The sequence below is a fragment of the Pteronotus mesoamericanus genome, unplaced genomic scaffold (genome assembly GCF_021234165.1).
Source record: "Pteronotus mesoamericanus isolate MK-2021 breed Mesoamerican mustached bat unplaced genomic scaffold, CSHL_Meso_final contig_55, whole genome shotgun sequence".
Taxonomy (NCBI): Eukaryota; Metazoa; Chordata; class Mammalia; order Chiroptera; family Mormoopidae; genus Pteronotus; species Pteronotus mesoamericanus.
Window position 1 is genome coordinate 8024221 of NW_026555198.1, and position 117680 is coordinate 8141900.

At 37.0% G+C, this 117680-nt stretch overlaps 1 protein-coding gene and 2 pseudogenes across 1 annotated transcript; 2 read left to right on the top strand and 1 right to left on the bottom strand.

The window, feature by feature from the left end:
* Nucleotides 1-2805: 2805 nt before the first annotated feature.
* ABCB7 (ATP binding cassette subfamily B member 7) lies at nucleotides 2806-100336 on the top strand. The gene is made up of 15 exons (XM_054579572.1): nucleotides 2806-2995; nucleotides 21742-21828; nucleotides 39541-39660; nucleotides 66194-66326; nucleotides 67206-67474; nucleotides 68111-68199; nucleotides 68292-68379; nucleotides 69482-69656; nucleotides 72778-72935; nucleotides 73492-73655; nucleotides 73808-73937; nucleotides 76910-77081; nucleotides 82913-83016; nucleotides 85085-85192; nucleotides 97062-100336. Exons 1-15 carry the CDS (start codon nucleotides 2828-2830, stop codon nucleotides 97275-97277), a joined length of 2181 nt encoding a protein of 726 aa, XP_054435547.1. The 5' UTR covers nucleotides 2806-2827; the 3' UTR covers nucleotides 97278-100336.
* Nucleotides 23449-29773, top strand: LOC129075509 (nascent polypeptide-associated complex subunit alpha-like; annotated as a pseudogene).
* Nucleotides 53484-55619, bottom strand: LOC129075510 (ligand-dependent nuclear receptor-interacting factor 1-like; annotated as a pseudogene).
* Nucleotides 100337-117680: the final 17344 nt, after the last annotated feature.

Consider the following 117680-nt stretch of genomic DNA (forward strand, 5'->3'; position numbering starts at 1 on the left):
ATATATGGGAATATTAATAAATAATATCTACTCTCCAAGATTGATGAGAATATTAAATAAGGCATGAAAAAGCACTTTGTAAATTATAAAATACTATATCCATACATAGTATAATAATTACGTGAATATAGTGCATGTGATCTGTATCTGCAACAGCTATTTGTAAAGGCGTTGATTGCATGCTCCTGTCTCTTTATTTGGGACACTTACGTGTCAAGTCGCTGGAGGCCAAGTTGGCCTGTCTGTTGCTGATGTTCTCCAGCAGTGCACAACTCTCACTATGCTTCATGTTCTATTTCTGGGTGCACTGGAAACTTTCTTTGGCTTATTTAGCTCATGTTTGCCCACTTTAGTTCATCATAGAGTAACTACTTGTGTGTTCCAATGTTATTCACATTTCTTAATCAGAGGACTTGGTTTACAATGAGCACTACTTCAGTAAAAATATTTTCACTCCATTAAAAGACCTCACAACTGTTGTCCCATGCCAATAATGCCTATAGGCGATTGCAATGAAACCTCTCAAAAATCCTGAGAAATCATTTGAAGGGTCATATGTTTCAGAATTCCGAGGTCTTGCCTGACTAAAAACCTTATGATTCTATATGGCTTTTGGAGACTTTCAATTAAATCTTATGTTTAAATGTAGGCAACATCTTTAGTGTAAAGAACAGTGGAAGGGCAGACAGAATACCAAGCAGGGTTCTAGTTCTGATTCTGTTGCCATGTGGCCCTGGTTTTCTTTATCTACTAGAAATGAGAAATGCCCCTCCAAACCTGTTATTAAGATCCAGCAAGAAAGCATGTATGAGAGTTTCTGAATATATAAAAGTTAGAGATTTCATTTTGTCACATTATATCTATTTCTCACAAAATACATGGTCTAGGACAAGTAACACCTGTTTCAGTGTGGTTGGTAGGATAATAATACGGATGTAATGATTTATAGTTTTAATTTGAACATTTCACCTAAAATGTCATATGGTATGCTTGAGCATGATGTTGTTATGTTATAGAATTACATGCTTATGATTTTGTAATAAAAGATTTTGTAATAAAAAAGTGTCGTTATTTGTGCTGGACTCTGTATATGTTGTATAGGTTTCTGCATTTTTACAAAGTTAGAGCAGTACTGGACAATGTCTTACCAGAATAGAAAGATTCAGTGGCAGTATTCAGCCCTAATAGAAATCATGGGAAGAATCTAGGATTTCTCCAGTGTAGAGTGTTGCTCTCTAACAGAACAGATGCTGAATACACTGATGATATAGGCATTAATAAAAGAGGCTACTACTGATCTATTAACAAGACAATAATAAGACAGAAACATCCAATTAGTCACTAAGTCCTTTCAATTCCAGATCCATAATATCTTAGGAATTGATCTACTGGCATTGTTAAGAAGCCTTTATTTTATGACTTAATTTAACGTCATGACTTCGATCTGAACTCCCTCCAGTTCCACCTTCCCACTTAAACAATAGTGGTTTAATGTACATAAAATTTGACCATGTTACTCTCCTGCTTAAAACCCTCCACTGGCTATAGAATCAATTAGTAACTCCTTAGAAGCCTTTTCACCATCAGGACTCTGTTCACCCAGGCTAATCTCCTACTACTCTGCCATACACTCCTTAAACTCCTGAACCTGGAAAAGTTTTCCTATGCCTTATCATTGTTTGGCATGTCATTTCATTTATATGGAATTCCCTTCCATTGGAAAATTTGTGTTTATAAATAACTCCACTCAAATATCCTCTTACCTGAAAACCTGGAGTATAATATGAACCTTGAAACAAAGTAAAGCTAACTGCCTGGGCCAGGCATATTGTTTGTCTTCATCAGACTTATCATTAGTCCAGGGTGCTTCTACATAAGGAGTTCATAATTATTTGCCTGTTTTGTGTGGCAGGTTTGAGAACGCAGCACTGAATATAAAATTGCAATTGCATTACTGTCTCCAGATTTTAATGTAAGTAACATTTATCCTTAGAAATGCAGTTTTCCAGATAACGTAAACATATTTCGACATTATTTTGTTCAATGACAGCATTGACAAAAGAATATAAACATGTCTTTAAACCTGGATTTCGCTTTACTATCCCTCAGTCAATCTAGCTATTTTTGAAATAATTAAGGACGCTGCAGTGAAGAAAGGGAAGAGCTAGAGAGGCAGTGCTAATTTGGAAAGCCGTGTGGGTGTAACACTGTCCCGAAAGCAACAGACGAAACGAAAACTGCCCCAAGTTTTGCCCAATCAGCCAAATAAAATTGCTTACTATACGGAGAGGCAGTGAATCCCTCGGATGAAGCCTCCTCTCTGGGGAAATTAATATTTGTAGTTTGATCTATCCTAAGCGTTTGTGCATAGGAGAGTGAAGACAAAAATATGCAAAGGGAAACTACAGAGTGAAGTGTGGCACTGAGTTGGAGGAGGTAAGAGAAGAGCGAATTGACGGACCAGACAAGGTTGCCAGATTTTGCAAATTCAATATTTGAGACATACCTGTACTAAAAAAAAAATACACTGTTTGCCTGAAATACAAATTTAACTGAGCGTCCTGTATTTTAGGTGGCAAATGTAGCAAAAGAGGAAAAGGCAGTATTACTCTGACGTTTCCTGTTGTGTAAGAAAAACACTCAAAGGCCCGCCCTAGAGGGAAAAAAAAAGCGGTTGCGTTTAAAGAACCTGAATCTTAAGAGAAACTATTTCCGGTCTTGGGCCCCGGGAAAAAGAGAGGGGAGTGGAGAATCGATTAAGGTAGACGAGTAAAGTCCTCCCGCATCCCACAATTCTTTGCTCTCGGTTCCTCTTTCCTCGCTCAAGATGGCGCTGCTCGCGATACGTTCCTGGCGCTGGGCTGCAGCGGCGGCTGCTTTCGAAAAGCGTCTGCGCCTCTCGATTCTGATCCGGCCTCTAGTGTCTGTGAGCGGATCAAGTTCGCAATGGGGGTCACGTCAGCCCGGCGTCCCAGGAACCGCTCGAACCTCCCAGGTGAGATGCCATTCACATGGAAGAGTAGGGTGAAGGACGGGGGGACCTATGGGGAAAAGATAGCATTCACAACCTCGGGTCAGAGAAAGAGCCAAGAAAGGTTGTCAGGGCTAACTCAGAGCAGCAGTAAGTGAAGAACATTAGGATTAGTAATTTGAGAAAGGGGTGAAGAAAACCTTTGGGAGTACATAAGCAAATGGGAATGGGACAGGAGGTTCCAAACAGAGGTCACCTGGAACGCCGATGACTCGCAGGATTTACGCTGTATTATATTAATTTAAGATACACGGTAGACACCATTCTCATACTTCTTACCTTTGTAAATGCATGGTAAACTGGGCTACTTTCCAAAGTTAGTGATGGAATTTGGGACCAATTTGCCAGAGGTTCAGGTTTTACTCAGTCGGAAGTAGCATTTGGAGAGCACTTTAAATATAAGACAGCAAGTTAGGTCTAAACAAGCGGCAAACTGAGTTGGCACCAGTTATCCCCCTTGCTGACCGGGCTTCTTGATAAGCCGAAACTGTAATTATCTTTCTCTCCAAAACATAGACTGTCCTAAATATATATGTAACCACGATTGTCCTTTGATCTGAAAATACTGTTCTGTGTACGCCGGTCGCGTTGGAAGCCGTAAGGCTACTTATCTTTAATAAATGTAGTTACGGTTATAGTGCGTCTTAATATGTGTCCATTATTATCTTTCAAGAACAGGTTTTTATTATTTATATTTGCTCCACTTCAGTGTATCTTTTTAATTTTTATATATTGACAAAAACATTTAATTGTCACGACTTGTTCATCAGTATTACTAATATTGTTTGAGAAACAGCCTGTTAAAATTTTGATCCTTCATCAACAAATATTTAATGTATGTACATAGCACTATGCTAGATAATGGTACCAAGAGACACAGATACCTTAATGCCTTAAAGATTGGTCAATTTAGTTAAGGCGATTGGATCTATGCATTACAAGAGTAACAAGGTAGTTACTCTTTTTTAAAAAATATTTACTTATTTTTAGACAGCGGAAGGGAGGGTGAAAGGGGGAGAGAAACGCGCCTCTTACTGGGGACCTGGCCTGCAACCCAGGCATGTGCCCTGACTGTGAATCCAACCTGTGACCCTTTGGGTCACAGTCTGGAGCTCAGTCCACTTAGTCACACCAGCCAGGGCAGGGTAGTTACTCTTTTAATGCATAAAAAATAAGGTAGTAGGTTAAATAGCAAATGAACAGTATAATCAATAAGGGCTGTAGACATCCAGAGGACATAGTGATGATTATGGACCAGATTAGAGAGCTGGTGATAGGACTGGGGAGAACATTCGGAGCACAGAGAATAGGGGACGCTAGGCAAGTGCAATGAATTTGTTCATTCAATAATTAATGAACACCTTTATAGCAGTGAACACAACAAAATATAGGCTCTGAATTTAAAGAGTTTATAATCTGGTAGGGGAGGTGCGCTCCCCCTCTTGGGAGCATGCCCATGCCGTTTCCTTCTTCATCCTTCTCAGGCGTGCAACTCCTAAATTCTGAGGGTCCCCATTAGACTTGCAACCAAGGGAACAGAGGGCAGTGGCAGCTCCTCCTGAGCTAACGCCTAGACCCTGTCCCCAAGGCCTCGTTTTCTCTGACTTTTCAGTGAGCCAAAGTAGACCAGCCTAGGCCTATTTCTTCCCTATAATGTTTCTAGAGAACCAAAGCAGCCCCGCCTAGGCTCTGTCTTGTTGCTTCTTCTTTTCCAATCCCACATTTCAGTGTCCCCGGCTTTAATAAACATTCTCTCAAAACAAAAAAAAAATCTAGTAGGGGAAATAGATGAAGTAAATAGGCAATTACAATAGTGCAATGATGAGGGAGGTACAAAGTACTAGAGGATATACATGGGAACCATTAAGTCTAATCTTAAGGTGGGGAAAATTGCCTTCAGTGATTGATAGTAAGCAAAGACCTGAAACATTACAAGTTAGTGAAAGAGGGAATAGCATGTGCAAAGGCCCAGCAGTAAGAGAGAGCATGGACCTTTTGTAGAACTGCATATGGTTTAGACTAGTGAGGAGTTCTAGATAGAAGTGGCAGATTAGGCTAGAGAAGCGAGCCAGGTCATTTTATTAAGGTTTTAAAAACACTTCATCATTGAAAGTTTGTACCATGTGATGTTCTGGGAACCATTCTTGTTCTGTATTCCTCTAATAAACCAAATGGAGTTAAAACAAAATTTGTAGGACTTTTTAGGCTGGAAGAATGAGGGGGAAAAGAAGTCATTAGGCATTTCAGAGAAGGTGATGACAGTGAAAAGTTAGCTTTCTCTCTTTTCGTGAACACTATCTCTGCCACTTGACCTAGTCTCTTCTCTATACCGTATCATTTCCTTTGGTTACCATTGCTATAATGTGAAAAAAAAGGGAAAGATGTTTCCTTTGTTTTCTACTTCTTAGAGGTATGCAACTCTTACCATGTTTTAAAAAATGTGAATTTAACATGGAGATAAAGGGAATGATTATAAAATTTTAAAGTAGAGCCTGAGCCCTGGCTGGTATGGTTCTGTGGATTGAGTGCCGATCTGCGAACCAAAGGGTCTCTGGTTTGATTCCCAGTCAGGGCACATGCCTGGGTTGTAGGTCAGGCCCCCCAGTAGGCGGTGTGTGACAGGCAGCCACACATTGATATTTCTCTCCCTCTTTCTCTCCCTCCTTTCCTTCTTTCTAAAAAGAAATAAAATCTTAAAAAAAATAAAGTAGAACCCCATATAACGTGAGGCACATTCAAATTAATTAGTGACTTGTGATTAAGATTACAAGGTAAATATTGAATGCATACTTGTAGGACAATCATTAATATATAGCAGAATATTTTAGAGTTGAAAGAAGCCTTAGTACAGTGTTCATAAATCATGTTAGTGGGTTGGATCAGCACTTTTTTAAGGATGAAATTCAGTAGAATAAGAAGTATCAGTGCATTATACATATTAGAGGAAATAGTGTTTTATGTACTTTTGTATATTTATATATACACACATACGTAATTACCAGGATGCATTATAATTGTGTTTTTCACAGAGGATTATGTCCTGGAGCATGTGTGCAATATGGAAGTAACTAGCTTTATGTGGCTGGTTGGCTCAGTGGATTGAGTGCTGGTTTGCAAACCAAAGGGTTACTAGTTCGATTCCCAGTCAGGGCACATGTCTGGGCTGGATTCCCAGTGGGGGGCATGTGAGAGGCAACCACACATTGATGTTTCTCTCCCTCTCTTCCTCCCTTCCCCTTTGTCTAAAAATAAATAAGTAAAATTTTTAAAGAAAAATAAATTAAAAGCCTGATTCCACAATTGCATTAGCTGCATTCCAAGGGCAGAATTGTCACATAGATATGGAACATTTCCATCCTTGCAGAAAGTTCTATTGAGCAACGCTGCCATAAGAGACAATGTTATATTCAGCCCTTCTAATTTCATAGAAAAGGAAACTAAGTCCTAGATAATTTACAACCTTTAAGGCCATTCATTCATTTTTTGCCTTTTGTATGTCAGGTATTTAAAGAAGGGTAAATAAGATTCTGGCAGACACTAGGCACACAGTAAATATTTGTTGAATTGTAAAGGTCTAATAATACTAGTGCACTAGTAATAAAGGGAAACACTTTAAACATAAAAGTTTTTCTTAAAATTGAAAGATTTTGTGTGATAATAGTTAAATTGTACTGATTTATTATACAGTTGCCTCTCTACTATTTTAGTTAAAAGTACTTATGAATTTTGAATGATGGAATTTTAGGTTCATTTCATTAATATTTAAATGGTAGAAACTAAGGCATTATATAGTTAATCTCCAGCAGTTTTTATTTAAGTTTAAAGCATCCTTGACTCTTGATCCTGGTATTGATCATATACTTTATTTTTTTAAGTTAAATTTATTAGGGTGACATTGGTTAATCAAATTATATAGGTTTCAAGTGTACAATTCTGTAATTCATCATCTATATACGAGGTCTGTCCAAAAGGTATCCAGACATGTAATCTGGAAAATACATGCATTTATTGAAGAAGATAAAAGATGCAATGAACTTTGTACTTAGGGCAACGACGCCCCAGTCCCCTTCAAAGTAGGCACCCTGGGATCTCACCGTTCTCATAATTGCCATCAGCTACCCCATCGTATTTTCCTGAATCTCATTGATGGTCTGAAATCTCTTCCCTTTCAGAAGTGATTTTAGTTTTGGGAAAAGCCAGAAGTTGCAGGATGTCAAACCTGGGCTATAGGGGAGGTATGTCACCTGGGTGATTTGATGTTTCACAAAAAAACTCTGCACAAGATACGATGCATGAGCTGGCACGTTGTCATGACGAAGCTGCCAATCACCAGCTGCCCATAGCTGCAGCCTTCTGAATCTGAATAGTTTCCACAGAGGAATGTTTAAGCTTAATACAAAATCTGATGCAGATTTGTTCTACTCGCTCAGTCATTTTGAACGCAATGGCCACACAGTACACACGCTCATTCAATGGCCTTTACCGCCTCCACTGACTAGTACAGAGAAGTCATTGTTCCTGCATGAGCATTCCAGTCCACTCACCTTGGCTGCCAGGGTACATTGATTTCATACACGCTGTTATATTAACAATGGCGGGACTTTTTCATACAGATCTCATATAGCATTTGTGTTTACCACCCGAAGTCAAATCTCCTGTCACCATATATTTGATCCCCTTTACTACTTCTCCTTACCCCCCTTCCTCTCTGGTAACCACCATACTTTTATCTGGTCTATGACTTTTTATTGTTTGTTCATTTGTTGCTTTCAGTTTTATATACCATGTGAGGGTAATCATATGGTTCTTGACTTTTTCTGTCTGACTTATTTTGCTTAGTATGATATTTTCAAGATCCATTCATGTTGTCACAAATGGCAGTATTTCATCTTATGACTGAGTAGTACTCCCATTATATATATATACCACATTTGCTTTATAAAACATTTATTGAGATTAATTCACATATCATACAGTTCACCCATTTCAAATGTGCAATTCAATGGATTTTAGTATATTCAGTGATATGTGCCACTGTCACCATAGTCAATTTACATTTTTATTACCTCAAAAAGAAACCTGTTACCATTTTGGCTCTCACATCCCATTCCTCTCCCCCACCTACCCTAAGCAAATACTAATCTGTGTTCAATCTCTATAGATTTGTCCATTCTGGACATTTCACATACATGAAGTTGAGACTGGCTTCTTTCACTTGGCATTATGTTTTCAAGGATCATTCATGTTGGGCATGTATGAAATATTTTATAGTTTTTCATTGTATAATATTCCATGATATGGATATACAAGATTTTATGCATTCCTCAGCTGACGGACATTTGGGTTGTTTCCATCTATTGCCTGTTATGAATAATACAACAATAAACATTCAAGTACAAGTCTTGTATGGACAGACACATAAATTTTCGTTTCTTTTGGGTGTATACTTAGGAATAGAATTGCTAGGTCATATGGTAACTTTATGTTTAATTATTTAAGGAACTGCTGGATTCATTTTCAAAGTTACTACATCATTTTGCGTTACCATTAGAAGTGTATGAGGGTTCCAATTTCTCTACATCCTTGCCAGTAGTTATTATCTGACTCAGTCAAGCCATCCTAGTGGATGGGAAGTGTTATCTCATTGTGGTTTTGATTTTTATTTCCGTGATGGCTAAAGATGTTTATCATCTATCCATGTGCTTATGGGCCATATCTATATCTATTCAGGTTGTTTGCCCATTTTTAAATTGGATGATTGGTCTTTTATTATTGAGATGTGAGAGTTTGTTATGTAATCCAGATTCAAGTCCCTTATCAGATATATGATTTACAAATATTTTCTCATTCTGTGGGTTATGTTTTTACTCTACAGATAGTGTCCTTTGAAGCACAAAAGTTTTTTATTTTGAAGAAGTCAAATTTCTTTCTTTTGTTGGTCAAGCTTTTGATGTTACAGCTAAGAACCCATTGGCAAATACGAGGTTGTGAATATTTACCCATTTGTTTTCTTCTAAGGATTTTATAACTTAATTCTACTGAGATATAGGAACATTACTCTTGTATAGCTGTAGTTCATTTCTCTGCTTTGTTTTATTTATGTTACAATTAGAAACATTACAATCCTAATAATACATTGTCATAAATATTACTTTATATAATTTTATGACTTTTAAAGAAGCTGATATAAGGACAAGTAAATATTTATGGCTTTTGTTATATTAATTTTCATTTATCATTTGTAGTTCTTTACATTTGTTCTCTTGTGTTTGAGTTACCATCTGGAGTCGTTTCTTTATCTCAAAATAGCTGTGTTCCCACTCATCTTCTTTGTGATGTTATTGGCCAATATATTGCATTTCTATATGTTATAAGCTCAACAATATATTATGTACATGTCATTTTGTTGATGTAAGAACATCCAGACCTGTAGAGAGCTTTAATAAGAATTTATTTAAGCAAAAGTGGTGACAGTTGCTGGGAAGCAAGATCTCAAATGCTCCTGAGAATGAGTTTTGCATTTTCTTTTATACTTTTGGAATTAAGGAGGGAACATAAGGAAGATTACATTAAAGTGGAAGAAAGCAAGGGGCGGGGATTGGATTACAGAATAGTTAGCAAGATTATATACTCTCAGGGTGATAACCTTCCTGAGTCTCCTAAAAAGACATTGTTACTCTGGCATTTCAAAGGTGTGTTAATCTAGATGCACAGAAGTAAAGGACAGGGTTTGCTTAAGGCAAAGATAGACCATTTAGCAAAGAAATTTTTTGTCTGGTGCATGACTACCCACCATGACCTGCCCAGTTAGGAATTTACGATCAAATTACCCTGTGAGGTTAGTTTGTATAGAACCTCTTTTTTGGTCCACAGTTGTTAGTTAATGTTGACATAATCAATGTCCAAAGTTGTAGATAATTTTTATAAATTTACTTGAGCTAAATGATAATTGCTAGGAAGCAAAATCTCAACAGATTGAGAAAATGCTTCAGAGGATGGCAGTTTTTCAGTTTATTTTATACATTAGAATGAAAGGAGGAAACGTAAGAGGGATTCCATGAAATTCATTGGTAGAAGATTAGGGAAGTAGGAGAAAGAAAAGTGAGTAAATCTCTGTGATTGGATAAAGAGTAAAATGGAGAGACAGCGGTGGGTACAGGATAGTTAATAATTAACATTTACAGCACAAAGATATGGTATTCGGTGGGGGGGGGGAACAGATTAACAATGTGGAGGGGTTCTGGTGTGGTGGGTGTACCCTGAGGGGTCTGGAAAAGGAGAGAGTACTCTGTCATTCCAAAAGTATGTTATCTTAGATGCAAAAATACAATAAAAAGAAGCAAAAGGCCCAGGACATGACTACCCGCCATGACTCCCTTTTAGTTAGGAAGTTTTATGTTTAGATCATCCTCTGTGGTTACTTTTGGTCTTTGAGTTTGTAAGGCCTTCCACGCAGGTCTCCTCTGGGCTTCTCCGATATAGTATGTGGCCACTTTTTCATTCACAGTGATTTCCTCATTGGGTGAACATCATGAAGCGTGCTCACAGAAGTCTAGGTGATATAGCCTACTACATACCTAGGTTATATGGTGTAGCCTGTTGCTTGGTAGAGGAGGAAGAATAATCTCTCCTCCTTTTGGGTTCTTGGTTGAGACATCCCTGTACTAAAGGACAGATTAACAGGAGAAAAACAAAAGTTTAATAACATATTTACCTTCTCTTGAAATTTTTGGAATAGTTTGAGAAGGATAGGTATTAGATCTTCTTTGAGTGAGTGAAGCCATCTGGTCCAGGAGTTTTGTTTGCTAGGAGTTTTTTGATTACTGCTTAAATTTAATTTGTTGTTATTGGTCTATATAGGTTTTCTAATTCTTCCTGATTCAGTTTTGGAAGACTGTATGTTTCTAGAAATTTATCCATTTTGCCCAGGTTATCCAATTTCTTGGCATATAGTTCATAGTATTTTCTTTCCTTTTTTTAAAGATTTTATTTATTTATTTTTAGAGAGGAAGAGAGGGAGAAAGAGAAGGAGAGAAACATCAGTGTGTAGTTGCCTTTGGTACGCCCCCCGCCATGGGGGACCTGGCCTGCAACCCAGGCATGGGTCCTGACTGGGAATCGAACTGGTGACCCTTTGCTTCGCAGTCCTGTGCTCAGTCCACTGAGCCACACCAGCCAGCGCTGTTCATAATATTTTTCTTACAATCCCTTTTATTTCTGTGATATCAGCTGTTACTTCTCTTTCATTTTTCATTTTATTTGGATCATCTCTTATTTTCTTGATGAGTCTGGTCAAAGGCTTGTCAATCTTGTTTATCTTTTCAAAGAACCAGCTCCTGGTTTTATTGATCTTTTGTATTGCTTTTTTTAGCCGCTGTGTCATTTATTTCTGCCCTGCTCTTTATTATTTCTTCTACTTACTCTGGGCTTTGTTTGTTTTTGTTTTTTGTAGTTCTTTTAGGTGTAGGGTTAGATTGCTTATTTGAGATTTTTCTTGCTTCTAGAGATAGGCCTGTAGTGCTATGAACTTACCCCTCAGTATTATTCTGGACTAAAGGGGACAGGTCAAAAGAGTCTTCTGTGGTGTGGTCTGAAGCCCACCACTCAGGTAATGTGATGCTGGCTCAGCCCACAGGAAGAGGCTAAAGCTCTCTGTCCCCATCCCAGGCAGTAGCCTTCAAGGGTCTCATACTTTGAAAGTCTCCATTCTGAGCTGCTCTTTTTTCCCTATGGATGTGTACCTAGCAGGGATATCTGGGGCTTGGCACAGCTGATCTAAACAGTTTTCCATTGGAGGTGGTTCCTGCAAACCTGTAGAAGGGGGATGGGCACTTCTTTTCCCTCCAGGGGTAATAGGAACTGAGACTGGGTTTGCCTCTCTGTGAAGTATCCAAGCAGTTCAGCACTCACTCACCTGGCTCTCAGATAGGAACTTCCCGAGGGGACACAGTCTGAAACTCTCAGCACAGTGCTGCACCCAGCTCACCACCAAATGAAACAGGGCGGGGTCCAAATTCCCAGTCTTGCTCAGCACTCCGACCTCTCTGCCTGGCTGGTCTCAGCAGGGCAGGACCTAAAGTCCCAGCTTTGCATGGCACGATTCTGAAGACTGCAGAGTGGGCCGAAATTCCCAGCCCTGTCTTGCTCCTCTGCGCCTCTGAACTCTGCCGCAAGAGCAGCCCCACGTGTTGGGGGTGGGGCGTGGGGCGCCTGCCTGTGTACTGAGATGGAGTAAACCAGTCCTCCTTCCCAAGCCATTTAGTTAAGTCACTGGCCAGCTGGGTCTCCACCCAAAGACTCCCCAGAAGATCAAAGACCCCTTAAAGTCCTTGCTGGCCAAATCCAGCAGACCTCTCCACAGGACCTGAGTATGGCGGCGTGGCCTTTCCAGCAGTCAGTGCCTGTATCGTGAACTCTCCAGGCTGGTGCTGTAACAACAGGAGTGCGCTACACTGGGAGGGTGCACTCTGAGTCTCCCAGTGGGTGAATCCCCAGTGATTCCCACCACCAGACACTACTGTCTCCTCCTCCTGTCTCTGTTGCTTTGGGTTGGGGATCCTGCATGGGGTCAAGACCCCTGCCTCCTAGGGGGAGGGAGCTCCGCAGCCACGATATCTATGTTGTGTTGCAGCTAATGCCTCACCTGTGTGCAGGACTTTCCACCTCCATATCTCAACCCCTCTTACAGTAGCATCTACTGTAATCCTTAGTTATAATATTTCATATGAGCTAGGTTTCAGTTGAGTGTTCAGATTGATTGCTCGGCAGATCAGCTGTAAATCCAGTTTGGGTGCAGGAGCAAGTGGACACACAATTCCCATCTATTCTGAAGCCAGCTTTGGAGTCCTAAAACTAACATGGACCGATGCAGTAATTTGGAGAGCACAGAAATAACACCTAGGCATATATGCTCAACTACTCTTCAACAAAAGTACCAAAAATACACAATAGGGAAAGGATGATTTCTTTAATAAGTGGTGCTGGGAAAGCTGAATATCTATGTACAAAAAAACAAACAAACAAACAAAAGAAAAGAAATGGGACCCTTATTTTATACCATATACAGAAGTCACCTCAAAATGGATTAAATATTTAGCCCTGGCTGGCGTGGCTCAGTGGATTAAATGCCAGCCTGTGAACCAAAGGGTTGCTGCTTAGATTCTCAGTACAGGGCACATGCCTGGGTTGCAGGCCAGGTCCCCAGCAGGGGGTGCGCAAAATGCAACCACACATTGATGTTTCTCTCCGTCTTTCTCCCTTCCTTCCCCTCTCTGAAAATAAATAAATAAATAAAATCTTTTAAAAAACAGATTAAAGATTTAAACATAAGACCTGACTCCATAAAATTCCTGGATGAAAATGTACGAGAAAGCTTCTTGACATTGATTTTGGGAAAGATTTTTTTGGATGTGACACCTAAAGTGTCACTGGCTGGCTGGGTCTCCATCCAAAGACTCCCCAGAAGATCAAAGGCCCCTTAAAGTCCTTGCTGGCCTTTAATAGTGTACTGAACACTTGCAACAAAATCAAAAATTAAAATTCTCCTATGTATGCATGCTAAGAGTTTTATAATTTATATTTCTTATAACTTGGTTATCAGTCTATTTTGGTGAGTTTTTTTTTGTGTGTATATACCTAAGAGGTTCAATTCATATTTTGCACATGACTATCCAGTTGCTCCAAGACCATTTGTTGAAAAGAATATTCTATTTTTTGATACACTTGTAAAAATTCACATTGACAATACATGTATCGGTTTATTTCTGAATTCTTAATTTTGTTCCATTGATCTATGTTTTGTCTTTTTGCCAGTTCCACATTATCTTAATTACTGTAGTTTTGTAGTAAGTTTTGAAATTGAGAGCTGTCCTTTTAATTTTCTTCTTCAGGTACATTATTATTCATATGCTGTATCTTATTTTCCTATCTTTAATTAGGCCATTTTCTCTTGAATCCATTTTTGTCTAATTTATTTTTAATTAATGCCATTTTCTTCCTTTTTGCCTTCAGCTTCTCTTAAGACATTGTATGTTGAGTTTATTTGCTCTTGTTTATTTCCTTGTGTTCTTTCCAATTTGGGCTTTATTTCTAATATGTGGCGTTTTAAAATTTATAATTGTTTTTGAGTTCTCTGATCTAATTTCTGAGTTTATTCAGTTTTGATTTATGTTCTTTCATATATTGTTTCTTTTTAACAAATTTTAGCTTATTTTGATTGTTTTAAGTATGCTTTTCTGTTGTCCTTTCCTTGTCTATTGTGCTGTGATTTTGTTTATTTTGTGTTTTTATACTAAGTTTGTATGGGGTTTGATCGTGATCATTTTCTGTTTCTCATTTTTATTTGAAATGACTTTGCCTAAACTTTTACAAGGAGGCTTGGTTCAGCTGGCTTTTCTAACTTCACATAGCTCCCTTTTGTGTTGTATTCTGTGATATCCTTTCCCTCTTTCCCTTCCTTTCTTTTGTCTGGGCTTTCTTTTCCTTTGCTCCCATTGTCCTTGTCCTGCCTAATTTTAATTCAGCTTTTAGCAGTCTCTCCTCATTGTGTCCTGAAAGGAAGATTTTTTGGTCAATTTTAAAAGTTCATAGGATTAGACTTTCCCACTTCTTCAGAACATACTATGGCAGGCCTTTGCATTCATTCACTATTCGGATGTAAAAAAGCTCCTCCAGTTTCACCTGTTCCTAATTTGGCCACTAGTTTTACAGTGAATGCTATGTGGTTATTCTGGCCTCAGGTCTGCATGTGGCCTCTGCTTATCACAGAATTGCCGATACCATTCAGATCATGTGGCTGTTGGTGGTTTCTCTTGTGCTTGCATTTTGAGGGTCAGGGGCATTTCTTATATCCCAGTTTTGTTGTAAATGTTCAGAAGTTCTGTTCTTGGTTTTATACAGTTATTCTGTTTGTAATGTGGTAATTCAAGGAGATGAAAATGCTATGCTTCCACTGCCTGCCATATCCTCTATCATGTTTTCTAACTTTTTTTGTGGTAAAAATCACATTAATGTTAGATCTACGCTCTTAAAATTTTTTCAAGTGTTCAGTACACTATTAATTTTGAGCACTATGTTGTACAGGAAATCTATAAGACATATTCATCTTGTATAACCTTTGTACCTATTGTACAGCAACTTCCCATGTCCTTCTCTCCTAGTCCCTTTCAACCACCATTCTACTTCCTGCTTCTCTGAGTCTGACTACACTAGATACCTCATATAAATGGAATCATGGAGTATTTGTCCTTGTATGACTAGCTTATTTCAACTAGCATGATACTCTCCAGATTCATCCATGTTGCCATATGTGACAGGATTTCATTTTTATGGCTAAAAAAATATTCCATTGTATGTGTATACATTTTCTTTATTCATACATTAATGGACATTTATGTTGCTTTCACATTTTGGCTATTATGAATAATGCTGTAATGAATATGGGGGTGCAAGAATCTTTCCAAGATACTGATTTCAATTCTTTTGGATAAATACCCAGATCTGAGATTGGTGGATCATATGTTAGTTATATTTTTTAACATTGTGAGGTACCTTCACACCATTTTCATAGCAGCTGCACCAAATTTTTACCAACAGTGCACGCGGTTCCAATTTTTTCACATCTTCACCAACACTTGTTATATTTTATTTTTTCATAATTGCTATCCTAACAGGTGTGAAGTGATAACTCACTGTGGTATTGATTTTTATTTTCCTTCTACTAACTTCGTTTTATTCTATTGGGCAGAAAAGATACTTTATATAATGTCAGCCTTAAATTTTTTTAAAATTTGTATTGTGACCTAATAAGTGATTTATCATGGACAATGTTCTGTGTGCACTGAACGTTCACCATTCGTTCTAGCTAGAGATTTTGGGGGCCCATGGGTGTATCTTCTCTGGACTTGCATTTATAGATTTGTAGTTAGAGAGATTTGTTGGTTCCCTTTTTTCAGGGCCTTATAATCTCTCAATTTCTCTTGTGACTGTCTATGTACTGCTGGTTCTCTAAAACAGTAGCTAATCACTAAGGTACTTCTTGTTCTCAGCTGCCCCAGACATCTATACTGTGCCAGCTCTAATTAGTGCTTTGAGTTGGGCAAGACAGAAACCAGTCCATTGGATAGCCTCCTGAAAAACTAGAATGTTAGATGCATGCTTCACTTATTTTCCCTCCTATAGTATAAGCCTCAAGATGTGTACCTTCTTTAAAAAAAAGATTTTATTTATTTTTAGAGAGAGGGGGAGGGAAGGAAAGAGTGAAACATCACTGTGTTGTTGCTTCTCGAGCACCCCCTCCTAGGGAACCTGACCTGCAACCCAGTCATGTGCCCTGACTGGGAATCCAACCAACAACCCTTTGGTTTGCAGGCCCGCACTCAGTCCACTGAACCATACCAGCTTGGACGAATTGTGTACCTTCTGATCATGCTGAATATGCAAGCCACTCACTGCTTTCCATTGTTCCCAGTATCCTCTAGGCATCCAAACTATGCTTGTTTTGTCAGAGCAGCAAGTGAGGCAAGACAGAAATCAACCCATCAGGCAGCACTCAGGGAGGCTGGGATGTTGGACTCATGTTCCACTTTTTGTTCTTCACTATCAGGAGGGGAGCCTTAAGTTGTGTGTCTCCTCCCAATTGTGGAAAGCCACATTAACTGTAGCAACAAACCAACTGCTTTCCTTTGTTCTTAGCTGCCCCCAGGCATCCAAATTTTTCTGGTTCCATCAGACCTAATTAGTGAGCTAAGACAGAAATCAATACCTTGGGTAGCTCTCTGCAGTCTGGAATGTTGCATACATGTTTCACTCTCTTTTTACTTGGTGGAGAAGTTGCGGAATGGGATGATCTGTCTTGGTGCTGAGTTCTTCCAGCTTAGGGGAGGAGTTCATGTAGAATAGTGAAATTGATCTTTTTACCTGTTTCAGTGCAGTTGTTCTTGATTTTGCCATTAGGTCACTGAAGCATGTTAACTGGAAAGTGGAAATCTCATAAAGATATTTTGGTTCATATATCGTTAAGTTGGTGTTTACTTGGAAGAAAAAGTACTGGGATTTCCTTTTCTGACATCTTGCGATGTGACTCCTTTAACTGTTTAAGTATGATATATATGCAGAAAAATGCAAATATCATAGGTATACAGCTTGATGACTTTTTACAGACTGACCAGACTCATATAAATTTGTACCCATAATGCTATAATATTCAAAAGACAATTTGGTTGCATATAAAACTCTAGGTCAGACATCTTTTCCTTCAGGGCTTTGAAAATCTTACTCCATTGTCTTTTTACATCCAGTCTAACTTGTCGAAAGGTCTGATGTCAATCTGATTCTTTTTACTTTATGTTATTTGTTCTTTCTAGCCTCTTGTAGAATATATTCTTTCACTTTGCTATTTCAAAGGGAATATATCTAGATGATCGTTGTTTTGCTGTTATTTCTCTTGGCATTATATGTGTTCTTTCAGTATGGTATCTTTCATCTTTAATTTTGGTATATTTAATCTCATTTTTATAAATGTTGCTTTTTCTACATTTTAATTTTTCTTGGCATCATATTAAATGGTGTTAATACTTACACTTTTGTGTTCCTTTATTAAACTTTTATTACATTTAAAATCTAATATTGCTATTTTCTTTTCAAAGCCTTGTTCTCCCATTTATATCCTTTCCAAACTGTTCATTCCTAGGCTTTTTATTCTGTCTCCTGATTGCCCCCTGTTATCCCTTGCCCCAGATGCCTTAATATATTTAAAAGCTAGTATATGCCTTTATTTTTTATTTTTATCTTACTTATTGTAATCATCACCTGAGAATATATTCATTGATTTGAGAGAAACGCATTGATTGGTTGCTTTCTGTACATGCACTGACCAGGAATTAGACTGACAACCTTTTTGGTGTATGGGACGATGCTGCAACCAACTGAGCCACCCAGCCAGGCTGGTATATGCCTTTATATTCTTCCAAAAAATAATACCGAAGGCTGTTCCAACCCCATGGTAGTTCTGATGGGTACAAAACAAGGTAAGCCAGGTGTTCAGGGAGGTGCCAAGCAATTCAAAACACACAACCGCAGGTCTTTGAGAATGAGCCCTGTGTTTCCCACTCTGGTACCAGCAAGCCATACCAGGAATGAGAGATGTGCTCCATCCCAATTGCTGCCTCTGGAACTGGGTAATGGCGTATGGCAGCTGAGTATGCACAAATATCCTAACACTCTCTACTGAAATTTAGCAACTTCTTTGTTCATGTGTACTCCTTGGTTATAAGTTTAATTAGATTCCATAGTTCTAAAAAAGTTTTTTTCTGTCAGTTTTTGACAACTTAATCATTACTTTAGTGGAGGTATATGTTTCTGAAGTTCCTTACTCTGCCACTTTTGATGTCACTCTTTTTTTTTAAAGATTTTTAAAACTTACTTATTTTTAGACATAGGGGAAGGGAGGGAGAAGGAGAGGGAGAGAAACATCAATGTATGGTTGCCTCTCACATGCCCCCTACTGGGGACCTGGCCCACAACCCAGGCTGTGCCCTGACTGGGAATCCAACCCGTGACCCTTGGGTTCACAGGCCGGTGCTCAATCCACTGAGCCACACCAGCCAGGGCTGATGTCACTCTTTATTTTTAACATCACAATTGCATTGATGATTTTACCAAAAATTAAACTACATCATGTGTACCATGTTAACAACAGGAAAATTAACCAGATGTTCAAGGTTATCAAGCAGGAAGATGACACTCGGCTCATTGGCTTCAGTAATGTTACTGATATTGTTAACATTGACTATGTTAGGAATGTACATCTCCATTCCACCACTTCCTAGCTTTGTGAACTTGAGCAAGGCAACCTTTCTGAGCCTCAGTATCTACTCTGTAAAATGGGAATAATAATAATAATAACAACAACAATACTAAATGCCTTGTAGGGTTGTAGTGAGAACGAAGTGAGATCGTTTAAACCAATCAATCAATCAATCACTCAATTAATTTTTAGAGACAAGAAAAGGAAGGACAAAAGAGAAGGAGAAAAACATCGATGTGCGAGAGATACATCAATCAGTTGCCTCTTGCTCACCCTCAGTTGGGGACCTGGCCTGAAACCCAGGCCCATGCCCTGACTGGGAATGGAACTGATGACCCTTCGGTTCACAGGCTGGCACTCAATGCACTGAACCACACCAGCCATGGCAAGAAGTGTGATAATTTAATGTTGAGTAGAAGGCAAGCCAAATGTGAGTGCTTAGTAAATGGTTCTTACTAAAAATGATTGTAGCATAGCTCTTTCTAATCCACGTTGCCTTATAATGCAAGAAAATACCTTAACCAAACAAGGCTACAATGAAAATATGAAAAGTGGATAAAATAGTAAGTATCCTGACCTTCAGTGAATTGCTATTTTGTTCTGGGCTAAGCATCTCTAGGGATGAAGTAAAATTGAAATTTATATTTTAGGTGGATGAGAGTGGAAAGACAGTCAAGATATATCTTACCATTACATTTGTCTTACTGTGATATTTATGCCTGCATCGGTCCGTTTTAGATTATAAACTCCTAAGGCATAAAGGACCATGTATTTAAATGTTGTGTATAGTGTGTAAGATAAAAACCTTTTTGTATTGCAAAAGTGAATCTAATTTAAGAAGGTTGACATGGCAATTTACAGCAAGGTTTGTTTACTCTTGAAACATTCTGGAGTGACTTTAAGGCTCTAGGTGCTTCTCTTAAAGGTGTTTAGAAAAAAAATACAGCTTTTAAAATGCTTCTGAGAGAGCTGCCGGTTGTCTTCCTGGCATTATGTGAAAATAAATACACTAGCCATTGTATGAGTTATGGTCACCTTATAGAATTTTCATAGTACTGTTGAAAAGAAGATGGAAGCACTTTATCTGTCCTTCCATTCTAAATGATAGCTTTGCTGGATAGAGTAATCTAGGTTGTAGGTTCTTGCTTTTCATCACTTTGAATACTTCTTGCCAGTCCCTTCTTGCCTGTCAAGTCTGGTTTTTTTGTTTTTTTTTTTTTTTTGAGAAATCTTCTGATAGTCTAATGGGTACTCCTTTGTAGGTAACTCTCTGCTTTTCTCTTGCTGCTTGTAAGATTCTCTTTTTATGTTTAACCTTTAGCATTTTAATAATGATGTATCTTGGTGTTGCCCCCTTTGGGTCTGACTTGTTTGGGATTCTCTGTGCTTCCCGGACTTGTATATATCTATTTCCTTTTCCAAATTAGGGAAGTTTTCTTTCATTATTTTTTCAAATAAGTTTTCAGTTTCTTGCTCTTCCTCTTCTTCTGGTATCCCTATATAAATCTGGTTTCCCAGATAAGGTAAAGCTAAAGGAGTTCATCATCACCAAGCAATCATTACATGAAATGTTAAAGGGACCTAATTAAGAAAAAGAATATCAAAAGTATGAACATTAAAAAGGCAACAAATTTACAACTTTCAACAACTGAATCTAAAACAAACACAAACTAAGCAAACAACCAGAACAGAAACAGAATCATAGCTATGGAGAGCACATGGAAGGATGGGGGAGAGGGAGAATGGGGGAAAAGGTGCCGGGATTAAGAAGCATAATAGGTAGGTACAAAATAGATTGGTGGGGGTTAAGAATAGTATAGGAAATGGAGACACCAAAGAACTTATATGCATGACCCATGGACAAGAACTAAGAGGTGGATTGCTGGAGGGAATGAGGGTACTGGCCAGAGGGGGGCAAAGGGAGAAAAATTGGGACACCTGTAATAAATAATCGGTAAGATATACTTAAAAAAAGATGGATATTTTTAGAAAAAACTGGCAGTTTTTCAGGGCTCAAATACATAAATGATGTAAGTGAAAGGCAGCAAAATTAAGACATTTTTGTCTGTCTTTGAGGGGGTGTAATGTCTTTTGAAAGGTTGCTTTTTTCATTTGAAAAGCTAATGCAATTATTTTGGACAATAATTGTGTTACCAGAAATACAGTTGCATTCTATATCATGTCTCTGTTTAGTTCTACCATGAGGAGATAATGGAATAGAGATTAACAACCTTCTCAGGTATGAGTGCTGTTAATAGTACTAAACTGACAATTAAAAAATAGGCATCTACAGGAGAAAAAGAAATCTACCAACATATTAAAAGAGAACTTTTATTTCTTTAACCTGAGCAGTAATATTAAGGCCTTTTAAAAAATGGTAATAGGCAAGATGCTTGTGTATGTTCAGGGCTAGTTAGAAGATGTGTGGATAGCTCTATTTTATAAGTTAATCCAACGAGCATTGAAATCTACCCTACTCATGTGCAAGATGCTGTGGTATGTGCCATTGGAGATATAAAGATTAAAGAGACTGTCCCCAATCTTAAGAAATTTACCATGTAATAGGAGAGAGAAAATGTGCAAGTTACTTTAGCATAAGATAGACTATGAAGTATTAAAAAATACTTTATTTCTAAATGCGTATATGTGAGCCAAAGTAGTAAGAAAAAAATCAATTGTGTAAAATTAAGTATATTAAATTGTAAAGAACTGTACATACGGAAAGCAAATGGGATATCATTAATTAACCATATAATATACTTTCCTTGACGATGAGAGAGTAACAGATTACCCAGTACTGTAGTAGCAAATGATAGTAAGAAAGCTGATATCGTACTAACTCACATTTTTAAAGCTCTGATATTGTGTAATGGCTAATGGATGGCTTGGTGTCATTTTCGACTAGGCTCTCCAGGTGTGGCCACTGATAGAAAAGAGGACATGCTGGCATGGTCATGCAGGAGGAGGACTCCATACAGACCCAAAAGAAGGGGTAAGAGCCAATAACAAGTAACTGGAAATTATTATAGAAGACTGTGTTTTTATAGAAGGTATATCAAAGGTCAACATATTCCAAAGAGGTGGAGCTTGGACTCTGGATCTGAGGGTCCTCGTTTGGGCACTAGCTGAGGCAGAGGTCGGGGTCTGTCCCCCAGAGTACACTCTGGGTCGGCATGGGTGGGGGAAATAAAATAAGTTGTCCCAGACATTTCTCTGTCTGCCAGGGAAAGGAGTGGCACTTCCCTCTAGTGGAGAAGGCCCTGAGCTCTTCTCTTGAAGTGGCTTTTATTGAGAACCATATGCACAGGGATATGGATGCAAAGCTCATCAATCAATGTCAAAAGGCTCTGTTTATAGAAAACAAATAGAGATCAGAGATAACAATTGAAGGAACACAAGAGATTTGTCTCAGATCCCGTTTGCAGAGGATGTGAATTTCCTTCCCAGCAGGAGCCGGTTATCATAGCTTTTGAGGGAGGGAAGAACAAAGCATGCTTCAAGGAACTTACCTCTGGGCCTGATTTTCCCCCAGGAAACGCCCTATCCAGTTTAGGGCTGTACCTGCCTTTAGTATTGTTTCAAGCCTGAGCCAGGTGGGTAGGGCAGAGCCACCAAGAGATAAGGAGACTTCTTTCAGATAGAATGAAGACTCTGGCCAAATGAAAGCCGAGGGGTGAGGGTCTTTTTCCCTTTCTCCTTGTTCCCCAAGTCCTTCCCTGATGGCCCCTGTGCAACTGTGCCTGTCTTAGGTTGCCCCTGCCATCGAGGAGTCTTACCTGTCATTGACTAACCGGCCATCCTCCAGGGCCAAGCAGGGTGATGTGACTGCCAGGGGGACAGGTTTTGTCTCCTCAGTGGCCTATTTTCCTAAGGCCTCCTTGCTCATCTCCAGCCTTGGGGCCCTCTCTCTTGCTGGTGAGGCTATAATCCCTGAAACCAGGCGTGACAGTTCCCAACATTCTAGAATATATTGATTGACTCTGTATTGTAATTGCAGATTTTCTAATATAAAACCATATGAATTAACCATTTTTATATAGAAGAGATTTTCTAATACAAAACCATATGAATTGACCATTGTTATATAGGCTCAAAACAAACAAAACAATCATGATTGATTAAAAAGACAAAAAATTATCAACCTAAACATTTTAGTGCTTTATTAAATTAGCATTGGTTGATGTCATTATATGATTTAGCCTTATAAACAAATAGGTAAATTAGATTTAGCATTTATAAGTAATCTGTGTGCATGTGTGTGTGTGTATGTATGTATATATTAAGGTTAACATTTTTTAACATTTTCCCTTCTGTCTAGTTATTTTAGAAAGGTCCTAGCTAGAATATCCCCTAGCTTCAAGGTAAATCTTCCATCTACCTGATCCATTTATTTAGTTATCCATATTCTTTATTATTATTATTATCATCAAACAGACAAGTTAAATAGTAGGGCCACTGAAATCAAAAGATTTAATCATATTATACTTTTTTAAGTAAGTGAGGGTGTCATTTGAATACTCATATAATTCTCTATGTGCTCCTTTTACTCGGAGCCCTTGTTTTTTCCTCTGACTTGACCAAATCAGGATATATATGATCTGTCTAAGTAGAAATGACATTTTTGCAGTTATTGGCAGTTGACAACTTGATGTAAAGATGCTCTTTAAATTGTAGAGAGATAAATATTAGTTACTTTATTTGTGGGAAGTGATTGGTAAGAAAACCTTTCCACTGCTTTTCTCCCTGTTTATGTGATCTCCAAAATAGCTCCTTTCACAGAATTCAAAACACATCGCTTTCATATTTCTATCCCTTTTCTTTAATATACTACTCTTCATGGCTGTCTTTAAAAGCAGTAAAATAATATAAAATAAAATTTTAAAAAATGATACAAAAACTGAGGTTTGTTTATTCATGTATCTTTCTTGGCATAATATTTGCCAGCTTTCAGGATTATCAAGGCCTCTTAAGGACAGTTGCAAATAATGCCCTAAAGATACCAAAAACATGTTGACTAATAAAGGAGAAGCAATCACTTCTCTTAGGCTCATGCTTTATAAACTTCAAGAAAGTTTCTTTATTCTTCAGTAAAAGTAACCAAAACTAAAATCATTGTAATTCTTTATACTTAGTCTCTTTATCTTCTTTCCCCTGCCAACTTTGTTACTTTAGCTGAAAGGGATCATAGAACAACAGAGCTTGAAGAAAAGAGGCAGTATGGAGTTCTAGTTAAGAGCCTGAACTCTGGAGCCAGACTGCCTAGATTTGAATCTTGGCTCCACCACTTTGTAGTGGAATGATGCCGAGCAAGGTACTTAATTTTTCTGTGTGTTAGCTTCTTCTTCTGTAAATTGGGGATGATAATCATACCAAATGGGATTTAAATGAGTTAAATCCTCGCACCATGTAAAGCTCTTAAACAGTGCCTGGTAACATAGTAAGTGTTCAATGAACAGCCACTAGTACTATGATGTGATATTGTAAATCTTATCCACTACCATTATCCATTCATTTAAAACAGTGGTCCCCAACCCCTGGGCCGCAGACCAGTACTGGTCTGCGGCCTGTTAGGAACCAGGCTTTGAGCCTGAGCTCTGCCTCCTGTCTTTTTACCACCGCCTCCATCCGGGGAAAAATTGCCTTCTATGAAACTGGTCCCTGGTGCCAAAAAGGTTGGGGACCGATGATTTAAAAAGTATGTATTGAATACATGCATTGTACATAACTCTATGGTAAACACTGTAGATACAATAAGGAAGAAGACACAGTCTCTACTGTTCAAAAACTTAACAGTTTAGATGGCAGACTATCTAAACTACCTTAGAGAAATTCTGTGACTCCAGCAAATTATAAATTTTACCTTATAACCAACTGAAATCTCCACTGCTTTATTTTTTCATGCATTTCTACCTGTGTGTTCTGAAAAACCATTAATCAGCATTAATAATACTGCTCAGAAGGTCTTTAAATCATATGTTTATCCATGTGGCTATAGCAAAGGGATTGTGAAAAGAGTTGCAGTTTCAATATTTGGAAACTCCTGTTTTTAAATAGAAGAATTAAGGAATTATTTGTTTTATAATACAATCTTCAGAGTTTTAAAAGGACTTTGGAGCTTTTCTTCTACATTTAAACTGCTTTTTAAAGTATAGTTTATTGATTATAGTATTACAGTTTTTCCATTTTTTCCCCTTTGTCCCCTCTGCCCAGTACCCTCATTCCCTCCAGCGGTCCCCGCCTTAGTTCATGTCCATGGGTCGAGCTTGTAAGTTCTTTGACTTCTCCATTTCCTATGCTATTCTTGACCTCCTCCTGCCTATTTTGTACCTACCAATTATGCTTCTTAATCCCTGCACCTTTTCCCTTATTCTCCCACTTCGCCCTCCCAGCTGATAACCCTCCAAATGTATCTGCATATCTATGATTCTGTTCCTCTTCAAAGTTGTTTGCTTAGTTTGTTTTGGTTTTTCTATGATTATTTGTTGATAATTGTATGTGTGTTGTCATTTTGTTGTTCATAGTTTTGATCTTTGTTTTGGAGTTCCTCCTTTTTTAAAAAAGTGCATATTGATTTTATTTATTTTTTTAAATGTCAAAATGCATTATAAAATATTAAAAATTTTAAATCCATTATAAAGTCTCAGCAGTTAAACCAACATGACTCCAGCACAGAAATAATCTTGAAGATCAATGAAATAAAATGAGCATTCTAGAAACAAATGTGTATATCTGTCTAACAAGGTAATATATGATTAAATTGATATTTCAAATCATTGGGGAAAATAAGGCTTATTCAACAAATAAGGTGCATGGACCACTCTTGAAATAAAACAAATACAGAGCTCTATTTCACACATTATACAAAAAATATTCAGTTGAGTTAAAAATCAATATGTAAAATCTAAGGAGTTTTAGGAGAAAATACGAAATAATATTTTTCTTACCCTGAAGTAACATTCAAACCCAGAAACTATAAAGTAAAATATTGACAATGTAACTATATTAAACATTTAAGACTATATAGTAATACACATATTAAAAAAGTTAAAGGACAAGTAATAGAATAGGAAAGTATTTGCCACACATCTAAAAAAGGGTTAATAGTTTTGTGTTTTAGGGAAAAAATTCTACATTTAATGAAAAAATGGATAAAGAATACCAAAAAGTCATTTAAAGCTTTTTAAAAATAAGAGAAATAGGCAAGAAAAATACAAAAACAGGTTTAGTTTCAACAGATAATAAAGGAACAATGAAAATAACATCATTGTCACAATCAGATTAACAAGCATTAAAAATATTGGTAATATCAAGTATTAGTGACTGTGAAAGGAAATGGGTATTCATAGACTCTTGTTCTTCGTCTTCTTAAAGCAGTCCCTTTAGCATATCTTGCAATGCTGGTTTGGTGGAGGTGTATTCTTTTAGCCTTCTTTTTCTGGGAAACTCCTTATTTCACCTTCCATTTTAACTGAGAGCCTTGCTGGGTAGAGAGAGCAGTCTTGGTTGCAGGCCTTTGCTCTTCATGACTTGGAATATTTCTTGCCAGTCCCCTCTGGCTTGCAGTGTTTCTGTGGAGAAGTCAGCTGTTGCCCCTATCGGGGCTCCCTTATATGTTACTACCTCTTTCTCCCCTGCTTGCTTTAGGATTCTCTCTTTGTCTTTGATATGTGCCATTTTAATGATGATGTGCCTTGGAGTGGGCCTCATTGGGTTCCTCTTGACTGGGACCCTTTGTGCTTCCTGGACTTGTGTGACTTTTTCTCTCCTCCAATTGGGGAAGTTTTCCACCATTACTTTTTCACACAGGTTCTCTATCCCTTGCTGCTCTTCTCCTGCTGGTCCTCCTGCTGGGGACCTGTCCCACAACCCAGGCATGTGCCCTGACTGGGAATCAGACTGGCAGCCCTTTGGTTCACAGGCTGGCACTCAATCCACTGAGCCACACCAGCCAGGGCCCATATGCTAAAATTCTTTAGGGAGAAAATATTCAGCCTATAGACCACATTGGTATAAAACATAGCATCTGTAAATTTTTGATACATATTTTTTTCCTCATCACTATTTTCCCCCCAGGTAGTTTCTTTCTAAGCCAATCCCTTGTTTCTGTGATTTAGAACTTTCTATGCTATTAGAATTAAGAATGTCTCTGAAACTAGGGTTGTTAGTTAAATTTCTCATCAGCAAAAGAAAAGGTAATTCTTCCATTTTTAACAAAAGGTCATTTTCTGTTTACCTTTTCATTTCTCTGTCAAAGCCCAATTTTCTCTAATCCCTTGAAAGGAGTGGACTCCTGGTAGGAAAAATTACTCTTATTTCAGTGCTTGACAACCTTTTCTCTTTTTTTAAGAAATTTTATTTTCAATATAGCTTAAATTCAGTATGATTTTATATTAATTTTTAGCTATACAGCATAGTTGTTAGTCATGTACTTTATGAAGTGTTCCCCTCAATATTTCAAGTACCTACCTGGCCACATTCACAATTATTACAATTTTTGCTGTAGTTTACATCCTGGTGACTATTTCTTGACTATCAGTCTGGACTTCTTTATTATCCCTTCACCTATTTCACTTATTTTACCCAGTCTCCTAATCATCAGTCTGTTCTCTGTATCAGTCTGGCTGTTTTTTATTTTGTTTATTTGTTTATTTTGTTATTTAGATTCCACATATAAATGAAATCATATGGTATTTCTCTTTCCCTGATTTACTTATTTCACTTAGCATAATATCATCTAGGCACATTTATGCTGGTGCAAATAGTAAGATCTCATTCCTTTTTTGGTGGAGAAATACTCCATTGTATATATGTACCACCACTTTTTAATCACTTGTCTGTTGATGGTCTGTTGGGTTGCTTCCATATCTTGGCTATTGTAAATAATGCATTGTATGAACATAGGGGTGCATATATTCTTTGAATTAGTGTTTTGAGTTTCTTTGGATATATACCAGAGATAGAATTGTTGGGTCATACAGTAGTTCCATTTTTAATTTTTTCAGGAAACTCCATACTGTTTTCCACAATGGCTGCACCAATCTCACCAACAGTGCACGAGAGTTCCCTTTTCTCCACATCCTTGTCAGCACTTGTTGTTTGTTGATTTATTGGTGGTAGTCATTCTGACAGGTGTGAGGTGATATCTCATTGTGGTTTTAATTTGAATTTGTCTGATAAGTACTGCCATAGAGCATCTTTTGTTATGCCCATTGGCCATCTGTATGTCCTCTTTGGAGAAGTGTATATTCAGGCCCTCTGCCCATTTTTGAATTGCTTTTTTGGTGTTGAATTGTATGAGTTTTTTTTTAAACAAATATTGGTTATTAATTCCTTATCTGATTTATCATTGGCAAATATCTTGTTCCATTCAGTAGGTTGTCTTTTTGTTTTGTTGATGGTTTCACTTAGCTTTGCAAAAAGTTTTTAATTTGATATAGTCACATTTGTTTATTTTTTTCTTTTGTTCCCCTTGCCCAAGGAGGTATATTAGAAAAAAATATTGCTAAAAGAAGTTTCAAATTTTACTGCCTGTGTTTTGTTCTTGGAGTTTTATGGTTTCGAGTCTTACATTTCAGTCTTAAATCCATTTTGAGTTTATTCTTGTGTGTGGTTTAAGGAGGTGGTCTGCTTTCATTTTTTACATGTTATCTGTCCAATGTTCTCAGCACTGTTTATTGAATAGACTGTCTTTACCCCATTGTATGTTCTTACTTCCTTTGTCAGATACTAATGATCATGTAGGTATATGCTTATTTCTGGGCTTTCTATTCTCTCCCATTGAGCTATGTGTCTATTTTATGCCAGTACCATATTGTTTTGATTACTACCACCTTTTACGGTGATACGTATCACCTTTTACACCTGATTACATATCAGGTAGCGTGATGCTCCAGCTTTCTTCTTATTTGTCAAGATTGCTCTGGCAATTTAGGGTCTTCTGTGGTTTCATATAAATTTTGGAATTATTGGTTCTAGTTTAGTGAAATATGCCATTTGTATTTTGATAGAAATTGCATTGAATCTGTAGATTGCTTTGGGTAATATGGACATTTTAATGATGTTAATTCTTCCTGTCCATGAACACAGTATATTTTTCCACTTATTTCTATCTTTTTCGGTTTCATTCTTCAGTGTCTCATACTTTTCTGAGTACAGGTCTTTTACATCCTTGGTTAAATTCATGCCAAGCTATTTTTTTTTAGATGCAATTTAAATTGCTTTCTTAGTTTCCCTTTCTGATAGTTCTTTATTGGTGTATAAAAGTGCCCCTGAGCCATGTTCCTTGCACAAATTGTTCGGTGAAGCCACAGAAACCGTCCCTGTTACAGAGCAGGTGTTGCCAGGGGCCCAGGCTGAGGCACGGTCTAGAACAGAATCTGCCAGTGATAAAACAGTACTAGAGCTCAAGGAACAAGATTCCACACAGGCAGCCACACAACAAGCCCAGCTGGCAGCAGTAGCTGAAATCAATGAAGAACTAGTCAGTAAAGCAAAACAGAGCCAGAGTAAAAAGAAGGCATGGAAGGCTATGTTCAGACCGGGCCTTTGACAGGTTATAGGGGTTAATAGGGTTACTATCCAGAAATCTAAGATATACTTTTTGTCACCCCAAAACTGATGTCTACAAGAGCTCAGCTTCAGATACCTACATAATTTTTGGGAAAACTAAGATTGAGGATTTATCTCAGCAAGCAGAGCTAGCAGCTGCTGAGAAATTCAAAGTGCATGGTGTAGCTGTCTCAGACATTCAAGAAAACACACAGGCTCCAGCTGTACAAGAGGAGAGTGAAGAAGAAGAGGTTGATGAAACAGGTATGGGAGTTATGAACATAGAATTAGCCATGTCACAAGCAAATGTGTCACGAGCAAAGGCAGTCTGAGCCCTGAAGAATGACAGTAACAACATTGTAAATGATATGATGGAATTAATGATGTAATAACCATCTAAAAATGAGGGCCCTTTTTTTGGTGTTTCAAAAGAGTTACTGCAGCTTGGTTTGAAATTTGTGCTTTTCTACTGGTAATGAAGTTATGACGTCTTGTGGGAAAAAAATGCCACTGATTTCTGAATGTCGATTTTGTATCCTGCTACTTAACTAAATTCATGTATCAGTTCTAGTAGTTTTTTGGTGGAATCTTGAGGGTTCTCTGTATACAGTATCATGTCATCTGCAAATAATGACAATTTAACTTTTTTCCAATTTGGATGCCTTATAGTTCTTAATCTTTTCTGATTGCTGTGGCTAGGGCTTCCAGTACTATGTTGAATAAAAGTGGTGAAAGTGGATATCTCTGTCTTGTTATTTTGTTAGATGCTTTTTCTGCATCTACTCATATGATCGTATGATTTTTACCCTTCATTTTATTTACATGGCGTATCATGTTAATTGGTTTGTGGGTATTGTATCAACCTTGTATCCCAGGAATAAACCTGGGTGTATGATCTTTTCAATGTATTGGTGAATTTTGTTTGCTAATATTTTCTTGAGAATTTTTGTATGTATGTTTGTCAGGGATGTTGGCCTGTCTTGTCTTTACTTTGTAGTGTCTTTATCTGGTTTTGGAATCAGGACAAAGCTGGCCCCCTAAAATGAGCTTGGGAGTCTTCTCTTGAAGTTTTTGGAATAGTTTGAGGTTAGGTGTTAATTCTCTGAATGTTTGGCAGAATTCACCTGTGGAGCTATCTAGTCCAGGACTTTTGTTTATTGGGAGTCTTTGATTATTGCTCTGATTTTGTTGATCTCAGTGTGATCAATTTATTGTTTAGTACCATTTTATTTAGCCTCTATGTTTTTGTGTGTTTTTCAGTTTTTTCTTGTAATTGATTTCTAGCTTTATACCATTGTGGATGGAGAAGGTGCTTGATATGATTTCAGCTTTCTTAAATTTAATGAGACATGTTTATGTCCTAACATGTGGTCTATACTGGAATATATTCCATGTGCACTTGAAAAGAATGTATATTCTCCTGCTTTGTGGCGGCACTCTCTGAAAATATAAAATCCACCTGATCTATTTGTGTCATTTAAGGCCACTGCTTCCTTGTTGATTTTCTCTGTGGAAGATCTATCCATTGATGCAGTGAGGTGTTAAATCCTCTACTGTGACTGTATTACCGTCCATCTCTCCTTTTATTTCCATCAGTATTTTCTTTAGGTATTCATATGCTCCTGTGTTGGGTGCATCATTTACAAGGGTTATATTCCCTTGTTGGATTCCCTTTATCATTATGCAGTGTCCCTCTTTGTCTCTTGTTCTGGCCTTTGTTTTAATGTCTTATTTTCTCTGATAGAAGTATTGCTACCTCAGCTTTTTTGTTACCATTTGCAAGAAATATCTTTTTTTTTATTCCTTTACTTTCAGGCAGTGTATGTTTTCATTCTGAGGCGGGTCTCTTGAAAATAGCACATATATGGGTCTTTTTTTCTTATCTGTTCAACTACCCTATGTTTTTTGATGGGAGCACTTAATTTATTTACATTTTAAATGATTATTGATAGCTACATATTTAATTGCTATTTTATTATTTATAATTGTGGTTTTTTGACATTTGTTATAATATTAGCTTGGCAGTAATGAACTTCTTTAGCTTTTTCTTGTCTGGGAAGCTTCTTATTTCTCCTATTTTAAACTATACTTTTGCTAGGTAAAGTAGTCTTGACAGTAAGTACTTGGTTTTCATCACTTTGAATATTTCATGCCATTTCCTTCTGCCCTGAATTGTTACTGTTGCGATATCAGCTGACAGTCTATGGGAATCCCCTTGTAGATAATTGTATTTCTTTTGTCTTTAACCTTTGGCATTTTAATTATGATGTGTCTTGGTGTGGGCCTCTTTGGGTTTATCTTGTTTGGGACTCTCCATGCTTCCTGGACTTGTGTGTCATTTTCCTTCACCAGATAAGGGAAGTTTTCAGTCATTATTTCTGCAAATAGCTTCTCAATCCTTTGCTCTCTTTTCTTCTTATGATACCCCTGTGATGTGAATGGCATTCCTCTTGATGTTGTCCCAGAGGTCATTTAAACTATCCTTATGTTTTTAAATTGCTTTTTTTCTTTTTGCTGCTCTGATTGTGTTTTCTACTACCTTGTCTTCCAAATTGCTTTGATTCTCTGCTCCATCTAGACTGCTGTAGATTTCTTCTAGTATATTCTTTAAAAAATCCTCACTTGAGAACTTGTTTATTGATTTTAGAGAAAGAGGAAGGGATAGGGGAAGAGAGAGAGAAACCTCAGTGTAAGAGAGAAACATCAATCTGTTGCCTCCCATATGCGCCCCAATGGGATTGAACTCACGACCGAGGTATGTGCCTTGACTGGGTATTGAACCGTACCCTTTTGATGCATGGGACAACATTGAGAACAAATGAGCCACCTGGCCATTGCTTCTTCTAGTACATTCTTCATTTCAAATATTCTCTTCTTCATTTCTGACTTGTTCTGTTTTATGGTTCCTGTGTCCTTATTATTACTATCTCTCTTTTTTTTACTTTTCTCTGAGTTCATTTTTTTCGTAAGTTCTTCGAGCACCTTTCTTTACAGCTGTTGTTTTGAACTCTGTATTTGGTTGTTTGCCAGCTTCTATTTTATTTAATTCTTTTTCTGGGAATTTCTCCTGTTTTTGTTTTTGTTTTTGTTTTTAATTTGGGGCATGTTTCTTTGTCTCCCTATTTTGGCTGCCTCTGTATATTTATTTTTGTGTATCAGATATTCGTCGTCGTCTCCCATCTTGTAGCGTGGTCTTATGTAGTAGTTGTCCTGTGAAGCTCAGTGGTGCAGTCTTCCTGATCACCTGAGCACAAAGCCCAGGTGACCCTTGTGTGGATATATGAGCCTTCCTTTTGTAGTTGAGTCTTGAATGTGGTTTGTCCATGTTTGAGTGGGGTTGACCAACAAGCTGGCTGATTATGAGGATTAACCCTAACCGTAATATATGAGTTGTTGTGTGGAGACTGATCCCATGAAGTGGTAATCACCCCAGTGGGGTCTTGTTCCTGAAGAGATACAGCCTTGGGTGTCCCACCTTTGGAGCTAATTCGTTAGTTCTCTGATGTGTCCTGAAGAACACTAATGGGTGTTTTGATCCTGGGGCCTTCTGTGAGGGACTCTGATGCAGATGCTTGTCAGCGTCTGCCTGTGACTGGCCCTGGGCTTACTGATAGGATCCACAAATCAACCCACAGTTTGCTTGTGGTGGGCCTGGGTGTGAGCCCAGGGGCAGGTCAGCAAAAGGCCCAAGGCTCTGAGATCTGACTCTACCTGCCAGCTGCCTTTAGCATCAGTCAGGGAAGGAATCTCTGGGAGTGTAAGAGTTGCCTGAAGTAGGTTCTCAGCGAGTCACTGCAAAGGGGCAAGTGATGTTCACCGGATTGATAGAGAAATTCAAATTTAGTGCCAGTGCTGGGTCTGAGGCTGCTCAGCAAAAGTCTCAATTACACCAAGGCCAACTGCCACCTGCCAGGTGCCTTGGACCTTTGTGTTGGGATGAGGTCTCAGGGAGCCGCCATCAGCCTGGGGCCATGAGAGTTTATCTGGCCCAAATAGTCCAAGATTTTGTCATGAGAAGGAATAGTTCTTCACAGGAGTAGTGGAACCTTTTGTGCGTGTAAGGGAAAAAACGGCCCCTACCTTAGAGCCACGCAGCTTAATCTTTCCCCAAGCCTGCCTGGACCTCATTGAGAGCCTTCCAGGAAAGTCTTTGCCTAGGGCCCAGGCTAGGGGCAGCCAGCTGAGTCCACTGTATACTGCTTGCTTAGCAGGGTAGGGCTTCCAGGAATCATGAGGTTGGGCCTTGTGGATCTTTTGTGAGGTGGTGGTGCCAGTTAGGTGGGTGTGGGGGAGAAGAGGCCCTGAAGAAAGTTTACACCATGGAATCAGGCAACTGAGTCCACCTTTAGTGGATGAGCTCAGCAGGACATGCACAGGGTGTTCAGAGGGAGGGGAATGTACATTCCTTAAGACCAATATGACGTTGAGGGGAGTGTTTGACTCAGGAAAGATGATGTCTGTGGGCAGTGTGGTAGAGGGACTCAACACAGGAACCCTGGTGGCTGTCCTTTTAGCTCTCTCCCTGGAAATTCACAACCTAGTCTCTCCTTGTAGGATCCAGTTTACTACCAGCTGTTCTCCCTCTGCGGGAGCCCAGAGTGAGTGGTTTCAAATGAGATTTTGTGTACTGCCCCTTTAAGAGAGCACCTGGGTTTCTGGCAGATTTCTTTCTCTCTCTGGTGGACAGAATCCCCACTGCTTTTCACAACCAGGCACCTCTTGCTGGCTCTGGTGCTCTGGGCTGGGGAGCTCAGTGTGAGGTCGACACCCCATGCTCCTCAGGGGGCACCTTTGCAGCTGAGATATCCCTCCAGGTTTTCAGACATTGCCTGTGGGAGTGGGGCCAGAACTTTTTGCATCTCCACCCTTCCTACCAGTCTCAATGTGGCTTCTTATGGAAAGCCTTAAGTATAAGACTTCCCTTCAGTTAGTCTTTAGTTGGTTATTTAGGATGATTTGTCTATAATTTGGTTTGGTCTTGGGAGGAAGTGAGTGTAGCTTCTACCTACTCTGTCATTATCTTGGATCTGCCAACAACCTTTTCTGGCAAGATATAGGAAGTTACAGCCTTAGAAGCAAAATATGTATTCAATTTATCAGTATACACTTACATTTAGTATTTGAAAATTCTACTAAGTAAGCTGCTCCAGATGTGTTTTGAGTTTTTAGAATTGTCTCCCGATTGTGTCCTGGCCGCATGGTTATTAGCTATGGGTGTTCACTTTTCAGCACTTATGACCTGCATCTATCAAGGTCATGCTGTTTAATTGAACCCCGCTATATATAAGCAGAACAGTTTATGGCTTTCCACTCTTATCCTGTTGGGTCAAGTGCTTCTAGTTTTATTTATGTGTTTGTTTTTGGCTCACCATGCTATGATTGTGCTGTTTCAGCTTCTTGTGTACAAGTAGATAATCTTTTCATTGTTTTTTTATCTGTCCAGCCTCATAAGACTTATGAAGCTATATATTAATACCAAATCAATAAATATTTAAAAGTCTGTCAAAAATTGTGATGACTTAATAAATCAAGTATTAGATGTGTTTCCTGGATATTAATAATAATTTGTTCTCATGTGTTTAGGAATAGATACATTATTTAATTTAATAAATATTTATTGATCATTGTCTCTGGTATCAATCAAGTTTCTCTGGTACCTGCTTATTTCTCTCAGTTCACCTAGTTTTCAGTTACTTCCATCTCCTCTTTGGCAGCTCTCTGTTGTTTCCAAACCTTTTCTCCCAAACTAATTTCTAGGGGAAAAAAATACAATACAATTTTGTTATTCAAAATTGTTAGTGAGCTTATTTGAATTCCTTTTATTGTTACCCTTGTGTTTTCTTTCTCAATCTAATTTCTTTCCCTTTTTTTTTATGGCTAATTCCAGTATAGGGGTGGCCAAATGTAGGTTTACAGTTCTTATGACAAACAATACAATTATTAATAAATAATACAAGAATAAACTCTGTTTTATGTATTCACAACTGTAACCCTACTTTTGCCTAACCCCATATATAGTTAAAACCTTTTTAGAAATGCTTATTCCCCATACTAATACTGTACTAGTTTTATATTGTGTTGGGCTTAAAATGTCAGTTCATGTTTTAAATTTGAGTCTATTAGCTACAGCAAAAAGGCTATATTGTATATATTGTCAGTAGAAAAGGAAAGTAGATTCACTTTTACTTTTACAAGCCTTTTAATGATATTTCTGTAGTGTTCAATTTTAAAGAGCTTTTGTTATGATGTTAACGATCACTGTTATGTTTTTAAAATAACTTAAATTCTACTTACTGTAAAGGTGATAAGCAGAAATGTTAAAGAATTCTATGTTTTCCTTTTATTTGTAAGCAAGATTTAAAGAAAAACTATTATGATATTAACTATTGGTTACTCATGAATTTCGACCCTTGAGAAAGACTCATTTTCTTAAATTATTGACTTTTTCTATATTGAAATATAATTAGTGTTTTACACAGCGAGTTTTCAGATAACCCAGTTTCTTGTCATCCTACTTGACATTCCCTACATTTTCCACTCTTATCTTTAAGAATTTGATCTTAAAGATGTATTGTGCTATTTGTGTTGCTTAGTCTGAAATGAAAAGATTACTTGATGTGAAGGTTATGTCTATTTCAGTCTCAAACATGTTCCTGGTCTCTTTCAGCTTTAGATAACTCTTTTGTCTTTTAGGATTACAATTGGGTGTCCAGTATGAATTAACTGTCATGATTTTGAAATAGGGTAGACGACTGTCTTTCAGGATATGAATCGAGGCCTTCAGTTTTACTTTACTCTTATGCAGCAGGAATAAGTTGGTTTGAAATTCTTCAAAAATGTGCCTCAGCCTGTGAATGCCTCTTTGATTTGTCCTGTATTTTTAAAAAAAGACATTATTTTTCAGACTTTATAATTTATCTAGACTATAACTGAAGGCATGTACTTTACAGCTTAATGGAATCATAATGCATGATTACACAACTTCAGAACCCATTTTGTTACATAAAGTAATGACATTTTATGCCCTATTAAGCCATCTAGAATAATTTTCTTGCTCTCAGCTGTAATTTCTCTGTGTCCTTATTGAAAAAATTTTGAGTTGTCTTGTAGAAGGTATTGACATAAGGGAGTTTTTCCAGTGATGTGTGGAAACAGGGCCTTTTGCCATTATTGCATCAAGAAAAATAAAACACAAAACTTGTGAAATGGGGAAGTGGTTGAAATGCCCCTGTTTATGTTATAATGTATTAAACTATATTTATTTAGTAATAGTTTGATCAGAAAAGTGAATTTTAAAATTACAGCCTCATTCCCTTTTGAAAACACCTTACCAGTTAGGAGTGCATGTGCGTCTATGTGTGTATACAATCATTAAGAACTATCAGTATTTCATGTTTTTTGCCGTCTTATGTATTTTGAGCAGCTTAGGATGTCAGTCCTGTTTTCAGTACAGTATGAACACTTTTATTTCTCTTATATTTTACTCGATAAACTGACTAAAAGATGTTGGAAAAACAGGTTGCTGAGTCTTAGGGGGAATAACCATAATATAAAACTACCCTGTGTTGTCCTCGGTTTCTTATATGTCAACAATTTCCCCCCATTCCTTGCTGTGCAAATCCACATGAAATTTTATAACTTAACCCCCCTCAAATTATTTTTGGTTATATGTGAGCTACAGAGAATACAAGCAAGCAAAAAGAATATAAAAAATCATCAGTGATTCTTATTTACTGTCAACTACTGATGTTAATGCTCTTTGGGTATATTGCTTTATATATACATTTGTATACATGTGTAAACTCTTACACACATCACATTTTTTTCCACAAAAGAATAACTTTTGAACTCTGCTTTTTTTACTTAACATGTATCTATGTCACTACATATATTTTTGAATGTCTGTATTTTGTTGTATACATTCACTGTAATTTCTTTACAGGGTTCTGCATCGTTGATTATTGAGGCTGTTTCCATTTTTTCTCCCTATTAGTACAAGATGGGAATGAGTATCCTTATAGCTAGATGTCTTATTCCTTTATTCGATAAATATAATATTTGTTGAGTACCTAATGTATGTCAGCTACTATATTGGTATTGTGTTACAACAGTGATCACAAAACACAAAATTACTAATCATATGGAATTTAAATTCTAGCAGGAGAGCAGATATTAAGCAAATAACCGCATTGCTATATATGTAGTTATAACTGAAATGAATACTCTGAAACAAAGGAATACTCTTCTGTGAGAAAATAACAGCCAACGATCCTGACTAGAGTTAGGGAAGACCTGATTGTGAAAGTGCTGCTTGATCTGGCAATTAACTAGTTGTAAGAGCTTGTGGGTGGTGTGGGTTGGCATTGTGTAGAGAGAAAGATTGGAACTGACAGAGTGAATGGTATTGTGCAAAGGCCCTGGGGCAGAGGGGTTAGAGCATATTTGAGAAACTTAAAGAAAGCCTGTGTGGTATGAACACAGAAAGTAGTGACATAAGATATGGCTAGAGAGGTAGTTGAGGGTCTGGCCAAGGAGAGTCACATAAACCATGTTATGGACTTTATTCTAAGAGTGATAAGGTATCTTCAGAGGGTTTTAAGCTGGTAGGAATATCTGATTGCAGATGAACTAATTGTACAGAGAACAGAATGGATACAGGAAGATCAGATAGGAGGTTGATGCGGTGGTTTAGGTAAGAAATGATAGGTTGGTGGAGGAAATAAAAAGAAATAGACAGATTCAAGAGATTTTTTAGGAAATAAAATCGATTCAACTTGGAATATTTCTAAAGTATTTTTTTAAAGCATAAGTTTCCAGAAATGGAATTCTTAAAACAAAGGGTAGGATTATTTTAATAGCTTATAGTGGGTATCAGATTGCTTTTCAGAAAGATTGTTTCAGTGTATTCTCCCATTAACAATGTATTAGAATGCTTGTTTCCATACATCTTCACCAACAATGAGCATTAACATTTTTATTTTTTTCTTTTTAATACCTTTTCCAGAAATTGAGCAATTACTTAAATTTTTAAAATAGGGTTTATTTTACCAACTACAATAATATAGTAGTTTTGGAATACAGCGGTCTCCCCTTATCTACAGTTTTTCTTTATGTGGTCTCAGTTACCCGAGGTCAGCTACATTCCGAACATATTAAATGTAAAATTCCAGAAATAAATAACTCATGAGTTTTAAATTGTTCACCATTCTGAGTAACGTGATGAAGTCTCACACACTCCTGCCCACAATGTGAATCATCCCTTTGTCCAGCATATCCATGCTGTATATGCTACCTGCCCGTTAGTCATTTAGTCCATCTTGGTTATCAGATCAGCTGTGTGGTATCACACTGCTTCTATTCAGGTAACCTTTATTTTACTTAATGATGGCCTGAAAGTCATTCACATAACTTTTAGTATGGTATATTGTTATAACTATTCTATTTTATTATTATTAATCCCTTACTGTGCCTTATTAATACAGTGAACTTTATCATAGATACGTGTGTATAGGAAATAACATAGTATATCTAAGGTTTGATACTATCTGCAGTTTCAGGCATTCCCCTAGAGGTCTTGGAACATATCCTCTGTGAATAAGGAGGGAATTACTGGTTACATGTATTGATTAGTTTTTCAAAAAAAGATTGTATTTATTTATTTATTTATTTGTAGAGAGAGGGGAAGGGACGCGGAAAGAGAGGGAAACATCAGTGTACAGAGAAACATTGCTTGGTTGCTTCTCATACGCCCCCTACTGGGGACCTGGCCTGCATCCCAGGCATGTGCCCTGACTGGGGACTTCACAAAGATGGAAATACGGAATGTATAAATTTTATGTAATGTTTTAAAAGTTTAATAGGTAAGAAATAAATACACAGTACGTGTTCCCTCACCCTAACTTAATAACATTTTGGCAATATAAGGATAGTTATAACTGAAAGTAAGAAATTAAAAAAATGAATAACTTTTTGAAAGCAATTGAAAGTTTGTCATTCTACAAAATAGTTTGAGTTTGAAAGATATTGACCTTAGACTCAGAATACAAGTTATGTTTGAAATGCTTTTATATTTTTGTGACATAGGTACTTAATTCTACATTATTGAAATATAGTTATATTTGAAATAACATGCTACTGCTTTGTTTTCTCTCAACAGTTAAAAGATGTTGATACTCAGAAAATCATAAAAGCAATGCTTTCTTACGTGTGGCCCAAAGACAGACCAGATCTACGAGCTAGGGTTGCCATTTCCCTGGGATTTTTGGGTTGCGCAAAGGTAAGAATAAGAGAAATTATGTGATGTTTTATATAATAAGAAATGCTATGATATTTTCTAGTAATGAAACTTGGGCTGATGTAAGCCACTTTGCGGGGAATGTTGTTAACTTTTAGGACCCTTATTTATTAACTCTTTTATGCAGTCAGCAGAAATTATATGGTAATGCGGTAATGCCTGATTTATCTGTGGCTCAGACTGAAAACAGCTTCAACTTAATGGAACTCATTGCTGAAATCAGTGTAAGATACAACATTGTTTACTGGAGCAAGAAACTCCTCAGAGCCGTGTTGGCTTTTATTTAATACAAATTTATGGTAAGCCTTGTTCTCAGTTCCCAGTAAGTTGAAAAGGATGAAGGCATGTTAGGCACACTATCATCATAGGTGGTGAATACCAGTGTGACATCAAGGGAAAAAAGAGGAAAAAGCTGGGCATTTTGGGACCATTCAGTATAGGAGCTCTCTACATCTTAGCAGCCTCCTCAGTTTGTTATTATACTGTAACACATTTTAGTAAAGCAGAGTTGCAAACTTATAATAATAATTGAGCTTTCAGAAAAATCCCTTGTTTTCAATTTATTCACATTTTGAAGCCAGTGATGTATAAATCTTTAGGTTCAATAGAGTAATGGTACATATACAGGCTCTGGAGTCAGAATTCCTGGGGTCTGGCTTGTAACCTTGGGCAAGTTGCTTAGTCTCTATGCCTGTTTCACAATTTGTAAAATAAAATAAGGTTGTTATAAGAATTAAATAAATTAATGTACAAAGGGCTTACAACAGTGCCTGGCACATAGTGAAACATAATGTACATATGAAAATAAAAATAAATTCAAATTTCTGTCAGAAATTTGGTAAAATAAAAATCTGCTCAAAAGTATAAATGAGATTTGGTTATAATTTGGTCACCACTTTTATATGTGTGTTAATATATTGTTTTAGAACAGGTCTCATCACTTATTTCTCTTACATATCATGTGTGTTCCCATTTAGTTACTTATTCTTTCCCTACCCTCAAAATATTTCTTGAGAACTTGTCATACAAAGTACTGTTGTTAGCCCTGCAGGGTATTCAAATATAAATAAAGCACATTGATTCTCTCATCATGCAGGATAAGACAAGTTTTATTTTATTGCCATAATACAAAGTAGGTCATAAATGATTTAAAAGAAGTGTTAGGAGTGTTTCAAAGGAAAGAACCACTATGATAGGGAGTCAGGAAAGGTTTCAGAGAGGAGGTGATGTCTGAGATAGGCCTGGATTAATGAATAGGATTGTTACAGGTACAGGAATAAGAAGAGGAAGATGAGAGTGAACATAGAGTATGCGTGGAGAAGTGAGTAGTGCAGGTTTGTTCTGGGGAGGGGATAATGTTTCAGAAGAATTTGAAGTAACCTTGGAAAGATAAATAGAGCTCCTAATGTGAAATACCTGAATTGTAAAACAAAAATTTATTTAACTATGTGGGAAGTAGGAAACTCTATTTTGAGTAGAAGAGTAATGAAGTTAGAACTTCAGTTTAGGAAATTAATCTGACCATGTTGTATAAGATGGATTAGGGTGGTGAGAGACCTAAATTAGGGATACCATTCATTTCAATTCATAACTTCATTCAGCAAATATTTACCAACCAGTTAGGATACTAATTTAATAGTCTAGATGAGAAGTAATGGTTTGTACTAGAGTAGTGGTAGAAATGGTAATATGGAGGGAAAAGATACCAGAGGTATTGTGAGGTAGGGGAGAAAGAGTCAATAGGACTTAGCAACAGATCAAAAAAGGAATAGGATTCAAAGATGTTGCCAAGGAATAGAGAATGATAATGCCTTTGTAACAGAAATAGGTAGTATGTTGGGAGATCTTTTTTGGGAGAATGAAAATTTTGGTTTTGGGCATGTTAAGTTTGAGATGCTAATGGTAGAGGTATTCATCTGGTATTACAAAGTGCAAGACAAGCTGAGGAAGAAGCCCAAGGCTTAGAGAGATTAAGAGATAATAGATGAAACAATGCAAATTAATGACTTCACTAAGGAGAACAGAAATAGAAATAGAGGACGACTACAGGCAGAACCTGCGATAAATGTGTTCCTGTAGGAAAGTAAAGTAAATAGTAGTGGAAACATGGACAGGATGACTGAAGAGGTAAGAGTAAAACCAAAATAATGTAGTCAAACTCTGTTCATTTTTCTAGTCTCCTTTCTCATCTATGGACTCTGCTGAGTGATGTCTTAGTGAACCAGACCCTTCTCCGGGAGAGGACTTAAATCAAGATGCTGAGCAAAAGACCAAGAACCCATACTTTATTCTGTTTGTTTAAGCTGAAGAGAGAGAATAATATTACAAATCGAATGTTGAAATTTTAAAAACTTATATTCATTTTTAGCACAGTGTTGGTTGCTGAACTATCTTCTACCCACAGATTACTTAGGGGTAAAGCTTATTTTGATCTCTTGTGCAAGGCAGAATTAGGAAATCGGTCTTTATTCCTTTATTAGCTGAATGTAAGTACCTTGCTGACAAGTTAACGGCAGCAACTTGTCTTACTTTTGAGTTGAAGAGGACAGGTTAGAACATCAGTAATTAATGTAGTCAAAGGGAGAAGTCTTAAATAGTGGTGTTTGTATAGACTTTATTTTTAGAGTGAATTCCAGTATTTCAAAACACAGATTTTTGATTTCTTTTGGATCAGGAACAGGAAGAGCTTGCCAGGTATTATTGTGTGTGCTTGCTCTTACTTTCAGAAAATATGGAAAAACCTTTTTCTTTTTTCTAGACAGGAAGTAGACCATAGAATAACTTTAGGAATGTAATGCCTAGTAGCATTTAATCATTTCTAACACCATTTTTCCATCTTCTCTACTGTCCTCACTTTAAAAGTGATCGTTCTCCCAAATCTTTAAAGCCTGATCGTTGTTTATTTTTGAGTAGTATAGCAGTTGTTATTTATACTTGATGTGCATAGATGGACTAATACCCTTCTCCATCCTTGGCTTCCTGTTTTTTCTTGAACTTTATTACATGCTTTGGCATATGAGCACTTCGACCAATTTATACTCCTTTATTCTCTGGTCTTCTCTATCTTATCTTTATGTGGACGCTGCCTCGCCATGTGAACAGTGTGTGGTGATTTCATAATGAGCCCTGAGGCATCCATGAGAAAGGTGGAAGACAAAAAGTGAGAAATGTCAAGTGAGAAGTAGAAGGGAAGAGGATTTCGTGCTTAACATATGGGGCTACAGCATACCATCGGCTTATTTGCCTTTTAATGCTCTTTTTATTCTGAGGGTCTTAATTCTACCATTGTCTCCAGCAAAGATTTTTAAGATAAAGTGTACTATGTAGAGAGTTCTGTATGACGTATGTTTTAAGGGTTCTGCTGCCTAGAGAGGCAGAGAGAACACTGCCTTCGTTTCTTAAATTCCTACAAATAACATGCATTGCCTTTTCTTACCATCCACACATGTGTTATAGGAGCATCACATCATCTTTAATCTGGGGGTTTTGATATCTTCTAAGGATTTTTAAAATTCAGTCTATTAGTATATTACATACAGCTGTGTCAAGATTTAAAGAAAATATAAAACATTTACTGATATTTGATTTCATGAAATACATATTTAATATTATAAAAAGTTTACTCATATTCTCTAACCACTACTATCTTGTGAGGCACTTAGTTGCCAGAGAAATTGGAGGCACATTAAATTAACGTATCAAATACAAAAAGATATTTTCAATTAATAATCTGTTGAGAACAAAAATAAGTCATATTTAAAATTATAAAGTAATTTTAGAAAAGGGTATGATTTATAAAAACACAGTCAATACCCATTTCCTCCAAGAACTCATTATATAAAGTAAGGGATGATATATGTGTCTTAGTCCATTTCGGCTGCTCTAAGAAAGTACCATAAACTGGGTCATTTATCCCCTGTTTATTTCATTTTAACTTCATATGATGTAATGGGCAAAGAGGGTCTCTGGGGACTCTTGGACTCTTTTATAAGGGCATTAATCCCATCTTTTGAGGGCTGTGCCTCTATGATTTAATCACCACCGAATGTCCCCACCTCCTAATGCTATCACCCTGGGGGTTAGAATTCAATCTATGAATTGAGAGCGGGGTAGAGTGTAGGGGCAGGGCACACACATTCAGACCATAGCAATATGTATTGAGCAAACATTTGTTAAGTGAGTGTTCAATACAAGGTACTGTGCTTTGCATCTAGGAAGATAAATGAATAAAATGCGGTCCTTGTTCTTCTTGAGTTGGAATGTATCGAAGGAGAAAAATATAGAAATAATGATTATATATATATATTTATATCACATTATGTATGTCACATTATATATATATATAACATTAAAAACACCCAAAGTAAGTCACAGGTAAAGCCACATGGGAGTTTTACCAATTAGGCATTTAGGAAAGGCTTCATGCAGGAGCTAGTTTATCAGTAACTGCAAACTTGACATTTGTAACTTCAAAAGATTCATGCACTTCTTGCTTAATTTTGATTCTTTAAAATTTTATGAAAAATAGTTTTTAACATGAAACAATGCTACCTGATTCCTTTAGGTTGAGAAAAATAATTAATACCCTGGAGTACTTTTTAAAATTAAAATAATAATGTTTGAGGTTTACAGAAAAATTAAGCAGTAAGTACAGAAAGTTCTTATATCCTATGTCCTAAAAACACTCAGTTTCTTTTGTTACTAACATCTTGCCTTAGTGTACTACATTTGTCACGATTGATATAACAATTATGAAAAATACATTATTCATGATAACTAAGTTCATATTTTACATTAAGATTCACTGTGTTGTAGTTTACATGAGTTCAGGGAAATACATAATGTCACGTATTCACCATTAAAGTACTGTACAGAATAGTTTTCACTACCCTAAAAATTCCATGTGTTCCACCTATTCATCTTTCTTCACCCTCCCATACCCTGACAACCAGTGACTATTTTATTGTCTCTGAAGTTTTGCCTTTTTCAGATTGTCATATAATTAGAATCATATAACATGTAGTCCTTTCAGACTAGCTGTTTTAACTTTGCAATGTGCATTTCAGAGTCATTCATGTCTTTTTGTGACTTGCGAGTTTATTTCTTTTTATTCTGAAAACAATCCATTGTATGGATGTACCATGGTGTGTTTATCCATTCACCTGTTGAAAGATATCTTGGTTGCTTCCAGATACGGGCAATTTTAAGTAAACTGCAATAAACATGTTCAGGATTTTGTGTGACAAATTTTCAGCTCATTTGGGTAATTACTAAGGAGTGCAATTGCTAAATTATATGGTAAGACTATGGTTAGTGTTGTAAGAAACTGCCAAACTGTCTTCCAAAGTGGCTGTACCATTCTGCATTCCTACCAGGAATAAATGAGAATTTCTGTTACTCCGTGTCCTTGTCAGCATTTGGTGTTGCCGGTGTTCTGGATTTTAGCCATTCTAGTAGATAAGTAGTATTATCTCATTTTGGTTCTAATTCAAAATTGCCTAATATGACCTAAAACTTCTCATGTGTTTTTTGACCATCTGTATATATTCTTTAGTGAGATGTGTGTCAGGTCATTTGTCCATTTTTTTGATTGGGTTGTTCATTTTCTGTTGTTGAATTTCAGGAGTTCTTCATATTACATTTTGGATACCAGTCCTTTATCAGATATTTTAAAAATATTTTTACTCAGTTTGTGGTTGTATTTTCCTGCTCTTAGCAGTATCTTTCACAGAACAGAAGTTTTAAATTTGATGAAGTCCAGCTTACTACTGTTTCATGGATTGTGCCTTCAGTGTCGCATCTAAAGTTATTGCCAAACCAAAGGTCACCTATATTTTCTTTTATGCTATCTTCTGGAATTTTTATACATTTGTGCTTTACATTTAGTCCTGTAATCCACTTGGAGTTAATTTTTGGAAAAGATATAAGATTTGTGTCTAGAGTCTTTTTTATTTATTTTTTCCAGAACCATTTTTTGAAATTTTCCTAAGGGGCTGTCTTTGCTCTGTTGCCAAAGATCAGTGAACTATATTTACATATATTTGTCTATTTCTAGACTCTTTGTTCTGTTCCATTGATGTATTTTTCTATTCTTTTGCCCTTACTGCACAGTCTTGATTGGTGTAGTTTCTTGGTAAGTCTTGGAGTTAAGTAGTGACAGCCCTCCGACATTATTTTCTTCTTCAATATTGTGTTGGCTATTTTAGGTCTTTTTCTTTTCTATATAAAATTTATAATCAGTTTATTCATATCTACCAAATTACTTGCTGGGATTTTGATTGGTATTGCATTGTCAATATAGATCAAGTTTGGGAAGAACTGACAGCTTGACAATATTGAGTCATCTTATCCACAAACATGGAATACTTTTCCATTTATTTAGTTGTTCTGTGATTTTTCTCATCAGTTTTCTAGTTTTCTTCATAGATCTTGCACATGTTTGGTTATATCTGTAGCTCATTATTTCAATTCTTGGTACTCATTTAAATGGTGATATATTTTTAATTTGAAATTGTATAATGTTTGTTGGAGGAATATAGAAAAGCAGTTGACTTTTGTGTAGTACTTTTTTTATCCTTAAGTCTTGCTAGAGTTGCGTATTAATTTCAGTTTTTGATTCTTGAATTTTTCTACATAGGTAACCATTTGCAAAAATTGTTTACTTATTCCTAATATGTATCCTTTTTATTTCTTTTTTTCTCTATTGTATTAGCTAGGACTTCCAGTACCATGTTAAGCAATAGCAGCAAGACAGGGCACCCTTGTTCCTAATCTTAGGGGAAAACCTTCTAGTTTCCCCTTAATGAATATATTGTAAGCTACAGGGTTTTACATAGAAGTTCTTAAACCAGTTGAAGACATTCCCCTCTGTTTCCAGCTTGCTGGAAGTTTTTATGAATAGGTGTTGGATTTTGTCCTATGCTTTTTTTTGCATCTATTGATACCATTTGATATATTTTCTTTAGCCTATTAATGTGATAAATTACATTATGGCCATGTGTCACTTAATGACAGGGATGTGTTTTAAGAAATGCATCGTTAGGTGATTTCATTGTGCAAACATTATAGAGTGCACTTACACAAACCTAAATGTATAGCTTACTAAATACCTAAGCTATGTGACATAGCTTATTGCTCCTAGGCTACAAACTTGTACATGTTACTGTACTGAATACTGTAGGCAATTGTAAGACAATGATGAGAATTTGAATATCTAAACATAGGAAAGGTACAGTAAAAATACAGTATAAATGTAAAAAATGGTGCACTTCTATAGGGCATTGGCCACGAGTGGAGCTTGCAGGACTGGAAGTTGCTCTGGGTGAGGCAGTGAGTGAGTCTTGAGTGAGTGTGAAGTCCTCAGACATTACTGTGCATTACTGTGGACTTTATAAATATTCATAGGCTACCCTGAATTTTTTAAATGTGTGTTCAAAAATAAATTAACCTTAGCTTACTATAACTATTTTTACTTTTTTAAAAATTAGATTTTTTTGGTAATATCATTTAGTTTAAAACAGGCACTTTAAGGATGGCATAAGCATCATGGCAGAGTGAGAAGATTCCTTTGTTTCTCCTCTGAAAATTACAACAAGTCGGACACTTATAACCCAACAAAGGATCCCTTGCTTACCACACAGACACAGCTGAAAAATCCATGCATGGGAGCATCTAAAGGTGGGTAGATTGGAACGAGCAGGGGAGGTTGTATGGAGAAAGGACAGGGACAGTGCCCACCATAGCTCCAAAGAGGCTTGATAGTGATGTAGAAATTGGACTATACTACTCACACTGTAGGCTGGAGCTTACTAGGGGCAGAAGTAGTGGTCATCCAAGAAAAGGCATCTCCCTTCCCCACTCCCCATTGTTTTAGACCACAGAATGGGTGGTTTGGAAGCTTAAAATAATACATCATCCTGACAGCCGTTACTGAAAGGGGAGCAGAGCTGCAGATCACAAACTTGTCTCCCCAGTTTGACCCTTCCAGTGCCTGGAAAAGAAAACTAAGAAAGTTCCCAATAGCCTGGTAATGCCCAAGGTCATTGCTGGTTGGATTGGGGAGAGATAGCAGACCTGCAGAAAGCAAATTTGCCTACCTAGTCCCAGACAACACAGTTGGTACCTGGTTCCCTTGGTGGCAGGTTGGTGGAGCCTAGGCAGCGCTAACTTGCTACCCTAGCCCCGCCCATTGTGTCAGAGCCTAGTAGAGACACCTCCAGACACATAGTGGGTCAAAAAACCATTAGGAAAAAGGAAGTAGCACTGGGAACTTGCAATATCAGTTCTTCACCACCCACACATTTTCCCACCACAGTGGTGGTGACCCATAATAACCAAGACAAGTGAGTCGCAGAGTGGACATCTACAATCCCAGTGTACATGGTATATTCCTTAACCTAAGTGAAGCTGCTCCACCTCAATCCCAGAGGCAAAAATAGTGCCAGTAAGAGAAAACAAAAACTTTCACTATAACACCATTCACTGAAAAACAAAAGAAAGTACCCGACCTATCAACCTGCTGAACTGTTAATAGAAAATCATATCTAAACAAGAAAAGAGCTCCCTAACTCAAATGTGCAGGCAAAGAAACAGTCTGTCAAATACTCTGAACAGCCAAATTAACATGTGAGCACAGAAAGAAAATCAAAAGTCTCCAGAAACCAAACTCAAGAGTCATGGAAGACTGTGACTTAAATGACAGAGAATTTAAGATTGCAGGTAGGAAGCTTAATGACATACAAGAGAACTAAGAAAGGTAGTTCAGTGAGTTCAGAAAGAAAATTAGTGACATTTTCATCTTTTACTGAAGGGATGGAAACTAAAAAACCCCACCCAAATAGAAATTCTAGAGTTGAATGAATCAATACATCTGATGAAGAATCTATTAACTTTAGAAAGAGAGCAGAGCACATGGAAGATAGAATTAGCAAGCTCAAAGATAGAAACTGGAAATGACCCAGGAGGGAGAAGAGAACTAAGAGTTAAAAAATGAATGAACTCTACGAGAACTATCTGACTCCAATAGAAAGAGCAACATAAAGATAATGAGTGTACTAGAAGAAGAGAGAGAAAAGGGAACAGAAAGCCTATTCAAACAAATAATTGATGAGAACTTCTTAAACCTACGGAAAGAACTAGATCCCCTGAATTCAAGAAGCTAACAGGACACCTAATTATCAATGCAAAAAGACCTTTTCCAAGACACATTATGTTAAAACTGTCAAGAATTACTGACAAGTAAAGTTTTCTAAAGACAGGGACTTAAAAAACTAATCTAGACAGGAAACCCAATTAGTAGATTATCATCAGGTCTTTCATCAGAAAATTTACAAGCCAGGAGACAGTGAAATGAAATGTTCAAAATATTGAAAGAGAGAAACAATCAGCCAAGAATAATATAGGGTGGGGCAAACGTAGGTTTACAGTTGTGAGTATGTGAAACACTGATATTATTCTATTATTAATTATTGTATTATTTTCCATATGAACAACTGTAAACCTGCATTTGCCCCACCCACTGTATGAAGGAGAAACAGGCTTTTCCAGTCAAAAAAACAAAGCTAGGAGAATTTACCACCACAAGAACTGCATTACAAGAAATGTTGAAAGGAGCTCCTGTACCTGAAACAAAAATAAAGAAAGTATGCAAAATTTTGAGTAGGATGACAGATAGACAGAAGGTAGAAAGTGGAACTGTTTTTCAGAATAGGCTATTAAACACTTAACTGTAATATAAAGGTTAAAGGGGAAAAAAGTGTTTTTAGAAAGACTAAAACTTCATCCTGAATGGTGTGGCTCAGTGGATTGAGTGCCTGCCTGTAAACTGAAAGGTCACTGGTTTGATTCCCGGTCAGGGTACATGCTGAGGTTGCAGGCCAGGTCTCTGGTTGGGGTTGGGCGAGAGGCCACCGATTGATGTTCTGCTGTTTCTCTCCCTCTCTTCCCCTCTCTCTAAAAATAAATAAATAAGAAGACTAAAAATTCTGCAGTTTGGAAATGAATGCACAGCATACAAAGGGATAATTTGTTAGAACAAAAATATAAGAGGGTGGTGGAAAAGGATGGGATTTGCATAGGGGAATGAAGATAAGATGCAATCAGAAGAAAAAGGATTACTGTGTATATGAAGTATTTATTTTTTACATAAACCTAATGGTAAACACAATATCAAAGTCTAGAGTTGAGACCATAACATACAAAAGAGGAAATGGAGAAAAAATAATAGAAGACCACCAAATTAAAATAGTAGACAGAAGCACACAAGGGAAAAGAAACAATGAAGATAAAGAGCAACCAGAAACAAAAGATAAAATGGCTGTAAAGTAAGTCCCCATGTATCTGTATTTATCCTAAATGTATATGGATTGAACTCACTGGTAAAAAGATGTATAATAATGGGATGATTAAGACCCAACTATATGTTTCCTTTAGAGACCTATCTGAGCTCCAAGACAAACACAGGCTCAGAGAAAATGTGGAATACTCCAAGCAAATGGCATCCAGAGGAAAGGGAGTGAAGACGTACTTATATCAGACAAAATAGATTTCAAGATAAAAAGGTAACAAGAGAGAAAAATGGATATTTTATAATGATAAATTGGATACTTCAGCAAGAAGACGTAACACTTAATATATTTGCATCCAACCTGAGATCACCAAAATGTATAAAGCAACTAGTAACAAACCTAAAGGGAGAAACTGACAAAAATACAATTATAGTAGGGGACCTTAATACCCCATTGACAGCAATGAATAGATCATCCAAACAGAAATTCAGTAAGGAAATAATGGCCTTAAATGATACATTAGGTGACTGCATGGACATAATATTTATAGAACTTTCCACCCCAAGATGGCAGAATAGGCACTCTTCTCAAGTGCACAGTGGAAATTCTGAAGGGGATACACCAGATGTTGAGCACAAAACTAGTCTTAACAAATTTTAAAAGACTGAAATCATGCCATGCATTTTTATTGACCACAGTGGTATGAAACTGGAAATTACATGAAGAAAGCTGGAAAAAATACAAGTATGTGGAGATTAAACAATATGCTACTGAACAACTATTGGATCAAAGAGGAAATAAGAGATAAAGAGATACATAGATACAATGAAAATGAAAGTACTACAACATACCAAATTTTTGAGATGCAGGAAAAGTAGTATTAAGAGGGATGTTACTAATTTTTATATTAATACAAGCCTACCTGAAGAAACAAGAAATATCTCAAATAAAATATTTACATTACTCTGTAGAAAGCTAGGGTAAGAACAAATAAAGCCCAAAGTCATTAGAAGGAATAAAATAATAAAAATCAGAGTGGAAATAAATGAAATAGAGAACAATAAGACAATAGAAAAATGAAGGAAACAAAGCTGGTTCTTTCAAAGGATGAAACTGAGAAACCTCTGGCCATACTCACTAAGGAGAAAAGAAAAGTCTAAAATAAAATGAGAAATGAAAGAGGAGAAGTTGTAGTGGACACCATAGAAATACAAAGATTAATGCAAGAATAATATGAAAGGCTGTCTTTAAATATTAAGAACCATTTTTTCCCATTTTAGGATTTTAGTGGATTTGAGCTGTCCAACTTCTGTTGCCATGTTCCAGGATTTCTCAGAATTATTGGTGCAGATTTTTGTCATCACATCTAAGCATGATAGAAATGTGTTTTTTCATTAAAGCAGCACACACAGGTTACGTTTAAAGGAAATAAATGTTGTCCAGAGTTTAAAATCCCCAATACAGATTCAGGGATCTTCAGATCCTCTGGGAAGAATTTTAAATGTCTGCTATTTTAACCATCCATATTTATGTTTAAACAGCTTCAGTGGAGAGAAAATTGTGTATAATTTAATAATAACTACATTACAGATAAGGTTTCAGGGATCCTTGGCTTTTTATTCAGTAATCAAATTAAAGTATCAGATTTATGATTGGATTCAGAAACATTAAAGCCACAAGGTTTCTTCCAGACTAATGAATTCTTTAGACTATTGTACATCCAAATGCTTTGTTAATGCACAACAGTGAATTAAATTCCTTAATGTGACTTCAGTGAGAAAAAAGTGGTACTTTTTGCATAGGTGGTTTTTACTCAAAGGTGATTAGAGTAGTCCCCCACCTTGTTTTCAGAGGACACCTTCCAAGACCCCCAGTAGATGCCTGAAACCACAGATAGCACTGAATCTTATATATATTACGAATTTTTTCCTACATGTACATACATATGACAAAGTTTAATTTATAAATTAGGCACAGTAAGAGATTAACAACAATAATTAATAATAAAATAGAACAATTAAAATAATATACTGTAACAAAAATCATGTGAATGTAGTCCCTCGAAATATTTTTTGTATTGTACTCAGTGTCCTTGTGAAAATGCAAGATGATGACAGTGCCTACATGATAAGATGAAGTAAGTTACTCAGGCACAATTTAAACTTTATGAATTGTTATTACCAATTTGTACTTCTCAATCCCGTCACCTTATTTTTTTTTACACTTTAAAAAAGTGATTTTAGGGTATATGAATTATCTCAATAAAGCTGTTGCAAAAAAGAAAAGCCAGGAGAATCTAGTTGATGATCAGTTTATATTTGTTCTACTTCTTGGTATTTGCTGTTTTCTATTTTGTTGTCAATGTACAGGTTTTATTTGACCTTCCTTCCAGAGATTTGCTGATCATCTTTTTAAATAATCTTTTCTTCCTTCCCCTTCATCATTATCTCTCCACCACTTCCAAACTCTCTAAATCAAAGAAAGACAGACAGAAAACTGTTTGTCTCTTTTAAGAAAAACATTTTATAGTTTTAAAAGGTATTAAATGTGGTCATTGTTCACATTTATTTTTCACACAGTCTAAGTCACATATGTCCATAGTCATAAAAAAAGCATTTACCTAGGAGCAGTAACATAACACATTAAGTAAACAATACATTATATAGCCTGAATTCTAAAACTCATTTTGGATTATACAAAACCATCATGTGAAAGTTACAAAACAATTGTCCCTCAATCTTGAGAAATGTTTAAATTTTTAAATAATGCTGCTTAATACTTTTTTCATGAAATTTTTAAAAAATTACAATGGTGAGCAGAAGGTATCACTTCATGGGTAAAGAGACTGAGTATATATACAAGTCCAGCAACAAAGCTAAGTTTAGAGCTGATTTCCTCTCAGATAATTTCAATGGTATATAATAATGGTCTATTGTTAGAATAATACCTGAGAAATTTAGCTAAAGATACAAACAACAGCTCTGGTTGGTTGACTTAGGTAGTTGGGGCATTGTCCCATACACCAATGGGTTGCAGGTTCAATCCCCGGTCAGGGCATATACCTAGGTTGTGTGCTCTATCCCTGGACCAGGCATGCACTGGCAGCAACTGATCAATCTCTCTCTCTCTCTTCCCCTTCCTCTCTAAAATAATACAAAAAATATCCTCAGGTGAGGATAAAAATTAAAAAAATAATTTAAAAAAGAGATACAAACAATAACAAAAATCCTGCCTAAATATTCAAACTTGGGGAATTCTAGTTAAAGATAACAAAAATTAGGCTATTTTTCTTTCCAAAAAAAAGGTTAAACAAAGATTTAGATATCCCATGTAGATTATACCAAAGATTTATATGCGAATCAACCTTTTTCTGCATTCCTTAAATAACATTTTATAATAAACTGATGAAAAAACAAATTTCATATTCAAAGACACTTTCAGAATGCATCTACAGTTAACTTAATTCAAACATATGGTAAACAGAGCTAATTCATTGAAGTCTTTAAGTACAGCAACATTTTATTTTTGGTGCATCTTCTTGTGCATTTCTTCAAGGGCTGCTTCTTTTTCAGCATCTGCTTAACTCTTATTTTTTCATCTCGAATGGTTTCTTCTAACTCTGGTGGTGTCGTGGGGAAAGTATCTTCAGTATAATTTTTATTAAAGGAACGGCTTTGTTCAAAATCTGCATTTGAACTCAATGCATGTTTCTCCTGGTTCTCATGTGTACAGAGTTCTACCTCAGTTCTCTTTTCTTCCCTGGTTTTATTGCAGCTTGTGATGATGTTACGGTGTGATACATCTGAAGTTGGTAAAATACAACTAACAAGCTGGGAACTAGTGACATTAGTTCCTACATTTACAGCTGTATAAGCAGTCTTGGTTTTTCTCTTCTTTGTGTGATCCATCTTCTTAACAGTTTTTTCTTTTCTTATCAAAACCCTGTTTCCTCTCTCCCTCTTTCCCTGTAAACTTTGTCTCTTTGTCACTCTTCACCAAACTCCTAAAGGAATCAACACCTTCTCCAGTACGCAAATGGTCAGTAATTCGAGTAAGGCATACTCTCAAATCTTTAGTGAGACCGAATAGCTTTTTCAGTTCAGCATCAGTGTTCAGATACGCCTTATTGCTTCTTCCTTGGGAATTTTTCTTATCATTTTTTCTTGAGTAACTTTTTCTAATGTTGATGCCATCTCATTCTGGATCTTTGGTTCTTGGTCTCTGATAACACATTGTTGTGAAGTAATACTTGTTGCATCAACAGAGGAACTTATTTTCTCTATGCTCTGGACGATATTTTCTTTTTGGGGGGCATTTTGTCCTGTACTAAATCCATGTGGAAAGTCTGCCTTTATGAATAAAGCCTTACTCTGTTTTAAGTGGTTAATGGATGGGTTCAGATTATGTGGGTTTAGGATAGAAAGAGATGTTGTTGCCACTTTTTTATTCTTCTCTGCCCTTAGATTGGCCATGGAAGCAAGCTGGGTATTTGAAAGTGATTTTGTCTCCATCTGGGAAGTCAATCCCTTCACCTTTTTCACCCAGTCCCCCAATCTCCCTCCCCTCTGGCAACCATTCGTCTGTTTTCTGTATATAGGAGTCTGCTTCAGTTTTGTTTGTTCATTTATTTTGTTCTTTAGATTCCATAGTCATGGGGACCTAGAGTACACCATAGGGAATATAGTCAATAATGTTGTAATAACAGTGTATGATGCCAGGTGGGGACTGGAAATGTCAAGGAGACAGCTTTGTAAGTATATGATTATCTAACCACTATTTTGTATACCTGAAAATAATACAAAATAATATTGATGTAAATGATAATTGAAAAATAAAATTTAAAAATATTAAAGCATAGAAAAGAATAATATGAAAGGCTATACACCACCAAATTTGAAAAGCTAGGAGAAATATACAAATTCTTAGACATATATAACCTTCCTACTGAACCATATAGAATTGTAAAACCTAAATGGTCTAATCACTAGTAAGAAAATTAAAACAGTAATGAAAAATCTCTTCAAAAAACAGAAGCCCATGACCAGATGGCTTAACCGGTCAATTCTAACAAACATTAAGAGAAGATTTAATATCAGTACTTCTCAAAATCTTCCAAGAAAAATTAAACAGGAGGGAATGCTTCCTAATTCATTTTATGAAGCCAACATTACCCTGATACCAAAACCAAGCAAGGACAACACAAGAAAAGATTACATGCCAGTATCTCTGATTAATACAGATGCAAAAATCCTAAACAAAATACTAGCAAATCAAATACAACAATACATTAAAAAGGATCATATATCGCTATCGAGTGGGGTTTATTCCAGGAGCTCATCGTTAGTTCAACATTCACAAAACAGTGTGATGCACCACATTAACAAAATAAGAGATAAAAAGCATATGATCATATCAATAGATGTAGAAAAGTATTTGGTAAGAAACAATATAAATTTGATTAAAACACTCAATACAATGGGCATAGAAGGAAAGTACTTCAACATATGACAGATACTCAGCCAGTGTCATAGTCCATGGTGATAAACTAAAATCTTTTCCTTTAAGATCAGGAACAAGACATGCATGCTCACTCTCACCACTCTCCTTGCACATCTTAAGGTCTTGAGGGGCAGTAACAATGCATGCACCTGTCATCTCTATGGTAGCAATTCCTTGTTTTGAAACACTTCTGGAAAGGACCTCCCTGAGGCCGTTTTTGAGGAGGTGTCACTCCTCAGAAGTATGTCCATGGTGGTTTGCCTTTTTTTTTTTCCCCATAAATTTGCTTGTAAGCAGAAAATGCACCTGAACATGCCTTTCTCTCTCAATGAAAACCGTTCAAAGTTGAGGTCCATGTCTTCAAACTTTTCAAGGAGCTTGTTGAAGTTCTCAAAAGCTTCTGCTAAACTTTTCACTGTGAATTTTCCTGGGCATTCTTTTCCTTCTCCTGCAGTTTCCTTTTCTCTTGCTTCTTCACCTGTGTTTTTCTGTTCCAGTTCCAACAACTCCTTATTAGTTGAATTCCTCAGAAACCACCACTAGGAGCTTGCCATGCTATCCATAGAGAGGCTTCAAGTTGTTTGCCATCTCAACCACACCCTTGTCGATTTTTGTAACCTTTGCTGTACAATGTTTATGATGGCTACGACATCACTAGGCGGTAGTAATTTTTCAGCTTGCTTATAATCTAACAGGACCACTGTCCTGTATATTGCCCATCTTTGACCTAAATGTTATGTAGCACATGACTAATGGATTTTCAAACGTTAAACTGACCATGCTTGCCTAAAATAAAAGCCACTTGGTCATGCTGTGTAATTGTTTTTATACATTATTGGATCTGACTTTTAACATTTTGGTGAGAATTTAAAAAATCTATTTCATAAGAGATATTGGTCTGTAGTTTTCCTGTCTTGTGAAGTCTTTGGTTTTGGTATTAGTGTAATACTGGCCTCATAGAATGAGTTAGGAAATATTCCCACTATTTCTGTTTTTCTGGAAGAGGTAGATGGTTTTAAATATCGTCTAAGTACTTGTCCAATTTTCTTTTGTCCTTGTTGTGCATTGCTGATAAAATTTCCCTTTAGTGCTTTTGTTCTTTATTTTTTCTCTCCTTCTGATTCTTTTGAAACTTACTATACAGATAGTCAGAGAAACTAAATTTTTTTCCCATTTACGTATATTGGGCCCTTTTTGGGAGCAGTAGTTACAGATCCCTTAATTATCAGAGGCTACTCTAAAAGATAAATTATTGATGAATTTAGGTATTAGAAGATCTGGAAGAATTCGATTTCTCAGATGACATAGACAGCACTTTCATGACTAGGAAAAGTCATTTTAAAATCTGGAATGTGGGAGAATCAAGATGGCGAAGGAGTGAGTGGAAGTCTCACTGACCTCCTCCCAGGACCCACCTGGAATTACAACTAAATTGTGGAGAAATCACCTGGAACAAACAACGGAACAAGAGTGAGAGAGGAGCGTCGTGACCCTCAGAGACAGAAGAATCGGCTTTACTGCAATCTAACTGGTAAGGAGTGCGGTACAGACCTGAGAAGGTGGGGCGCCCAAGGGCGGCAGCACCAGAAGGATATTGAAACGGCCAGTGGAATTCCCGTGAGAAGAGCGGGGTCTCAACCGTACGTAGGGATCTCTAGCCCACAGCACCAGGGCCCAAAAAGTACACAGAAAACAGCCAGCTGCGAAAAGCGGCAGGGTTGCTCTCTGCCAGAGACAGGTGGCTGGAGATGCAAAGAGCCTTCTATAGGGCCAACGAAAAATTTTTATTTGCAGCCTCTTACCCGTGTCTCTGGCAAGGCGGGGACAGGATGGGCTGGAGATGCCTGAGGAGAGACTGGGGAAGGAGGCTTTGACGAGAGAACTGAGAGAGTGGCTGGCGGGATCTTGGTGCTGATTCATCCCCCATGCGGCGGCAGCCATTTTGCTCAGGAAGAGGTCACTTTCCCTGAGTGACACCAGCATCAAAGGACCCAATAGCCCCACCCCCAGGTGGGATTCCACCCCGCCCTGTGCTGTCTAAGCTGCCTGCTAAGTGCAGAGTGGAAGCCACAGAGAATAGATCCCTGGCTAAAGCGGGCACAGACGTGTCTGGCGACACTTGAGGAGGGGCTGGGGACAGAGGCTCTGGGGAGAAGAGAGAGAGTAGCCTGCAGGATCCCAGTGCGGACTCCTTCCCCATACGGCAGCAGTGTGAAAGGACCCAATAACCCAGCTCCCAGGAGGGACTCCGCCCTGCCATAAGGTGTCTAATGTGCCCTGCTGAGTGCAGAGTGACTAGATGAACAGCTGAAGGAGACAGCCACAGAGAGTAGATTACTGGAAGTCTCGAACAGACTGCCTAAGGTCAGACAGGGTCAACATCTGACATCATCAAAGGTAGATCCAGAAAGTAAAAACAGTGGTCTCGAACCATAGATGTTCACACCACAAAGTCAGGAAATCAAGACAGATCAACCTAAGAAGCAGAAGCAAAAGAGAAGAGTCTCACAAATAATGGGAAGAAAAAGAATTATGCCCCATTCAAAAGGAAAGTAGGGATCCCCACAAAGACAACTAAATGAAATAGAGGCAAGTAAACTATCCAATACTGAGTTTCAAACAGTGGTTCTAAGGATGCTCAATGAACTCACTGAACTCAGAGAGAATTACCAAAAATTACAGGGAAACTACGAGCAACTTACTGCAAACTATATCAGCATGAAAAAGGACATAGAAACTATGAACAAGACACAAGAGGAAATGAAGAATACTATTTCTGAATTGAAGAACACAGTAGAAGGAATCCAAAGCAGGCTAGATGAAGCAGAGGATCGAATCAGCGAGCTGGAGGATAAGGTAGAAAAAGCTTCCAGAAAGAGCAAGAAAATGAAAATAGTCAAAAAGCATGAAGAGACATTGAGGGAAATGCAGGACAACCTGAAACGTAATAATATCCGTTTAATAGGGATACCAGAAGGAGACGAGGAGGAGGAAGGGATAGAGAACCTGTTTGAAAAAGTAACGATAGAAAACTTCCCTAATGGGAGAAGAGAAAATGTCACACAAGTCCAGGAAGCACAGAGGGTCCTATTCAAGAGGACCCCAATGAGGCCCACCCCAAGATACATCATCATTAAAATGGCAAATATCAAAGACAAACAGAATCCTAAAGGAAGCAAGAGAGAAAAAGGTGGTAACATAAGGGAGCCCCAATACAGCTAGCAGCTGACTTCTCAACAGAAACACTGCAAGTCAGAAGGGAGTGGCAAGAAATATTCCAAGTAATGAAAAGCAAAGGCCTGCTACCAAGACTGCTCTACAGAGCAAGGCTCTCAATTAAAATGGAAGGCGAAATAAGGAGTTTCCCAGACAAAAGAAGGCTAAAAGAATAAACCTCCACCAAACCAGCACTGCAGAATATGCTAAAGGGACTGCTTTAAGATGAAGAAAAAGTTTCTATAAATACCCAGTTCATTTCAGAGTTGCCAATACTTGATATTACCAATATTTTTAATACTTAATCTGATTGTGACAAGATGTGTTATTTTAATTGTTCTTTTACTATTTGCTGAAACTAAACCTGTTTTACTATATTTCTTGCCTATTTCTATTTTTTATTTAAAAAAGCTTTAAATGACTTTTTGGTATTATTTACCCTTTTATTGATTAAAGGTTTGTAGAACTTTTTTCCCTTAAAAAACAACAAGAAATAAAAAACCTATTAACCATGTTTCAGCTGTGCTGCAAATACTTTTCTATTCTATTCCTTGTCTTTTAACTTTTTTATATGTATATTACTATATAGTTAAATGTTTAATACAGTCATATTGTCAATATTTTACTTTATAGCTTCTGAGGTTGAATATTTTACTTCAGGTCATGAAAAATATTAGCTCTATTTTCTTCTAAAACTCCTTAGATTCTACATATTGATTTTTAACTCACCTGTATATTTCTTATATAATGTGTGAAATAGGGCTCTATATTTGTTCTCTTTCAAGTAAGAGTGGTCCATGCACCTTATTTGTTGAATAGGCCTTATTTTACCCATTAATTTGAAGTATCAACTTAATCATACATATATTAATCAGATACATACGTTTGTCTCTAGAATGTTCATTGTATTTCATTGGTCTACTTGATTATTTCTGTGCGGGTGTCATGTTGGTTTAATTGCTGAGATTTCATAATGGTTTAAAATTTTTAAAATATTTTATAATTAACTTTGACATTTAAAAAATAAATAAAATCAATCTACATTTAAGAAAGAAAGAAAGGAGATGTAACTCCTACCTTTTGCGACAACATGGATGGAACTGGAGAATATTAAGCTAAGTGAAATAAGACAGTTGACGAAAGACAAATACCATATGATCTCACCTATAAGTGGACTCTACTCAACAAAATAAACTAATGAGCAAAATAAACCACAGGCACAGAAACATGGAGCAGACTGAAAGTGACCAGAGGGGAGGGGGAAAGAGGACAATGGTGGAAAGAAGGGGAAGGGACTAGACAAAGAACATGTATGAGTGACCCATGGACATGGACAACAGAGTGGGAATTGATTGTGGGAGCGAGGGATGGGGTGGGATGGGTGGTGGGGATAAAGGTGTAAAAATTGAGACAACTATAATAGAATAAACATGATTTATAAAGAAAAAAATATTTACTCTCATTTTGATAAGAAAATTTAATCTTGTAACAGTTCAATAAATTTTCTTTATAAAACAAGTAAAAAAAAATCTGGAATGTGAGACCCGCAGTAAACTGACCATACTAACCATCAATTTATTGCATCATATAGATACAGCATACCTTTGGCTGTTTTTTATGGTGATTTTATGTTTCCTTAACTCCTTTCTTCAATTAGTGTTCCATTTTTTTGTATTAAAATTAAGTGAATTTAGTTTTTAAATGGTATATTAGTCTCTGAAAATCCGAGAGTTTTGCAGGTTATATGTGTAATTTAACCTTTAGATCTAGGAAAGAAAAATGTTTTGTGATAGTAAGTCCCTTTATTTCTGTTGTATATAAATTAATGGGTACATTCTAGTTACAGCTGAAACATACCTTTTGTCCTATGATTATAATATAGTGAAAATAACCAGTTTCTCAACTTTTAGAAGGCAATAGGGATATTAAAATTCATATTGAGTTAATTTTTATTGAAATACACTATTATGTAGCCTGACTTTTAGCCTCTAGGGAGCCCACTTTGGTGTATCCTGAGACACTGACTTTATATTTTAAAGTTTATTTTTCATATACATGCTGTAAAATATACTTTCTTGGTATGTAGGTCTGTGATTTTTAACACATGTACATATTTGTAATCATGGCCACAGTCAGGATAAAAAAATGTGCCTTCACCCCCAAATTTTCCTTTGTGTAATGCATTTGTAGATATAACCTCTCTAGATACCTAATTGCTGAATGCCACTGATTTGTCCTGTATCACTATAGTTTTGTCATTTTGAGAACACCCTATATATAAATAGATTCATACAGTATATAACCTTTAGAGCTAGCTTCTCACACTCAACATAATGGCTTTGTTATTCATCCCAGTGATTGAGTATATCGGTAGTTCTTTCTTTTTTATTGCCGAGTAGTATTCTATGTTATAGATGTACTAGAATTTGTTTATCCATTCAGCTACTGGTGGATATTTGGTTTCTTTCTGTCCTTTGTCTATTATAACTAGAGTTGCTATAAACACTCAGACACAGGTTTTTATGTGAACCTGAGTTTTCATTTCTCTGAGATAAGTAACTAGGAGTGAAATTGTTGGGTCATGGTAAATGTATTTTTAATTATAAGAAACTGCCAGACTGTTTTTCAAAGTCACTGTTTTTATCTTCCCACCAGCAATGTATGAGAATTCCAGTTGCTTCATTTCTTTGTAAGAACTTGGTATTGTCAGGCATATAGTGGTTATCTTGTGGTTTCAATATACATTTCCCTAATGTTAATGATATTGATTACCTTTGCATGTGCTTAGTTGCCATCCATATATCCACTTTGAAGTGTCTGTTCAAGTGTTTCATTCATGTTTTAGTTGGGCTGTTGTTTTTCCTGTTGAGTTTAGTGAGTTATTTATATACAGGTTCACCCATTATTTGAAAGTAGAGCATTCCAATGAAAGCTTTTGTACACCAAAATGGTGTCAAGTGAAGAGTATCCTCTGCTTCCCAAAAGTTCTCATTATGCATTTCGGTTTTATGAAAGTCTGCATTAGTACTGTAACAGGTGTTTTTTCCCCCATGAAAGTGAAAAACCTGTTCAGATTTCTTTCAGTTGGCAAAAGCAAGTACTAATGTAGGTCTTTCATAAGAACAAGGTGGCAAAATGCAAAAGTTTGAAGTGTGGAAGATATTATTTTCTCCTGGTCTGTAGTTTTTTAAAAAAAATCCCTTCATAGTGTCTTACATAGAAGAAAAGTTTTCAATTTTGATAGGTTCTGGCTTATCATTTTCCCCTTATGGATATGCTTTGATTGTTATGTCTGAGAAGTGCTTGGCTAACTCAAGTTCATTAAGATCTTCTGTGTTTTCTTCTAAAAGTTTTATTTTTACCTTTCACATTTAGATCTGTGATCCATTTTGAGTCAACTCTTGTATCTGGTTTATGTTAAGATTCATTGTTTTTTCCAATTGTTCCTACGTGAAGGCCATCCTCTCCCCATTGAATTTCCTTTGTTACCTATTGCTGCTATAACAACTGATCACAGACTTAATAGTTTAAACAATGCAAATTATTATTTTATATTTCTGAAGGTCAGAAGTCCAAAATTAGGTTTCACTGGATCAAAGTAAAGGCGTTTGGCAGGACTGCTCTCTCCAAAGACTCTTGTGGAGGATCTGTTTCCTTGCCTTTTCCAGCTCCCAGACATCACCTGAATTCCCTGGCTTGTGGCCCCTCCTCCATCTTAAACTTGCAGCATCTTCAGTCTTTCCTTTGTCCTCTCCATTCAGCCATGAAGCCCGTCTGTTCAGGTTTTTAAAAAAATTTTCAGTTATAATATTTTTCATTTGGATTTTATTTATGTCCATTATTTGTTTGCTGGGACATTTTTTATCGTTTTAAGCAGGCTCATAAATGCTCTTTGAAGCACTTTTATGATGGCTACTCTGAAATCCTTGTGAGACAGTTCAGTATGTGTCTGTTTATTGTTTTCTCACTCAAGTTGGTATCTTAGTAGTTCTTGATGTGATGAGTGATTTTTGATTGAAACCTGGACATTTTGGGTATTACGGTATGAGGCTGTAGATCTTATTTAAATCTCCTATTTAGCAAGTGCCCTGTGACACTGCTCCAAATAGGGATGGGTTGCAGCCCTATTATTACAGGTGGAGATGAAAGTCCAGGTTCTCACCTCAGGGGAGGCGACAGCTCATGACTGCTAGGTCACATAGGAGTCCAGGCTCCTCAGTAGGATGAAAGACAAGCCATAGAGTCTGAGAAGATATTTTCAAATCACATATCCAACAAAGGCCCACATCTAGAATATATATAAAGAACTGCTAAACCTCAACAGCAAAAAACAATCCAGTTATAAAATGTGCAAAAGACATGAACAAATATCTCACCAAAGAAGAGAAACAGATGGCAAATAAGCACATGAAAAGATGTTCCATCATTGCCATTACTTATGACCACATGTATGGAAATGTTCATAATGCCTTTACTTGTAATAGTCCCAAACTAGAAACAACCAAATGTCCTTCAGGGATGAATGGTTGAAAAATTCTGGTACATGTATGGAAGAGTACTCCACAACACAAGGAGATGAGCTGTTGATATATGCATCATCCTTGATGAACTTCAATGACATTATGCTGAGTGAAAAGCCAACCTCAAAAGGTTACATACTATTAGGATTTCATGTATATAATATTCTCAACATGACTGAATTATAGAGTTCAAGGATAGATTGATGGTTTCTACAAGATAGAGACTGGGGTGAGGAAAGGTAAGATAGGAGCAAATATAAAAGAGGTAGTATAAGGGAGTTGTTTTGTGGTGATGGGATAGTTCTGTATCTTGATCGTGATCATGGATCTGAACATGGGGTAACATTGCATAGAACCACATACATGACACAAACCACACACATACATGAATACACATTTTAAAATTATGCAAACAGTTCTGTAGTCTAGTTAACAGTAATGTGCCAGCATACATGTTTGGTTTTGCTATTGAAGTACAGCTATTTAAGATGTCACCGTTAGGAGACATTTTGTGAATACTTATGAGTTTGTACTACTTTTGCAATTTTCTGTGAGTCTATAATTACTTCAAAATAAAATGTTTAAAAAAATTCACATTTATCTGAGATAGTTTGTCTAGTTCTGCTGAAGGCAGAATAGTAGAGAAAATCAGTATTTGCTATCCTCTACTCCAAAATATCACAAGGTCAGTGGAAACCACACTTACGAGTATATACTTACAAAAACATCTGCACATAATATAAACCTTTGCATTTCCTTGATGCTTTTTATTCCTTTCCTTTTTTAAAATTGCTTTTATGGGAAAACTGACAGTAATCAACAGTTATTATTAGAGGTAGTGGTATTATGTTCTTAGCACTCTGTTAACTACTCTTTTTCTGCCAGTATACACACAGGACAATTGTTATTCACATTCTTTACATACTTACAAGGATGTTCCCAAATGTGACCAAACCCAAAAACAGTCTCAAGAAAGTAAAATTGCACATCTTTCTTGGTGATACATTAGTTTCAGTCACCACTCATTCTTGCTGTAGCAAAGATACAATAAATAGGCTGTGAGTTAGAATTGTCTGGTAGCTGTAACTATTTTTCTCTCACTGAAGAAAGTATATTGGAATGCAAATGAAGGGACATGGCCTTATATGGAAAACCTGGAATCTGTTCAAATTTATTTAAATTACTTATACCATACTTTATGACTGTAGCTGGTTTATGCAGCACACTTGAGAGCATGTTTTAGGGTGCAAAACAAGTGAAACATTATGGTCCTTGTCTTATATGCTGCTGATAGGACTGTAGTATACTAGAAAACAATTCTGAACTTCAAGTCAGACCTGGATTTTAATCCCAGCTCTGCTGCTTTCCAGACCTCAGTTTTCTCAATTAGAGGGATTATACCTATTTCATACAATTGTTATTTCATTCAACTCTCGTGCAGTACCCAAGTATTGGTGCCTGAGCACCATACCCAAGTCACGTAATTCTTGTTCACAAAATCTTTTGCCAGAAAAAGTTACACTGAAATTGAGAAGATAGTAAGTACCATGTGGGCTGTGGTTTTCAGAGAAGGCATCATGGTGGGAATAGGATTCAAAGTAGGTTTTGGAAAAATGGAGAGGTCTGGAGAGGTAAATCAGGTTGGGGGCCATTATAAGGAAAAACAAGAGCCTGAGGTTAAATGGTTATGTGGGAATCACAATTGAGAATTAATACTACTTGAAACCTTCTATTTTATTAGATTATATTCTGGAAATTAGAAATCTTAAAAGCTTTAAGCAGTTTATCCCATAGTTTTACATTCTTAAAAATATTCCAATATTTGCTGTATATTTTAATGGTATTGTTTGGTTGCCTAGACACTTGTATACCTTACTTTGAAGTCTTGATTTACATAGCTCCTCTTAGTTGTAGGTAAACGCAGGCCTGTTGACAGTAAACCCTTTGTTTAACAAAGATGAAAGACATAATAATGGAACATTAACAAGAACTGGGATTTCGGTGTTTTTGTTAACCCTTATACAATTGTTTTCACATGTTATTAATACATATAAATTTAATTTCTTCAAAGAAAACTTTGGCAGTCTGACTAGTTTGCTGTTTATAAATGATGGCTGATTTTTTGACACTAACTTTGCATAGAAATGTGAGTGATTGAATATTTGCCTTTACTATAAGAAAGCGGGGCGGGGGTTGGATGGGTGGAGGCGGGCAAAGGGGGAAAATTGAGACAACTCTAATAGAATACACATAATTTAAAAATAAAAAAGAGAAAGCACTGTATTTCTAATTTTCATATATTGGGCGTATTATGGAGAAATATGTTAGGGTTTGAAAATTAGTTTGTATTCAGTAGATTTTATTTTGTTTAGTATGGGAACAAAGGAATCTTTTTGTGGGGCCAATAGATCTAGCAGTGTTATTTGTTTTTCCAGTGGTGAATCAGCCACAGGTAATTGTAACATATTTGCTTTTGAGACTTTTTGCTATATAATTTCATTTTACTATTATTTTGGTGAATAAGTTAATTTTATATACATTTATTGAATACCTGTTATATACAAAGCATTATATTAATCATGGATAGGACAAAAAGAGGAATATGATACAGACTATCAAGGATGTAATAGGAAAGAAAAATATGTACACAAATAACTTTAAGGTAGTTTGCCATGCCATGAGCTCTGTAGGATAATGGAGAGAGTTTTTTTGAGTGGATGATCAGAGATGATTTCATGGAGGCAGGAGCATTTGACTAACGCAAATAGCTTGTAAATGAATGTTAACATGGCGGTCAGTGTGAGGTAGGAATCCTGAAATGACAGCTCTCCCAATGCCAAAGATTTTATCTTTATAAAGTGGGAAAATCATTCTAATACTACTATATGGTTAATAGCTAAACAGTCCCATAAATATTAATTTAAGGTAAATATTTATACTTTTATAAATAAATATTTTGCATATGATGGGTAATTGCTGCTTTTATGTTTTTAGGGCATGAATATTGTGGTTCCTTTCATGTTTAAATATGCCATAGACAGCCTCAACCAGATGTCGGGAAATATGCTGAACCTGAGTGATGCACCAAATACAGTTGCAACCATGGCAACGGCAGTTCTGATTGGCTGTATGTGTGATTCTTTAATCTGTCTACAGGTGTTGACTTTCTTCAAGAGGGTTTCATCATATTTGAGCAGATGACCTTTTCACTACAAACACATCTTAGCATTTTGGATATTTATCATTTTATGTGAGATTTTTTTTTGATACGTAGTTTTTAAAATTTCTCTGTATCATATACTTTCCAAAAATTCTGTTAATAATAGTCTCATTCTCTAAGTTCTAGAAAACAATAAAATGAAATAAGACATTATAATAGCCACTTCTAACAGTTAGGCTTCTTATAAGATACCTTTTCAATAAGACTAGTGATTTTCTTGCTGTTTTTGTTATTAGCTATTAAATAGAAAATAGCTAAATAATGCTATTTGTGCATTAATGCTTTATTGAATTATATCCAGTAGCTACAACACAAATCTACAGTTTGCAATGAAGAGAATATTTTGCATATGATGCATTAGAAATGACACTTTACGAGACTCAGGAGACTAGAATGGGACCATGCTGTAGTTTAAGCACTTGATTTTTCAGGGTTTCAATTTTATCATTTGTTATTTAGGAGACTTGAATTAGATCAGAAAAACTCAATGGATATTATGTATTTATCCACAGTAAGGCCATATGGGCTGTTAATATATTGAAAGTATGTAGTTGGGAAAAATTCTTTCAACACCTGGAACCTATGGGGGGAATAATGTTTAAAGGGATCCATGGAAATAGAAAGATTGGTACTGACTAAGCTAGATGCTTTTTAGGTTTCTTTTAGTGTAAATATTCAGTGATATATTCATTCATTGTACAAACACTTTCTGAGCCTTTACCATTTTTATACTCCTATGATTCTAATGTTTTTATGCCCCATTCTTTCTCTTGAATGTATTATTAGATGGTGTATCAAGAGCTGGAGCTGCCTTTTTTAATGAAGTTCGAAATGCAGTGTTTGGCAAGGTAGCCCAAAATTCAATACGAAGAATAGCCAAAAATGTCTTTCTTCATCTTCACAACCTGGACCTGGCTTTCCACCTGAGCAGACAGACAGGAGCTTTATCAAAGGCTATTGACAGAGGGACAAGGGGTATCAGTTTTGTTCTGAGTGCTCTAGTATTTAATCTTCTTCCCATTATGTTCGAAGTCTCTCTTGTCAGTGGTGTTTTGGTAAGTAAAGCATTTTTTTCATAACAAGCTTTTCTGTTCTCATTAGTAGCTATTTAGCATTGTACTTGAACCTACTGTGGTATTTTGTGTCCATGGTCTGAAAGCAAAATTCCATGGTGCCAGAAGGATTATGCAGTTAATTTGATGATTTACTACAAGCTTCAAGGAACTGTCCAAAATCTGTACTGTATTGTTATTGTGAAGAGCTGTTTAGTTCTAAATATTGATCACTCATTTAGCTAGTGCTTGCAGTTTTTATTAGCGGAGATTTTTGTATAGAGCTTTAGACCGATGTGCTCAGATTATCTGGATTTCTAGTCACCATTCATAACATTTTAGGCAATTTCATATTTTATAATTAAACTGTATACATATATATGTAATTCCTTTTATGTCTCTTTGCACTATTATTATCAACATTTGACAATAACATCAATGTGGCTAGTGCAGTTTGGATTTCTTCCCTGGTTACCTAAAGTAGATTTTCTAAGGTATTTGATTTCTTACCCAAACAATTATTCATTTATGAACCAATTTTTAAAAAATCCTTTGACTGAGATTTGCTGCTGTATATTGTAAACTCTTTGACAAGAACAATGACTATTTCTCTCTCTTTTTTTTTTTTGCCTTCTTCAGTATTACAGATGTGGTGCCCAGTTTGCATTGGTGACTCTTGGGACACTTGGTGCGTACACAGCATTCACAGTTGCTGTCACACGATGGAGGTAAGGTGTTCCCCAGAGGTTGGTCAAGGTTCAGAAATTAGTTATGTGTCTATAACAAACATTTCATGTCTATGCAAATCTTTGTCTTACAGAACTAGATTTAGAATAGAAATGAACAAAGCGGATAATGATGCAGGTAACGCTGCTATAGACTCGCTGCTGAATTATGAAACTGTGAAGGTACTATGTTTAATTATACTTTCCTCAGCCTTTCACACTGCACTAACAATTGTTCTGCCATTTAATTTAATAGGGGCTGCAAGTTAGAACCTCAGATTCAAATAGTATCTGTAGGTGTGATAGAATAATAGTACTTTATTGTTTTTCTTTTATTTAGAAATTGTCCTTTATTTCTACCTCAGTTTTTTATGACAACATCAGATTTTACCTTCTGAATTAATTTATAAGTGATAAGAGTACAGTTAGCCTCTTGATTCAGAATGAACACTAAGCTAATCAGTGCAAATAATCAGCTTTCTACACGTTCTTTTTTTTTAAAGCTTTTATTTATTTAGTTTCAGAGAGAGGGGAAGGGAGGGAGAAAGAGAGGGAGAGAAACATCAATGTGCTTTTGCCTCTTGCGCACCCCCTACTGGGGACTTGGCCCACAACTCAGGCATGTACCCTGACTGGGAATTGAACCGGCGACCCTTTGGTTCACAGGCCGGCACTCCATCCACTGAGCCACACCAGCCAGGGCTAGCATGTAAGTTATTGACTCTGTATCCCTCAGAGTGCCTAGCATAGTGCTTTCTTTTTTTCATAGTGTTTTCTTTCATTTGTTCGTTTTTCCATTTAACAAAAATTATTGAATGCCTCTTGTCTGCAAAGCATTATGCTAAGCCCTGTGATGGGGGAAGATGGTAAAAAAAAATGATTCATATTTAATCCTTGTGCTCCCAGAATTTGCTAATCTACTGGGAGAATTAAAGTATACAGGTGACTATACAGGGAGGCATAATGTGGTGGGGGCAATGAGAACTGTCACTTCAGGGTTTCGGGGGATATGGGGAAGTTTTATGAAGGAGGTGATATTGATGGCTTTTTAAAAATATTGGTTTAATTAACTAGGCATTCAGTAAGTGTTTGTGGGATGAATTTTAGGGACTTTTCAAATACAGTGCTTTGTAGAAAACTGCAGGAGTACCCATAGTTCAGTGTATTGAAATTCAGTTTTTAAAAATTTTTCCATGCATGAAGTCTGATAAAAGGATACTAATCATTTAAGAGAATAAATTCTAATTATGCTTGTATGTAGTTACTATTTTTGTATATTTTGTAGTATTTTAATAATGAAAACTATGAAGCACAAAGATATGATGGATTTTTGAAGACATATGAAACTGCTTCATTGAAAAGTACCTCTACTCTGGCTATGCTGAACTTTGGTCAAAGTGCTATTTTCAGTGTTGGTTTAACGGCTATAATGGTGCTCGCCAGTCAGGGAATTGTGGCAGGTAATGAATCTGTGGGGGTTTTTTTTAACAATTATAGATGTCTTACTTAACGTTTATAAATAATTATCAATGTAAGGAATATGTATATTAGCCTTAACTATAACACATATTCAATAATGTGCTTTAATATCCTTTGAGCACTTTCCTTTTTTGTATCAAAATGTGCTCCCTTGATTATATGATGTTTTTTATATCTTTTTTAAAAAATATATTTTACTGATTATGCTATGACAGTTGTCCCAAGTTTTCCCTCTTTGCTCCTCTCTACCAGAAATCTCCCATTCTCTCTGGCAAACCCTCCCTTAAATTCATGTCCATGGGTCATGCATATAAGTTCTTGGGCTACCCCATTTTCTATACTGTTTTTAACATCCCCCTGTCTATTCTGTACCTATCACTTTGTACTTCTTAATTCCTGCACCTCTTCCCCCTTCCCCCTCCCAACTGATAACCCTCCAAATGATCTCCGTATCTATGATTCTTTTTCTGTTCTGCTTGTTTGCTTAGCTTGTTTTTTAGGTTCAATTGTTGATAGTTGTGAATTTTTTGGCATTTTAGTATTCATAGTTTTGATCTTTTTTTGGGATAAGTCCCTTTAACATTTCATATAATAATCGCTTGGTGATGATGAACTACTTTAGCTTTACCTTGTCTGGGAAGCACTTTATCTGCCCTTCCATTCTAAATGATAGGTTTGCTGGATAGAGCAACCTTGGAAGTAGGTACCTGCTTTTCATGACTTTGTATACTTCTTTCCAGCCCCTACTTGCCTGCAAAGTTTCTTTTGAGAAATCATCTGACAGTCTTATTGGAACTCTTTGTAGGTAACTTCTTTTCTCTTGCTGCTTTTGAGATTCTTTCTTTATCTTTAACCTTTGGCATTTTAATTTTGATGTGTCTTGGTGTGTTCCTCTCTGCGTCCATCTTGTTTGGGGCTCTGTGTGCTTCTGGAGTTGTTTGTCTATTTCCATGACCAAATTAGGGAAGTTTTCTTTCATTATTTTTCAAATATGTTTTTAATTTCTTGCTCTTTCTCTTTTCCTTCTGGCAACCCAATGAGTTGAATGTTGGTACGTTTGAAGTTGTCCCAGAGGCTCCTTATCCTATTCCTTGTTTTTTTCTGGGCGGAGGATTCTTTTTTCTTCTGGCTATTCTGATTGAGTATTTTTCTTCCTTATGTTCTAAATCATTCATTTGATTCTCAGCTTCATCCACTCCACTTTTGATTTCCTGTAAATTTTTCTTTATTTCACTTAGTGTACCCTTCATTTCTGCCTCAGTCTTTCTTATGCTGTTGAAGTAGCCAGTGAGTTCCTGGAGCATACTAATAGCCAATGTTTTGAACTCTGCATCTTACAGATTGCTTATTTCCATTTCATTTAGTCCTTTTTCTGGAGTTTTGTTCTGTTCTTTCATTTGGACCATATTTCTTTGTCTCCTCATTTTGGCAGCAAGGCCCTACGTTTGCTTCTATATATAGTAGGCACAGCTGCTTTGACTCTCTTAGTAGTGTGCTATTGTAGAGAAGCACACCCCTAAGTTGAACGAAGCAGAGGCTTAGGTAATCACCTGGGCGGGGCAACCCATGTGAACCAAATCGATGAAGTCCCAGATATGGTGCTGCCGACTCTGTGGCTCTGTGTGGGAGAGGGCTCAGAAAGGGGACTGTGGCTGCTGCCTAGCCTCTGGAGTTTTGTCCAGGAGGAAACTGTCCCCCGGCACTTGCCTGATGCCAGACACTTCAGTTTCTCCCCGTTTGCCACTGGTGCCCTTCTAGCTGCTGCCCAGGTGCTGGGGCCCAGAGGGAGTGAGTCTGCCTAAGTCCTAAGTCTGTTTCAGGCCCTTCAATAGGAGATGCCTGAGAATCCTGCAGTTTTTTTCCACCGCCCCAACCCCCCACTGGTTTTTACAGTCCGAAGTTATGGGGACTCATCTTCCTGGCACTGGATCCGTGGGCCGGGTGGCCTGGTATGGGGCTGGGATCCCTCACTCCTGAGATACCCCTCTGGGCTTTTATTCACCACGTGTGGGCATGGGACCATCTGTTCCATGTCTCTGCGTCTCTGCCCTCCTACCCATCTGGATGAATGTGATTTCTTTAATTTGTTGGTTGTCAGACTTCCATACAGCTTGATTTTTGATGATTCTGCATGATGGTTGTTTCATAGTTCAGTTGTAATTATTGCTGTGGTGTGCAAGGAGGTGTGCCATGTTTACCTACGCCTCCATATTCAATGGAAGTCTTTATTTTTTTAACACTACAATGTTAACCCTGACACTCTCATTGATTGGGATTACTGTTATATGTTTTGTGGGGCTACAGTCTGATTGTTTCAAGAGTAACTTTTTTTAGCATCCAATATTTCTATTTCTAATTTCTCAAAAAGGAATGTAACTAATTTAGTGAGGAGTCCAAAGGACTAAAACTCAAACAATCTTTTCTTTAGAATCACTGGTAACCCTTTAACCTTTCTAATAGTTTTTCATTTGCATTTGCAAAACATTTTAGAAACAGCGTCTGTGCCTTTTTTTAATAAACTGCTCACTCAGGATTCATCTATTTACTGTGACCTTAGTACATGGTTTTTCATTTTCAATTGTGACACCCATTTGCTCCGATCTTTTCATATATACTCTTTTAAATTTCTGTTTTGTATTGCAAAGAAACTAGCTTAAGGAGAGATTTTTAACCTTTGGTTTCTTTCCTCACTTAAGCCATTCTTTTTTGTGTGTTATATATAGTGTATGGGTGGACTTTTCCCTTTCTACTTAATATGTATCAAGTGCTCTGTATTTCTAAATTGTGGATTAAAGGGTAAAGGGGGTCAAATATATGGTGACGGAAGAAGATTCAACTTTGGGTGGTGGGAGCGCAGTACAACATATAGATGGTGTATCATAGAATTGTACCCTTGAAACCTATATAATTTTATTAACCAATGTTACGTCAATAAATTTGATTTTTAAAAACTGCTTTGAAATTTAAGAAGGCCTAAGTTGCTGATTTTGTACATTTTGAACTTTATTCCAGAGTGATAAATTGTAAGCTTCTCTACTTTAACTTGGAAGAGTTCATAACATCTAAAATATCCTTTTCTTCTTGTGCCAAATGCCTATTAAGGTACCCTTACCGTTGGAGATCTAGTAATGGTGAATGGACTGCTTTTTCAGCTTTCATTACCCCTGAACTTTCTGGGAACTGTATATAGAGAAACTAGACAAGCACTCATAGATATGAATACCTTGTTTACGCTTCTTAAGGTAGACACCCGAATTAAAGTAAGTAATTTATTTAGTACCTTTTTAAAAGCATGTGAGCTTTATCCTGTTAAGGATTATTCTAAGGGAATATTCTTACATTACCATGTTAGCAAACCAATTTCTTTTTTTGCAGAAATTGGAACTATCATGTGTATTAAGAGGTCATTTATAGCTTTTACTTCTATGTTTAGAAACCTTACACTGTTAGCAAAAAATATTAGACCTAGAAGCTAAATTTTGTTAACTTGAATTATTTGTACTTGCACTTGATTGACTTTTATAATAATGATATAAAGTGTGTGATTGCCTTGATTTCCTTACTCTGCTATCCAGCATCCTTTTAACTACCCCCACCCCAAAATTACTGAAAAATCAAACCATCCAGGACTTTTTACCTTAGCAGTGAGAAGTGAAAAAATAAATCTTTAAAAGCATGCTTGGAAGTGGTCTAACTCTACTTATAAACCTCCTTCCTCCCTGTTATTTTCCCTTTTCTTTCTGTGAATTAGAAAATTATCCACATAGCTTTACTCTATGTGGGTAAAGTGGCTGGTTTTTTTCTCTTCTCTGCTAGGACAAAGTGATGGCATCTCCCCTTCAGATCACACCACAGACAGCTACAGTGGCCTTTGATAATGTCCATTTTGAATACATTGAGGGGCAGAAAGTTCTTAATGGAATATCTTTTGAAGTCCCTGCAGGAAAAAAAGTGGCCATTGTTGGAGGTAGTGGGTCAGGGTGAGTAATTTAGTTATTTATAAAATTCTTCATCACTGATTGATTCCCAGTGTAACATTTTTTCTTTTTCAAAAAGAATGATTACTGTGGTTTAAAATGGGTTCTCTAATGCCGAGAGAAGCTAAATAACCTTTCCTTGTCTCCAATTTTAGGAAAAGCACAATAGTGAGGCTGTTGTTTCGCTTCTATGAGCCTCAAAAGGGTAACATTTACCTTGCTGGTCAAAATATACAAGATGTGAGTCTGGAGAGCCTTCGGAGGGCAGTGGGAGTAGTACCTCAGGTATTTAAATGGAAGAAGAAAACTACTTGGGGGAAGATTTACTTACTGAGTTGGTGACTCTTTTACTAGAATAATTTGAATCCAAGGAGTCAATATATGCTAATAGGAAATATTAGGTCCTACAGGTCAAATTGTTACCAAAAAGACTGAAAAAAAAATGGAAAATCTGTATAATGGAAAGATTTTTTAAATTTTAGAAAGATAGCATAATATAGAGGAAAGAGTCAACACTGGCATCAAACAGGCCCTGATTCTTACTCCAGCTCTTCTAAATTCTGCGGTCTTGGACCTCAGTTTTCTCATCTGTAAAATAAGGATACTATTAGATAGAATTTTTATGGATTAGAGATAATATGTATAAAGCACCAAGCGTCATGTCCATGACATAATTATTCAGTAAATGAAAACTGTTACTGTAATTTTGAAAAGTTTTAGACATAGTACATTTGTAAAAATTACAAAGCAATTTGACTGCCAACTTCAAGTTTGTATACCTTGTTCACCACTGTCCCCTCAGGACCAGGCACTGTTCCTGACACATAATAAGCATTTAACAAGTATTTGCTGAATGACTTTAGGGGGAAAAATAAATTCAGAGTGAGAGTCGAGAGGACAAGGCTATAGCTTATAGAGAGACCTGGGATTTAATTGCAGCCTGCAGTCTAGAATCGGAATCAGATCCCTGGGAGATCTATAGAAAAGGGATCAGACAGGAGTGTGTAGCTTGTAAAAGGTCCCCAAGTGATCTGACATATTCCATTCTGCCCTGTCCTCCCTTTCCTGAGAGTCCCAAATGTTAATGTACATGAATCACCTGGGGAGATTATTGAAATTCCAGCTCTCTTTTACATACCTTAGTTCTCGTTTAGGATGGCAGTGCGGGGCCCAGAAACCTGTGTTTTTAAATATGCCACCTGGGTGATTCTGATACAGACCATTTGTAGACTGTATGTTGGAAAACAGGAACCTAAACTGTATGTCATGTGAACTGAACTTTCTGTGTCTATATAGGGCTTAGTGTCCTCATCTATATAACTATGTATAACTGAATTCTTGCCATTCTCTTTTGAAAAATAAAGCATTTTATACATTAAGGAAAACTACATATGGTCAATAAAGGAAAGAGATGTTCGTTCTTATTGGAGGTCTTAGCAGTATAAAATAAATCAACCAGGGGGTGCCATTTTTTTACTTAACCAGACTGGCAAGGATTTTTCACAACATCCAGTTTGGGCAGGGCTGTGTAAACTGGCCAGTTTGTTGTTTTGTTGGTGGAAGTGTACACCTTTCCTGATGAACAAATTGGCAATATGTATAAAGAGCCTGAAAAATACTCAGACCCTTTATTGCAATAATTCTACCCCTAGGAAGTTTTAGTAAGGAAATAAACAAATGTGAACAGAGTTTTATATGCAAAGATATTCATTACAGCAGAACTTATAATAGCAGAAGTTAGAAACGATATGAATGTCCAATGATAAGTAGATGGTTAAATTATCATAGTATCAAATGTCGTACAGCCTTTTGTAAATGCCATGTTTGTAAAGAACATTTAGTGTGGGCAAAATACACAGATAACATAGTTTGTTGAAAAAGAGGATACCAAAACAAAACATAATATCCCAGTTTTATAACATTAAATGAATATGTGTCAGTAGAGAAAAAAGAAACATTTTGGTTAATAGTAGTTATTGCTGGATGGTAGGATTGTAGATTATTTAATTTTTATTTTACCTTATTTTCTGTATTTTCAAAGTTTTTGTTAGCATTTGTTTTTTACTAACATTTGTTTAACTTTTTTCTGAGTATAAAATATTTTAAAATAAGTATTTTCTCTTTATAGAACATTAAGCTCATTGGGTTCAAGTACTAACTTAATAAAAGAATATTCTATATTAGTAGGAATATAAATGATTAAAATATTCTTTGGCATAATATCTGAAACTCTGGGGATGATTATGATGTTAAAGAAGCCTTAATTAATTGAGTATCCTGGTTAATGTTAGCTAATGGAGTCATTTTATTGGAGACTTAAAGAGAAGCAGGAGATGGGTGCTCTAATTAAATTAGGTGTAGTTTGCCATGTCACAGTAAGTTGAAATAGTGAATGGATATTTGCAATACACTTTCTCCAAAAGAAGCTACAGTACATAAATTCTTTGTTTTCTCTGTTTTAAGTTCAGTTTAAAAGCTTAGAGAAACATATAAAGTCATATTCTACCTCACTAGTAATTTGGGAAATGCTAACTTAAACAAAAAGCGCATTTTACCCTTAACGTAGCAACAACTAAAACTTAGTCATATCCAGGATTGCTGAGCATGTGGAGACTTGGCACCCTCCCACCCTATCGGTTAGAATGTATACTTGTCAGAGCATTTTAAGACAGTTGTGCAAAAATGTCAATGGATAAAGAATATGATTGCCTTTTAACTCATCAGTCTGTTTATAGGAGCCCTTCCTACAGAAATACATGGGTGCACAATGTCATATTTACAATGATATTTTATTTCAACATTCTTTGTAGTAACAAAAATTTGGAAACTATATTGATGTCCATCGATAGAGGCATGGATAAATAAATTATGGTATATGCTAGTATACCACTATTAAAAAGAATGAAGTAGGTTTCTGTTACTGATATGTACAATTTCCAGGGTATGTTAAGTGAAGAAAGCAATTTGCAAAGTAATGCATACAGTGTGACCCCATTTGTGCTGGAAGAAAACCTATGTTTAGGCATCCGATTGAATTGAAAAAGGTCGTGAATGATACACAACAAACTGTTTATGGTGATTAGTTCTGGGAAGTGAAATGGGATTGCAGGGATGAGGGGGTGGTAAAGGCGCTTATCATGTTTTACTCCTTATGCCTTTATATTTTTACTATTGTTCTAATAATTTTTATGATGAACATAAATGTATGTGTGTGTATATATGTATACCTGTCTATCTATCTATCTAATCTGCTCCAGGATGCTGTCCTCTTCCATAATACCATTTACTACAACCTGTTATATGGAAACATCAATGCTTCACCCGAGGATGTGTATGCAGTGGCAAAATTAGCTGGACTCCATGATGCAATTCTTCGAATGCCACATGGATATGACACTCAAGTAGGGGAACGAGGACTCAAACTTTCAGGTAATCAGAGATTTTAAATCTGCCCCCCCCCCCACTTGGATATTCCCTTCAAACTTTAATTTGTCAGAGCCATTTTCTAGAAAATGTAGTAACCGAATTCAAACTTAATGCTCATTGTAATGCTTTAGACAAGGCCCCCAGTGTCCTCTCCATCACTGTAGGCAATCTAATATACAGGACTAGAAGTAACTATTCTTAAGTCATGCAAGTTTTTTTACTTGCAGCGACAAACATGTTACATGCTTAATAGTAAGTTATGTATATATGCTCAAATCAGTATTAACTTATTATCCATATTCTTAATATTAAAGGAAAGCCCAGATTATTATTCACTTGGGAAAGAGGCAAGAGTAGAGAGAAGTAATATGGTAGGAAGTAGTGTATCTCATCATAATTTCCTAGATTATTTTTAATTTTTTTATCCTCACCCACGGATATGTTTTTTAAAAATTGATTTTAGAGAGAGAGGAAGGAGGGGAGAGGGAGAAAGAGAGAAACATTGATGTGAGACAGAAACATCAATTGGTTGCCTCCCATACAAACCCCGACCAGGGATCAAACCCACAACCTAGGTATGTGCCCTGACTGGGAATCAAATCCACAGTCTTTTAGTGTATGGGATGATGCTCCAACTAATTGAGCCACCCAGCCAGGGCAGTTTCCTAGATTGTTACATGATGTTTTCAGTACTTTAGACCTGCTTGTAGACTGGATATACTTAACTGTTATACTTTCTTTTTTTGTTACTAAGTTTTCAATTACAGGTGACATACAATATTATATTAGTTTCAGATGTACAACATAGTGATTGGACTTCCATGTGCCTTACAAAATGATGACCCAAATAAGTGTAGTACCCCTCTGACACCATACATTTAGCTGCTTTACTTTCCTTACAGCAATCTTCATTTTCATACCCTTTTTATTCAGTGGTCAGGTAAATTTTGGGGCTTGCACATTTCTCTTTAAGTGTTTAATTATGAGATTGATAAGGTTTAATAATGGCTGAATTATTTGGAGGGTCTATAAATATGTTTCTTTGCCCTAATTATTTGAATTCTAGAGGACAGTGATATCTAATGCCTGAAAATATTAATGTAATTTATATAAATGATACTATACCCTTTACAATTATTCTTCATTCTATTTTAGTTTGAGGAGGAAACATATCCAATAGGGATAGGGATAAGGCAAAAAGTTAATAAAGAGTAGTATGCATGAATTTTAATGAATCCCCATTTCTCCTTTTTACAACTGTCATTTACAATGCTGTCATTTATTCACAGCATTGATTAGCTACATACTAGGTGCAGTCTACTAAGCTAAATGTTTTGAAAGTTAAAAAGATGAAGCATAAGCTAATGTTCTCTCAAGGAATTTGCAGTCTATTGAATAAAGTTTTGATCTAGGTTTTGAAAATGTTACTCAAGTTTATTTTCAAGTTAAGTTGATTTGTAATAGTTATTTGGTCATTACCCAATAGTACAAGGTGCCTCTATGATTCCAGTCTACTTTTATACTTTAGAATTGCTTTTAATAGGAGTAGTTTTCAATTAACTAGCCCACTCTCAGATTATTTGTCCATTTGTCTAATTTTGGAAATTCCTAATTTGTCATGTAATACAGACTAGCTGCCCCAATGTAAGATTTTGACTCAGGCGGCTATATCACATTTCATCTCCCAATCATTTTTTTCCTCTCAGCATGCTTTTGAAGGTATGAATGGCTAAAGAAATTTTATTCTTACCTAATACTCATCACCTTACAGCCCATTATCTCAAAATGAACAATACATTATTTAGCATATACGGTCATAATTCTGGTAGACATAAACATACGTTGTTCTTTAATTTCCAGAATACTATTGAATAAAATTGAAACTGTGTTGGTTTCCATTTGAACTTTGGGGCACGCGTCAAAAACTTTTGGGTGGTAAAACCACTAATACAATATACAGGTGATGTACTGTAGAATTGTACACTTGAAACCTGTATAATTTTGTTAACTAATGTCACCCCACTAATTTTGATTAAAAATCTCAAATTAAAAAAAAATTAGTTCTTCCTCTGAGTTTCTACTTATTTTAGAAGCTTTATGCTGCCAAGTTGCTAGATGGATAAGCAGATAGTTCTGTCATGGTGCCTGCTTTGATAGGAGACTTTTGATCTTATGAAGTGGGGAGGAGTGTGGATAGTATGAATATAAACTTAGTCATTAATATTAGATATAAGGAGCCCCTTTCACAAGGTGAAGATAACAGTGACAGAATAAAAATGAAATAATACTGGGAAACCAGATAATCAAAAAGTTGAACTTGTTTCCTGAAGAGGTTACTGAAGCTAAAAAATAGTATTTTCATGTCTAAGTTATTAATGTCTATTAATAAATTAATAGATAATAGACAAAAAAAGAAGCCAAAAGGGGCATATTCAGCAAGCCCCACCTTTTATACAGTCATACCTCAAAGATATTTTGGGTTTGGTTCCAGAGCACTGCAATAAAATGAAATACCACAAGAAAGAGAGTCACACGATTCTTTCAGGTTTTCCAGCACATATAAATGTTAAGTTTACATTACACTATAATCTGTTAAGTATACAATAGAATTATGTCTTAAAAATAATATATATACATTAATTTTAAAACATTTTATTGCTAAAAAATACCAACAATCACCTGATCTTTGTTAGTCTTAATTGTTTTGCTGATGGAGGGTCTTGCTGTGTTGTTAATGGCTGCCTACTGATCAGCACTGGTAGTTGCTGAAGCTTGGGATGGCTAAATAAAATAACAATTAAACTTGCCTCCTCGATTGACTCTTCCTTTCACAAACCATTTTTCTGTAGCATGTGATGCTGTTTCATAGCATTTTACCCACAGTAGAGCTTCTTTCAAGTTGGAGTCAGTCCTCTCAAAGCTGCTGCTGCTTTATCAACTAAGTTTATGAAATATTCTAAATGCTTTGTTTTTACTTCAACAGTATTCACAGTATCTTCACCAGGAGTAAATTCTATCTCAAGAAATCACTTTTCTCTGCTCATCCATAAGAAGTAACTCCCCATCCATTACAGGTTTATCATGAGATTACAGCAATTCAGTCACATCTTCAGGCTCCACTTCTAATTCTAGTTCCCTTGCTCTTTCCATCACACGTCCAGTTACTTCCTCCACTGAAGATTTGAACCCCTCAAAGTCATCCATGAGAGTTGGACTCAACTTCTTCCAAACTCCTGTTAATGTTGATATTTTGACCTCTGCCCATGAATCACGAATGTTCTTAGTGGCCTCTAGAATGGCGAACCCTTTCCAGAAGGTTTCCAATGGACTTCGCCAGATCCGTCAGAGGAATCACTGCCTACGGCAGCTGTAAGACGGCTTGAAAGTCAAAATTACTCTTTGATCCATGCGCTGCAGAACGGATGTTGTGTTAGCAGGCATGAAAACCACATTAATTTCTTTGTACATCTTCATCAGAGCGCTTGGGTGACCAGGTGCATTGTCAATGTGCAATATTTTTTAATGGAATCTTTTTTTCCTGAGGAATAGGTCTCAACAGTGGGCTTAAAATATTCAGTAAACCACATTGTAAACGAATGTGCTCTCATCCAAGTTTCCTTGTTTCATTTATAGAGCGCAGGCAGAATAGATTTAGCATAATTCTGAAGGGCCCTAGGATATTCAAAATGGTAAATGAGCACTGGCTTCAACCTCAAGGCACCAGCTGCACTAACTAGAGAGCCAGTCTGTCCTTTGAAGCTTTGAAGCCAGGCACTGACTTCTCTCTGGCTCTGTAACCCCTGGGTGGCATCTTCTTCCAATAGACGGAAGACTGTTTTGTCTGCATTGCAAATCTATTGTGTAGCATAGCAGCCTTCATTAATTATCTTAGCTAGATCTGGATAACTTGCTGCAGCTTCTACATCAGCACTTGCTGCTCACCTTGCACTTTTATGTTATGGAGACTGGTTCTTTCCTTAAACCTCATGAACCAACCTCTGCTAGATTCAAACTTTCCTTCCTCCTCTCTCTCAGCCTTCACAGAATTGAAGGGAGTTAGGGCCTTGCTCTCGATGAGGCTTTGGCTTAAGGGAGTGCTGTGACTGGTTTGATCTCTCCAGACCACTGAATTTTCTCCACATCAGCAATAAGGCTGTTGTGCTTTCTTATCATTCATGTGTTCGCTACAGTGGCACTTTTAATTTACTTCAAGAACTTTCCCTTTGCATTCACAAGTTGGCTAACTACTTGGCACAAGAGCCCTAGCTTTTGGCCTGTCTCAGCTTTCACCATGCTTTCCTCACTGAGCTGAATCATTGCTAGCTTTCCATTTAAAGTGAGATATGTGTGAGTACTTCTTTCACTCAAACACTTAGAGGCTGTTACAGGGTTATTAACTGGCCTGATTTCAATGTTGTTGTGTCTCAGGGAGCTCCAAGGAGAGGGCACGAGAAGCGGGAATTGTTGGTTGCTGGGGCAGTCAGAACACACACATTTTTTGACTAAGTTCATCACCTGATATGGTCATGGTTCATGGTGCCCCAAAATAATTGCAATAATAACATCAAGGATCACTGATCAGAGGTCACCACAGCAAATATGATAATTATAATAATGATGATGAAAAAGATGGAAATATTATGAGAATTACCAAAATGTGGCACGGAGATACAAAGTGAACAAATGCTGTTGAAAAAATGGCGCCAATGGACTTGCTTGATGCATGGTTGCCACAGATCTTCAATTTGTAAAACAAAACAAAACAAAAAACAAATTGCAGCATATGTGAAGTGCAATAGAGCAAAATTCAATAAAACAAGTGAGCCTGTACTTCCAACCACTGTTCTGTATAAGATTGATGATGACCTTAGACCTACAGGAGTCCCAGTGAAGAAAGAAATACTGCTTCATTTTCACTAGAGCATATTTAGGAATAAATGTATGCTTGTACCTTGTGATAGGAAGAGCATTGGACTGTGAGTCAATTAGGTCTGGTCTAGATTCCACTAGAGCTTCCTCTGTGACCTTGAGCAAATCATTTAACCTCTCTAGGCCTCTGTTTTCTTACTGGTAAAGTAAGTCCTTATTTTTTTCATTAAATTTATTGAGGTGACATTAGTTAATACAATTATATAGGATTCGAGTGTACAGTTCTATGATACATTACTTGTATATTGCATTTTGTTTACCACCCAAAGAAAGCCCTTTACGTTTTAAAATTCTGATATGCTAGAGACCCAGTAGCCAATAGCTAAGGTGAAATAAGAGGTATCTAGTATATACCCTTAACTTTGATGAGTGCTGTGAAAGTAATACCTTTATGACCAAAAATCCTTGAGAATACTGGCTGAATGGTACTTTTTAATGTTAAGAGATAAATTTAGATATTCATAGTTTTATGTCTTCAGGTTTTCAGGCCTCAGATATTGAATTTGTTTTTGACTTTGTTAATTTTCTAATGGTGAAAAATTTTTATCTGAGGTTGGTGTTCTTTGGGAAGTAATATAAAGTACATATAAAGTAATGTGTAATGAGCATATTTCTAGTGAGAGGAATATTATGGAATCAAAGTTATTACCTCCCCTCTTTATTGTTTCACCTGCCATGAACTCAAGAGTCCAGAATTACATTTATGTTCCAGGGAATGTAGTTTGTCAAAGAGTTTCATATATAAACTTTGACTCTTACAACTGAGTAAAATGAACAGTGATCAGGAGTAGAGGTAGGTGTTAAAGGTATTATTTGGTGGTTATGTTCAGTGGAAATACTAGAAACAAATACTAGAAACATTTATGTTATACTTCCTTAAACTAAACTAATTTTTTTTTAACCAGGAGGAGAAAAGCAAAGAGTAGCAATTGCAAGAGCCATTTTGAAGGACCCTCCAGTCATTCTCTATGATGAAGCCACTTCATCATTAGATTCAATTACTGAAGAGGTAAATCATGGCGAAAATACAAAGTTCTTCAATTATCAATGATTAATTTTTCTCCTTGGAAATTTCAGTAAGATGGCTACATTCTTTTGTATTTTGAGTAAACTTCAGTAGGTACTATAGAGCAAAATACTCGGCCCTTTTTTCCCCAGATACCAAGTGTTGATAGTAAGAATGGCGGGTTGCATTGAGCAATTACACTAAGTCCATTTGCAAACATGTCTTTTTTAGGAACTGCGTGGCAACTTATGCTCTTGTTGTATTACCCTCATATTTTGCAAAGCTGTAGGAATTCTCTAATCTGCTGACAAAGGAAGAAGGTTTTAGTCTCTCTGCTATTGCCACTTAACACTCATTAAAACAAGTCATGTAAATGATTGTGATACAGTATGCACCAGAAAGCCTTTCACTTATCATGGAACAACTTACTGAGGTGCAAATGAGGTACACATAGCCTGTGGTGCTGATACCAGTTTACATTCATTTTACAAGTATTGTGAAATACCAAGATGTGACACTGATGTCATGGCATTACATGTCAACTATAATTAGACTTCATAACAACATCCTTGTATTAAATAGAAAAGTCTTAATAGTGATAATTTCATGAATGAATCCCCCTAGTCTACAGTTGAAGATAGCTAGATGTTATTTGTCAGTTGCTTCCATTCACCTTTATCTTAATTGAATACATAGTTAAAATCTAGTGTTGAAGCTTAGGCCTAATTTCAGTTTTTCAGCATGTATGACATAATTGCATATAGAGTTAAGACTCAGAGCACATTATTTGATATGCCATGCGTTTAAAACAGTTGAATTCTGAATGAATTGTTTAGCATAAGAATTTGTTAACTTTAAAGAGAACCTTAAGCAGGACCAGATCCTATTCATAGGCAGAGTTGGAATTTTTTTTACAAGAACTTTATACTTAAAAATGTGTCATCCACATTTATCACAACTTAAGAGTCTTAATAGCCATTATTTGAGACACATAGCTTTATTATCTCATAGAGCATAACCCGTTAAGAGATAGCAGAGGCAGACACCTCTCCCCACTGCAAAGGAATGAGTTACAGTAGATTTGGTAAATTTTTACAGTCTGTTTTAATAGGTCCAGGGAGTTTAATTTCTTGAGGAGTCCCTAAAAACATCACAGTAGAATTGTTCTACTTATAACATCACTTAGAATTGGCGCTGCACTTTCTTTTTAGCCTGCAATGCTAAAATATAAGGTCGTCTTCTCCTGGGTAACCATGTACTCTTGATAATTTTATTTCTTTAGTAAATATGATATTTAGAGATACCTATAGAAAGCTATTTGGTATACCCCATCTTCTACGTGGCTGTTTCCAACAGCTAGCTGTACTAGGACCCATGTTTCCAAGTACAGTTGTATATATACACAGCTCTCTTATACTTCACAAGGCAGTAAACAAAAATGTATATTCCAGATGCATTTAGAAGGCAAAATGCTTTTGAAAAAGAAGTTTTCTTTTTAAAAAAAAGAGGGAGAGCAAGAAGTTTCCTCAAGTTACACATACACAATTGTCTTTGTCGTTCTTTCTGTCCTCTGACTTTGAACTAAGGAAGAGCAAATGCTCCTGTACCCTTTGACTCTCCTATTTTTTTCTTCATTTAAAAAAAAATTTCTCTGCATCCTATTACTTGAGTTCCTCCTCATTTCATTTTTGCTCTCATTGGCCAGATGAACATCACACTTGGCTATGCTCCTAATGTCACTGGATTCATCGTTGTGGTTTATTTGATTTTAAGTATAGAAAATAACCACCTTCTGCTAGACTTTGTAATATAAAGAAATTTACCTATCTTACAGGTAATTTTTTCCATGATGGTGTGGTCATACTTGTTTTTTGTTTTTGATTTATTTTCTCCTCTTCTTAGTTATTATTAGTTTAGGTCACATATTTGGCAGTGGTATAAGGTTTACAGAATATAAAATTAATTGGCATTTTATATGTCCCTTTAAGGAGTGTATGATTATCTTAATTTACATTTATGTAATATATAGACCTTTTCTCCCCTCCCACTCTTCTTGTTGCCAAACTTGCAGATTATTCTTGGTGCCATGAGGGATGCAGTCAAACACAGAACTTCTATTTTCATTGCACACAGATTGTCAACAGTAGTTGATGCAGATGAAATCATTGTCTTGGACCAGGTAAGAGATTTAACTTTAAAGTTTAGTATTTTAATAACATTGGGAGTTGTAACAGACACAAGCAAATTAAATTTTTTTTTCTAAAGAAATATACAGAATTTGTGTCCTTTGAATGAGATTGAATTTTGATAGGCTTCTGTTTTTACTTCCTTTTGATAATAAATAATGCATGTCATATCCATGAAGGAGTAAACTGTATTAACTCACTCTTTATTAAAGTATTAAAAGCAAAGTTAGCTCAGGAAAGCATTAAATCTTCATGTGACAGAAGCAGGTTTTAAAGGATGTATATATTATAAGATAATTTTACTTCATTCATTTTTGCTATGCACAGAATCTTTGCTCAGTCTTTACTATATTTTATGTTTTCACTTTTTCTAAAACTGCACATACCCTATATCTAAAATAAAATATCAAAAAGTAAACTGGTCATTTTAAACAGCGCTATTTTATCTTTTTCCTCATGGGGAAGGTAATAAAATGGACAGTGCACTTTCTGTCTTCTGAGGGAATTACTGTAAAAGTGTACTATCTAAATGCTCTAAACAGATCAGTGCACCACTATAGTGATTGGTAGATTTGAAAAGGGTAATAGACTTTCTTTTCTTCTTTCTGTAAGAACTTCTCCCCACCCCCTAGTACTTGGTATGTCTAACATTGTTTGGTTTTTATCTCCCATTCAGCCTTTTTTATGATTATCTTTCCCTTCTAATGAATAAACTTTCAATTCTTTATCATTTTGAAAGCTTGAGTACTGGGAGTTAAAGGAGAAAAAAATTCTCATATACTTTCTATATTAATTTATTGAGAGAATTTTTCACATCTAAAATTTTTTATAGGATGTTCAGTTCTGTGGTGTATATATTATTCCTTTTATAAGTTACCTGAGTACTGGAGACCCTAGGTCTTTCTGTTTATTTGTTCATCACTGCTTGCATTCATTAGAAAATACAGTGATTTTTTTTTCCCCAATGTGATTTTACCAGAATGTCTTAAATGGGAAATTTTGTGAATATGCTTTATTATCTCATTGATGTCCAAGAATCTGAAATAAAATCTGCTGTTTTGTGCTTTTTACTAAACTTTCCAGTACAATTGAGCCCTTTCTTGTAAGTATAAAATGTTAGAAGTATTTTAGCAGGCATGTGCTTACCTGCCTCATGCCATGAGGTTCATAATATGTACAGTTATATCACAACATTGCTGCTTGGAGTTTGGACTATAATTGGAACTAATTTATTAATGATTATAGTACCTGTATCTAAAATCTCTTTGGGTTTATAATTTGATGGTTTTTGTAGTTCCTTGTTTATGAAGATCGGAGATTTTTATTTTCTAGTGAAACTAATGTGATCTCATTTGTTTGGTCAGCATCTGCTGTAGTATTAGTGTTGAGTCTACATAAGAGGTAGCATCCCCAAGGCCCTTCCCCATCCCCCATGACCTGGTAATTACCATTACCCTGCCTTGGCAAGAGGCTAGATTTTTGCTTGTCGGGAAATTGAGTCAGAGATGCTCTGGGCACCTCTATTATCAGACAAATTAACAGAGGGGCAAGATTAACTGGGAATCAAAACATACTAAAAAACAAGATCACAGACCCTCTTGTGCCACTAGGTCCAAGAACCTTGCCAACCAGTGGTTCATTACTCCTTTCCTCATCATCAGATAATTGAAGGATTCTTTTCTGGAAAAAAAAAGAAGTAGCCCTAGATAAAAAGGTTTTTGAATTTGGGGACCCCAGCGAAATGACCAGGCGCCCATGTGATCATTGTACAGTGAAATCCAACTGTTGAAAAGCCCATTCCTATGCATAGAGTTTCCAGTCAGCTTTTTAATGTACAATTCTTAAGTGTCAGTGGATAAGAAAAGACCTCCAAAACAAACAAACAAAAAAGAATGCAGTAGAAAGTGTAGACAGTGCAGTGAGCATAAGAAAACTTAAAAATATAATTGCTATTGGAGGTCATGGAAAATACAGCATTCTAAAACAAGGAAAAATGCTGTTAAAAAATGTAAGGGAGAGTTCTATGGGGCAAGTTTCAGGATATGTTGTTAATTGAAAGACAAAACGATACAAAAGAGTAGGTGGTATGTTACTTTTTGCAGGAAGGATTGAGGGGGGAGAACAAATGTATATTTACATATTTCTACAAAAAGATGCTGGTGGAAGATAAACTAGAAACTAAAGAAATTGGCTACCTCCAGGGTGGGGAGAGAAAAGGGATGGGAGAGAGAATAAGACTTTCCTGATTTTTATATTATTTTTACTTTTGAACCATGCTAATGTTTTCATACATTCAAAATTTAAAAATCAACATGAATGGGAAAAAACAAAAACTGAATACAAACAGAAAGAAATGAAAATAATTGCCTAAACAGGAAACGGGTCTAGGGTAGCAGCATAGGCATACAGTGAACTCACCCTTCCCCATGAACACACTGAATGTACACCTATGTTTACAGCAGTTCCTCCCAAGACAACTGAGGGCTGATTAAACAGCTTCTGCACAACAAATGAGAGAGACTGCATAGAGAAGGTTGGGGAACTGTGAGACTTCTCTGGGATCTGAGGAGACTCTCCAGGATAGGAGGAACCTGTGAGTGCCATTGTTTTCGTCCCCCTCCACTTGGATAATGCAGGCAGGAACTCTGTCCGTGTGCTCTGACTGACCTGCGAGGCCACCTTAATGCATTCCTGGCCAACCTACCCAGAGCTGGCTCCAGCAGTAACAACAGGGTGCTTTCATGTGCATACACAGCCCCGCCTGACCTGGAGCTTGATTCAGCGGGTCCAAGAGGGTACTGCGGCACTTGCATTGGGCCACTGCTGTGTATGCCCACAGGGCTTTCCTGCCATGACTCCCTTCAGTGGGCCAACAGCTGGAACAACAGGGAGCCACCAGGCTGCCCTGCCCATAACCGGGTCCTTCTGGCCAGCTTGCAACCCTGATACCACATACACCTGCCCCACCTTGAAGCAGCCTACCCAAACCAACCAACACCCAGTCTACACAGAGGCTGCTTCTACAGAAGACCACGTTTTTAAGAATGGGAGAGACACTTATCTCATCTATATTATAGGAACAAACAGAGAAAGTCAAACAAAATAAGAGTGTTATGCTATAAATGAAGGGACAAGAATAAAACGGGGGAAAAAATCCTATTGAAATGGATTATAAAGAGTTATGGAGTTCAAAGAAATGGCTGTAAGGATGTTCAACAAACTTGAGAGGACAATAGAGAAACTCAGAGAGAACTTCAGCAGACAGTTAGAAAATATAATAAAGAACCAATCAGAGAGAATATAATAACTGAAATGAAAAATATACTACAAAGAATTGATAGCAGATTTAATAGAGAAGAACAGATTGGTGATGTGGAGACAGAATAGTGAAAATCACCCAATCAAAAAAGCAAAAAGAAAATTTTCAAAAATAAGGATAGTATAAGAAATTTTTGTGACAACATCACTAACATTCATATTACAGGGATGCCAGGAGAAGAGAGAGAAAGGAGCAGAAAGTATATTTGAAGAAATAATGGCTGAAAAAAGTCCCAGTCTGGTGAAGGAAACATATTTAGGTCCCGGAAGCACAGAGAGTTCCAAACAAGCTGATCCCAAAGAGGCCCACACCAAGACATATTATAATTAAAGTGGCAGAATTTAAGGATAAAGAGATAGTCTTGAAGATACCAGGGGACAACAAGTCACGTAGAAGGGAAACCCCATAAATCTGTCAGCTGATTTCTCAGCAGTAACTTTACAGGCCATAAGGGAATGTCAAGAAATGGTTAAAGTGCTGAAAGAAAGGTACTTACAACCTAGAAATACTATACCCAGCAAGGTTATTGTTTATAATTGAAGGAGAGAGAGTTTTCCAGACAGGTAAAAACAAAGGAGTTCATCACCACTAAACCGGCTTTACAAGTAATCTTAAAGGGTCTTTATTCAGAAAAGGTCATAACCTGAAATAAGAAACTACAGGAAAGAAAAAACCTGACAGGTAAAAAGCAAATAGAGAATTAACAGTGAGTCAGCCACTTAAAAAGCTAACATGAAGGTTAAAAGACAAAAGTAGCAAATTAACTACAACTACAATAAATAATTAGAGGATACACAAAACAAAAAGATACAATGTGACATCAAAAACATAAATGGTGGAATGAAGAGTAAAATGCTGGTGCTTTTAGGATGTGTTTGAACTTAAATGCTTATCAGCTTAAAATACACTGCTATAGATATGGATGGATATATATGAACCTCATCGTAACCACAAACCAAAAGCCTAGAAAAAATGCACAAAAGATAAAGGGAAAGTTACCCAAACCAAACACTAAAGAAAACCAGTAAAACAAATGGAAAGAGACCAAGAGAAAAAAGGAACAGGTAAGAATTCAGTAAAGTAGCAGGATACAAAGTTAAGGTACAGACATCTTTCATATTTCTGTACACTAATAACAGATGTTCAGAAGGAGAAATTAAGAAAGCAGTCCCATTTACAAATGTATCAAAAAGAAGGAAATACCTAGCAATAAATTTAAACAAGGAGGTGAAAGACCTGTACTTTGAAAACTAAGACATTGAAGAAGGAAAGAAATTAAAGAGGACACAAATAAATAGAAGGATAGACCATGCTCATTAATTAGAAGGATTCATATCATTAAAATATCTTTACTACCCAAAGCAGTCTACTGATTCAGTGCCATCCTTATTAAAATACCAATGGCATTCTGCTCAGAACCAGGACAATTAAATGGAACTGCAAAAGACCCCAAATAGTCAATGCAGTCTTGAGAAAGAAGAACAAAGTTGGAGGTATCATGCTCCCTGATTTCAAACTATATTATAAAACCATAATAATCAAAACAGTATGGCACTGGAGCAAAAGCAAACAGTTACATCAATGAGACAGAATAGAAAACAAAAAAATAAACCCTCACTTATATGGTCAATTAGTCTTTGACAAATGGGCATGAATATACAATGGAGAAATGACAGTCTCTTTAATAAGTGGTATTGGCAAAAACTAGACAGGTGCATGCAAAAAATGATACTGGGTCCCTCCCTGACACCATATACAAAAACAAACTTAAAATGGGTTAAAGACTTATGTAAGACCTGAAACCATAAAACTTGTAGAATAAAAAATAAAGAGTAAACTATTAGACATCATTAATACTCATCTTTTTGGATATGTCCCCTCAAACAAGAGAAACAAAACCAAACATGAGCAAATGGGACTTCATCAAACTAAAAAGCCTCTGTACAGCAAAGGAAACCATCAACAAGATGGAAAGGCAGCCCACTAAATGGGAAAATATATTTGTGAATGATTTATCCTATTAGATGTTGATACCCAAAATATATAAGGAGCTCATATGACTCCATAACAAAAATAATCCAGTCAAAATGGTTAGAGGGCATGAGACATTTCTCCAAAGAAGACATACAGATGGCCAACAGACATATGAAAACATGCTCAACATCATTAATAATTAGGAAAATGCAAATTAAAACTGCAATGAGATATCGCCTCACACCTGTCAGAATGGGTATTATCAAAAAGTCATCCATTAACAAGTGTCAGCAATGACGTGGAGAAAAGGGAACCCTCATGCACTGTTGGTAGGATTATAAATTGGTGCAGCCATTATTGAAAACAGTATGAAGATTTCTAAAAAAAGAAAAATTAAGATAGAACTACTGTACGAGCCAGCAATTCCATTTCTGCATATTTATCCAAGAAAACAAATAATTTGATAAGGTATATGCATCCATATGTTCATTTAGCATTATTTATAGTAGCCAAAATATGAAAGCAACCTAGGTATTATCCATCAATAGATGAGTGAATAAAGATGTGACATGTATGTGTGTGTGTGAGTGAAATCTTGCCATTTGCAACAACATGGATGGACCCAGAGGCTATTATGTTAAGTGACATAAGTCAGACAGAGAAAGGCAAACACTGTATGATTTCACTTATGTGTGGAATCTGAAAAGTCAAAACAAATGAAGAAACAATACAAAACAAAAAGACTCATAAAAACAGAACAAACTGATAGCTGCCCAATGAAAAGGTATTAAAATAAAATAAACTAACTGCATAGCACACTGTAACATAACCATGCAGAATAAAAATAGAATTAAGTTAACTTTTGATTATATTATTCTGATTATTTACCGTAGTGGAATATATGGACACAAATAACTCAAAATATGGGAGTAGCCATTTTGAAACTTTAGTGTATATTGTAAGACTGAGCACATGAGTAAATATATTAATGTGTGGAAACAGGTTTTGGGAGAAGAAAGATACAAATTCAGAATGGTAGAAAAAGAGGACCCTTGTGATATTATATTGGAACAGAATTATTAATATGAATTTATAATCTTAAAAATGTCCTTAGTCTGTTTAATGAAATGGCAAAAATTTCCTTACTCTACTGAAATGGCCTAGAAGCAATGAAGTCCAAGTAGCAGGAAATATAACTAGCAAATAGGTTTTGAGCACTAAATACTGTTTCTCATTAAAAGAAATCAACACTCCTTGGAGAAATGGCTGACTCTATGTTTGAGGCAGTGAAAATAATGATGATATATAACAAGGACACAGGAACCATTTTGGATGAGCTCCCACTGGCGAAATGTGGGATAGTTTGAACATCAAAAAGAATAATGATGCTGATGAATTACAACATAATAAATAAAAACTGATGTATAGTTCCATAATGATACTTTAAAGAAAGGTATTGGGAAAGGGAAAGGTCTTTTTTAAGAATAATGCTAATACATGTTGAAGAGGTGATAAGTTTAGAAAAATCATATCTTTCAACCACCATTGTAATAATCAACTTAGGTGAAGATCATCGCTTGCTAAAACCATATGGTGAATAAGTATTAGGGAATAGAATATTCCCATAGTTTGAAAATATAACCATAGATTAATTATTAATTACAAAGAGAATACCTTTAAAGTACAAGTCTGGTAGACGTTACCTTAACCAAGTGATCAAACTTAATTTTATTGATCATGGAGCAAATTGATACCATGTACCTCCTGAGGTGATATACAGAAGACATCATCACCTATATTGTATTTCTACCAAAAATATTTAGTTTGGATGTAATTATTAGGAACAACTATACAAATACAACATGACGGGCATTCTTTAAATAAACAAGCCTAGATATTTTAGAGATGTCAGTGCATATACATACCTGCAAAGACTAGGATAATTATAAGTTCAATGTGTTGATTCTGATTAAATCCTGGAGATATAGATATAAATATATTTACATACAAACATAGGTATACATACATGTATATGTATGTATACACGTGTATATATGTATGTGTGTATATATACACATATATTTAAAGAACATTATTGGACTTCTGGTTGATAGAGGTGTAGGAAAACACAGCTCACCTCCTCACACAAGCACCGCAAACATTACAACTAAGCTATGAAACAACTATCACCCAAAATTGTCAGAAAATCAAGCTGTCTGGAAGTACAACCAAGGAATTAAAGAAATCACATCCAGACAGGAGGGGTGGAGGCACGAAATGAGTGGTCCCACACCCACATGTGGTGGGTGAAAATCAGGAGGGATACTTCACGAACAACTGATCCCGCCCCACACCAGACCACCCAGCCCAGGGTTCCAGTGCCAGTAAGATAAGTCCCTATAATTTCTGGCTGTAAAAACCAGTGGGGGTTTGGGCAGCAGAAGAAACTGGGATTCTCAGGAGTTTCCTCTTAAAGGGCTCACAACGGTCTTAGGACTTATGCAGACTCACTCCCTTTGGGTTCCAGTACCTGGGCAGCAGCTGGAAAGGCACCAGCGGCATATGGGGAGAAACAAGTGTCTGGGGAGAAACAACTGTCTGGCATCAGGTGAATGCCTGGGGACAGCTTTCTCCTGGACAGAACTCCAGAGGCCAAGCAGCAACATTGTTCCTCCTTAGCCCTCTCTGGCTAAGAGCCACAAAGTAGCAACACCATATCTGAGACTTCACCAACCTGGTTCACATGGTTGTCCCACCCTGGCAATTACCTAAGGCTCTCTCCCATCCAGCTTACAGCTGTGTTTCTCTACGGTAGGCTGCACTCCTAAGACAGGGAGTCGAAGCAGCTCTACCTAATACATAGAAACAAACACAGGGAGGCTGCAAAAATGAGACAAAGAAACATGGCCCTAATGAAAGAACAGAACAAAACTTCAGAAAAAGACCTAATGAAATGGAGATAAGCAATCTGTCAGATGCAGAGTTCAAAACACTTGGTTATAAGGATGCTCAAGGAACTCATTGGATACTTCAACAGCATACAAAAGACCCAGGCAAAAATGAAAGTTACACTAAGTGGAATAAAGAAAAATTTGCAGGGAATCAACAGTGGAATGATGAAGCCAAGAATCAAATCAATAATTTGGAACATAAGAAAGAAAACAATTGTTCTGGCTGGTGTGGCTCTGAATTGATTGCCAGCCTGCGAACCAAAGGGTTACCAGTTGGCTTCTCAATCAGGGCACACACCTGGGCTGCAGGCCAGGTCCCCAGTAGGGGGCGTGTGAGAGGCAACCACACGTTGATGTTTCTCTCCCTCTCTCCTTCCTTTCTCCACTTTCTAAAAATAAATAATAAAAAAAATTCAATCAGAACAAGAAGAAAAAAGAATAAAAAGAAACTAGAATAGGCTAAGGAGCCTCTGGGACAATGTCAAACATACCAACATTCAAATTTTAGGGGTGCTGGAAGGAGAAGAGAAAGAGCAAGAAATTGAAAACTTATTTGAAAAATAATGAAAGAAAACTCCCCTAATTTGGTGAAAGAAATAGACAAACAAGTCCAGGGAGCACAGGGAGTCCCAAACAAGATGGGCCCCAACAGGACCACACCAAGACACATCATAAATAAAATGCCAAGAGTTAAAGGTAAAGAGAGAATCTTAAAAAAGCAGCAAGAGAAAAGCAGGTAGTTACCTGCGAAGGAGTTCCCATAAGACTGTCAGCTGATTTCTCAAAAGAGACTTTGAAGGCTAGAAGGAACTGGCAAAAAGTATTCAAAGTGATGAAAAGCAAGGCCCTACAACCTAGATTACTCTATCCAGAAGAGCTGTCATTTAGAATGGAAGGGCAGATAAAGTGCTTCCCAGATAAGGTAAAGCTAAAAGAGTTCATCATCACCAGGCCCTCATTATATGAAATGTTAAAGCGGTATATTTAAGAAAAAGATCAAAACTACGAACGTTAAAATGACAATAAATTCACAACTGTCAACAATTGAATCTGAAAAACAAACTAAGCAAACAAAACAGAAACAGAATCACAGATATGGAGATCATTTGGAGGGTTATCAGTTGGGAGGGGGAAGGGGGGAAAGGTGCAGGGATTAAGAAGTACAAATTGGTAGGTACAGAAAAAAGAGGGGGATGTTAAGAACAGTATAGGAAATGGAGTAGCCGAAGAATTATATGCATGACCCATGGGCAAGAAGTAAGGGGCAGATTGCCTGAGGGAATGGGAGATGCCCAGGGGAGGGTGGCAAAGGGGGCAATTTGGGACAACTGTAATAATATAATCAATAAACTGTATTTTAAAAAACATTGGAACCATTTGTGAGATCCAGGTATAGACTATATGATGTATATATTTCTTTGGTGTGATATAGTTATATTCCAGCCACATAGAATATCCCTAATTTTAGGAGGTACATGTTAGTGAAATATTTAGCATTGAAATGTAGTGATGTATGTAACTCGTCCTCAGATTATTTAGCAAAAATAATGTAAATTTAGAGATAGGATGAAGTGAGAGAAAGCAAATATGGAAATACTCACATTGTTAAACTTGGGGAAGTATATATACACCTTCATTGTTGTTGTTCTTGCAACATTTGAAAATTAAAAATGAGGGTGGTAAATAAATATACAAATGAACAACCAGAGTACAAGAGATTTTGGAAATGAGAAATGTCATTGCTGAAACAAAGTCAAAGATATTTACAAAGAGTAGAGCAAAAGAGAGAAAATAAAGAAACGAAAATGAGAGAATTAGTCTAAGAGGTCCAACATCTGATAATGTTAGTTATGGAGAGGATCGGAAGAATGGGAGGAAATTATCAAAGAGATAATAACCCAATATGTCCAAAACTTCAGAGGATGAATTTCCATTTAGAAAGTACCTACCACGTAACCACTGCAATGAATGGAAAGGAAAAGAAATGACACCAAGACATAGTATCATAAAATTTCAAAATTTAGGATAATGGAAAAATCCTAAAAACTGTGAAAGGGGTATCTCTGGGGATGTGGGAGAATTGAACTAATTGATTACCTAATAAAGTTCATTATGAGAACAGTAGTGTTCAGTCAGGTTTTATAATTCTGGGATAAAGTTGAGAGAGAACTAAGTGAAAAAACAAGGCAGTTATCTAAGTCCAGGAAGACTGAAAAATCATACAGAAAAATATATAAAAATCATAGTACTTGTTTGACTCAACAGGTAATACTAACATAGTCATAAGATAAATGTTGCATATTAACTTAAACAGCAGTTATGATATAACCAGTTATTAGGAGAGTGAGGAAGGAGACGGTGGGAAGGCGGGATGGTATAGGAATGTTGAAGCTCATATGTATGTATATATGTGTGTAATACGTATATACATATATATAGGCAGTCCCAACTTATAATGGACCAACCTACAATTTTTCCCCTTCATGATGGTGCACAAGTTATATGCATTCAGTAGAAACCATACTTGAATTTTGAATTTTGATCTTATCCTGAGCTAATGATAGCCATGCCATCATGAGGGTAAGCAACCAGTGCTCTGCAGTGTATTGTGTTGCCTCTTCTTTTGGATATTGTGTCCTGAGCACGTGTAAAGTAGGTAGGCTAAGCTATGGTGTTTGGTAAACACCATAATGACTCAGAAGTGGGGCACAAATTTTGGTTATTTCACTTAAGGATGTATATGTAAAGGTCCTGTCACCAGGAATATCCCTAAAAGTGACAAAATTCCTTTTGTCTGTCAGTATGTTTTAACGGTAGCTGTCAAGAGACCAGTGGAGTATAAATACGAGTTTGGAATATGTACCGAACCTCTGCAAGGTTAAGTTTAATAGCCATTGTTAACAAAAGTAGCTACTGGAAAAAGTAAACTTTTCATGGAGAAATCTTTTTTATTTCAAAGTACACATAAGGATTTGGGGATATTAATTTTTCGTGTGGCTATTTAAATTTATTTATTTTTACTGTTGTTCAAGTATAGTTGTCTCTGTTTTCCCACCACCACTCTTCCCTGCCCCACCCACACTACTTCCTACCCTCAATCCTAACCCCCTTTGGCTTTGTCCATGGGTCCTTTATGCATGTTCTTTGACAACCCTTCTTCTGTCCCCCGTTTTTCCCCTCCCCCCGGTTACTGTCACTTTGTTCTTGAAATAAAGGGAATATTATTTTTAATTCTTTTAAATTTCCATATAAATAACAGTGCTTTTGATTTAAATATTTATTGATTACAGAAAATATCTTTTAAAATTATATCTTTTTCTGCCCTTCAAAATGTAAAAGTAAACATGAAAATTTTATTTGCTGTAAGTGAAATAGTTTACATTATATGGAATTTCATAGCTTTTTGTTTGTTCACTGAACTGATAGCTCAGCAGTGAAGAAACCGTTCCTACCTCGAGTGTTCCCACTTATACTATGGGTGAAGAATTGGGTGAGGTATTTTAATGAATGCAAATCTTTCAAAATCCTTAAATCCTTAGTTAGAATATATGTATTTTCAGTTGTTTTGCCAGTTTTATGGGTATTTCTCTATGTTTCTCTTGTTTTTGCTTTTTTTAGGGTAAAGTTGCTGAACGTGGTACCCACCATGGTTTGCTTGCTAACCCTGGCAGTATCTATTCAGAAATGTGGCATACACAGAGCAGCTATGTGCAGAGCCATAATAACTCCAAATGGCAAGCAAAGAAAGAAAATCTGTCCAAAGAAGAGGAAAGGAAGAAACTACAAGAAGAAATTGAGAACAGTGTGAAAGGCTGTGGAAACTGTTCCTGCTAAGTCACATGAGACATTTTCTTTTCTTTTCCTTTTTTTTTTTTTTTGGTCTATATATTTGCACTGAAGCAAAATTGCTTTGTTAAAAAAATTATATATTCCCATTATCTATATTCCTTCTTTTAGATAGATTAACATGAAAGGTGATTTGAGTTTTATATCTTTCACAATTTAATATAATGTGATATCTTTGTTTTTCCCCAAATTATTTTCTTGTTACAGCCTTCATTTTGCTCAAATCACAATTCTTGTTACTATTTGACTTTACCCCATTTCCATTTTAGAGGCATATAGTCATTTGATGATGTATCAGATTGGTTTCCAAATTTTAGTTTTTAAAACCCTCTTTATGCTGACAATTTAGATGGAAAGTGTCTTTTTCTGAAAATTATAAAAGAAGACAGTGAGGTTCATTGTTTCTCTTCCTTGCCACCCCCATTGAAATATTTCAGTGATAGATATCTATACTCATATTTTAAAAAAATATTTGCCACTATGTACCTTTTTAGGAAAAACCTAATTCTCATGCTAGTTATGTAGCAAATTCATCATTAACCAGCATCATAACTATCATGTAGTGGTGAGAATTTTATTTTTTCCCACCAAAATGAGGTATCACTTTTGTCTTGGACAAAAAATTATGTACTTCTCTTCAAAGACTTAAAAACCCTGATGTAATTTGTGACGTGTCATACTGGGGCTGATCTAAAAAGTGTAGGAAGTTAATCAGCTTTTCTGTTTCCATCTTAAATACACTGCTTTTGTTATCAGAAGTTATAAAAAGAAACAACTAAATGAGATGTGTACATGCATGCATGTGTGTGCACATGCTCACATGTGTAAATAGCAACATCCACTTAAAAATTCTTAATGACGTTTAGATAAATAGGAGAGGCTTGACTGGAGTCTGTATTGACACTTCAGAATTACTTTATCACAAGGTCCCCTCTTCCTTTTTCAGTAATTTAATGAGTCCCTTTAAGCTTGATATAACAAAAAGTAGCCCAAATGAAATATTCAAGTTTTACCTGCTAGAAATAATTAATAAAATGTTGATATATGTTCACTGAGAAAGTGCCTCTCTTTTATAATTTGAATTTGCTTTAATTTGGTAGTAATCATTCAGTTTGAAAAACTGTGTATCTCATGACTAACCACATGACTGTATATGATGAGGCTTTATTTCTCAGAAATGTTTTTAAAGTAGTTATTTTATTGGTTTATAGTTTTAATGTGTTTTAAATAATTTGGCGTGGGTGAGACTAATGTTTTTTTTATCTATTTTTGTATTGTCATTTGTGGGTAGATCAACTTATAACTTGAGTGTCCAGTTTTGTTATATAAAGGCAATTTGATAAACATCAATAGTTTAAAATCAGTGTCTCACAGTTAGTCTTTGACACCAGAGTAAGTGATGCAGGATCTTGCTTCTTTTTTTTTTAAATTTAATCTTTATTGTATTTTTTTCCATTATCGTTTAGTCCCCTTATACCCTGCCCCCAACAATCATCATACTGTTGTCCATGTCCATGAGTCCTTTTTCCTGTTTGTTCAATCAAGGATCTTTCTTTTGAAGTTGTAGTTAACGCTGAGATGCGTAATCATCTGCAAAATGGAGGGGGATGGAGGGTTGGATATTTCTTACTCTGAAGCCATAGCCATTATTGCTCTTATGAAGGAAAAAAAAAGCAATTCCTTTGAAAAAATCAGCTGTATTGCTAGAAATGTGGTTAGTCTAGATAGAAATTTGCTTCTGTTAATTCCTTCTATACATTTCCAATGATGCTGATGGAAATGTTTTATCTTAGTTGTATAGCAAGCAGACAAGATTGAAGTAACCATTAGAAATACTCATTTTGAGTGTGAATAGTAGTATTCAAAGTGATTCTGCAGTATGTGAAACATTTAGTCAAAGAAAGATAGGAATAATTTTTGGGTGAGGATAATTTCCCCAGTAAGAGATTTAAAGCTTTTTTAAAATTTTTTTCATATGACTGGAGGTGGTTTCTAGACCATGGGGTCGTTGTGGTCATTAACCAGTATTTACAACTAATAAAAAGTTACCTAAAACATACAGTTTTTTGTAGGGGTTATAACTAAGTTTTAAATATTTTTCTCTTAACTTCATCATATTAAGATGACTCCATACAGTGAAACAATAAGACAACTTAAAATGAAAGAAAAGCTTTCTGAAGAATTGGCAAGAAGAAAAGGGCCTTTATTACAATATTACATACACAAGAGTCTAAACTGTATAAAGTTTTAAATCAGCACTGCAACATAGTTTTTAATGTATTAGGATAAATAAGCTACAGTTTTGGAATATGGGTTCTTAAAATGGAGCAAAATGATAGGGTTTAATCTCTCATATCCTGTTATTTTAAAGACTGAAAAATTTACTTTCTTCCTAAGGGAATTCCAGTTGACAAAAATTAGATTGAAACCAAGGTAATTTGGGATCAGAAAAACTGGGCCAGATGTCTTCCTGGAGGTTTTTATCATAGAAATATCTTGGCGAGAAGATGTGCTTATTTGGAAATTGAGGGTCATTTCTTAGAAAGAAACTTCAGCATTTGGACAAACTCAAAATATGCATTTGCTTTTCCTCTGAAGGGATTTGTAATATACCTTAGGAGCAACATTTTGCCTTTTCCCTTAGATACTGACAAAGCTCCGTTTGTAAGGATGGCTAGTTCAAAAATGTATTTTGCTTTAAAGCCAAGATCTTTTAAAGATTATATGATTTCTTGTTTCTGGATTATTTTGCCCGTACTGCCATCTTGCTCCTATACTTCCTAATTGCTGGGTGTATCGGTGAGTAGCAACTTTTGCCAGTGTGTATTCATAATTGTTTTATTTTACCTTGTCACTTTATCATAGGACATTTGTTGTGGATTAGTAGGTGCAGTCATTTAAATATGTTGTAATGGCAGCTTTCTTAAGTTAGAGAAAGGCCCTTCTTCTCCCTGCTTTAAGTACAGTATATAGATTTTGAATGTAAGTGGTAAGTTAAGTGACAATATTAAGTCAAAGAAGCAGGTTAAAACTGAATGGATAAGACAAAATTAGTTAAGACTTACTAAGGCCGTTTACGACACTTTACTGTTATAGCAGTATGTGCAGATAATCAGTATTAATAAACAGTATGTCTGTGTGACTAACAATGGATGTCCCAATGAAGCAACTTTTTCCTGCAATGCATAGGGAGAACTGATGTTTTGTCATTCACCCACTGAGAATAAGTACAGATAATTAATAGACATTCTGGGAGTATGGCCTTACGCCTTGTGCAGAAGGTGAAAACTAGGAATTATTTGAGAAAGTAATTGCTTGAATAGCTTTTAACATGGGTCAAATGGTAGGAAGTTATACTTTTTAAACTTAGCATTGAGCTGTCATACTTTTTTATTACAAATCAGTGAAAGGTAACTTTCTGTTGCCCCCAGTTTCTCAGTTCTAATGATCAAGAAGGAAACCTTTGGGATGGAGAAATGTAATGTCTTAACTGCAAACCATTCATTAAACTAGCATTTTCACTAGCTAGGGGCAGTTGAAATGAAGTGTGTGTGTTTTAATTACAAACAGGTTAGAACATTTTTTATTTTAAAAAGTCAGTGGATTATTTCCATATTTCCAGTTCTCAGTTATGGTAGAATGTTTTTCACTGATTTATTTCTATTCAATTTCTATTTCATAAAGTCACAGGATTTTACAGTTGGAAGGAATTTAGAGGTCTTTTAATACAATTTCCTCATTCTACAACTGTGAAAACTGAACTTCAGAAGAAATCACTGAGCTTGCTAGAGACCCCTGGTTCCTGACGCCCAGTTCATTTCTCTTTCTGCTGGGCCACATTTCCACTCAGAAGTTATGTTCAAATATACAGTTGACCCTTGAAAGGCACAATCTTTGTATAAGTGGACCCACACTCAAGACATCAGACTAGAATGTGAGGCAGCCTTAAAAGCATTTTTTTCAATACATGCAGATTCATAATACAGGGCAGTAGGTTTGCTGGCACAAGAAACTTGGCCAAACCGAGCAAAGATTTCTCTGATCCAGAGTTGACTCCTAGAAACACAGACTTAAAAATAAAGTCACACTTACCTGTGGCAATCTGGAAGACTATGGGTATGACCAAAGTTGTGCCTTCTCAGAACAGAAGGAACCACCAAGCTGCAAGTCCCTGACTGAACATCATTCAAAAGTTAACTCCCTGAAATGTTAGTGGCCTCCAAGCACACACATATCAAATGGTAAAGGGTAAAAATCTTATCAGGCCTGGCCAGTGTGGCTCACTTGGTTGGAGTGTACTCCCATAAGGTCATGGGTTGGTTTCCTGGCCAGGGCACATACCTAGGTAGAAGATTCAAAGAGAAATTACTCAAGACATACAGGGGAACCCTAATATGATTAACAGGAAAAGTTGCATCAGGAACAGTGAAAGATGACATATTCAAGTTACTGAAATGAAAAAAAACTATCAACTAAGAATAATATATCCAAAACTAAAATTTAAAAATGAAGGTGAAATAAAAATGGTACCAGATACATTTTTTAAAAATCCATTGCTAGTAGACCTGTATTATAAGATGACTTACTACCTATCCTCAAACTTCCAAAAAATTTAAGAAGAGGCGATACTTCCTAACACATTACACTGATAGCAAAACCTGGCAAGGATGATGCACAGAAAAGAAAATTACAGACCAACAGCTCTGATGAATACAGATGTAAAAATCCTAAACAAAATACTAGCAAACTGAACACAACAATACATTTAGAAGATAATACATCACAAACCAGTGGGGTTCATTCTAGGGGGTACAAAGATGGTTTGACATATGCAAATCTATCAATGTGATACCACATTAACAAAAGGAAGGATGAAAGTCATGATCATATCAATAGATGCAGAAAAAGCATTTGACAAACTGTGACATTCATTTATGATTAAAACAATCAAAGGGGTATACAGAGAAAGTACCTCAACATAATAAAGGCCATATATGACAAAACCTCAGCTAACATACTTCTTGGTGAAAAACAGAAAGCTCTCTAAAATCAAGGACAAGGATGTCCACTCTCACCACACTTATTTAGCATAGTAATGCAAGTACTAGCCAGAGTAATCAAGCAAGAGAAAGAAATAGAAGGCATTCAAATTTGGAAGAAGCAAATTTTTCACCTCTTGCCAAAGGCATGATTGTTTATATAGAAAACCCAAAAGACTCCACAAAAACATTACAAACAACAAAGTTGCAGGATACAAAGTCAATGTACAAAAATCCACTGTGTTTCTATACACTAACAAAGTTTCAGAAAAAGAAATGAAAATTTAATTTTCATTTACAATCACAACATAGATTAAATACCTAGGAACAAAGTTGATGCAGGATACGAAGGACCTGTACACTAAAAACTACAAAGAATTATTAAAAAATTGAAAAATACACAAAGAAATGAAATTGTGTTCATGGATTGGAAGAATCAACAGTTAAGATGGCCATATTACCCAAAGGAATATACAGATTTAATGCAATTCTCATCAAAATCCCAATGGCATTTTTTAAAGAAATAGAACTAAAAGTGATCAGACTTGGATGGAACCACAAAAGATTCTGAATATCCAAAGCAATCCCAAGAAAAAAATAATAGAGGTTTCACAAATTTTGGCTTAAAATTATACTACAGAGCAATGATACTCAAAACAGCATGGTATTGGCAGAGAAATAGAAACACAGACCAATGGAATAGATCTGAAAGCCCAGAAATAAACCCACATGTATATGGGAAAATAATATTTAACATTGGAGCCAAAAACATACAGTGGAAAAAAGCCTCTTCAAAATTGGTGCTGGAAAAGCTGGAAAGCGACATGCAAAAACATGAAACTAGATTTGGCACCATACACAAAAATTAACTCAGAATGGATCAAAGACCTAAATATAAGGCCTGAAACAATAGATTGCATAGAAGAAAGCATAGGCGTGAAACTTACGGGCCTTGATCTCAGGGGACTTGATGAGTTTGACTTCAAAGGCAAGGGGAGTAAAAGCAAAGAATAAATGAATGGGGCTTAACAAACAAAAGCTGCTGCACTGCTAAAAAAGAAAAAAACATTCACTAAAAAATTTGGCAACAAACCAAATGGGAGAAGATACTTGTAAACAACACAGCCAAAAAGGATTTAATATCCAAAATATATAAAGAGCTCATACAACTCAACACCAAACAAACAATCCAATTAAAAAATGAGCAGAGGACCAGGACAGACACTTCTCCCAAGAAGACATACAAATGGCCAACAGATACATGAAAAGATGCTCAACTTCACTAGCTATTAGAGAAATGCAAATCAAGACTACAATGAGATGCCACTTCACACCTTTTAGAATCGCTATTGTCAACAAGAAAAGTAATCACAAATGTTGCTCTCGAGAGGTTGTGGAGAAAAAGGAACCCTCATTCACTGCTGGTGGGAACGTAACCTGGTACAGTCACTATGGAAAACAGTATGGTAGTTCCTCAAAAAATTAAGAATAGAGTTACCACATGACCCAGCAATTCCACTTCTGGTATCTACCCCAAAAGTTTGAACCTTTATTCATAAAGACATGTGTGCCCCTGTTTATTGCAGCATTATTTATGGTGACCACGACATGGAAACAACCCAAGTGTCCTTTGATAGATAATTGGAAAAAGAGTAAATGGTGCATATATACAATGGGATACTACTCAGTCATAAGATGAAATACTGCCATTTGTCACACGAATGGATCTTGAGAATATCATGCTAAGTGAAATAGTTCAGAAGGAAAAAGTCAAGAACCACACAATTTCAACCACATGGGATTTAAAACTGAACAAAAATGAACAAACAACAGAGCAAACAAAAACTCATACACACAGATAACAGTATGGTGGTCACCAGAGGGAAGTGGGGTTGGAGGAAGTAATAAAGATTAAGGAGGTGAAATATATGGTGAAGGAAAAAAGATTTGACTTTGGGTGGTAAACACAAAATGCAATGTATGGATGATTTATTATAGAATTGTATACTTGAAACATATAACTTTATTAACCAATGTTACCCCAATAAGTTTAATAATTATTAAAAGGATGAAAGGGAAGATATTACTACCAATTTTATAGAAGTAGAAAATGACTGTAGGTGGAAAAGATGGCGGAGGAGTGAAAGGGAGTCACGCTGACCTCCTCCCAAAACCAAACTGGAATTGCAACTAAATAATGGAGTAATCACCTGGAAAGCAGTGGAGCGATAGTGGGAGAGGAGCCTTGGTGCCGAGGACAGTGGATTCTACTCTCACACATCCCAACGGGTGAGAATTGCGGTGGAGGCTCGAGAGGGTGGGCTGGGTGCGCACGGGCACTGGCACCAGAGGGACATTGAAACTGCCAGTTAGCATCCCCCCAAGAAGAACAGGGTCTGATTCATTAACAGGAACCCCTAAACTACAGCAGCTAAAGCCGAGAAAATACAGACAAAACGCAACCCCAAAAAGCTTAGGGGTGCTCTCTGCCAGAGACAGGTGGCTGGGGATGCAAAAAGACATTTAAAGGGCCAACGCAAAAGTTGCAGCGGCAGCCACCCTCCTTGATCTCTGGGTAGAGGCGGCAGCAGGTTGGGCTGGTGCCTGGGAAAAGACTGGTGAGGAAAACTTTGTGAAGAGAACTGACACAGCGGCCGGTGGAGCCCGAGTGATAACGCACATCCCACTCTGCAGCTACCATCTCGCTCAGGCATAAGGGAATCAATTAACCTGCCTTTTGTGCGCTCCGCACACAGCTTGTATGCGTGTGAGCTGCGGGGCTGAGTGCAGACTGGCTGGGAGAGCCTTGAGGAGAGACTGGAGACAGAGGCGTTGGGGAAAGAACGGGAGGAGGAACTGGGGAGTCCCGACTCCCTCCCCGTTCGGTAGTCTCCATTGTGGACTGGAAAGGCGCGACCCCAAAGAGGCAGAAGCGGGGCACGCATGAACCAGACTGCCTGCGATTGAAACGCAGTCTGCACAGGGGTTGGATCCCTGGCCGAAGGGGTCACAGAACTGCCCAGAGGCCCCTGAGGGGAGACTAAAAACGGAGGCATTGGGGAAAGAGTGGGAGGAGGAACCGGGGAGTCCCGACCTTCTCCTTGCCGTAGGCTCCATTGCGCGGGAAGAGGCCACACCCTCAAAGAGCCAAAAGCTGAAAAGCAAACATAGACACCCCCAAAACACCCAGAGCAGGCGCGCACACTTGCGCCGAGTGACCGGCGAGGGTTGGCGAGTGTATGTGTGACCCACGCGGGCTGGCGAACACTTGCATCTGCCGGCAAGGCCTCACACAGACTGGCACCCATACAGCCTGCGAGGGAGTGCACAGAGCGGCAAGGGCAGGCGTAAATTGACTTACCCGCCGCGATTGCGGAGCGGCCCACAAAGTAAGTAGAGCTGCCCAGAGTCCCTGGAGGAGAGACCAGAAACAGGATTAACCGGAGAGTCCTAGAGCTGATTTCCTCCCATTTCCGTAGTCCCCATTTGGCGAGGGCAAGCAACGCACCCAAAGAGCCAAAAGCGGGGAAAACACACAATAGAAGACCCTACACTGACCAGTGCCGCGAAATTCGCGTGCAGGGAGGCCAGATGAGTACGGGAGGTCGCGAATAAGCTCCCTGGTCTGGGGCAAGCACATGCGAGCCCAGGCAGGTGGGGGACCCTACCGCGCTGGGAACGCGCTCAAGGAGCCCGTGTGAGAGCGCAGAGAGAACCCAAAAAATAGCTCAGCCCTGACCGAAGGGGTCACAGAGCTCCTCCAAGCAGGAGTCAGACACAGGCATTAGACTCCTGGAAGACTCAAACAAACAACCCAAGGCTGTATAGGGTCAACAACTGACATCATCAGAGGCAAGCCCAGAAAGAAAAGTAAAGGACAAAAATACTTAACAGACTCTCACAAAAATGGGAAGAAAAAGAAGTTCCCCCCAAATGAGTGGAAAAGGGGACTCCCCACAAAGAGAGCTAAATGAAATAGAGGCAAGGGAATTATCAGATATGGAATTCAAAACAATGGTTCTAAGGAAGCTCAATGAGCTCAGCCAGCTCAAAGAGAAGTATGAGAAACTGCAGAGAAACTATCAGGATCTTACAGCAAACTACATCAGCCTGGAAAAGGACATAGAAACTATCAAGAAGACACAAGAGGATATGAAGAATACCATTTCTGAATTGAAGAACACAGTAGAAGGAATCCAAAGCAGGCTGGATGAAGCTGAGGATCGAATCAGTGAGATGGAGGACAAGGTAGAAAAAAGCTCCCAGAAAGAACAAGAAATGGAAAAACGACTCAAAAAGAATGAAGAAGCATATAGGGAAATGCAGGACAACCTGAAACGCAATAATATCCGTATAATAGGGATACCAGAAGGAGAAGAAGAAGAGCAAGGAATAGAGAACCTCCTTGAAAAAGTAATGATGGAAAATTTCCCTAATTTGAGGAGAGAAAGGCTTTCATGGATCCAGGAGGCACAGAGGACCCCACTCAAGAGGGACCCAAGGAGGTCCACTCCAAGACACATCATCATTAAAATGGCAAATGTCAAAGACAAAGAGAGAATCCTCCAGGCAGCAAGGGAGAAGGAGAAAGTAACATACAAGGGGACCCCGATAGGCCTAGGAGCTGACTTCTCAACAGAAACACTACAAGCCAGAAGGGAATGGCAACAAATATTCCAAGCCATGAAAAGCAAGGGCCTACAGCCAAGGCTGCTCTACCCAGCTAGGCTCTCCATTAAAATAGAAGGAGAAATATGGAGTTTCCCAGACAAAAGAAAGCTAAAAGAATACATCTCTACCAAACCAGCACTCCAAGATATGCTAAGGGGACTGGTTTAAGCAGATGAAGGAAAAGAATGAGACAGAGAGGAACACAAGTACAAAGAAAAGATGAGTAAGTTTCTATCAGTAATATCTCTCAATGTGAATGGACTAAATGCCCCAATCAAAAGACACAGGGTAGCTGAATGGATAAGAAAACATGACCCACACATATGCTGCCTACAAGAGACCCACCTCAGAGCAAAAGACCTACACAGATTGAAAGTAAAGGGATGGAAAATAATATTCCAAGCAAATGGACATGAGAAAAAGGCTGGCGTTGCCACACTTGTATCAGACAAAGTAGATTTCAAAGCAAAGGCCATAAAGAGAGACCCAGAGGGGCACTTTATCATACTTAAAGGAAGAATCTATCAAGAAGACATCAACATTGTAAACTTATATGCTCCCAATATAGGAGCCCCCAAGTTTATAAGGAAATTGTTGGATGACTTCAAAAACGATATAGACAGCAACACACTGATAGTAGGGGATTTTAACACCCCACTGTCAAAAATGGACAGATCTTCCAAACAAAACATTAATAAACATACTGTGGCGCTGAAGGACACACTGAATCAAAGAGACTTAACTGACATATATAGAACCTTACATCCCCAAGAAGAAAAATACACATTCTTTTCAAATGCTCATGGCAGTTTTTCAAAGATAGACCACATGATAGGACACAAAGCAAGCCTCAACAAATTCAGGAAAATTGAAATAGTACCAAACTTTTTCTCAGACCACAAGGCCTTGAAACTCGAAATCAACCTCAAAGAGAAACTTCAAAAACTTGCAAACTCATGGAGACTGAACAGCACACTATTAAACAATGAATCAGTCAATAATGAGATAAGAGAAGAAATCAAAAAATTTCTGGAAACAAATGAAAATGAACAGACAACTGTCCAAAACCTATGGGACACAGCAAAGGCGGTCCTGAGAGGGAAGTTCATAGCAATACAGGCTTACCTAAAAAAGATAGAAACATTTCAAATAAAAGACCTAACACTACAACTTCAAGAACAGGAGAAACAACAAATAAATCCCAGAGCAAGTAGAAGGAAGGAAATAGTCAAGATGAGAGCAGAACTGAATGACATAGAGACAAAAAGAACAATTCAGAGGATCAACCAATCCAGAAGCTGGTTCCTTGAAAAGATTAATAAAATTGACAAGCCTTAAGCAGCCTCATCAAGAAAAAAAGGAGAGGGCCCAAATTAATAATATCAGAAATGAAAGAGGAGAAATAACAACCGATACCACAGAAATACAAAGGATGGTCAGAAACTATTATGAACAATTATATGCCAAGAAATTTGAAAATCTTGATGAAATGGACAAATTTTTAGAAAAGTATAATCTTCCAACACTGAAGGAGGAAGAAACAGAAAGCTTGAACAGACCAATAACAGCTGGGAAACTGAAGCACTAATCAAGAAACTCCCAGCACACAAAAGCCCAGGGCCAGATGGTTTCCCAGGAGAATTTTACAAAACATTTAAGGAAGAGCTAACCCCTGTCCTTCTCAGACTATTCCAAAAAATCCAAGAGGAGGGAAGACTGCCAGACTCCTTCTATGAGGCCAGCATCACCCTGATCCCCAAACCAGATAAAGACCCTACAAAGAAAGAAAACTACAGGCCAATTTCGCTGATGAACATAGATGCTAAAATCATCAACAAAATATTGGCAAACTGCATCCAGCAATACATTCAAAAGATTATCCACCACGATCAAGTGGGATTCATTCCAGGCATGCAGGGACGGTTCAATATACGCAAATCAGTAAACGTGATACAGCACATCAATAAAAGACAAGACAAAAACCACATGATCATCTCAATAGATGCAGAAAAAGCATTGGACAAGGTACAGCACCCATTTATGATCAAAACACTCAGCAAAATGGGAATGAATGGGGCATTCCTCAACGTAATAAAGGCCATTAATGAAAAACCTACAGCTAATATCATACTCAACGGGCAAAAACTGAAAGCTTTCCCACTAAGATCGGGAACACGACAAGGATGTCCGCTCTCACCGCTTCTTTTCAACATCGTATTGGAAGTCCTAGCCACAGTGGTCAGACAAGAGAAAGAGATAAAAGGCATCCAAATAGGAAAGGAGGAAGTAAAGCTATCATTGTTTGCAGATGACATGATAGTGTACATAGAGAACCCTGTAGACTCTACCAAAAAACTCCTCAACCTAATAAGTGAATTTAGCAAAACAGCAGGGTACAAAGTCAACATTCAGAAATCAAAGGCGTTTTTGTACACCAGCAATGCAATAGAAGAAGAAGACATCAGAAAAAAAATACCATTCTATATAGCAAGAAAAAAGATTAAGTACCTAGGCATACATTTAACCAAAGACACAAAAGACCTGTATGCAGAAAACTATACAACATTGAAAAAAGAAATTAAGGAAGACACAAATAAATGGAAGCATATACCGTGCTCATGGATTGGAAGAATGAATATCCTCAAAATGTCCATACTACCCAAAGCAATTTATAGATTCAACGCAATCCCTATTAAGATACCAATGACGTATTTCACAGAAATAGAACAGACATTTCAAAAATTTATATGGAACCATAAACGACCCAGAATAGCCTCAGCAATTTTGAGAAAGAAACACAAAGTAGGCGGGATCACAATACCGGACATCAAACTCTACTACAAAGCCACCATACTGAAAACAATCTGGTACTGGCACAAGAACAGACCCATAGACCAGTGGAACAGAATAGAAAGCCCAGAAATAAGCCCAGGTCTCTATGGACATCTAATATTCGACAAAGGGGGCAGAAGCTGAAAATGGAGCAATAACAGCCTCTTCAACAAATGGTGTTGGGAGACCTGGACGGCTACATGCCAAAAATTGAAATTGGATCATCAGCTGACACCATACACAAAAATAAACTCAAGATGGATAAAAGACTTAAATATAAGTCGCAACACCATCAAAGTCCTCGAGGAGAACATTGGCAGGAAACTCTCAGATATCCCACGCAGCAATTTTTTCACTGATATGTCTCCTAAAGCAGGGGACATAAAGGAAAGAATAAACAAGTGGGACCTCATCAAAATAAGAAGCTTCTGCACGGCAAAAGAAAACATCAGCAAAATGAAAAGGGAGCCAACCATATGGGAAAATATATTTGCTAATGATACATCTGATAGAGGTTTGATCTCCAAGATACATAAAGAACTCACTCGACTCTACTCCAAGAAGACAAACGATCCAATCAAAAAATGGGCAAAGGACCTGGGCAGATGCTTTTCTAAGGACGAGATACAGAGGGCCCAGAGGCATTTGAAAGGATGCTCAGCATCACTAGCCATCAGAGAAATGCAGATCAAAACCACCATGAGGTACCACCTCACACCGGTCAGAATGGCCATCATAAACAGATCCACAAACAACGTGCTGGCGAGGCTGTGGAGAGAAGGGAACCCTGGTCCCCTGTTGGTGGGAATGCAGAGTGGTGCAGCCACTATGGAAAGCAGTGTGGAATTTCCTCAGAAAGCTGAAAATGGAACTGCCTTTTGATCCAGCGATTCCCCTGCTGGGAATATACCCTGAGAACACCAAAACGCCAATACAAAAGAACCTGTGCACCCCAATGTTCATAGCAGCACAATTACAATAGCCAAGTCTTGGAAGCAACCTAAATGCCCATTAGTAGATGATTGGATCAAAAAATTATGGTACATATACACAATGGAGTACTACACAGCAGAAAGAAAAAAAAGAAGTACTAAACTTTGCAACAGCGTGGATGGAACTGGAGAGTATCATGCTAAGCGAAATAAGCCAGAGGGCGAAAGACAAATACCATATGATCTCACCTATAAGCAGAACCTAACCAACAATGCAAAGATACAAGGAAAATATGACCAGCAACACTGAAAGGAAAAGAAATCAACAGCGACAAGAGAGAAGGGGGGGGGGGCAGGGAAAAGGAAGGGAAGGGGAAAGTCAAGGAACATATAGCAAGGACTCATGGACAAAACCAAAGGGGAAGAGCTGAGGGAGGGAAGGTGAGAGGGGGCAAGGGAAGGAGGTGAGGGGGAGGCAGAGACAAGTGTATTTAAAAAGTAAATAAAAAAATAAATAAATTTTTAAAAAGTAGACAAAAAAAGAATTAAATTTTTTGATTATGAATAAAAGAAAATTACTGTAAAGTCCTACAAACAACAAAGTAGATAAATAGATGAAATGGACAAATTCTTACTAAGATACAAGCTACTCAATCTAACTTCAGGAAATACCAAGCTGAATAGGTACGCTACAAGTAAACAGATTAAGTTACTTATCCAAAAACTACCCTCAAAGAAAAGCCTAGGCCCATATGGCTTTACCACTTAATCCTACCACACATTTAAAGGATTAATACCAATACTTCACGAACTTTACCAAAAACTAAAAGAGGGTATTCTTTTTTATTTGTCAATTATAGATGACATTCAATATTATTTTATATTACTTTCAGGTGTAGAAGATAGTGGTTAGACAGTTATATGACTTATGAAGTGATCCCCCTAATAAGACTGATATCCACCTGACACCATACATTGTTATTATAATATTATTGATTATATTCCCTATGCTGTACTTTATATCTTCAGGACTATTTTTTAATTGTCAAGTTGTACTTCATCCCTTCACCTTTATCACCCAACCCTCTATGCCATTCCCATCTGACAACTGTTCTCTGTATCTATGAGTCTCTGTTTTGTTTGTTCCTTTATTTGGTTCTTTGACTTAAGTGAAATGATACAGTATTTGTCTTTCTCTGTTTGACTTATTTCACTTAACACCCTCTAGGTCCATCTGTCTTGTCACTAATGGTTAGATTAAAAAAAAATAGATTTCATATTTTTTACAGCTAAGTAATAAATATTCCATTGTATATATGTACATTTTCAAACTATATTTCATTGTTTATGCTATTACAGTTGTCATGAATTTCCCCCTTTGTCCCCATCCACCCAGCACCCTCACACCCTTAGGCAATCCCCACACCATTGTATATGTCCATGGGTTATGCATATATGTTCTTTGGCTACTCTTTTTCTTATGCTGTCCTTTACATCCCCATGACTATTCTGTAGCTACCAATTTGTACTTCTTAATCCCTTCACCTTTTTCACCCATCCCCCAACCCCCTTCCCATCTGGAAACCATCATATGTTCTCTGTATGTACAATTCTGTTTCTGTTCTCCTTGTTTGTTTATTTTGTTTTTTTTTATGTTTAGTAGTTGATACATATGTATTTATTGCTATTGTTCATATTTTTTCTTTTTCTTAAAGAAGACCCTTTAATGTCATATAATATTGGTTTGGTGATGATGAACTTCTCTAGCTTTTTCTTGTTTGGGAAGCTCTTTATCTGTCATTCAATTCTAAATGATAGCTTTGCTGGGTAGAGTAATCTTGGTTGTAGGCCCCTGCTTTTCATCACTTTGAATATTTTTTGCCAATTCCTTCTAGCCTGCAAAGTTTCTTTTGAGAAGTTAGATGACAGTCTCATGGGGGCTCCCTCGTAGATAACTAACTGCTTTTGTCTTGCTGCTTTTAAGATTCTTCATCTTTAACGCTTGGCATTTTAATTATGAAGTGTCTTGGAGTGGACCTGTTTAGTCCATCTTGTTTGGGACTCTGTGCTTCCTGGTCTTATATGTCTATTTTCTTCACTAAGTTAGGGAAGTTTTCTTTCATAATTTTTTTCAAATATGTTTCCAATTTCTTACTCTTTCTCTTACTCCTTCTGGCACCCCTATGATGTGAATATTGGTGTGCTTGATGTTGTCCCAGAGCTCCTTACACTATTCTTGGTTTGTTTGTTTGTTTGTTGGGTTTTTTTTTTTTTTGGATTCTTTTTTTCTTGATGTTGTGATTCATTGGTTTTTTTTTGCTTCCTTATGTTCCATATCACTTATTTGATTCTTGATTTCATCCACTGTACTGTTGATTCCCTATAAATTGTTCTTTATTTCAATTAGTGTAGCCTTTATTTCTGACTGGATCTTTTTTATGCTGTTGAAGTTCTCCCTGAGTTCCTTGAGCATCCTGATAACCAGTGTTTTGAACTCTGCATCTGATAGGTTGCTTGTCTCAATTTTGTTTAGTTTTTTCTCTGGAGTTTTGTTCTAGTTTTTCATTTGGGCCACATTTCTTTGTCTCCTCATTTTGGAAGCCTCCCTGTGTTTTTTTTATGTATTAGGTAGAGCTTCTGTGACTCCCAGGCTTGACAGAGTGGCCTAATGTAGTAGGTGTTCCAGAGACTCCAGTGGCACAGCTTCCCCTATTACCCAAACTGGGCACTGAAGGTGTACCCACTATGTGGCCTGTGTACACCCTGCTTTTGTAGTTGAGCCTTGATTGCTGTAAGCACATCCAAGGTCAACCACTGTGTTCTGTCTGGGGTCATACAGCATTAGCTACAAAGTGGTCTGCAGATGGCTGCTACTTGTGCTGGGCTTGGAGGTGCTTAGGAGAGGCCAAACTGAACCAAGGCTGGTTGCTGGTAGTGCTGGACTTGGGCAACTTAGTGAGAGGTACAGGCCTTGCTGAAGCCAGGTGCTGCTTCTTTGAGAGAATTTAGGAAAATCTGAAGCAATGGTCAAGACAAGTAATTCATATGGAAAAGCCACTGAAAACAGCTTGGGTGGGCCTGAAAGTTGGGTGGGCAGGGCCTCAGAGAGTCACTGACATGAGGCAAACTGTGAGCCAGGTGGATGGTCTCTCATATGTGGTGCCTGCTTGCTGGCTCCATGGGGGGAGGACCCAGAAAAGGAAGAGTGGTCTCTGCCAATACTTCAGTCTGAGAGAAAGCTGCCTCCCACCTCTTGCCCTGATGCCAGACAATTCAGTTCCTCCCCGTGTGCCTCTGATGCCTTTCAATCTGCTTCCCTGGTGCTGGAGCTCACAGGGAGTGAGTCCAAGTAAGTCTTTTTCATGGGCCCTTTAAGGGGAACTTGCTGGGACTCTAGCAGTTTATCTCCCACAGCCTCCATCCCTACTGGTTTTTACAGCCAGAAGTTGTAGGCACTTACCTTCCTGACACTGGAACCCTGGGCTGGGGGGCCTGGTGTGGGGTTGCAACCCCTCAATTTTGATATATCTCTTCCAATTTTATCTGCCATATATGGGTGTGGGACCAGCCCATTCTGCACCTCTGCCCTTCCCACCAGTCTCAATGTGGTTCCTTCTTTAATTCTGTTATAGGACTGCCATTCAGCTCAATTTCTAATGGTTCTGAATGATGGTTGTTTTATAGTTGTAATTTTGATGTGGCTGTGTGAGGAGATGAACTCTACCTACACTGCCATCTTGCTGTACCACATTTTTTAATCCAGTTGTCTATAGACAGGCATTTTTGTTGCTTCCATATCTTAGCTATTGTAAAAAACACTGCAGTGAACTTAGGGGTGCATATGTCTTTTTGAAATTGTGTTTTTGATTCTTTTGCTAAATCCCCAGAAGTGGAATTGGTGGATCATAAGGTATTCCCATCTCTAATTTTTTGTAGAACCTCCATGCTATTCTCCATAGTGGCTGCACCAATTTGCAATCTCATCAACAATGCATGAGTGTTCCTTTTTCATCACATCCTCACCAACCGTTGTTGTTTGTTGATTTATTGTTGATAGCCATTCTGACAGGTGTGAGGTGATATCTCACTGTAGTTTTAATTTTCATTTCTCTGATGATTAGTGATGTTGGCCATCTTTTTATATGCCTGTTTGCCATCTGTATATCCTCTTTGGAGAAGTGTCTATTCAGATCCTCTGTTATAATTGGATTGTTTGTGTTTTTGGTGTTGAGTTGTATGAGTTGTTTTTAAATTTTGTATATTAACCTATTTTTAGGTGTATCATTGACAGATATCTCCCAATTGGTAAGTTGTCTTTAAAAAAAATATTTTTAGAGGGAGGGGAAAGGAGGGAGAAAGAGAAGGAGAAAAACATCAATGTGTGGTTGCCTTTTACACACCCCATATTGGGGACCTGGCCCACAACCCAGAATGTGCCCTGACTGGGAATTGAACTGCCAACCCTTTTGTTCACAGGCCGGTGCTCAAGCCACTGAGCCACACCAGCCAGGGCTGGTAAGTTGTCTGTGGTGGTGGGGGCAGGGGTTGATGGTTTCCATTGCTGTATAATAAATTTTTAGTTTGATGTTGTTTCATTTGTTCATTTTTTGTTTTGTTTCCCCTCCCCCAGGTGATACATCAGAAAAAATATTGCTAAGGGAAATGTCAGAGATATACTGTCCATATTTTCTTCTAAGAGTTTTATGGTTTTTTGTCTTACATTAGGTCTTTAATACATTTTGAGTTTATTCTTACATATGGTATAAGAAGGTGGTCCAGCCCTGGCTTGGGTAGCTCTGTTGGTTGGAGCATTGTCCTATACACCAAAAGGTTGTGGGTTTGATCCCCAGTCAGTGCATACACAGGCGGCAACTGATCAGTGTTTCTCTTTACATCAATGTCTCTCTCTCTCTCCCCCACTCTCATTTTTTAAAAATTTCCATTTGCATGAAATATCTTTTTTCATCCATTTACTTTCAGTTTATTTGTTTCTTTTTATCTGAAGTAGACCTCTTATAGGGAGCCTATGTATAGGTCTTGTTTTTTTTAACCATTCAGCTGCACCAGGTATTTTGCCTGGATCATATACTGCATTTTCATTTACAGCACTATGATGCAAGTTGTGGCCAGCTACTACCTGTACCAGGTTTGTAGCTCCTTAGTTGGAGCTATGTTACAATCCAAGCCTGTTCACCACTTATGTCAGCTTTAGGGTCACCTGATGGGAGTATTAGTGGAAATTGAGACTGATCACTGCTTGTGCTGGGCTTGGGGCCATTTGGGGGGACCTTTAATGTACACTGAGGGTGGTAGCCATTTATGTGGGTTTGTGTATCTTGTAGGGAGACTTTAGAGTGAACCAAGTGTGGCTTCTACTTGTGTGAAATTTGTAGACCTTTGAGTATATCTACAGTGTAAGCCTAGAGTAGCCATTACACATGTGGGGTTTGCACTCCTTAGCGTGAATCTGCAGCATGAACCTAGGCAGGCTGCTTGTGTGGAGGAGCCACTAAGAGTGTAAGGGTGGGTCACTGAAAGAGTCTCAGGATGGGCGTGTGCATTGGGTGGGACAGGGTGTCAAGAGATCACTATGGTAGGGTGAGCTGTGTTAGCCAGGTTAATGGAGAGTTCAGACTTGGTGCCTGCCTGCACCTGGCTGGCTGGGTTTAAGGAGCTGAGCAAAGAGACAATGGCACCTACCAGCACTTCTGTCTCCAGAGAGAGTGGCCCCAACCCCTGACTTTCTAATCCTTACCCTGAATATAGTCAATTTAGTTCTTCCCCATATGCCTGCGGCACTTTTTGAGCTGCTGCCCCTGCACTAGAGCTTAGAGCGTTAGTGTCTTAAAAAAATGAGTTCCTGTGCTTGCCCTTTAAGTGTAGCATGTCATCACCCTGGCTGTTGTGGCTAGTTGGTTGGGCATTGCTCCGCAAAGCAAAAGGTTGCCGGTTTGATTCCCCATCAGGGCACATGTGTGGATTGCAGGTTTGGTCCCAATTGGGGTGTTTATGAGAAGCAACCAATCGATGTTTCCCTCTCTTTCTCCCGCCCTTCCCCTCTCTCTAAAAATAACTTTTTTTAAGTAGCATGTCTTGGTTTCCTGCAGTCCTTTGTCTTTCTTGGACACAATTCCCACTGGTTTTCACACTTAGATGTTATGAGAACTCTTCCTTCTAGCACTGGTGCCTTGAGCAGCCTGGTTAAGGGGCTGGGAACCCTCACTCCTCAGGTGTTGCTCCACAGTTGAGATATTCCTCCCAATTCTTAACCACCACATGGTCCCACACCTTGTGGGTCTGGTCTTCATCTTTACTCCACCTACCAGTCTCAACATGGTTTATTGTTTATATCCTTAGTTACAGAAATTTTGTTCAGCTAATCTTCATGTAGTTCTCAGCAATAGTTGTTCTATAATTTATTTGTAATTTTGATATGATCATGGCAGGAGGTGAGCTCAGAGTTTAACTATTTCACCATCGTAACTGGAAGTCCCTGGTTTTCTTTGTTACTGATTTTTAGTCTCATTCTATTGTACTTGGAGAACATCCTTGTTTGATTTGTCTTTTAAAATTTATTAAGACTTGTTTTGTAAATGTGGTTTCTCCAGGATTATATCCATGTGCACTTGAGAAGAATGAATATTCTGCTGCTGTTGTATGGAGGGTTATGTATATGTCTGTTTCTGTCAGGTCTAGTTCGTTTATAGTGTCACTTTATTTATTATTAGTAAATAAATTTACTATATTAGTATATAGTGTTTTCTATTTACTTATTATCTATGTCTCATTGTTCTATCCATTATTGGAAGTGGAGTATTGAAGTGTTTAAACACTATTGTAGAAATTTCTATTTCTTCAGTTTCAACAATTTTTGCTTTATATATTTGAGGTCTCTGTTGTCATATATGTGCACATTT

Coding starts and splice junctions, on each gene's coding strand:
- ABCB7 (XM_054579572.1), top strand. CDS start 2,828: ATGGCGCTGCTCGCGATACGTTCCTGGCGCTGGGCTGCAGCGGCGGCT. Junction 72,936..73,491: donor AGGTAGACACCCGAATTAAA/GTAAGTAATTTA, acceptor CTTCTCTGCTAG/GACAAAGTGATGGCATCTCC. Junction 73,656..73,807: donor GTTGGAGGTAGTGGGTCAGG/GTGAGTAATTTA, acceptor CTCCAATTTTAG/GAAAAGCACAATAGTGAGGC.